This window comes from Delphinus delphis, chromosome 5 (assembly GCF_949987515.2).
Source record: "Delphinus delphis chromosome 5, mDelDel1.2, whole genome shotgun sequence".
NCBI lineage: Eukaryota > Metazoa > Chordata > Mammalia > Artiodactyla > Delphinidae > Delphinus > Delphinus delphis.
In genome coordinates this window covers 5,395,729-5,539,907 of record NC_082687.1, presented here as the reverse complement: position 1 = coordinate 5,539,907, position 144,179 = coordinate 5,395,729, and the positions used below count along the sequence as shown (strand labels likewise).

Sequence of the window (144,179 nt, the reverse complement as noted above, 5' to 3'; positions counted from 1 at the left end):
GGCACTGCACTGAGAACAGGTAATACAGTGCTTAACATAAAAGATGTGATCCTTGCTGCTAAGGTTTTGGGGAATAAGCTTGAGAGAGCAAATGCATAACCAGATATATAATACTCTTCAAACTATGTTAATTTCTTGACATAACAAAATCCATATAGTCCTTGCCTTCACAAGATGGTCTTTACTAAGCATTTTTATGGGAATTGATAAAGATGTTTGGAGAAGGAAATTATCATTAAGATGAAATGAATCTGATCCAGCATATTTTTATCTCACCAAAACTACAGGGACCTCAGAATCCAACCCAACCCAGAAACTCAGGGCTATGGAAGGGTTTGAAGAAAATGACAGACTGTGTGTGGGTTGAAAACATACCACCACCAGAAAGCTGTAACACTTGGGCCCAGGCAGTCTTCCCCATAGTGAGGCTCACATGGTCATACATCACACAGAAGAAGGGAACTCACTTGGTGGAAACACCTGTGCCTTTGGGATCAGCAGATCTTTACTGTGAGGTTAAATTGAGGACACTTATACCTAGCAAAAACCCCACTACAAGGTGGGTTTCCAGATCTGGAATGCTGGGGGCAGCAACAGTAAAAGTTATGGTGGTAGCATAGCTCTGGGAATTTTAGTGATTGAGGCAACTAAGGTTAACAACATACTTCATGAGTGGGTGTGTGTGTGAGAGAGAGAGAGAGACAGAGACAGACAGAGAGACAGAGACAGACAGAAAGATATTATCAGGGACCAATTCCTTAATTGTGAAACTTGACTTAAAGAACTCAGAATATATAAAAATAAGAGAGTAGAAATTGCACTTTCTAAATATTAAATAAAAACAATAAATACAGTTTGTACAGTTTTAAAATACAAATGTTTTATTTATATTTGAGAAAGGGTAAGTGAATATACAGCATCGATGAGCAATGCATGTTTGGAATAGTAACTAACTTGTTGCCAAATAACTTATTGCTTAAATAGAGTCCTGAGTAAAAATGAAAATATTAAACAATTTAAGGTGAATATTATACAGACAATAGAACAGAAAATTAGTTCTACCCCGCTAGTAGTCTGTAGGTATTGAGTAAGGGCAAAGCGGGATAAACAAACAATTGTGCGTCTCCTTAAGTAACCTCAAAAGAATGTGGAGAGAGGAAATTTTGGGCACAGAAGTCATTTACTTTAGTAAAAGGATGGAGATAGTTCTGGATATTAACACAACTTCAGTGTCACTCACCGTCAGAGAATGGGGAAGCCTTGAAGTGCTACTTACACTTACCTTGAGGAAAAACTCAGTATTAAAATTAGGGTGTAATGCCAATCATTTGGTAGAAATTGCAGGCAATTTGTGCCATGTATGTAAAATTCAGAGCAAAATGAAATAGAACATCATAATTCAAGATACAACTGCCTCCCAGAGAGAAGGGTAGAGTATTTTGATATTTAAGATGAAGGAATTCTGGCAAATCATCTGTACCTCACCCAATTGTAAGGAATGTGTCTGGAATTGTGGGTAAAATCTAAATGATATTGGGTCCAATGCGTTGGAAGCTCCCTTTATACACAATTGATAGTAATCTGCAGCCTAACTTAACAAGGTTGTAGGAAAAGTACTAGCAACATCAGACATGGGTGGAACTGCAGTACAGAGTCAGTCGAAAGATTCGGCCATAGAAATGGTGGATACTCCTGAAGACACTTCCGCACTGATTTTACAAAAGAAGGTACATGCAGTATCACTAAACCGAAAACAAAACCAAACATGCATCTCAACATTATAAACCTTTGCACTACTGTGGCCAGTTATTTCCCAATCAGGGGAGCCATTCGAAATCAAAATGGAGCCCCGGTATGGATAGAAAGCCTGCTTTCAAATCTTGCTGCAGCTGTACACGGTACATGGCTGCACTGTGGTGTCCAAACACAAATATTGCACACAGGCTAGGACCTACAACAGGAATACTAGCTTCTTATTTCCGTCAGTTACTGAGATGAATATAAATTTTATTTTCTGACCATCAAGATTATATTACAGGGGCCTAATGTTGCCCAAATAAACATGGAGAAAAACCAAGTAAACTTCACTCACAGTATTTTGGTGAAAATCAAAGACCAGTTTAGAGTTATCTTGATTTCTAATTACCTAACAGAATAAAAAATGCAAGCTACTTATGAAACATTTTGCAATAACAGAAGCATGTATATATAGCATGCAAAAATAATTTAAAATGAGCAGATTTTAAGAAGTAATTTCCCAAAGTAATAAGCAAAAATGTCAATCAACTACTTTTCACCTTTAATAAAATACTTCTAAACAAGATATAAATATTTATAAACAATAGCAACAACAACAAAAACAGAAACCCTCTGAAAATGTCACAGAAAGAACTAAGAAAAAAGCCCCAGAATATCCAACTGTAGATATTGCAGTAAAAGCAGTATCATTACTATGGAAAACAAAATCAGCACTGCATAGTCAAAGTTCAAAATATAGTTTAATTTCAGAGAAGAGGAAAGAAGAGACAAGGAAGAAATTGGGGGGGGGGGGCATTGAGAGCTGTGAAGCACAGATCGCAGATTTAATGAATAGTTTTCCTAGAAAAAGAAAGCTAAACAAATTGATTATTAGGTAGACAAATAGATGATAAATAGATAAACAGAAAGATGATCGACAATAGGTAGATAGATAGATCTCTATAAGGTATACATACACAAATATAAAATATATATGAATGTCTATCTATTGACTGAGCTATATAAAATTCAGAAGAATTGACGTAAAAATATTTTAAAAAACAAATGACTAAGCCTCTTCCAGACTTGAATAAAATAAAATTGTTAGATTACATGCAGAGAAGGATAAATAAAATAAATATATGCTTGGGATTGACATATACACACTACTATATATAAAATAGATACCTAATAAGAACGTACTGTATAGCACAGGGAACTCTGCTCAATACTCTGTAATGACCTATATGGGAAAAGAATCTAAATAAGGAGTGGATATATGTATATGTATAACTGATTCACTTTGCTGTACACCTGAAACTAACACGACATTATAAATCAACTGTACTCCAATAAAAAATTTTTAAAATAGGTTATGATAAAATTTTAACATCAATGAGAAAGTGAAAATTTTTTAAGTTTTCAGAGAGACAGGGAGAGAGAGGATTTTCTGTAAAGGAAAAGCAGAAAGCTTGACAGCAAAATGTTCATGATTAACAATAAATGCCAGAAGACTGTGGAATACTATTTTCAACCTTCTAAGCTTCCATTACTGTCAATCTAGTCCTGTATTCTCAGGATAAAAACACTTATCAAAACTGATGATACAAGTGAGTCACTTCAGACATTAAGGACTCACAGCATACGCCACTCATAATAACTGTTTGAAAGTCAGGGTGTAGACTAAAAGAAGTATGATGTACAATCTTTAACAGGATCAGCTAAATCATAAAATACATTGCTGTTTAACTATTGTCTGTAAAAATAATTTTTTCATTTAAATATAGGGGTGGGGATTACTATTAGGTATAAAATAAGCCACAAGGGAAAAAAAGCTACAAGGATATATTGTACAATGCACAGAATATAGCCAATATTGTATAAAAACTATAAATGGACTATAACCTTTAAAAATTGTGAATCACTGAATTTTACACTTGTAACTTATACCATAAATTTTTTTAAAGATAAAAAATAAAATTTGTCAGAATGAAAAATCAATGTACAAATTAAAAATTTGGGGAAAAAAATCATGTAATTAAGGAAAAGAAAATAAATCAATAATTATAAAATGATTTCTGAAACAGCAGATAATTTGATTTTTTTAAATTTAAGATCTGATTATTTGAAGAATATTTATAATGTAAACCTCAGTGTCCCTATTTGAGGGAAGAAACAGAATACCAGAGGCATACATTCTTAGTCAGCATTTTTTAAAAGTTTACATTTATTTTAAAAAGGCACAGGGGTGAACTATTTCATAAACATCAGAACATTAAAGTTATTAATGAGTTAAAGATGACCATGTGTTTGTCAGTCTGGAGGTGTCTTACTGTTACCTTTGAAAGAATAGTGTGAATGGTAGATTGAAGCAGAATGAGAAACATGAGATAGCAGCTGCTTCCTCTAACACTAACAAAGTAGTGAGAGAGAAAGTTATGTAAGATCGATTCCCTTCTGGCTGGCCTCCCATAAGAGACCTGATTTTCTGAAAAGCTCCAGAGAAACTAGCCAGAGCCCTGTGCCTCAGAAAGTCAGTCCAAGTCAACAGCAACGTTTGGATCCAAGCCTCAACCCACCTGGATGGAGCCCAGTGATTCTTCCACTGTGAACACAGTCATGTTTTACCAGGCCACTGAGCTACAGCTGTGAGCCCCAGACACTGGCTTGTGATAAGCCTAAGGGAGAGACTGTTTTCCCAACAAATGTAAAGCCTGAGATGGGATGATTGGCTAAAGCACAGTTTTTTTCCCCCCATATCATATTGCTTGTGCTCCGTACTCAATTTCACCAGGGAAAAAGCTAGTGTTTCCTTACTTGTGTACCTTAAAAGCCCAGTAGCCAAGGGTTTTATGCCTAGAGTCTGATATCCAGCCCTGTTGCCCATATCCCTGTGCACTGCTGTAGAATGCTCTGTGAAGCCCATTGCTTTTTTCTCTGAATTTTTCCCAGTTAGTGTTAATGCTGCAGGAATTCTATAAAAAACAATAGAACAGAATTACAACTTTTGCTATGAAAAATGAATAATCAAATCACAGGGAAGAGTTTGGTTCCTTTGATAGGTTTCTACTCTCAAAACTTCTCTGTCCATCATTCCCTCCCCTCCCCTCCCCTTCCTTCCCTTCCCTTCCTTTCCTCTCTCCTCCTTTTCCATCCATGCCATCCCTTTCTCCTCAAGCTGAAGATTCTTCTGTTTCTTCTAAAGTACTCAAATATGAATGAATTCTTTTTTTTTATACATACTCTTAAAACTTTAGTAAATATTTAGTGATATATACTGTAACCTCATTTGGTAGAATTACTTAGCCTTCTTTATTTCTAAAATTTTTATTTCAAATTTCTGGCAAAGAAGTATCACTAGCTTTTATGTCTTCCTAAAAAGGGTTGTAATAGTAGTAGTATTTGTGATAGCAGTATTTATCAGAATACCAGAAGCAAGGGCTTATATCACCTTATTTTAATTAAAGAAGAAAAAAGATTTAAAATAATCATTATTGCTCAAAATTATATTCAATCATTAGCAATTGAACCACCTATTTTTCTATTCTTTCTTCCTAAATTAATATGAAATAGCATCTTAAATTTAAAAGTTTTTTAGTCACTTAACTTTATAACTAGACGAACTCTCGAGTCCCAGACCATTCCTTTCTGTCTTTTGGAATGGTTTTAAGAGACTTTTATGAGCAATGGAGACAGGATTAAGGAAAAAAGATGAGGGAGTGAGTAGTGGGATGAGACAGGAAATATTTAATTGGAACAAAACAGGTTCATGGTTGGAATAAAAGAGATCAATGGGGACAAAATGAGACACAGGTGAGAGAACATATGTTTGCTCTTATAAAGTGATAGTGCTTATGGAGGGAACAGAAAAAAGTGATCAACAAATGATGAAATTTAACCTAGCTTCATATAAGTAATTTAGTGTACAAGAAAGGTTTGTGAGGCTTGATTGAGGGGTGGCAGTAAACCTATGGAAGCTGCTAACTTCAGTGCAAGAGTGTACAGAAGCAGATATAAAAATATTTTTAAAAACTGATTTTACTAACTACAAAAATATTAGAAAGAGAAATTAAGAAAATGATTACATTTACGTTTGTATCAAAAAGAATAAAATACCTAGAAATAAAGCAAAGGAGACAAAAGACCTGTACTCCAAAAACTATAAAACACTGATGAAAGAAATTGAAGATGACACAAACAGATGGAAAGATATACCATGTTCTTAGATTGGAAGAATCAGTATTGTTAAAATGGCTATACTACCCAAGGTGATCTACAAATTCAATGAAATCCCTATCAAATTACCAATAACGTTTTAAAATTCACATGGAAACACAAAAGAACTCAAACAGTCAAAACACTCTTGAGAAAGAAGAACAGAGATGGGCGAATCAGGCTCCCTGGCCTCAGACTATACTACAAAGCTATAGTCATCAAAATAATATGGTAGTGTCACAAAAACAGACACATAGATCAATGGAACAGGATAGAAAGCCAAGAAATAAACCCAGGTGCTTATGGTCAATTAATCTATGAGAAAGAGGCAAGAATATGGACTGGAGATAAGACAACCTCTACAATAAGCGGTGCTGGGAAAACTGAACAGAATGAAAAGAATGTAAAAAAAATGAAATTAGCACATTCTGTAACAGCTTACACAAAAATAAACTTAAATAGATTAGAGATCTAAATGTAAGAATAGATACTATAAAACTGCTAGAAGAAAACCTAGGCAGAACACTTTGACATAACTCACAGCAATATTTTTTTGGATCCATCTCCTAGACTAATGGAAATAAAAACAAAAATAAATAAATGGGACTTAATTAAACTTAAAAGTTTTTGCATAGCAAAGGAAACCATAAACAAACTGTAAAGACAACCTGTGAAATGGGAGAAAATGTTTGCAAATGATGCAACTGACAAGGGATTAATTTCCAAAATACACAAACAGCTCATAGAGTTTAATATTAAAAAAATAAAACAACCCAATTAAAAAATGGGCAGAAGACCTAAATAGACATTTCTCCAAAGAAGACATACAGAAGGCCAAAAGGCATGTGAAAAGATGCTCAGTATAGCTAATTACTAGAGAAATGGAAATTAAAACAACAGTGAGATACGACGTCACACCAGTCAGAATGGCCATCATCAAAAAGCTTACAAATAATAAATGCTGGAGAGAGTGTGGAGAAAAGGGACTCTCCTACACTCTTGGTGGGAATGTAAACTGGTGCAGCCACTATGGAGGACAGTATGGATATTCCTTAAAAAACTAAAAATAGAGCTACCATAAAATCCTGCAATCCCACTCCTGGGCATATATCCAGAAAAGAGGAAAACTCTAATTCAAAAAGATAGGTGTACCCTAATATTCATAGCAGTATTAGTTACAATAGCCAAGACAGGAAGCAACATAAATGTCCATTGACAGATGAATGGATAAAGAAATGTGGTGCATATATACAGTGGAATATTAACTCAGCCATAAAAAGAATGAAATAATGCCATTTGCAGCAACATGGATGCACCTAGAGATTATACTAAGTAAAGTAATTCAGACAGAGAAAGACAAATATATGATATCACTTGTATGTGGAATCTAAAAAAGTGATACAAATGAACTTATTTACAAAACAGAAATAGACCCATAGACATACAAAAACACTTGTGGTTACCAAAGGGGAAAAGAGATGGGAAGGGATAAATTGGGAGTTTTGGATTAACATATACATGCTACTATATATAAAATAGGTTAACGGAGGAGCTTCAAAATGGCAGAAGAGTAAGACGCGGAGATCACCTTCCTCCCCACAAATACATCAGAAATACACCTACACGTGGAACAACTCCTACAGAATGCCTACTGAATGCTGGCAGAAGACTTCAGACCTCCCAAAAGGCAACATACTCCCCACAACTGAAATGATGGAGAGGGTGTGGAGAAAAGGGAACCCTCTTGCACTGTTGGTGGGAATGTAAATTGATACAGCCACTATGGAGAACAGTATGGAGGTTCTTGGAAAAACTAAAAATAGAACTACCATAAAACCCAGCAATCCCACTACTGGGCATGTACCCTGAGAAAGCCATAATTCAAAAAGTCATGTACCAAAATGTTCAGTGCAGCTCTATTTACAATAGCCAGGACATGGAAGCAACCTAAGTGTCCATCATCGGATGAATGGATAAAGAAGATGTGGCACATATATACAATGGAATATTACTCAGCCATAAAAAGGAACGGAACTGGGTTATTTGTAGTGAGGTGGATGGACCTAGAGACTGTCTACAGAGTGAAGTATGTCAGAAAGAGAAAAACAAATACCGTATGCTAACATATATATTTGGAATCTAAAAAAAAAAAAAAAAGGTCATGAAGAACCTAGGGGCAAGACGGGAATAAAGATGCAGACCTACTGGAGAATGGACTTTAGGATACAGGAAGGGGGAGGGTAAGCTGAGACAAAGTGAGAGAGTGCATGGGCATATATACACTACCAAACGTAAAATAGTTAGTGGGAAGCAGCCGCATAGCACAGGGAGATCTGCTCGGTCCTTTGTGACCACCTAGAGGGGTGGGATAGGGAGGATGGGAGGGAGGGAGATGCAAGAGGGAAGAGATATGGGGACATATGTATATGTATAACTGATTCAATTTGTTATAAAGCAGAAACTAACACATCATTGTAAAGCAATTATACTCCAATAAAGATGTTAAAAAATAAATAAACAAAATAAAATACTTAAACAACAAGAACCTACTGTATAGCACAGAGAACCATATATGATATCTTTTAATAACCTGTAATGGAAAAGAATCTGAAAAAGAATATATATGCATACATATATACATATTTCCATTTATCTGAATCATTTTGCTGTACACTTGAAACATTTTAAATCAATTATAATTCAATAAAAATAATTTTTTCTTATTAACAGGGAAAAAAGCTGATTTTGAAGATAGGACTGTGATGAATTGGTGAAAACATTACTGTGGTGATTTCAATGTTTCACCAACATGCGATTGTAGAGCTGGAAGGAACGTTAGCATAAAAGTATACAACCATGCATTTATTTAATTAGACATTCATGTATGATCTTCTGTACAACAGCTTTATTTATTTGTTTTTGAATAGTTGCCTAATACTGAATCCTCAAGGAATTAATGTTTCCTTTGGGAGACAATTTATGAACAGTTTCATATAGTGTGATAAATGAACCAATTGTAGAAAACACAAGAAACACAGGGCAGGAATGTAGCTGGTGAAGGAGTGGTGAATAGATTGGCAGGAGGTTGTTACAGAAAATGTCCTGAAAATTATTTATTAGTTGCTAAAGCAAGTATGATGTGAGAATACTGGTGGTTAAATGTACTTACTCTGAGGACAAATAGTTTGTGTTTGAATCCAGGCAATACCATTTATTAGTCCCCTGACTTTGGAAAAATGACAGCCTCTGTACCTCAGTTTCCTCAAACAGGAAAATAGTACTGCCAGCACTGGAGAGTTGATTTGAAGAATAGATTTTCTAAATCTAAATTAGCCATAAAGTAGACCACATGCTATATAGAATTTATATTATAATTGATTTATTAAATGCTGGAAATAGTGTGAAGAAAAGGGAACCATCTTGCACTGTTGGTGGGAATGTAAATTGATACAGCCACTATGGAGAACAGTATGGAGGTTCCTTGAAAAACTAAACATAGAACTACCATACGATCCAGGAATCCCACTCCTGGGCACATACCCTGAGAAAACCATAATTCAAAAAGAGTCATGTACCACAATGCTCATTGAAGCTCTATTTACAATAGCCAGGACATGGAAGCAACCTAAGTGTCCATTGACAGATGAATGGATAAAGAAGATGTGGCACATATATACAATGGAATATTACTCAGCCATAAAAAGAAACGAAATTGAGTTATTTGTAGTGAGGTGGATGGACCTAGAGTCTGTCATACAGAGTGAAGTAAGTCAGAAAGAGAAATACTATATGCTAACACATATATATGGAATCTAAAAAAAAAAAATAAAAGGTTCTGAAGAACCTAGGGGCAGGATAGGAGTAAAGACACAGACGTAGAGAATGGACTTGAGGACACAGGGAGGGGGAAGGGTAAGCCGGGACGATGTGAGAGAGTGGCATGTTCATGTATACACTAGCAAATGTAAAATAGATACTTAGTGAGAAGCAGCTGCATAGCACAGGGAGATCAGCTCAGGGCTTGGTGACCACCTAGAGGGGTGGGATAGGGAGGGTGGGAGGGAGATGCAACAGGGAGGGGATATGTGTATATGTGTATATGTATAGCTGATTCACTTTGTTATAAAGCAGAAACTAACACACCATTGTAAAGCAATTATACTCCAATAAAGATGTTAAAAAAATAATCAATTTATTACTCATAAAATAGAAGCACTGTCCATTACACACACTATGTCATCATCGAGGGCTGCCAGAACTATCTGAGAACTAGTTGTACCTTCCTTGGAGTTTGAAATGGAAGGTCATAATAATCTTATTGACATAAATCTTACAAAGATTAAGAGGTCTGTCTTGGCTTCTACCTTTTCTTAACTATTATTTTTTCATTTTTTGAAGAAAAATTGAATCACAATATTATGTTACTCTTAGGTGTACAACATAGTGATTCAACGTTTTATTTATTTAAATATCATTTAAAAAATTCTGAGTGATATTCATATATATTATGTGGATATGAATATATATATATAACAAATATATACATGAACACCACATCTCCTTTATCCATTCATCTCTCGATGGGCACTTAAGTTGCTTCCACATGTTGCCTGTTGTAAATAGAGCTGCAATGAACATAGAGATGCGTATACCTTTTGTAATTAGTGTTCTTTGTTTTCTTCTGTCAAATGCTCAGAAGTGGAAGTGCTGAGTCATATGTTAGTTCTATTTTTACTTTTTTGAGGAACCTCCATACTGTTCTCGGTCATGGCTGCACCAATTGACATTCCCATCACAGTGCACAAGTGTTCCCTTTTCTCCACACCCTCTCGAGCACTTGTTATCTCCAGTCTTTTTGAGGATAACCATTCTGACAGGTGCAATGTTCTATACATTGCAAAATGATCACCACAATGAGTCTAGTTATCATCTGTCACCATACATAATTATTATAATATTATTGACTGTATTTCCTATGCTATACATTACATCCCCGTGACACTTTTTTTTAGTAACTGGAAGTTTCTACCTCTTAATTTCGTCTTTCATCTCCTCACTCTTCTTCCCTCTGGCAGTGACTCGTTTGTTCCCTGTATCTATGAGTTTGTTTCTGTTTAGTTATATTTGTTCATTTAGTTATATTTGTTCATTCATTTACTATTTAGATTCCACATATGAGTAAAATCATATGTTATTTGTCTTACTCTGTAGGACTTATTTCAACCTAGCTTAATATTCTCTAGGTCCAGCCATGTTGTTGCAAAAGACAAAATTTCATTCTTCTTTCATGGCTGAGTAATATTTCATTCTGTATACTTACCACTTCCTTTTCTATTCATCTATCTATGGACCCTAAAGTTGTTTCCATAACTTGGCTATTGTAAACAATGCTGCAATGAATATCGGGTACATATATATTTTTGAACTAGTGTTTTTGTTCTTTGGAAAGATACTCATAAGTGAAATTGCTGGATCATATGGTAGTTTTATTTTTAAATTTTTGAGGAATAGTATGTTTTCCACAGTGGCTGCATCAATTTACATCCCCACGAACAGTGTATGAGGGTTCCCTTTCTTCCACATCCTCTCCAACATTTGCTTTTTATGGTCTTTTTGATGATAGCCATCTGACAGGTGTGAGGTGATATTTCATTGTGGTTTTGATTTGTATTTCTCTGATGATTAGCGCTGCTGAGCATTTTTTCATGTGCTTGTCGGCCATCTTTTGTCTCCTTTGGGAAAAAAAAATCTATTCGGGCCCTCTGCCCATTTTTTTTTTTTTTTTTTTTTTTTTTATGGTACACGGGCCTCTCACTGCTGTTGCCTCTCCCGTTGCAGAGCACAGGCTCCGGACGCGCAGGCTTAGCGGCCATGGCTCACGGGCCCAGCCGCTCAGCGGCATGTGGGTTCCTCCAGAACCAGGGCACGAACCCGTGTCCCCTGCATCGGCAGGTGGACTCTCAACCACTGCGCCACCAGGGAAGCCCCTCTGCCCATTTTTTAATTGGGTCATTTGTCTGTTTGTTTTGATGTTGAATTGTATGTTTTTGTATACTTAGGATATTAACTTCTTATCAGATATATCATTTGCAAATATCTTCTCCCATTCAGTAGGCTGCCTTCTGATTTTGTTGTAGTTTCCTTTGCTCTACAAAAGCTTTTTAGTTTGATGTGGTCCCATTTGTTTATTTTTGCTTTTGTTTCCTTCGTCTGAGGAGGCAGATCCAAAAACAATATTGCTAAGACTGATGCCAAAGAGCCTATTGCGTTTGATTTCTTCTAGGAGTTTTATGTTTTCGGGTCTTACATTTAGTCTTCAATCCATTTCGAGTTTATTTTCACATTTAGTGTGAGAAAATAGTCCAGTTTGATTCTTTGCATGTGGCTGTCCAGTTTTCCTAATATCACTTATGGAAGAGGCTGTCTTTTCCCTATCATATATTCTTGCCTCCTTTGCTGTAGCTTAATTGACCATAAGTGTGTGGGTTCATTTCTGGGCTCTCTATTCTGTTCCATTGATCTTGGGAATCATGTCATTTTCTAGGAATTTATCCATTTCTTCTAGGTTGTCCATTTTATTGGAGTATAATTGTTCATAGTAATCTCTTATGATCATTAGAATTTCTGTGGTGTCAGTTGTAACTGCTCTTCCCTTTCTGATTGTATTTATTTGGGCCCTCTCTCTTTTCTTCTTGATGAGTCTGGCTAAAGGTTTATCGATTTTGTTTAACTTTTTGAAGCACCAGCTCTTAGTTTCAGTAATCTTTTCTATTGTTTCTTAGCCTTTATATTATTTACTTCTGCTCTGGTATTTATTATTTCTTTTCTTCTAGTCACTTTATTTTCTAGTTCTTTTAAGTGTAAGGTTAGACTGTTTATTGGAAATTTTTCTTGTTTCCTGAAGTAATATTGTATCTCTATAAACACCCACTTACAACTGTTTTTGCTGCACCCCATAGAGTTGGATCATTGTATTTTCATTTTCATGTGTCTCCAGGTATTTTTTGATTTCTTCAGTGATCCATTATTTGTTTAGGAACATATTGTTTAGCCTCCACTTGTTTATTTTTTTCAGTTTTTTTTTTTATAGTGGATTTCAGGTATTGTGTTCTTCAGCTCTGTTTAGTTCTTTATATTATCTAATTTTTTGTTAAAATTGTCACTGTGTTCATCCATTCTTCTTCCAAGTTCGTTAAACATCTTGATAATCATTGCCTTGAACCCTTTAACAGGTAGGTTGCTTATCATTGTTTAGATCTTTTTCTGAGGTTTTTGTCTTGTTTATTCATTTGGAACATATTCCTCTGTCTCCTCATTTTGCCTAATTCTCTGTGTCCATTTCTATGTATCAGGTAGGTCTGGTATATTTCCTGATCTTGGAGAAGTGGCGTTATGAACAGGACATCTTATGGGGCCCAGCAACATATTCCTCTCTGGCCGTCAGAGCTAAATGCTTCAGGGGTGTCCCTTATGTGGGCTGTGTGCTCCCTTCAGTTGTGGCAGAGCTGACTACTGTGGGTGCAGTGAGGCTGGACCCCCACTAGGCTGGTTGCAAGGCCTTGCCTTGTGGCTGCTCCAGCCACTGGTGGGTGGCCAGATGTGTGGCCCCGTGGTGCGTGGCTGCTGTGGGCTTGGTGGTGATTGGGGCTGGCCTGCAGTGCTAACAGGCTAGAGAAAGGATTTCCAATTGGCACTTGACAGCGCTGGTGTTATCACAGAAGGACAAGCCCCCAGATGGCTGCCACCAGTGTTTCAGTGCCCAGGGGGAGTCCCAGCTGTCTCCTGACCCTCGGGGGGCTCCCCACGTTCCCAAGTGGGTATGTCCCAGGTGCCTTTCAAACTAGTGCCTCCGGGCTGGGACTCTGAGAGGGTGAGATTTTGCAAGCACCCTTTAGGAGCAGAGTCTCTGTTTCTTACAGCTCTCTGGCTCTCCTGAACGTAAGGCCCACTCATTTTCAAAGTCCAGCATTCTGGGGGTTTATCTTCCTGGGGCAGGACCTCTGAGCTGGGCGTCCCTGTGTGGGGCTTGGACTCCTTGCTCCTGGGGAGGATCTCTGCAGCTATGGTATTCCTCCAGTCTGAGGGTCCTTACTAGACTGCGTCTTTGCCCCTCCAGCCTGTCATTGTCACTCCTTCTTTATATCTTTAGTTGTGTAAAGGCTTTGCTGTTAATCTTCTTGTCACTATCACGGGTAGCTGTTCTGTAAGTAGTTGTAATTTTGGTGTGCCTGAGAGGGGAGCAGGCTGAGGTTTTCCTACTCACCGTCTTGATCCCCTCCCCGCAACGTCAATTTTAAATGTTTAAAACTGTAAAGTCAAGACACAGCAGCATAAGCATGTTTTTTTATGGTATGATAAAAACCCGAAGAGTTAAAAGCATATACAGTTAAGTGAGGGAACCATAGCTGAGTCCACCAAGGAAGGCTACATTTGGGGAAACATGCAGCAGAGGACTATTGCTTTTCTTTATAAACCCTATTTTATAGGTGCCGTGTTTGGTGTTCACAGTGCACTATTTTTGTTTGTTGGCATTTTTGTTTTGTTTTTCCATGTTCTGGTACTTTGTTAAAATTCGTTTTCTAAATCTGTGAAATCTTGTCTCAAAGAACATGTACTTTACACTTCTCAAACAATCATTTTAAGGTACTACATTTGAACTAATAAGGCAAGATAGAAATCATTACATATTTGCTTTTGTCCTTTAAAAGACTAAATTTTAGTATAGAAGCTAAGACATGCATAAAAATATGTATACTACAAGATAGAAATGGAAAATTACTAAACAATTGCAAGAAGAATTTAGAAGCGGAAGAAATTCTTTATTACTGAATATATCATAGACAGTGATGAATTCATTTTACCATAATAACAATTATGCAACATCTTCTGTTTTCTTTATTTTTACCTGCTTCCTTAGATTACAATCAGAAATTGGGGCAGTGGGGACTTCTCTGGTGGTCCAGTGGTTAAGATTGCACTCTCAATGCAGGGGGCACAGGTTCAATCTCTGGTCGGGGAACTAAGATCCCACATGCGGCAAGGTACAGCCAAAAAATATATGTATATATTGGGGCAGTGATTTTACGAACTGAAGATCTAAATTAGAATGGGAGTTTGGAAAGCAACAGAAATAAACCCACCTGTATCCAAGGTATTTGGTTGTCAAGAACCCAGCTGCAAGGGAAGGAAAAGCAGAAGCATTAACTAAAACATTGTAAGAGGTACTCTGGAGAGACCATTGCATCTGGAGACAGCAAAAGCCCCACTGGTTCATTAGGGTAAACTGTATAAATTACGAGAATGCCAAAGGCAGGTAAGCTTTGCTGACATCAAAGACCCATGGAAGCACAGGTGTATTCCAATATTATAAAATAACAGATTATCTTGGTGCAATTCTTAACACACACAAAAATATACTTTTTTAGTGAGCTTTATTTACTAAAAACAGAAATAAGTGTTTTTTCTTTAAAACTCTTTCTTCTGTAAAAGATAAACTGAAGCATATTAAAATTTTTGAGTTTATTTGAGCAAAAACTCATTACAATCAGGTAGCGTCAATGGGAAGTGGTTAGGAGCATTCCACTGACAGGGTCTGGTGGGAGAAACTTCTATAGAGAAAAGGCTGAAGAAAAGTAAGGAAATTACTGATTGGCGACAAATTATAGTCTAGTTGGCTGTGATTGGTTGTCCTTAGGTTTCAATTTCCTAACCTTGAGGTGTTTTTTTTCACTTTGGTACCCACCTCAGCCTAGTGGCCTCCTCATTTAATTAATTTAATACTTCCTAATATGTTAAAATGACAGCATGCATATAATTTCTTTTATTTAGAAATACGACTGAGTAAAACATATTCTGGTGAAATGTCATGCCGCTTTCAAAGACACCAGCCAGCAAAGGAGGGTGGCTAGAGATGGTTTTTCCTTAGTACGGCATCAGTCCACTTAAGGCTTGTTGTACTATTCATAATCAGAAGAAAGAGATGATGGATCTTCTCTGTTGGTCTCTGTCATCATTAAGTCCCAAGCTGTTTGGAGAACTTTCACCTAGATCTGCAAACAAAAGGGAGTGAAATGTTTTCCTTTTTTAATCTTGCTTTTCTTGTCCTTTGAAGTAGGCTGGGGTAAACTTTTATTGTGAACACGTATCACTTTCATGTTTAATTTGGAGCAGAGGACAGGGCTTTTGAAAAAGCTAGCTGTTGTCTGCAGTGATATTTTTTCCAAAACATCTGTGGTGATTAATTCAACAGTTAATTTGTGTGCTGTGAAAGGAAATAGGTCATGAAGTGGGGTTTTCAATATGCAAAGATTTGGTAGGGCTCCTTAAGGAAATGACTGAATAAGTGTGCTCTATAATGTAATATATGTTCTCTAGGAGTCTGAGTGTGAAAACAGTAATGTCCATTTTATTTGTTATTTCTGTGTTTTGCTTTGATTTCAACAACCCTAATTATGTGACAAATGGCTCTATTTCAAAGACTACTCTATACAGATACTAAGACAAAAGAAAGAGGCAGTGTTCTTAAAGGAATGTTTCAACTATCTCTGTCCCTCCCCTACATACCTCTATGTTGTTACAGTTGGAGATAAAATGCATATTGGGAGAAGGGAGGGAAATGCTCTCTTACCAGGTGCTGGGCCCCGAGGGCAATAGCACTTTGCTCTTGATGCGGGGGGAGTCTGAGAATTCACTTCTCTGGAGAAATGGTCGGAGAGTGGGCCCCCGCAGGATTCTAGGTAGAAGCTGGATGTGAAGTTTTTCTCTTTGTTTTGATTTGCTCGAGGTATTTTTCTCAAACTGGAATAAGTCTGGTGTATGATCTGAAAAACAGACACCTAATCGTTAATCCAGCTGTTGGGTCCCCCCAAGGGAGGAGTCTCACTCACCAGTGAGTTTTGGGTGTTCTCAATTATCTTCTATGTTCTCTGGGCCCTGCTTAGATGGATGAAGCATTCTCCGGCCACTGTCTTGGCTTTTATGTTATACATAATATTTTAGCTAATGTTATTCCTTATCATTACCTCACACAGCATACAGAGCATACTTTAGAAATATATATAACGCTGGGACTTCCTTGGTGGCGCAGTGGTTAAGCATCCGCCTGCCAATGCGAGGGACACGGGTTCGAGCCCTGGTCCGGGAAGATCCCACATGCCGCGGAGCAACTAAGCCCCGTGCACCATAACTACCGAGCTTGCACTCTAGAGCCCGCGAGCCACAACTACTGAGCCTGCGCGCCTAGAGACCATGCTCGGCAACAAGAGAAGCCCCCGCAATGAGAAGCCCGCGCACCGCAACGAAGAGTAGCCCCCGCTCGCCGCAACTAGAGAAAGCCCATGTGCAGCAACAGACCCAACACAGCCAAAATTAAATTTAAAAAAATAATAAATTTACTAAAAAAAAAAAGAGAAATACATATAATGTTTATATATAACAGTATTTTCTTATATCTTTTGATGCAGATGTGGTAAATATCTGTTTTGGATATAATGGAAAGAGGAAAAGTAGAGGGCTTTGCAATTTCCTGAAAGCCATGTTTATCACAGTTTCTTTTTAGGGAACTATCCTATATGCCAAATATCTGTTCCTTGGAATTAGTCTGGACAGATTTATTTGTTTGTGTGTATGAACAGAATTCTTAGTAGTTTAACAGCTGTGGAACCTGGACAAAACTTTCAGATTGATATTGCACTCTAGATTAAAAATAGTTTTCTTTTTCTGTATTTAAGATACATCTTTCTGGCTCTTTTCATACAAGGGATCGTTTAGACAGAAATATACTTTTTTTCTTTATGAAGCACAGTAAGCTTCTTCCAGAACTTTTTAGGCCAGTAAAATGAAATATTACAAGCTGTGATCAAAACTGATAAAAATAAGGTGGTCTTTGAATCTAAATTTTTTTCGTTATGTCTTACATTGAGGTCATAAAACTGAACTACAGTGAACCACCTGAAAGTGATGTAAAACTGGAAACATGATAAAATACACAAAGTCTAAGTAATCTTGGAAAAATGCAACTCAAGCTTTGATACAGCTAGCCCTGTGCGATGTTTATGATAAATATAGACATACATACATCAATTTCCCATTCACACAAACACACTATTTTTAGTAAATTAACCTCTATCAGGGCAGAGTGGTACAAGTAGTATCCACAGATGTTTTAAAAAGTATTATGAAAAATTCTTGCTTATATTTGCAAAAGGCTGTCCTGACATAGCCTTACTCAGGAGTGAGGATGAAAAAGAAAATTCTGAGACCTCTCTCACGGGTCTCTGAAGGGTTCGTGAAGGGCCTCCGTGGGGTAGTTATTGATCCTCCTAAGTAGGTTCTGGCAGTTTTGAACAACCAGGTGTTTATTCACACAAGTAAATGCATTGCTTTGGCATTAGGAGGCGAAGAGGAAGGGGTACAAAGATGTGTAAACCATGTTCCTGTCTAGATAGTTTGTGGTAAAGAGACATATGTGAAATCTATCACTATTATACAAGCTCTCATATTCTGGTGATAAAAACACATAATATAAAGATGTAAGAATTCAGAAGAAAGAGGAATCACATTTGGAATGTTGGCAGGAAAGACTGCAGAGTGTTTTATTTGATTTGGGGCTTGCAGCATTATTGTTTGAGAACTGAGGGTGCAATGAGGAAAGGTAGAGAAGTACAAGGGTTTTTAGGAAAGAGAAGCAATAAAATGTTTTCCGGAACAAAACATTCATCTAAGGTATGAAGACAGCTGTAAAGCTTCAAAAGCAATTAAGTCCATATGGTACAAGTCCGTATACTCAAAGTTTCATAATTTATATTTAACATACTGGTCTTTAGAAAGAAAAGCCATGGCAGGAGCACAGGACCACAAGGTAAAATAAAATATTATTTATTCAGACACATTGTGCAAAATACTTTAAAATAACTGGATGTTCCTTAGCACCAGGAATGGCAGAATGGCTCCCTAACTTCCAAAACAGATAGGATGTTACACTTTCTCCTCTTTCTGGTCATTCAGTTCTTTTACATTCTTACATGATAACCCAGTTTATACACAATGCTCTATATTTCGTTTTCTCTTTTTAATTTAATTGGATATGAGTGTGCTTCCGATGACAAATGCTGGAGTATTCATTCCTATCTATCTTGAAAATCTAGGCATATCAAAGTCTTTTAAAGTACTTTTCATCTGTAAGGAACAGAATTCTCTAAGATTATTAATTGTGACTACACAGGAAAATTTCCAGAGATTTCCAGAAAGGTCACAAAAGTAAAAGCCACTTTTTTTTTTTTTAATGAGCACATCCTTATCTCTGTGACACTAACAGCCGACACCATGCTCTATCTCTTTTTTAATTCTTTGTCTTGTCTTTTGAAAAATAAAAATGCACACATTAAAAAAAGACCAAATGTCATGTCAGCCCAGATTAGTGCATGTGTGTGCGAGCACGCACACACACACACACACACACACACACACACACAAAACCCCAGAAGGCTTTTACAGAATGTTTATAGCAGCTTTCCTTATAATAACCTCAAACTGGAAACAGTCCAGGTGCCCATAGATAGGAGAATAAACAGACAAATTGGGATAAAATTATACAACTTAATTCTACCCAGCAATAAAAAGGAACTCATTTAGATAAAAACAATATAACTCAGCACAAAAAGAGTGAAAGAACTTTACACAAAATAGTACATTATTCTGTACATATGAACTTGTAAAACTGGCAAAACTTTTCTATGGTGAGAGAAAAACAATGGTTGTCTCTGGAGTCTGTGGACACAGAATGGATGGAAAAGTGAAGGGATTTGGGGTCTAGGGTAATGTTTATATCTCAAGACGTTGGGGGTTACGTGTATCTACCCACTTGCCAAAACTCAGTGAATGTTCACCTAAAATTTCTGAGTTTCACTGTATGTAAGCTTAAACCCTAAAGAAAATAAACCAGCAAACAAATGTTAAATCATAGTAAATGATATGCAAGATGAAGTATTTAGGGAAAGTCTACTTCTGCCTGAAATTTACTTTGAAATATATCAAAAGTAAGATTGACAGATGAGGATTAGAGAGATGGATCAATATGTTATAAAGTAAGCACAGTATGATGTTTAAGTATAGAAACTAGACCGTGATGGGTATGTTGATGGTCACTGAAAAAGTCTTTTAAGTTTTCCAATTTGCAAATTTTCACAATTAAATCCTGGAACACTTATGTTTTGTTTGTTTCTTTTTACTATATTACAGCACTGAACACAATGTCTGGTATTCGGGAGTGTCCAATCAAATATTAGAAAGAAAAAATAACGAATGGATAAATAGGGAGAATTATGAACATGAAGCCCCAATAAAAGAACCAGTCAGCAGGACCCTTTTCTTGGCATTTTACTAATCGGCTTTGTGACCCCGGCTATAACCTGATCCTACTCTTTTCTTCTTTCCCAGAACAGCGCTGCCAAACAGTTGAGATGATTCGCAGAGAATCAAATTCTTTCTTAACCTCAGAGGGTCAACATCTGGATGGTCCCCGTCCGGGGAAAGGGGCAGAGGAGGAAGTTACAGAAACACAGAAATACAGAAATACAGAAATGGTTATTTTGACCATAATAATTTCAGAAAATCCGTAATCTTAGATGGGTTCAGTAGTTTGGGGTTTTTGGTGCTGTCGTTTTAATGCTTGATATTCCTCAGTTGGTCTTTCAGACCTCTGTCACTTCCCCCTTCTCACATCCAGATGGAGCGCTATTTATGAACGAGGACTGGACAGGGCAGCTCCCTGAATTGCTGACTCTGGTACCAAACTTGTCTCGTCTGAATATTCTGCTTGCTGAATATGTTGCTGCTGAAATCTTTGTCTGGGGTAAACTCTGGTCTTCTCCCATGCCTCTCCCCAGTTTTCTTTGGCCAGGTGTGTATTGGTTTCATAGGGCAGCCATAACAAATTACCCAAACTTGGTAACTTAAAACAACAAGCATGTATACTCTCACAGGTCTGGAGACCAGAAGTCTGAATGCAAGGTACAGGCAGGTTTCATTCTTTTTGGTTTTTTAAATTATTTATTTTTTAATTAAAGTATAGTTGATTATTTACATACTTTTGCAAGGTAGATTAAGAATCCTGAGAAGGAACAATGGCTTGGTTTTTGTTTGTTTGTTCGGTAAACTTGATAAACATTAGTTCATTTTAATTAAATATTAAAATTATTCCATATTTTCCATTTTAGAGGTAAAGAGAGTGACATATATAATTTTGATGAACACATAAATTCATCATTATATAAACACACAACAGAATAAAGAGTAAAAATAAAGTTAGAGATTAACATAGAGACATTTGTTATAAGGCAAAGAAATGGGATTTTGAGTCAGATATTCAAATCGAATCACAACTCTGTCAAATATTTGGGAAAATGTATTAAAGAGTTTGTTTACAATGTGAGGATAGTAAAGATTAAGTATAATAATGCAGGTGAACTGGCACTAATTTTAGTCTGACTCATAAAATGAGTTCTTGTTATTTGTATTGTTATTATTAGAATCTTCAATTCAGGCTTGGCATGAATATGCATTGACAACTGTTTTCATAATTTTTTATCATCACCAAATGTTTAATACTGTTTCATCCATAATTTCTCATTTCTAATTCACTGTAATTTTATGATTGTAATATGAACATCATTGCAGTTTTATCAGCATCATAAGTAATTAGGCCAAGCCAGATTTTGTGATCATTATGCTGTTGTTGTTAGTAAATAAAAGGTCTGTTTTCAAACATAACATCCAGATGGTTAGTTAATATTCATAACTAAGTGCTTTTTCTCATTACTTCTGACTCACGCTTTAAAGGTACATTTAAGTTAATGATATCATCATAAAAGTTATTTGAAATGCCAAACCACAGTTTCATATAAGATAACGCAATCACTTTATTGACTATTATTTCTTGAAAGTTAATCTCAAAACTTATTTTTATTTATTTATTTATTTTTTTTTGCGGTACGTGGGCCTCTCACCGTTGTGGCCTCTCCCATTGCGGAGCACAGGCTCCGGACGCGCAGGCTCAGCGGCTATGGCTCACGGGCCCAGCCGCTCCGCGGCATGTGGGATCCTCCCGGACCGGGGCACGAACCCGTGTCCCCTGCATCGGCAGGCAGACTCTCAACCACTGCATCACCAGGGAATCCCTCAAAACTTATTTTTAATTTTATTGCATACTTAACTTCAATTCACATTTTTAATGCTCTTTTTACACCTAAGTGGAGATGTTTTGAAAATATGAAACACTTTGATTTGATTAATACTATTGGGTATGTTTTCTTGCTATAATATAATAAGAATAGCATATTATTTTGAATGAGATATGCCTAATTTCAAATTTCTGAAAACAATTAATCCCTTTTAGTGTTTCACTTTTATAATTTTTTAAAATAGGAAATATATTTTTGTTGGAACACTGTTTATGTCATACATGCTTTGTATCTGGCATTAGAAAACAGTAACTCCTGTTCACATAAAATAAATTGATCCTTTAGTTCCTAAGTCATGTACTAGTACCTATATGTGGCATCATATCTAGTTAGTAGTATAAACTGATCATGACACTCTGAATCTTTATGTCATGGTTAGGCATGAAATTCAGGTTTTGATGCATTAGGTGGTGCATAGGAAAGTAACTAGTAACTAGTACTACTTACTAGAGACAGAGATTCAAGGTCTTGACACAGATATAACACACTAGCGAGCCAAGTGACTAAATGGCTAAGTCTTCCTCTGTACTGAGTTGTCTTTTTAGTTATAATAATATTGGTTGTTATGCATATCTTACGTTGACAAAAATATCAGTTGAGTTTATTACTATGAAATACTTGGAAAATGTAAAAATACGAATGCAACAATTTTACTGCTTGGGGAGTACAATAAAATTGTCAGCTGTCTCTAATTTTGGACCACATTGAAAAGAAGTGATTTCCTGAAAATAAGATTAGCAAGTTACTACACAAATTGTATAGACTCAGTCATCTGACAAACTAATATCTTCAAGAGATTTCTCTTAAATTAGAGTTATAAATTTCCAAGTATATGGAGAATGCATTCTTCATAAACAATTATTTTATTGAAAAAATTTAAGGCAAATCTGGTTAACAATAGGTACAACAAACATGAACTTTAGAAGAGAAAATCCCCAATTAAAATTTGTATGACTATATTTCTAGCCTATCAAGGGGAGGCACATTCACTCTTACAGGCATGAGAATTCTACTTGTAATTTATTTTGGGGGGGCAGGGAGTACATTATTTTCCTATGGCTGCTATAACAAATTACCACAAGCTTTGTGTTATCACTCATTTATTATCTTATATACATACTTACTATCTTAAACACATACTTAACCATCTCACAGTTCTGGAGGTCACTATTCTGAAATCAGTTTCACTGGGCTGAAATCAAGGTGTCAGCTGGGCCATGCTGTCTCTGAAATGTCTAAGGAGAGAATTGGTTTCCTTGTCTTTTCCAGTTTATAGAGCTGTCTTCCTTACCTCTTGTCTTTCCCTTCATCTTCAAGTCAGCAGTGTAGACTCTCCAAATCTCTGTCTGCTGTGGTTGTTGCATTGTCTTCTGCTGTGTCAAGTTCCCCGAAGACTTTCTCTTTTAAAGGTACTTCTGATTACATCCAGGGCCTACTCATGTAATAGGGGATAATTTACCCATTTCAAGATCTTAATTTTATCACATCTGCAAAGTCCTTTGGCCATGTTTTTATAGTTTTATAACATTCACAGATTCCAGGGTTTAGGACTTAGATATCTTTGGGGGCCTCTCACAGAGGGCAGGGATGTTTCTTTTACTTTTGTCTTTATTAGTATTATTATTTTTTGCAATAGTCAAATTAAGCATTAGTCATGATATATTAAATATATTTGCTTTAATAATGGGCACGTGTAAAAATCAAAGCCAGTTCTTTGCTTCTGTTATCGTATTCTGTTGAAAATTTGGAGAATGGAGAAAGTGCTGTCTGAAAAAAAAAAGTTGCCCTCCAGTCACTTGGAAGTTACAGCTTTCCTCTCCATTACAAAGCAATAAATAAGCAGCTAGTTTATTACAATCTGTATAACATATTAATAGTTTTAATTCAGTCTTTGGGGAAAATTAAAAAAGAAAAAAGTGATCTACATTTGCTTTCTGAGATCAAAACCCTGACTCTTTTCTTTTGCCACATCAAGTTTTTTTGTTGCTGAAGGTCCTGTCTGAGCTCCAACAAATATTTCCTTTGACGTCTGTAATGGTTAAATAATGAGGCAACATGATATTTGCCCGGTTACAAATAATTTCCCACTACATATGTACACTGATATTGGCTAGGCAATAGCAAGACTTTAGATAAAACATACTATAATATGGCTACGTTAATCAAATTTATTTCAAAATGCTGTTACTTAAACGTACTGATTTGGAGTGCGGTAAAGGCGGCATGTTGAAGGCAGGTTAGTGTGTAATTACAGAAAAAAAATGATGAGGATTTTCAGCTTCTGATACAATATCTATAGTATAATAATAATATTGATACATAGAATTTGTAAAACTTACATGCAGTAGGAGCTAAATTGCTTTTAAAAAAATGACACAATTTCAAGATGGAGATTAAAAGGCCTCTCATATAAGAAGAACAAGAGTAAGTAAGAGAAGCTAAGAATTTGACAAATTATTACACAGCTCAGAAGAGGCAGAACTTGGACTTAACCCCAAGTTTTCCTGACACTATAAGGTTAGAATTGCTGCTGATAATAATGCTAAGGCAAACATTAATCTATTTTCTCTTTCATATACAGTCCATTATATATAAATTTGGAGAGAAATAACGTCAATCAGCATTATATTGTATTTTTCCTGCCTTCCTTCGGATTGGGTATTTCTTATGATTATATATCTTTTCTCCATTATTGGCTTTAGCTAATTATTTTATTTTTAGAAATTGCTCTGAGATTTAAATATTGCAAGTTTAACTTATCACAGTCTACTTTCAGAGAATGTTATACCATCTCTCACGTAGTTAAAGAAAACTTACATTAGACTTTCGTTTTATCCTTCAAGTTCTTCATACTATTATCCTTATACATGTTATTTCTGTATATGTCATAAACCTCATAATATGTTTTTACTGTTTTGTTTAGTCAGTTTATTATCAATTAAACATTTTAAATGAGATTTTAAATACATACTCCAATTTTTATGATTTCTGGTGCTCTTCATTCTTTTCTGTAGAAGCACATTTTCATCTGGTATCATATTTCTTCTGCCAGAGTAACTTCTTCAACATTTCTTGTAGTGCAAGTGCATTGGTAATGGACTCTCTCAGCTTTTTTTCTGAAAAAGTATTTTGCCTGAAGTTTTTGAAAGACAATTTTTCTGTGTTCAGAATTCCAAGATGACTTTTTCTCCCTTGACATTGATATTCTCTTCTGCTTACAGAGTTTCTGGCAAGAAATTTGCTGTGGTCCTCTCTTTGCTCCTCTGTAGGTAAGTTTCTTTATTCTCTGCTGTCTTCAAGATTTTCTCTTAAATTTTGTTTTCCAGCAGCTTGATAATCATGTGCCTACTTAGGTGAATATTTATTTGTGGTTCTCTAGGTTTAAATAGATTTGTGGGCTTTCATTTATTTTGGAAATTCTTGGCTACTTTCTACTGAAATTCTTTTGATCCCTTCATTTTCCCCTTCCTAAACTCCAATGAAACATATGTTAGACTGTTTGATATATTCCTACAACCCTTGAATGCTCTGTTCTATTTGTTTGCATTGTGCGTTTTGTTTCATTTTGGGTACTATGCATATTTGCATCTTCAAGTTCAGTGGTTATTTCCTCTGCTGGGTTCATCTTGTTGAGTAACTCATTAAGGGATTTTTCATTTCTGATACTGTGTTTTTATTTGGATTCTTTTTATGGATTCCATCTGTATACTAAAATTCACCATTTGCTCATGCTCGCTGTTTACCTTTTTCACTAAAACATTTAACATATTAAATATAGTTATTTTAAAGCCATCATTCTTATAGTTTCAGCATTTTGTACGTCTCTGAGACTATTTTAACTTTTAATCATGAATCTAGTTTTGTTATCTTGATGTTTTTACAAATCCTGTACTTTTTAATTGAATTTTGAACATTGTGTACAAAAAAAAAAGACTAAAGACTTATGAATATTATATTTCTGCTTGGAAATGGTCATACCGTATCTTCTATCAGACTGTTAGTGTAGGGAATAAGTCAGTCTACTCAGAGGCTGAATGGTTTAGGGTTTTGCTTTTAGTACAGTTACTTTCAGTGTACAACAGGCTTCACATTCCCGGACTGCCCTTACCTTGTGGTTAGATTGAAGTCTGTTATGGGGATTTTTCAGTGTTCTTTCACTCTCGTCTTTTGGCAGGCTTTGCACACTTGTAACATAAAGAGGAGGTGGTCTCTTCTCTTTTATCCTTCTCCAGTGGTAGACTGCTCTTGTTGGTTACTCAGTAAATGGCTCAGAAGCAGGGCAGGAGGTGTTTCTTTCTTTCTTTCTTTTTTTAATTGAAGTATAGTTGGTTTACAATAGTTTATTAGTTTCAGGTGTACAACATAGAGATTTGATATTTTTACAGATTATAGTCCATATAAAGTTATAAAATAATGCCTATATTCCCTGTGCTGTACATAAAGGGGCGTTTCTTCATTCTCCTGTTTAGTCAAAGGCTTGGGCAGGCCCTGTGCATCTGAGCCTCAAGGGTATATCTTTCTCAGCATTTCTGCACCTCCCGAGTGATAGACAACACTTCTTCACACTCAGGGCAGAGACCAGCGTGAAAGCTAGCTTTGTGTCACCTCTCTTCCACATGGCAGTCAAACTTTGTCCTGTATCAGTGGGAGTTCTTGGACAGGAGGGTTTTTTCTGCATCCCTTCAGGCTGACGAACTTTCCCTAAGGAAGTGTGTTGTGATATATTTCATACTGAATGTAAAGCTTTTGGTCTTATTCCATTGTGAAAGTATTAGAAATTCCTTTCCCTGAATGACAACAAGGAGAGAGGTGAGGGTTTGAAGTTTTAAAAGACTTACTGTGGAGAATAAGCAGTTGACTAGAAAAACATGGATAGATAGCAAGAATAATCAAAATTTTGGAAGAAACAATACTTATTCTTTTTTTACTTTTTATTTTTTTCAGGATCAAATCACAGCCTCTCTGGAGGTAAGAGAGAATAGGGTATTAGCACTTCATAGTTACAGAGTTCCAGGTGGGAGTAGTGGAAGGATAATTGGACAAAAGAGTTTGGAATATAGTTGAGATTATTTGAAGTGATATGGCAGTGATAGTAAGGTTGACAGGAAATGAAGCAGGAATAGACATTTGCGCATGAACAATCTAGACTGGTGAATGGGCGAGATGTTTCAGTTATTAAAAAAACAAACAAACTTGTGAGCAAGAATAGTTGAAAGCACAAGATAAAAGCATAAAAAAGATTCAGGAAAAGTAATGTCCTCATGAGACAATCATGTTTCAATTTAGACCCAGAGGTATGGGGAATGTACAGTTCATAGCTATGAGGGTCAGGTAGTTTAGTTAGTCATAGAATGTGTTGGGGAGGAGGACATTTCCCCCTTCCCCACTGAAATTCTTTTGAATGGTCTAATAATTGCATTGAAACAGGACAGATTAACAGGAGACAAAAACAACAATTTAATTCATATGCATGAAGGCCTCATAAAAGTGAGATACCTGAAGTAACCTAAGCAGGTTGTTTTACACCAGGTTTAGCTTAACAAAACAATTACTTGTGAAGATTTAATGAAACAAAACAGCTTGTGCTTGGGGTAGCAGACTAATGAAAAAGGATGTGTTTGTTTATACAGTTTTCTTAGGCTTGAGGTCCCTAACTCTGATGATAAGGATGCTTTCTAACCTCCTGTTATAAAGGAGTATACCTTCACATGAAAGATTAATTTTCTATTTTCAGGGGGAAAGAGGAGAGTCAAAACACTTTCTTAATATCAATTTATTTCACCAGATGTTTCTCAAGTAACTTTAATACAAAATCATCAATATGCCTTTGTGACATATCTTGGGGTAGACTGCTTCTGAGCCCAACAAATGGATACCAAACAGTATATATTCGAGACTTTAGCTCACGTTAGATAAGAGATACCATCATCAAGTTCGGTAGGTGTCAGTGCATTCTTGTCACGTAGATGTGGATTTGGGGGTGGGATGGGTTAGGGTTACCCTGTAGATGAATTGCCACCTTTTCCTGTAGAAAGTTGTGCCTGTTCACATGCATGCTGTGTGGTGGAAGGGCTTCCAGTCCTGAGAAGAGAAAATAGGTATTTTGTTATTACGGATGGAAATCCTTCTGGATTCAGAAGAACTCCAAGTATATTTGGGTAAGAAGCTATGCTGACATATACATGGTCAGTCACATGCAGGAGATTTGGCAATGTCATAAGAAGATTATCTGGAGGCCAACTTAGTATCTGCCTTTTCAAATTACTATCAAGGATATGTTGACCAAATTAATCAACTTCTAGGAGCTTCCAGTTTTCTTCTTTTAAAAGGGAACACCTAATAAGACATTATGAGGATTAGATAATAAATAGCATAAACACAACAGTAATTTATTATGTTCTGTTTGTGGTCAGGTAAAATTCTAATATATGCTTTACGTGGACGATTTGTATTATTTTCTATTAGATAGGAATTCCTCAAAAATGCGATGATATTATTATTTCATTATTTTTATTATACTAGGGTTTTTGACTTGATAATGGATGTCATGCATAGTCTTTGATGCTAAGGAATTAATAATTTGTCCAAGAATTATAATCTCCATTTGTAGAAGACATTTGTATCATTCCTTTCAGTTTATTTTGTAAACAATTTTTAACCAAAAATGTTTTCTTCTCTTTCTCTTTTTCCTTCTTCTCCTTCTCTTGCTCCTACTTCCCCTTTCTTCTAGAGGCGGGAGGATGAATTTTTTTAAGGGAAGACAATAGGGGAAAAGCTCTGTGTTGGTTTTAGACACCAAACTTTGGTATAAAATACTCATTAGTTCAAGTTTCTTGCCATGTTTTTTTTTGTGGCAACATTCTAAAAAGTGCTGAGCAAAGAGTTCTATGGGTAAGGCAGGTCATTCTCAAAGCGTAAACTTTTATTAATTGTAAATTATTCAAGCCTTGTCAAGTTTTAATTTTCTTGCCAAATTCTATTATTAAAAATAATGACATGTCATATTGAGATCAAATTTAAGTGCCTTAGAAATATTACTAATGTTAAAATTAAATTCATGACATTTTAAGTTTCTGATGATCTTTCTAGCTGTTTTTTGCTCTCTAAACATGGTATCTTACCAAAATGGATAACTGTTGTTTCTATTCAGTAAGTAACTCTATAGTGTAAAGAAAGATACAGCTTGACTTTGTAGAGTATACAAACCTGCAAGATAGTCTATTAAAATGAAAACTAGTTTTCCAGTTTTTATTTCTGATTTAATATGATGGAGAATTATCTACCTCCCTTTCCTCACAGATGTCATTATAAAGTATCAAGGGAAGAAACACAGGAACATAATTTTAACTTGAAAGAAAATTGGAGAAATCTCTAACCTCAGATTACTAAGAAGGGGGAGGTGCTTCAAAATCCTCTATAAATGCAAAAGTGTTGCATACAATTTACAGTGGAAAAAAATTACGGTTGTAGTTTTTGACAAAACTAGGTAATTTTCAAAATACATAAATTTTCAGAGTTAAGGGCAGAGGGGAGATAAATCTAAGACTACCAGTTATCACTAAGAAATAAGAGAAAAAATTAATGAGCTATCTCTGCTTCTACTAAAACATTCGGTCCACATGGTTTTTCAGAGAAAATTTCATATAAAGTTTAAGAAACATATAAGGCTAATGCTGTTTAAATTGTACCAAAGCATAGAACATGTACAAAAGCTTTTGAATTCTTTTTATGTAGACATTATAACATTTATACCTAAATCCAACCAAGATAACATACATATTAATAAAGAAATACCTTATCACTCTTTGTTTCTTGTTTTCTTAATTTTTTATTGAAATATAGTTGATTTACAATGTGTTAGTTTCAGGTGTACAGCAAAGTGATTCAGTTATTTTTATATATATATTCAGGGTTTTTTTCCATTATAGTTAATTACAATGTTTTGAATATACTTTCCTGTGCTATACAGTAGGTCCTTGCTGTTGGACTATTTTATGTATTGTAGTCTGTATATGTTAATCTCAAACTCTTAATTTATCTCTCCTCCCACCCCTGCTATCCCCTTTGGTAACCATAAGTTTGTTTTCTATGTCTGTGAGTCTATTTCTGTTGTATAAATAAGTTCATTTATCTTTTTTTTAGGTTCCACATATAAGCAGTATCATATTATATTTGTCTTTCTCTGTTTGACTTACTTCACTTAGTATGATAACCTCTAGGTCCATCCATGTTGCTGCAAATGGTACTACTTCATTATTTTTGTATGGCTGAGTAATATTTAATTGTGTATATGTACCACATCTTCTTTATCCATTCATCTGTCAATGGACACTTGGGTTACTCTTTATTTCTTTAAAATCTATGGTATACGTACTAGCAATTATACTTCCAACTTCCATATCTCTTTTACTTTTAAAATTTCTTCTCTTCCTATCAGCTTCTGAGAAATTTATTTCGCCTTATCTTGCAGGTCAATAATCCATCCTGCTCTGGTTTTCATTCTAGAACTCAGCCCATCTGTTGAGTTCTTTATCTTAATTATTGCTTTTTATTAATAGTAGTTTCTGTTTGGCTTTTATGACTTCATGTGCATTTTTACTGCTCCAATCTTCCCTTACCTCTTTGTGAATAATGAATATGCTTATTTTAAATTATCGTTTATCACATATATTACTTCTGCCTCATCTGATCTACCTTCTCTTTCTCTTCCAGCTGTGGCATACAAAAGATGTATCTTATTTTCCTGTGAGTTATTTTTTTGGCGCTATATTCATGACAGTTGATGATGTGTACAGTAGAGGAGCAGCTAAAGTCAGATGCTAGCTTGTGACTTGTGTGATGATTTTAAGGTAGGGATGACAAGTGTGAAATAAAATTCAGATTTTATGGCAAGAAAAAGAATTTAAACATAAAAAATATTTCTCTGCCCTTTGGTCTCCTCTCTTCCCTCTCCTGTGCATTGTACATCTGCATTATGCATTGACCAAAACTCCCATCAGCAGAAATACATGCTCAATCATAAAGAGCAACATTCTCTTAGCATCAACAAGACAACTTCTTAAAAAATAACATTTTTTCTTGATCTTGTAAGGGGGCATGATGACACTGAGATCTGGAATACATAAACAGTCAACGATATGTCATTTAATGTATAGCCCTCTGTGTCAAAAATGTTACATAACTGTGCCTTGACTTAATGGGAAGAACAGTTCTTGGAGCTTTCTGAGATGCTATCCTTGGGTTATAACCCTCAATTGGCTTGAATAAAATTTTCCATTTCTTTCTTAGATCAGTTGATTAATTTTTTGTCGACAACCTCAAAGAGTTATACTAAACTAATAAGGCTTATTTAGCATATTAAATTACATGGGAAGCATTGTCACATAAGCAATATTAAACATTTGTAGGTTGTTTTGTGTGCATGAATGTTATTAATATGTGTTCTAAAATTTATATGACATTCCTAAAATCTGATATGTCTTGGTAAAATGTTAACAGTCTTAATTCTAGTTATCTTAAAATGTTATATGTCACAGAAATGACAATCTTTTAAATTAATTGTATTGTACTCAGATCTGTATGCCATTATGTCTTTTGAAATTTGTAGACAGTTATCATTTTACTTTGATGCTTTTGCAAAAATTCTTTATCGTCAAGAAAATTCGTAGCAAGGTCTTTTTGACAATTATAGGTTTCTGATAACTTTCAGATCATAACACTGAACTCGGTAAAAAATTAGAGAATTCTAATGGAAAACCTGATAACTTCATGAAACTGCTAAGAAAAAAATCAAGTTCAACAAGAATTAATTACATGGCACTGAATGACCCAATGAATATGATTATAATTGTCATAACTTTTCCTGACATTTTACTAGCTTTCTAATCTTTGTTTTCCAGTTATAAGGAAAACAAGATAATTGTGATCCACCACACTTTCATACAGTATATCTTGGTAAGCAGAATTGAAACATTCTCCCTACTTGATCCCTCCAGAATTTGAAAGCGCTTAATGAATAGTCTTATGTTCCTGACAATTTTTGTTAGTTACATAAGTTCACTAAAAATCTGCTCTCATTGTGACAGGACACATTTCGAAACATTATATTACCAAGGTTTTGACTCTAATGTCATATTTGAGAATGTGAGCAGAATCGGATATAACCAGACAGCTTTAAGGCACTTAGTTTGACTCTATGTAGCCATAAAGCCTTTTGGAAAACAGGCAGGTACTTTGCCTACCTGATTCCCAGCACCCATATTAGGTGAGTAAGGAAGATCACTTTCTGGCAGGTGCAGGAACCTCAGGATATTTTGGGGACCTCAAGAAGAGAGAAATTCACCCAAATCTACAGGTATTACAGGCAAATCTGATGGCAAACCCTTGGCTTCTTGGCCTCCTGGCCTTGAGAGGTATTTAAAATTTCAACCTAGAGATTCCTTATGAAAAGTTCCAGCAAAGCAAATTTAAAAGAGCCTTTATGGTCAGTTGCTATTCTTTCTGGACTATGCAAGTAATCAGGCCAAGTTTATTGAAACTAGACATTTTCTGAAAACAAATTAGCCTAATTTGGCTATCGTTGACTTAAAAAAAATGAGGGTAAATTTAGAAAAAAAATTACGTTTCAATAGTGGATGTTAGATTCTAGTTCCTTAATCATCTTAGAGGTTTTTACCGGCTCTGCTCAATGTATGTGGAGATGTTTATTTCTTCTGGAAGCTCTGCCACATTCATTTCAAACCTGTCCTGGACATCACTGAGGATGTTGGCATCATTCTCATCAGACACGAAAGTAATGGCCAGGTCTTTGGTTCCAAAGCAACCCGCACGGGCCACGTGGCGGAGGTAGGTGTCCGAGTCCTCGGGAATGTCGTAATTGAAGACAGTGTTGACACGCTCAATGTCCGTTCCTCAGCCAAACAGATTGGTGGCCACCAGGATCCACCACTGGAAGTCCTTGAACTGCTTGATAACATGACAGTTGCTTCTCCTGGGCCACGCCCCTGTGGATGGCAATGGCTGGGAAGTTCTGCTCCATGAGGAGCCGGGCTAAGGCCATGCAGCATTGCACCGACTTCACAAATATCACCACCTGGTTAAACTCCAGCACGTCCAAAAGATCAAAGAGCTTGCAGTTCTTCTGCAGGAAGTCTGACGTAGTACTGCTGCAGCCCAAGCAGTGTGAGCTTGGTCTCGTCGTCCACAAACACCTCCATGGGGTCTTGCCTGAACTTCCTGCAGACGGGCAGGAACAACTACGGTCAGGACTAAGAGACTGGTTCAGTGGGATGGAACAATCTACCGACTCAGCTTCTGGACTCTGAGACTTGGAGAAGTTTCAAACGTGGGACTTTAGGGCAGCACAGTTTGTCACCCCTAATTGTGTCTCTTTGACAAGAGGATTAATCTAGACTGGTTATTTTTTTAAAAAAAACACGACTCCGGAGGTCTTTCTTGTTACCGCCCCCTTAACTGCCTGCCTTTAGATTTATGGTACTGTTCCTGGAATAAAACCGTCACTGGAGATGTCTGCAAAATGTGGGCTAGGAGTGGTGGGGGAACAGGGCCTAGAGATCAAAGTCCACTCTGTGTCCCATTGTCTCCATGTGGCCCAGCAAACAGTTGTTTACCAAACATTTGCTTCTCCATCTTCCATGAATTGCCTTCCTCCCCTCGGAAGTCCCGACCACCCACCCGCAACAGAAGCTTTTGTCTTTAGCTGAAGACGGTGTGTTTTTGTTTGTTTGTTTTAACATCTTTATTGGAGTATAATTGCTTTACAATGGTGTGTTAGTTTCTGCTTTATAACAAAGTGAATCAGTTATACATATACATATGTTCCCATATCTCTTCCCTCTTGTGTCTCCCTCCCTCCCACCCTCCCTATCCCACCCCTCTAGGTGGTCACAAACCACCTAGCTGATCTCTCAGCCATAAAAAGAAACGAAATTGAGTTATTTGTGGTGAGGTAGATGGACCTAGCGTCTGTCATACAGAGTGAAGTAAATCAGAAAGAGAAAAACAAATACCATATGCTAACACATATATATGGAATCTAAGGAAAAAAAAAAAAGGTCATGAAGAACCTAGGGGTAAGATGGGAATAAAGACACAGACCTACTAGAGCATGGACTTGAGGATATGGGGAGGGGGAAGGGTAAGCTGTGACAAAGTGAGAGAGTGGCATGGACATATATACACTATCAAACGTAAAATAGATAGCTAGTGGGAAGTAGCCGCTGAAGACAGTGTTTAAAGTGAGAATTTCAACCATCGTGGTGAGTTAGTTTTCCTGGGTCTCTCCATTGTTCGATTTTCTGTTAATCTGCCTCATGTTAATCTAATTCTTAGAGCAGCCAGAAGAGCCCAGAAGGGTGGAGGAAATTTATTCCTCCCCAACAGCACACACACACTTTGTATAATTATTAGTTCTGTTTCTCCGGGGAACCCTGACTGATAGAGGGATCTACACTGGGGTAAAGTGCTAGACTGTTTTATATAACTTAAAACTACAGTCCCTAAATTTCTCCTTCTAATTTCTCGACTTTCCATTTAATATTTATTGTGACTATCTGATAATAGAGTGATATAGAAATAAGTATGTAATTTATTAGAAAATCACAAAACGTATCCTTTTGTTTTTTTACAGAACAGAAAAATAAGTATTAAAACATTAGTTTATTTTCCATAGGAATAAACATAATTGAGACCAAATTTGAGATAATAGATTAAATATTTGTTCAGTCTCCATGTGATTTAACTTTCTTGTCTACAGTTTTGCAGAAAATGCTTTTTTCTTTCCAAATACAATGGGGTCATTTTGTTCACTGTCACTTTCATGTCTTCTTTTTCATACTTCTCAACATTCACGAAGCTTTATGGTCCTTTTTCACCTTTATCTTCTATCACAGGACACGAGGTTATCATTCTGTCCTCTTGCATCAAACACCTCATTTTTTCACCCCCTCCTTCCACTTTCTATCTCTTAATTCTGCATCTTTCCCCACCTCTGGATCCTTGGCCTTTTGTTTTCCTACTTATCCTTTCTTTCAGAGATTTAGTGTTTCTAAGAATTCAAATATTTTTTTCTGTGTTGCTGTGTTTTTAGAATCATCTGTTTTTAGTTCCAGAAATATAAAAAAACAATTGTATTTTACAGGAGAAGATATATTGGTGCACTTTTAAGAAAGCAACAATCACAGCACTAATTAGGAAGGGGACTAGCAATGCACACAAAAGGGGAATTTGGGGAAGACTCAAAGTAGGCTGACCATAAAATGGGATAATAACAAAATTACACATTTAAAGAAGAGTGGGAATTTTTACAAAGACTATTCATTACTCGTACAAATAACATCAAAACCCAATGCCTCTCTGTCTAGGAAAGAGGGCAATTGATATTAAGAAAACAGCTTTCAGGGAATGAGAAATAATTTACATATTTCTAAATTACAAATACTAATGTATTTCTCATCCAGCATACTTTTAATTTAAAATGGTTATTAGACCTAAAACTTATAGTCTGTGGAAAAATAAGTCCTATGAATCTTTAAACAAGTGATATTTATTTTTTTAATTGGGGAATAAATTATGATATTAAGCAAATTATATACACAGTAAATCAGGTGAGGGTCAATTCAAAATAATCTAAACAGAGAGGTTTTTTGAATAGAAGAAGCAATATATATATTTTTAATGGTACAAGGAATCCAAGGATATTTATGGCAAAATATATGATAATTTAATTGTGAGGAGAAATTCAGATGAAAATTTGGAAACTTATATATATATATACATAAATACGTAAAAAGCTCATATATACATATTGTAAAAACTTCACATTTTACTTGAATAATTTATATATAAGAAGATGTATTTCTTTCTGGTAGTACTTCATACATATGGAAATCAGCATATTATCACTGAATTGTCCTCAGAACAAAATGTGTCATTTTAATAAAAATGATACAATAAAATAGCTATTTGATTTCAGGAACCTATGCATCTGATTTGATATTACATTCTAAATTAAATAGATAGCAAGTGTTTTTTTTCCATGCTTCCAATATAGAGAGAGGCCAAAACATTTGCATATGAAATATATTAACGGTCATGAAATACTTATCTTCTCAGCCAGTTTCAGCAGATAATATTTATTCAATCATGCAGTCAGAATTCAAAAGGAAATTTAATGACAATTTTATTTAAGAACGTTGTCATCTTGGTTCTGGAGAAAACAATTGGGACACTATTTCTGCCAAAGACGTTTAGGAAACTCAAGGCTGGCAGTTATGCAAATTCATTTCAAACAACAACTCTGACATCATTCAAGGACACGGTGTTCATAAAGATTTTCTTCTACTGTGACCGTCTTTGTAATTGTGCATTTAAGAAAGAAAAGTTATATTTTCAACCCATTTCACATCAGGAAGAAAATAATGAAGCTCAGGGGTGGTTGTTTAGATGATAGCATTGAAATTGCTTTAGATTTTTTAGAGAAATGCCATTTTCCCCATGATGCACTTTATTTTTCTGGTTGCTGCATTTCTCTTTCAATTGTCTTGGTTAGCAGTAATGATGTGCAATGTTGGTAATGCATTATTGTTGTATGACAAGTGAAAATATTATAGATTTCAGGGTTTGTAAACATCTCACAAAGAAAGTGTATTTCTTTTCCCCAAACTAATTCAGAACCAAATGGGAGAAAGAATCAGGATCTAGATTGATTAATACCCAAATTTTACCTTTATTATTAATAAAGTTGAGTGAAGAGCATGATTTTATATGTGTGAAGAGAACTTGCTACTACTTATCCCCGATTTGGGTTTATTAACCAACCTAGTTAGGGCCACAACTGGAAAAATTACAGGATTTCCATAAAAGAATCATCCCATGCAGCTTGTGGTCAGGCAGCTCCCAGATAATAAAATATTACAATATTTTATCACTAACTTATTCCAAACTTACTATATTAACTTTTTATCACTGCATAAACATCACCACAGACTTATCAGCTTAAACCAACACTCATGTATTACCTCACAAGTAGGTCAGAAGTCCAGGCATGTCTCTTGTGGGTCCTGGGTGCAAGGAGCCACACCTCACAGTGTCATGTTGGCCTGCACTGAGGCTCAGGGTCCTCTCCCCAGTTCATGTGACTGTGGACAGAGCTCATTTTCTTGCTGCTGTTGAACACATGGGAGCTTGCTTATTCAAGACCAGATAGATCATCTCGCTGATCTCAACAAAAACCTAAACAATCTTTTAAGGGTTCACCTGGTAAGGTCAGGCCTACCTAATTCAATGTCAAACTGATGAAAGATTTTACTTATATCTGCAAAATGCCTTCACCTTTGCCATTGAATGCAACATCATCATGAGAGTGCATTCCACCATATATATAGGTTCTTCCTACAAAAATGGGAGATTATAGAGAGTATTAACACTAGGGAATGGGAATCTTTGGGGCCGTCTTAGAATCCTTCCTACCCCATTTACCAACCACAAAATTCACTCTTTCCTTTCAGAAGTTAACATGGAAGTTAACATGGAATAAAGACATAGGTCAAGAATTTACCCTAACTAAATATTTTTACTAGAAAATATCAGGCTAAGGGAAAGATTGTCTCCAATGAAGAGACTGCTCTGGATTTTGGTGTGGTTTTGGTGTGAATTTTGTGAATTCTTTGTCCCTCATCCCAGTGAGCCAGCAGGATGAGGAACCAGCTTTTAGAGCTAAGCGTGTTCAGTCCTGCTCTTCAGTCTCCAGATTCAGGAACTGTCTTGATGGGAAAAAGGCAAAGGTAGAGAGTCACTCCAAGTGGGGACCCAGGCTGCCAAATGTTGGTCGCAAGCACATGTTCTCTAAACTTGGGCTTGGATCCAGACAGAGAAGAGCTCACAATGGAAACAGTGATGGCTGTTTGCTCAAGCAGCCAAGAGAATGAAAAGCACATTGAAACGCAGCAATGGGAAGAGGCACGGTGGGCCCCTGGGTGGTGAAACCAACCTGACAACAGAGCAGGATCAGAAAGCCCATTCCCAGCATCTTTCTTCATTTCAACAACAGACCTTTATATACAACTTCTCAGGAAACTGCTGAGAAATTAAACTGTGGGCAACCCAAGCCTTGCCCAGCAATAGATGCATGATCAATCTAGTTTGCTCCTGGTTTCATTGAATTAGCTTCCATTAATTGAGAGAAAGCAAAGAGCTTTTCTCAATGTATGTTCCTTGTCCCTCCCCACCCAAGATTTCATCAACTTTCTTTTTTATTGCTACCACTAATGGATTGTTTTGACTTCCATTGAGTGCCTTTTCAGTTGGTATTTTCATAATGAAGATGGAAAAATTAGTTGTGGTCAGGATATGAAGACCTTGAATACAGACAAAAGATTGTGACATCTGCAAGCCCAGAAGAGTCACTGAGAAGTATGTTATTTGGAGTTATGTTTCAAGATAACATTCCTTAATAGCAGTCTTTGGGAGTTTAATTACAGATGGGAGAAACATGATATTGGAAGGCCATTGTGAACATTAGAATTTGAAGTCTATTATAATAGTCCAGGCAGAAAAGAATGGTGTCTAAACAAGAGTAATAGCAGTAAGAATGAAAAGGTAAAAGTCTAAAATGTGTTAGTTAATAACTTACTTTTGCATAGTACCTGTATTTTCTCAGCTTTTCATAGAAATTTAAATTTACTCATGCTGGAAAAATGAAAAAAAAATACTAAGTATAAACATCAACCGTGTTTATAGTCTTAAAAATATTAAATCACACACATTTTGCAGCTAAGGAAAACAAAATCCAGAGATGGTAAATAACTTTCCCAAGAGCAGGGATAGAGCTACTAGGCAATACTTACAGTTCTAACTATCTTCAAACTTTTTATATAACATGATCAGATAATTTCTTCAACAGTTTTATATATATATATATGTGTGTATATATATATATATACATGTTTTGTGTATATATATATATGTGTGTGTGTTTTGTGTGACTTCTCATTAATGTCTTCCAATTCATCAATTTTATATTCATTGATTTAAAATTTATTCTGTAGCGTGACATATTTATTTCAATGGCTTCTTTTTATTTCCAGGATTTCTCAGATGGACTTTATTTTTAGAGGAGATTTAGGTCAAAGCAAATTGAGAGGAAGTTATAACTCCTTCCCCGAAGTGGTACATTTGTTATAATCCATGAACTTACATTAATATATCATTATCATCTAGGGTCCATAGTTTACATTAGAGTTAACTTTTGGCATTGCACATTCTATGGGTTTGGACAAATGTATAAGTGACATTTATCCACCATTATAGTATCATACAAAGTAGTTTAACTGCCCTAAAAATCCTCTGTGCCTCACCTATTCATCCCTCCCCACTAATGCCTAATGATCACTGCTTTTTTGATTATCTCCATAGTTTTGCCTTTTCCAGGATGTCATATAGCTGGAAACATAAAGTATGCACTCTTTTCAGATTGGTTACTTTCACTTAGCAATATACATTCATGATTCTTCCATGTCTTTTCACGGCTTGATAGCCCATTTTTTCAGTACTGACTGAATAATATTCCATTTCTGGATGCACTGAAATTTATTTATGCATTCACCTTTGGAAAGATATCTTTGTTTGCTTCCAGGTTTTGGAAATTACGAATAAAGCTGTTATAAACATCTGTGTGTGGGTTTTTGTGTGAACATAAGTTTTCAACCCTAGAAGCATGATTGCTGGATTGTATGGTAAGAGAATGTTTAGTTTTGTAAGAAACAGCCAAACTGTCTACCAAAGTGGCTGCACCATTTTTGCATCCCCACCAGCAATGAATGAGAGTTCCTGCTGGTCCACATCCTCACCAGCATTTGGTATTGTCAGTGTTTGGAATTTTGATCATTTTAATAAGCATGTAGTGATATTTCATCGTTGTTTGAACTTCAGATTCCCTAATGACATATAATTTGGTGCCTATTTTCATATGTTTATTTGCCACCAGTATATCTTCTTTGGTGAGGTGTCTGTTAAGATATTTGCCCCATTTTTAATTAATTTGCATGTTTTCTTACTGTTGAGTGTTAAGTGTTCTTTGAATATTTCGGAAGTGTTCTTTGTCGACTGTGGTTTGCAAATATTTTCTTCTAGTCTGTGGTTTATTTTCCCATTCTCTTGACTGTGTTTTTGCAGAACAGAAGTTTTTAATTATAATGAAGTCCACCTAATCAATTCCTCACGGATTATACTTTTGGTATTGTAGCTAAAAAGTCATTGCAAGTCCAAAGTTATCTATATTTTCTCCTATATTATCTTTTAAGAGTTTCACAGTTTTGCATTTTACATTTAGACCTACAATGCATTTTGAGTTAACCTTGAAGGGTTTAAGTTCTGTCTAGATTCTTCTTTTATTTATTTTCATGCAGATATCCAGTTGTCTAGCAAAATTTGTCATATTGCTTTGCTTCTTTGTTAAAGATCAGTTGGCTATATTTGTGTGAGTTTATGTCTGGACTCCTTATTCTGTTTCATTGATCTATCTGTCTCTTCTTTTACCAAGAAGAGATAGCTTGGTTATGATAGCTATATTTCTAGTATTTTTACTTTGACCCTCTTCATTGCTTCTTGCTTATGACAACTGAAGTAGGATGGACTTTTTTCATAATTACTTGTATTTTTCAGTTAATTGTATTCTTTATCTCCTTGAGGATAAATATATACTCATTGTATAGCTCTTTTAAGGTTGTCTAATTTATTAGAATTCTAAACAGATTTATCTCAATTTTTTTTCTGTTTGCTCTCTTACTGTTAAATTTCATCACATATTTTGGATTGTACTTTGTAGACTCACCTTGAATGTGTATTTTGTCACCTTCTCGATTACACTTCTCAATACTACAGTTTTGTTTTCACCTTCATCTGTTTTTCTAGGTTTCTCAGACCAGAATTATTATTTTTATATTTGTGATTACCCATCTATAGAGATATTAGCAATATTGCAGATTTTGTTGCAAAGGTTTAACTCAAATCCTAGCCTCTAAATTTTACCTGCTTCACTCATTACCTTTCCATGTGTAATGGTTAATTTTATACGTCAACGTGGTTAGGCTATTGTACCCAGTTATTTGGTAAACAACATCTAAATATAGCTGTGAAAGTAGTTTGTAGATGTGATTAACATTTAAATCCATAGACTTTGAGTAAAGCAGGTTATCACCATAACCTGGGTGAGCCACACTCAATGAGCTGATGGCCTTAGTAAAGACTAAGGTCCCCAAGGAAGAAGGAATTCTTTGTCCAGACAGACTTCAGACTCAAACTGCTGCATCAGCTCTTCCCTGGGTCTTTAGGCTTCAGCCTGCCCCAAAGATCTCAGACCCACCAGCCTCCATAACTGCATGAGCCAATTCCTTCAATTCTCTCTCTCGCTCTCTTTCATATATAAATAGCTCCTATTTGTTCTGGTTCTCTGAAGAACCCTAACACCATGTACAGAGATTTCTATTTCCTATATATATATTACCTATAGCCCCATGGGGTGGTCAACTGTATTTTTGTTTGTTTATTTGTTTGTTTGTTCTCAGACAAATACAGTTTTAGTTTTCTTTTTTCACACCCAGTATGCTTGGGATAAAGATAGTGGCAGTGGTTGGGGGTGCACCACCTTAAGAAGGCTTCCTCTGCTTTTTATCTATGTCAAATTTTCAGAATTTTTATATCAATCTTTATATTCTATTGCAGAGGAAATATATGGAAAAATTAAATTTATTCTTTAAAAAATTTTTAATCTCAGTAATTTTCCTTAAAAATGAGTGACATTTATATTTCCATTATATCTAAATTACTATGAATAAATTAATATAATTTAATATTTAGTTGTTTTGGTTTCATATTTTTATCAGTTTTTGTCATAAATGATTTAGCTTGTAGACAAAAAATAGTAAATTTCTTGTTAGTATTTGATTTAAATTCTCAAAATTTATGAATATCTTTTTAGAATATTTGTGGATTACAATATGTCAGGACATTAATCTTTCAAACAAGAGAAAGTACTGGAAGCTAGTCTTTGAGTTATTTACATAGAGGTTCTCCAATGTCATTTTCTGTGATTTGAGCACATTTGTAATTTGATACATAACTGCAAAAGTCAATCAAAACATTTTAGTTTGAGACTATATTACAAAGCTACAGTAATCAAAACAGTAAGATATTGGCACAAAAACAGAAATATAGATCAATGGAACATGATAGAAAGCCCAGAGATATACCCATGCACATATGGTCACCTTATCTTTATAAAGGAAGCAAGAATATACAATGGAGAAAAGACAGCCTCTTCAATAAGTGGTGCTGGGAAAACTGGACAGCTACATGTAAAAGAATGAAATGAGAACACTTCCTAACACCATACACAAAAATAAACTCAAAAAGGATTAAAGACTTAAATGTAAGGCCAGACACTATAAAACTCTTAGAGGAAAACATAGGCAGGCAGAACACTCTATGACATAAAACATAGCAAGCTCTTTTTTGACCCATCTCCTAGAGAAATGGAAACAAAAACAAAAATAAACAAATGGGACCTAATGAAACTTAAAAGCTTTTGCACAGCAAAGGAAGCCGTAAACGACAAAAAGACACCCCTCAGAATGGCAGAAAATATTTGCAGATGAAGCAACTGACAAAGGATTAAACTCCAAAATATACAAGGAGCTCATGCAGCTCAATATCAGAAAAACAAACAACCCAATCCAAAAATGGGCAGAAGAACTAAATCAACATTTCTCCAAAGAAGATATGCAGATTGCCAACAAACACATGAAAGGATGCTCAACATCACTAATCATTAGAGAAATGCAAATCGAAACTACAATGAGGTATCACCTCACACCAGTCAGAATGGCCAGTATCAAAAAATCTACAAACAATAAATGCTGGAGAGGGTGTGGAGAAAAGGGTATCCTTTTGCACTGTTGGTGGGAATGTAAATTGATACAGCCACTATGGAGAACAGTATGGAGGTTCCTTAAAAAACTAAAAATAGAACTACCATATGACTTAGCAATCCCACTACTGGGCATATACCTGAGAAAACCATAATTCAAAAAGAGTCATGTACCACAATGCTCATTGCAGCACTATTTACAATAGCCAGGACATGGAAGCAACCTAAGTGTCCATCAACAGATGAATGTATAAAGAAGATGTGGCACATATATACAATGGAATACTACTCAGCCATCAAAAGAAATGAAATTGAGTTATTTGTAGTGAGTTGGATGGACCTAGAGTCTGTCATGCAGAGAGAAGTAAGTCAGAAAGAGAAAAAAAATACCATATGCTAACACATATACATGGAATCTAAAAAACAAACAAAAAAAGTTTCTGAAGAACCTAGGGGCAGGACAGGAATAAAGACGCAGACGTAGAGAATAGACTTGAGGACACAGGGAGGGGGAAGGGTAAGCTGAGACAAAATGAGAGAGTGTAATGGACATATATACACTACCAAATGTAAAATAGATAGCTAGTGGGAAGCAGCCACATAACAGAGGGAGATCAGCTCTGTGCTCTGTGACCACCTAGAGGGGTGGAATAGGGTGGGTGGGAGGGAGATACAAGAGGGAGGGTATATGGCATATATGTATACATATAGCTGATGCACTTTGTTATACAGCAGAAACTAACACAACATTGTAAAGCAATTATACTCCAATAAAGATGTTTAAAAAAATTCAGCTGTAATATGGTTATTTGCTCATTCCTCAGATCCTTAGATTGATATCAAATTAAATTTTGTACAGGTTTCAGGAGCCTAAATTTAGCTTGTAAGGGTCTTATGATTTTTATATCAAGTAAATTGTTATGATAGAGGGGAAAAAACAAAATAAATATTAAACTGCTTCTAAATGCTACAATTAATAAAAAATCTATTTCTGTTTTGGATTTTGCAGCTATTTTTTGTTTTTAATTTGGTGGTATTGATAAGGACTGACTCATCCAAAGTAGCTATTAATTATACAGCCGACCACTCGTAAGAAACTTAGCCTATCATGCAAAGTAGTTTGGTTCAGTGCTGTGTGTGACATGATTTTAATCTGTATTATCATTTGTGAGTGATGATGGTAACAACTGTATTATGTACTTATACAACTATCTTATTTCTCAGTGTCTCCATATTTAGTCTTCAACAATTTATGCTCAAATATTTAAAAATTATTTTTCCTTCCTCAAGGAATTAACAAAACAGAACAATTTTCTGAGATGGCCTTTAGGATTTGAAAAACATTCTTGTTGCTTTTGTTTTTCAGGATGGATTTTCTGTCAGCACAAATAATCACCAGTGTTGTTTGTTATTTTACAATTCAATAATTTGTCTAAAGGTATTTAGCAGTGAACAGCTACAATCTATTTCATCTGTTAGGTTCTAATTTTTTCATCTTTGGTCCTCTTCTCTTTGATATTCACTGAGCATTGTGGGATTATTTGATGTCTGTTAAAAGTTGTTGTACAAAAAATATTAATAGAGTATAAAAAAACATTTTAGTTTGAAAAGTCATTATATATCATCTTAGGTTTATAACATTTTTAATAGACAAAAATGTGTTGTCGAACTCTCTTTACACTTAAAATTCTGGGTCTGTTGCATTTTGCTATAAAATTCTCAGAATATATTTATTGAACTGGCTCTAGCATGGTGGCTACAGTTTGCAGTCTCCTAACTTGCAGTTTATGTCACTATGATATACAATTTGGTTTATTATTTTTATTATGTGAAGTAAACTTAAGGTCATACTAACAATTATGTCACTTTCAAGCACTTGCATTCTATACACATTCTTTAGGAGAAAGTAAAAGATGGGTTTATAATTCATGCAATGAAAATTATGTAAAACTATGGTGGATTCATTGGTGTGTGTTTAAATGTTAAAGTAAAAATGATGAAAACGATTGAGAAGTATTTTTGTAGACCATACAAAGATTTCTACATGTAACAAGTGGGAGCGATGTGATAACTTTTGTATTTTGCCATTTTTTTCTCCAATACAAAAATAAGATCAGGAAATGTATGATTACAGGATGTTTCTGGTGAGTAAGACAGACAGACATTGGCATGCACGTGTTGTCAAAATGCCATCCTGTTGCATACATCATAGGCCATACATCAATATTGATCTCAACATTGTCTATCCCACTGATCTCAAAATAATCAGTGATCAAAACAAAAGGTTCTACTTTTTTGGCATGAGCATTCAGTGATAAACCATGCAAACAGTTTCGCAGGATTTCTTTGTTATATGTGAGTTGCTTATATGCTGAGACACATACTAAGGAAAAACTCAGTTCTGATCTCTCTTTCTTTTTGTTCTCTCACATGAAAAACGTAAGCAATACAAAACTCTTCTTTCGATCCAACATGCACTTTTGGATGTTATCTTTATGAATGTGCTGGAAGATTTCGTTCAGTTTTCTTTGCTGCTTCCAATTAATCTCACCAATTAATCTTTTCATGTCTTTATGATCTTATCCAATTAAATACCATTTATATGCATGAGGGCATCTTCAACCAGGACTGTTTCTTGATTTAAGACAAGTATATACAACTTTCAGGTGCTGGAAATGCAAAGATGGAGAAAGAGATGATCTTATCCTTGAAACACTTCATTTAGTAAAAGAAACAAATACTTCATCAGCTGACAAATATAAAAAAGTCTGCATTATATAAAAAATTTTAAAATAACACAATATGATGCATGATAATATAAAAAGTTAGGGTAGGGACGGAAAGAGAGAGACAGGACTTCAGCACGTGGAAAAATGCTGCCAAATACTTCTTTTAAATTATTTTATTGAATTTCTTCTACAGACTGAAAATTAAATGTCTAGATTAATGATATAATTGATTTAAAATGTATATGTTACAATTTTGCATTGCAGAGAAATGTACTTTCTGAATGTTATAGAAGGCAAATAAAGTGTCCATATAATGGATATATATAGTGGATTATATTCCCTATTCTATCATTTTTCCCTATGGCCTCTTTCTATCTTTCTAACTTTTTATTGTCATAACAGAAATATATATATACCTTTATTCAAAATTTATATGTATTATATAAGAATGTTTCTACAAACACAAGCACATATGCAAGCTATACACACAGAGTTATTACCAAACAAAGGTATAAAAATGATGGGACAAGAACAATGAGAGTTAACCATTTTGTATTTTCCCTTATTTCAATAAAGATATTAGTTGCCTATTAAAAACAATCTCTGGTCACAGGGATTGCTTTATGAAACAAACATCTCAATTTTATGGACAAACAGGGAAACAGCTGTCATGTAATCTTACTCCAGGATTTTCAGGCCAGCGTAGCAATTATAAAGCAGGACACACTGTCTAATGTAGCTGACATGTAATCAGCTTCCACTGTTGCTTTGGCCAAAATGACATGCATTAACTTTTGTAAGAAAAACATCTTTATTGAGCAGGAAATTATTTAGAAATGGCTTTGCATTAGGTGAAACAATATTCTTTTATAATCATAATGATGTTTTTGAAAGGATACCACAAATAAATTTTGCTTGATGAAAACTACCTATCTACCTATCTATCATCTATCTGTCATCTATCTATCTATTTATCTGTCTATCACAATTATTTCAGAAGTTGGAGATTAATCCTTTGTCAGTTGCTTTGTTTGCAAATATTTTCTCCCATTCTGAGGGCTGTCTTTTCATCTTGTTTATGGTTTCCTTTGCTGTGCAAAAGTTTTTAAGTTTCATTAGGTCCCATTTGTCTATTTTTGCTTCTATTTCCACTTCTCTAGGAGGTGGGTTAAAAAGGATCTTTCTGTGAATTATGTCATAGAGTGTTCTGCCTATGTTTTCCTCTAAGAGTTTTACAGTGTCTGGCCTTACATTTAGATCATTAATCCATTCTGAGTTTATTTTTTGTGTATGGTGTTAGGGTGTGTTCTAATATCATCCTTTTACATGTAGCTGTCCAGTTTTCCCAGAACCACTTATTGAAGAGGCTGTCTTTTCTCCCATTGTATATTCTTGCCACCTTTGGAAAAGATAAGGTGACCATATGTACTTGAGTTTATCTCTGGCTTTCTATCCCGTTCCATTGATCTATAGTTCTGTTTTTGTGCCAGTACAATACTGTTTTGATTACTGTAGCTTTGTAGTATAGTCTGAAGTCAGGGAGCCTGATTCCTCCAGCTCCATTCTTCTTTCTCAAGTTTGCTTTGGCTATTTGGGGTCTTTTGTGTTTCCATACAAATTGTAAAATTTCTTGTTCTAGCTATGTGAAAAATGCCATTGGTAGCTTGATAGGAATTGCATTGAACCTGTAGATTGCTTTCGGTAGTATACTCATTTTCACAATATTGATTCTTCCAATCTAGGATCATAGTATATCTCTCCATCTGTTTATGTCATCTTTGATTTCTTTCATCAGTGTTTTATAGTTTTCTTAGTACATGTCTTTTGCCTCCTTAGGTAGGTTTATTCCTAGGTATTTTATTTTTTTGTTGCTATGGTAAATGGGTTTGTTTCCTTAATTTCTCTTTCTGATCTTTCATTGTTAGTGTATAGTAATGCAAGAGATTTCTGTGCATTATATTATATCCTTCAAACTTACCAAATTCATTGATTAGTTCTAGTAGTTTTCTGGTGGCATCTTTAGGATTTTCTATGTATAGTATCATGTCTTCTGCAGTCAGTGACAGTTTTACTTCTTTTTCAATTTGTATTCCTTTTATTTCTTTTTCTTCTCTGATTGCTGTGTCTAGGACTTCCAATACTACATTGAATAATAGTAGTGGGAGTTGACATCCTTGTCTTGTTCCTGATCTTAGAGGAAATGCTTTCAGTTTTTCACCATTGAGAATGATGTTTGCTGTGGGTTTGTCATATATGACTTTTATTATGTTGAGGTAAGTTCCCTCTATGCCCACTTTCTGAGAGTTTTTATCATAAATGGGTGTTGCATTTTGTCAAAAGTTTTTCTACATCTACTGGGATGATCATATGGTTTTTGTTCCTCAACATAATAAAGGCCATATAATCAAGTAACCAAGTAATCAAGACAGTATAGTACTGACACAAAAATGGAAATATAGATCAGTGAAACAGGATAGAAAGCCCAGAGACAAACCCACACACTTATGGTCACCTTATCTTTGATAAAGGAGACAATAATATACAGTGGAGAAAAGACAGCCTCCTCACTAATTGGTGCTGGGTAAACTGGATAGCTACATGTAAAAGAATGAAATTAGAACATTCCCTAACACCATAGACAAAAATAATCTCAAAATCTATTAAAGACCTAAACGTAAGGCCAGACACTCTAAAACTCTTAGAGGAAAACATAGGCAGAACACTCTATGACATAAATCACAGCAAGATCCTTTTTGACCCACCTCCTAGAGAAATGGAAATAAAAACAAAAATAAACAAATGGGACTTAATGAAACCTAAAGTAGGAATTTTTATGTGACACAGACATTAATACATTCACTAGAGATTTTCACTGCTCTCCTACTGGCTATGTATAGAATACCTACATTTTTCTAAGGCAAGTGAAGATGAAAACTTTAAAAATGTAATTGCTTTTTACAGACAATGGTTCTGTGATATCACAGCTCTCTTTTCAATTCAATCAGGATTTTGCATTATCCAAAAAAGCTGTATCCTATTTAAAGAGGTTTTTATTACAAGGTCTGAACTGGATAGAAAATAAGTGCATGGAACATTAAGGGACATAATTATCTAGGGCTGATAATTGGTCCAGATGTCAGATGCAACACCAGTAGCTTTATTCACAAAAATGTTTTTAGTTTAAGCGAGTGACTTAACTGTTTCAAGCAATTTAGGAATAAACAGTATTTTCAGGTGGCCTATAGATGGGTAGTGTCAAATTGATTAAATTTTGAATAATTTGAAAGTGTGTGTTTACAGAGGAACAGGTACAATGCCAGATTTTGCTACACTAATATTCACCAGCCAAAAAATTTATACATAAATATTTTGCTCTCCTTGCTTGAAGTCTATATGTAGAGAACTAGAACTCTTGCTTTAAGAGTTGAACAATCATGAAAAAAATGTATAATTATAAAATTTAAGAATTATTTGCAATATTATTATATCCTCATCCTGCCATTAAGAATAAAACCAAAACAAAACCACTTGAACCAGAAATATCTTTACTCTCATGTGTCTTGTTTAATGTCTTTAAGATCTTATGTGTGTGTGTCTATGTGTTTAGAGGTGTGGAGAGGAGCAGTTCGCAATCCCTACAATCACTTTCTGACTATCAGGAATCTAGATGTCCCATATTAATTCTAATCAGTTTAAAGGAAATGTCATCACATGATTCAGTAAGTTATTGTTTCAATCATTAATTAGTTCTTTTATTGATTAATAACATTGAGAACCTATGCAAAAATTTGAATAATGATCTCAGTTCTCAAGGGATGTTAGTCTCATGGGAGACCAAAATTTAACTTCATCTTTTTATAACTATGAGTCCATAAAAACTCACCTTTTTATACTGTATTATTTTAAAACAATTAATGCATTAATCATCTTTTAAAAATTGACTATGTGGTTGAACAAATTTTTTTTAATCTCAGGATTATTTCTATCAATTAATTCCATATTTTTTATCTGCTCTTGATAATCCTTACTGTTCTGATTATTTATTGCTGTGTAAAAAATTTACCCTCAAATTCAGTGCTGTAAAACAACCATTTTGTATGTTCACAGGTTCTATGGAGCATTAGAATTTAGGCAGACAAAGGGAGGACCATTTGTCTCTGTTCAGTGATGTTTGGGGATTCAACTAACAGCTGAGGGCTTGAACTGACTCTACACATAGGGGCTGAACTCATCTGAGGCATTTCACCCACACTATGGTGGTCGATACTTACTGTTTGTTGATAAGCTGGTCACTTAGCTTGGCCTTTACCTATAATACAGTGTTTGTGCCCTCTGAGTGGGTCAGAGCTTTCCTATAATATGGTACATAGATTCCAAGGGTAAGTGTCCCAAGGGACAGAACTTGGCAGAAATTGTATTTCCTGTTCTAACGTAGCCTTATAAATTATGGCATATTATTTCTGCTATATTCCATTTGATCATGGCAGTTACAAAGATCTACCCAGTTTCAAGAGAAAATATATCTTGCTGGGATATTTTCTGCTTTGGTTGCTGACTTCTTTCATTTGTTCTTTTTTATTATTACATTTTAATTCTTTTTTATTTTTAATAATTTTTTTGTTCTTATTTTTTAAAAACTTTCTTTTCTTTTCTTTCTTTCTTTCTTTCTTTTTTTCTCCCTTTTCTTCTGAGCCATGTGGATGACAGGTTCTTGGTGCTCCGGCTGGGTGTAAGGCCTGTGCCTCTGAGGTGGGAGATCAGATTGCAGGACATTACTCCACCAGAGACCTCCCAGCTCCTTGTAATATCAAACAGCAAAAGCTCCCCCAGAGATCTCTGTCTCAACGCTAAGACCCAGCTCCACTCAACAACAAGCAAGTTACAGTGCTGGACACCCTATGCCAAACAACTAGCAAGACAGGAACACAACCCCACCAATTAGCAGAGAGGCTGCCTAAAATCATAGTAAAGCTGTCACTGTTTGCAGATGATATGATACTATACATAGAGAATCCTAAAGAGGCTACCAGAAAACTACTAAACCTAATAAATGAATTTGGTAAAGTAGCAGGATACAAAATTAATGCACAGAAATCTCTTGCATTCCTATACACTAATGATGAAAAATCTGAAAGAGAAATTAAGGAAACACTCCCGTTTACCACTGCAACAAAAAGAATAAAATACCTAGGAATAAACCTACCTAGGGAGATAAAAGATCTGTATGCAGAAAACTATAAGACACTGATGAAAGAAATTAAAGATGGTGCAAACTGATGGAGAGATATACCATGTTCTGGGATTGGGAGAATCAATATTGTGAAAATGAATCTACTACCCAAAGCAATCTACAGATTCAATGCAATCCCTATCAAATACCACTGGCATTTTTCACAGAACTAGAACAAAAATATTCACAACATGTATGGAAACACAAAAGGCCCCGAATAGTCAAAGCAATCTTGAGAAAGAAAAACAGAGCTGGAGGAATCAGCTCCCTGACTTCAGACTATACTACAAAGCTACAGTAATCAAGACAGTATGGTACTGGCACAAAAACAGAAATATAGATCAATGGAACAGGATAGAAAGCCCAGAGATAAACCCACGCACATATGGTCACCTAATCTTTGATAAAGGAGTCAGGAATATACAGTGGAGAAAAGACAACCTCTTCAATAAGTGGTGCTGGGAAAACTGGACAGCTACATGTAAAAGAATGAAATTAGAACACTCCCTAACACAGTACACAGAAATAAACCAAAAGTGGATTAAGGACCTAAACGTAAGGCCGGACACTATCAAACTCTTAGAGGAAACCATAGGTAGAACACTCTATGACATAAATCACAGCAAGATCCCTTTTGACCCACCTCCTAGAGAAATGGAAATAAAAAAAAAATAAACAAAGAACACCTAATGAAACTTAAAGGATTTTGCACAGCAAAGGAAACCATAAATAAGACAAAATGACAACTCTCAGAATGGGAGAAAATATTTGCCAATGAAGCAACTGACAAAGGATTAACCTGCAAAATTTACAAGCAGCTCATGCAGCTCAATATCAAAAAAACAAACAACCCAATCCAAAAATGGGCAGAAGACCTAAATAGACATTTCTCCAAAGAAGATATACAGACTGCCAACAAACACATGAAAGAATGCTCAACACCACTAATCATTAGAGAAATGCAAATCAAAACTACAATGAGGTATCACCTCACACTGGTCAGAATGGCCATCATCAAAAAATCTACAAACAATAAATGCTGGGTAGGGTGTGGAGAAAAGGGAACCCTCTTGTAGTGTTGTTGGGAATATAAATTGATACAGCCACTATGGAGAACAGTATGGAGGTTCCTTAAAAAACTAAAAATAAAACTACCATAGGACTCAGGAATCCTACTACTGGGCATATACCCAGAGAAAACCATAAAACCAAAAAGTGTCGTGTACCACACTGGTCATTGCAGCACTATTTAAAATAGCCAGGACATGGAAGCAACCTAAGTGTCCATTGACAGATGAAAGGATAAAGAAGATGTGACACATACGTACAATGGAATATTACTCAGCCCCAAAAAGAAATAAAATTGAGTTATTTGTAGTGAGGTGGTTGAGTCTGTTAGAGTGAAGTAAGTCAGAATGAGAAAAACAAATACCATATGCTAACACATATATATGGAATCTAAAAAAAAAAGTGGTTATGAAGAACCTAGGGGCAGGACAGGAATAAAGAAGCAGACATAGAGAATGGATGTGAGGACATGGGCTGGGGGAAGTGTATGCTGAGATAAAGTGAGAGAGTGGCATGGACTTATATATACTACCAAATGTAAAATAAGTAGCTAGTGGGAAGCAACACATAGCACAGGGAGATCAGCTCAGTGCTTTGTGACAACCTAGAGGGGTGGGATAGGGAGAATGGAAGAGAGACGCCAGAGGGAGGAGATATGGGGATATATGTATATTTATAGCTGATTCACTTTTTTATAAAGCAGAAAGTAACACACCATTCTAAAGCAATTATACTCCAATAAAGATGTTAAAATAATTATGTTAAAACATGAGAAAATTAAATATTTCTATTCTGGAAATTTAAAAAAAAAGTTTTACAGAGAAAGTACATTCGATCTGTGTCTTGAAATCTTGAATTAATCAGTAGGTATTTGGCAAAGGGGAAATTTTTCTTTATAATCATTATCTTCCTTCAGAGGTAGGTATTTTATTTGTTGAAGTTCAAATTCATTATAAATTAATCTTCTCTATGGACTGGTTCTGTAGTAAATTGAATAAATGTCCTAAAGCAACTCTTAAGTGATGTATCCATGCTACTTTTAAAGTTCAAAATTCAGTGCAACTATGAATGTAGTATTAACAAAGGTGATTCTTGTCAAGAACCGTTTGTGGTAATCTGCAGTTGATCCCATTACTGGAATAATGTCTCAATGAGCAGTTATAGTCATTTCACACACAGAAAAATCCCTTTGAAGCTCTCAATCTCCTGAGTCCTTTTTGGTTTTTAAAAGCTATGTTCATTTTTTCCCCAAATGGCTCAAATCCATTATGTTTTTTCTTCTCAATATCTCTAAATGGCTACTCTTCTTCCCTTTAGATTTTCTCTTTATTGATCGGTGACCTCTCATTTTTTCTCTCTAAATTAAACATGAAAATCATTTTTAAAATCTTGTGCTTTATACTTTCATATATGAATCATTCTGTGCCAAGATCACCCCATCTGAACCTTTTTTTCTAACTCAGAAACTTGCCTAAATAATTGTTTTTCTTCTGTTAGTTACTGATTCAACATAGGTCTAATTGTATTTTACACAAAGGCAAGTCATAACTTTTGATTCATTTAGAATGGAGTTGTAAACCCAGGACTCTATAATTCTATAATTTTTTAATTCACTTGGAAAGCTTATCAGAATCAGATATGACATCTTTTTAAGTTACATAATGCATTCAGTGACTAAGAATTTTTGTTGATAAATTATAGATAAAAAAGTTGATCATAGCTATTACTTACCTTATTTTTTATGTTTATAACTCTTTAGATAAATGTACGTAGATTTAAAAAAATGTTTTTACCAATGAGATTACTAAAATTCATAAAGTTTAAACAGCTCAAGGTCATGTAATTAGTAAATGGCAGTAAAAGATTTGAACTCATGTCTAGTTTATTACACAGCTCTTTCCACAATAACTTCCTATTTGTGTAATATTGTGTGCAATTCCATCATTGAAGAAATTTAAACCCATAAATTCAGGCCCCAAATTCATAAAATGAAGTAAAACTTGCTTCATTTTGGTTGATTCATTCAAAATTTGTCACATGAATCACTCTGCAAAAACAAAGAACACTAAGGTTTATGTTACAAAAATATTTTATACTCTTTCACCTAGCACTTCCCAAAGTGCTGTGATCACAAAATATTTTTGTTGCTATGTGTATTTTATACTACTATCCCGGATAGCTAGGGATCCTTGGAAAACACTGTGTGAGATTAGTCACCTATCTGCTTCACTGAGTTACCCTTATCTTAAGTTTCTGTCCATTAATGCTACATCTGAGATGTTCACTCACACATTCCTATTTTAGGAGATTTAGTTGAAAACAACACCTTGATGATTTCTGTGGAAATATTATTTTATTATTATTGTTAAAGTTTCAGGTGTACAACATTATAATTTGACTCTGTGTGCACTATAAACTGATCACCCCACAAGTCTAGTTACCGTCCATTGTCATACAGTTGACTCTCTTCACCCATTTTGCTCGCCCCCCCCAGCCCTCTCCTCCTCTGATAAACACTAATCTGATATCTGTATCTATGCTTTGTTTTTGTTTTATTTAGTTTTTTGTTTTCTTTTAGATTTGACATATGAGTGAAATCAGACAGTATTTGTCTTTTTCCATGTGACTTATTTCATATAGCATAATACCTTCAAGATACATCTATGTCCCAAATGAAAGGATTTCAGTCTTTTTTATGGCTGAGTAGTATTTCATTTTGTATATATACCTCATCTTCTTTATTCATTCATCCATCAACGTACAGGTAGGTTTCTTCCTTATCTTGGCAGTTATAAACAATGCTGCAATGAATATAGGGGTGCCTATGTCTTTCAAATTAATGTTTTCATGTTCTTCAGATAAATATCTAGAAATAGAATAACTAGGTCATATGATAGTTCTACTCTTAATTTTATGAGCAATCTCCATACTGTTTTCCATAGTGTCTGCACCAGTTTATAGTAGCATCTTTATGAGGGTACCCTTTTCTCCACATCCTCTCCAATATTTGTTATTTATTGTCTTTTTAATAATAGCTATTCTATCACATATGAAGTGATATTTCATCATGCTTTTGATTTGCATTTCCCTAATAATGATGCTGAACAACTTTTCATGTGCCTGTTGGCTATCCATGTGTCTTTTTTGGAAAAATGACTATTTACGACATCTGCCCATTTTTAAGTGGGTTGTGTCTTAGTTGTTGAGTCATATGAGTTCTTTATATACTTTAGATATTAACCCCTTATTGGATATATGATCTGTAAATATCTCCGCCCATTCTGTAAAATACCTTTTTTTTTTTTTTTGCGGTACATGGGCCTCTCACTGCTGTGGCCTCTCCTGTTGCGGAGCACAGGCTCTGGACACGCAGGCTCAGCGGCCATGGCTCACGGGCCCAGCCGCTCTGCAGCATGTGGGATCCTCCCAGACGGGGGCACAAACCCGTGTCCCCTGCATCAGCAGGTGGACTCTCAACCACTGCGCCACCAGGGAAGCCCTGTAAAATACCTTTTGTTTTGAGATGATTTCCTTCACTGTGCAGAAGGTTGTTATTTTGATGTAGTCCCATTTGTTATTGCTTTGTTTCTGTCACCTTTGGAGTCAGATCTACAAAAGCATCACTAAGATGGATGCCAATGAAATTGCCACCTATGTTTTCTTTTAGGAATTTTATGGTTTCAAGTCTTACATTCAAATCTTTTTTTTTTTTTTTAATTGTTTTGGACGTGCCACATGGCATGTGGGATCTTAGTTGCCTGACCAGGGATCAAACCCATGTCCCCTGAAGTAGAAACGTGGAGTCTTAACCATCGGACTGCAAGGAAAGTCCCTACCTTCAAGTCTTTAATTCTTTTTTAGTTAATTTTGGTGTATGTGTAGGATAGTTGTCTACTTTCATTATTTTGCATGTGGCTGTCCAGTGTTCCCAACACCATTTACTGAAGAGACTCTTATTTTTCCATTGAGCTTTGCTTATTTATCGTAAATTAATTGGCCATATAAGTGTGGGTTTATTTCTGAACTCTCTATTTTGTTTCACTGATTTGTGTGTCTGTGTTTGTGCCAGTTTGTGATTACTATAGCTTTGTACTATAGTTGAAAATCAGGGAGCTTGATATCCCCTGTTTTGTTTTTCTTTCTCAAGAATGTTTTGACTATTTGTGATCTTTCATGATTCCATAAAAAATTTAGAATTATTTGTTCTAGTTCTGTGAAAAATGCCATTGAAATATTTATAGGGACTGCATTGAATGTGTAGATTGCTTTGGGTAGTATGGACATTTTAACAATAATGAATTATTTCAGTCCGTGAACACAGAATATTTTAAAATTTGTGTCTTCTTCAATTTCTTTCATTAGTGTCTTAAAATTTTTAGTATACAGGTCTTTCACTACCTTGGTTACATTTATTCCTAGGTATTTTTATTCTTTTTGATACAATTGTAAATGGATTATTTTCTTAGCTTCTCTTTATGATTATTTTTAGTACATAGAAACACAACTGACTTCATTTCTGTATATTTAATTTTGTATGCTGCAACTTCACTGAATTTATTTATCAGTTCTAACACTTTTTGATGGACTATTTAGGGCTTCCTATATAAAGTGCTGTATAGTATGCAAATTGTGACAGTTCTACTTCTTCCTTTACAATCTGGATGCTTTTTAATCTCCTTGTCTAATTGCTATGGGTAGTACTTCCAATATTATGTGGAATGAAAGTGGTGAGAGTGGGCACCCTTTTCTTCTTCCTGATCTTAGAGAAAAAGTTTTAGCTTTCAACTCTTAAGGATGATGGTAGCTATGGCATTGTCATATATAGGCTTTATTATATTGAAGTACTTTCTTTTGATACCTGGTTTTTGAAGTTTTTTTTTTATCATAAATGGATGTTCGATCTTGTCAAATGTTTTTTCCACATCTATTGAGATGATCATATGATATTTATCCTTCATTTTGTTAATGTGTTGTTTCAGTTTGATTGATTTGCAGATGTTGAACCATCTTTGCATCTCTGGAATAAATCCCACTTTATAATAGTGTATGATTCCTTTATGTATTGTTGGATTTGGTTTGCTAATATTTTGTTGAGGATTTCTGCAAATGTTCATCAGGTTTCTTTTCTTGAGGTATCCTTGTCTGGTTTTGAGATCAGGATAATGCTTGCTTCATAAATTGTGTTTGGAAGATTTTTATCCTCTTCAATTTTTTGGTAGAGTTTGAGAAAATACATATTTAATCTTTTTTTAATGCTTTATAGAATTTGCCAGTGAAGTCTTTTGGTCCTGAACTTTTTCTTGTTGGGAAATTTTTGATTACTGTTTCAATCTCCTTACTAGTATGTGGTCTATTTAGATTTTCCTTTTCTTCATGATTCAGTTTTGAAAGATTGTATGTTTCTAGGAATTTATCCATTTCTTCAAGTTTGTCCTATTTTTATCGTGTATAATTATTTTAGTAGTCTCTTATGAGCCTCTGCATTTCTGTGGTATCAGTTGTAACTGCTCCTCTTTAATTTCTCATTTTATTTATTTGAATCCTCTCTCTTTTTTTCTTTGTTAGCCTGGCTAAAGGCTTGTGATTTTGTTTAATTTTTCAAAGATCCAGCACTTAGTTCCATCAAACTTTTCTATTTTTTTGTCTATATTTATTTCCACTCTGATCTTTACTAATTCTACTAATTTTCTACCAGTTCTTAGCTTCATTTGTTCTTTTTCTAGTTCCTTTAGGTATAAGATTAGATTGTTATTTGGGATTTTGTTTGTTTGTTTGTTTCTTGAGGTAGGCCTGAATTGCTAACAACTTCCCTCTAAGAACTGCATTTGCTGGATTACATAGAATTTGATATGTTGTATTTCTGTTTTCATTTATATCTAGGCATGTTTTGATTTCTCCTTCGATTTCTTTGTTGACCCCTTTGGTTTTTCAGTAGCATCTTCTCCACATGTTTGTGTGTTTTCTTATTTTTTTCCTTTTGATTAATTTCTAGTTTCACACCATTTTGGTTAGAGAAGATTCTTGATATGATTTCAATTTCTTGAACTTTTTGAGATTTGTTTTATGAACTAACAAGTAATCTGCCTGCAGAATTTTCCATATGCCGTTGAGAAGAATGTGTATTCTGCTGCTTTTGAATAAAATGTTCCATATAAAATTAAGCAATGTGATTTAACATATTATTTAACCCAATGACTCCTCATTGATTATCTGTCTGGATGATACATCCATTGATGTAAGTGTGGTATTAATGCTCCTTACTATTATTGTATTTCTTTCAATTTCTCCCATTAAATCCATTAATATTTGCTTCATATATCTTGGTATTCCTCTGTTGGGTGAATATATGTTTATAAATGTTATATCTTCTTGCTGGATTGACCCCTTTATCATATTGTAATACCCTTTTTTTCTTTTATTATAGTCTTTGTTTTAAAGTCTAGTTTGTCTGATATGAGTATAACTACTCCAGTTTTCTTTTCATTTCCATTGGCTTAGGAAATTTTTTTTCTATTCCTTCACTTTTAGTTTGAGTGTGTCCTTTCTTCCAAAGTGAGTTTTTGTAGGGAATATATTGATGGAACTGCTTATCCATTCAACCACTCTGTCTTTTGTTGGCAAATTTAGTGCATTTATATTGATAGTAATTATTGCTAGGTATGGACCTATTGCCATTTTTTAAATTGTTTTCTGTCTGTTTTTGTATTTCCTCCCTGTTCCTTTCTTATTCTCTTTCTCTCTCCCCTTGTGTTTTAGTGGTTTTCTTTAATGTCAAGTTTATATTCCTTTTTCATTTTCTTTTGTGCATTTACTATGTTTTCTTGTGGTTTCTGTGAGTTTCACATATAATATTCTATGTAAATAGTAGTCTGTTTTAAGTTGGTGGCACATTCCAAGGCTATCTTTTTACTCACCCCCCCACCATATTTCATGCTGTCAATGATATACTTTACATCTTTTTATTTTATGCAGCTTTTTAACTAATTATTGTAATTTAATTTTACTATATTCTTATACTCTTCATACTTACTTTATAAGTGATTGATCCACTACCTTTATTATATATTTGCCTTTTCCAGTGAGATTTTTACTTTTGTTTTTTTGTTAACAATTAATTCAGCTTAAAGAACTCCCTTTAACATATCTTGTGGGGTTGGTTTAATGATTATGAACTTCTTTAGGTTTTGCTCATCTGGAAACCTCTTTTCTGCTCCTTCAATTCTGAATGAAAGCTTTGTTGATTAAAGAATTCTTTGTTGAATTTTTTTTTTTTTTTCAGCTCTTTGAATGAATAAATCATGTCACTCTCTTCTGGCCTGTAATTTTTCTGCTAAAAAATCTGCTGAAAGCATTATTGGGTTTCCCTTGTACATCACAAATTGTTTTTTGCTTGCTGCTTTTAGGATTCCCTCTTTATCCTTAATTACCATTTTAATTATAATGTGTGTGGAGTGTGTCTCTTTGATTTCATCTAACTTGGAACTCTCTGGGTTTCCTGGACTGAGGGATTCCTATTTCCTTCCTCAGATTAGGGAAGTTTTCAGTCACTAATTCTTCAAATAATTTTTCTGGTCCTTTATTTCTCTCTTCTCCTTTGGGACCCCTACTATGTGCTGTTATTCTGGTTGATGTCCCAAAGTTAGTTTAAGTTGTCTTTGTTTTTTTTTAATTATTTTTTCATTTTGTCACTCTGTCTGGGTGAGCTTCATTATTTTGTCTTCCAGATCATGATTTGTTTTTCTAACTCATCCAGTCTGATATTGAACACCTGTAGTGTATTTTTCAGTTGAGTTATCACTTCTGTTTGGTTCTTTCTTATATTTTCTCTCTCTTTATTGAAATTCTCACTGTGTTCATTCATTCTTCTCCAAGGTGAGCATCTTTATGACCATTACTTTGAATTCTTTATTGGGTAGATTTCTTATCTTTGTTTCATTTAGTTCTTTTTCTGAGGTTTTATCTTATTATATCAACTGGAACATATTCCTCTGCCTCCTCATTTTGCCTAATTCTCTGTGTCTGTTTTTATGTACTAGGTAAATCATCGAGTCTTGAGGGAGTGGCCTTATTTAGGGGATATCCTGTGAGGTTCAGAGTCTCAATCCCACCTGACCACCAGAACCAAGCACTCAACAGGTGTCCCATAGGTGGGCTCTGTGTGCCCTCCTGCTGTGATTGGTTGCAGTTGCTGCTGAAGCATGCTTGTGGTTTGGGCTGGCCCTGGACCAGCATCAAGGCCCACCCACAACTTTTGCATGTGCTGGTGGGCATGGCTCTCCCTCTGCTGGCTGTGAGGTCCCGCTGAGGAGCAGGGTAGGTGGAGCTCTCACAGGGATGCACCCAATGGCACTAACAGGTTAAAGGGAGAATTTAAATGGTGCTGCTAGTGTGACAATTAGCAGGTAGCCTGAGATAACAAAAATGGCACCTGCCAGTGTCTCTGTCCCCAGGGAGTGTCCCAGCTGGCTCCTGCCTCTCCAGCAGATACTTCAAGACTAATAATTATGTTCCCTTCACCTATGGTCCATTAATTTTTAAATTTATTTTTATTATATCTTTATTGGAATATAATTGCTTTACAATTATAAAATTGTACTAGTTTCTGCTGTATAACAAACTGAATCAGCTCTATGTATATGTATATCCCCATATCCCCTCCCTCTTGCGTCTCCCTCCCCCTCTCCCTACCCCACCCCTCTAGGTGGACACAAAGCACCGAGCTGATCTCCCTGTGCTATGCGGCTGCTTCCCACTAGCTATCTATTTTACATTTGCTAGTGTATATATGTCAGTGCTACTCTCTCACTTCATCCCAGCTTCCCCTTCCCCACCGTGTCCTCAGGTCCATTTTCTACATCTGCGTCTTTATTCCTGCCTTGCCACTAGGTTCATCAGTACCATTTTTTTTAGATTCCATATATGTGCATTTTTTAATTTGGTGTTTTTGTGCTAGTTTTGAGTAAGGATACTTGGCATGTAGGCCCTTTGTGAGCAGGTTTTTCATTCCATTCAGTTCTATAGCTTTCCTAGATGTATTCCCAGTTGGTTTCCCAAGCCAGGTGTTTTTGGAGGCTTGTCTCTCCTGTGCAGGATCTAGGGGTTGGGGTGCTTCATGTGGAGGCTAGATCCTTTGCCCCTTAGGAAAAAGATCCAAATCTTTGTGATCCTTCTCAATTGTGGATCACTGAACGGAGTGTGGCTTTTTCCTTGGCAAGACTGTCTCTCTGCCTCTCTTACAAGTATTAATGCTGTACTATTCCTCCTTTGTTGTGGAGGCTTTATTCATTCAGTTTTCAGGTCCCTTTCTGAGGGAATTATTCCATATGTCGTTGTAGATTTGTTGCATCCATGGGAGGAGGTAAGTTTAGGATCTTACTACACTGCCATCTTGAATCCTCAAACTTGGGATATTTTTAACTTGGACTGTGTTTTGCTTTCAGAAATATGTATACTGTCAGGTGCTCTTAAGTTTTTAATATAATTTTTCCACTTAATTTGTTTTTAAGCATTAGAACTTCTTTTATAAGTCAACTAATCACACTGTCATATTCTTTTCTTTTTTTTGATTTGGTAGTTAGTGAAGAGAGAGAAAAATACTACTTGGAGAAAGTGATGAAATGCTACAGGAAGACATTTAACGATAAACATTGCTTCTGAAGATAAAACTAGAGATTAATTTTAAGCTACTTTTAACTGCCAACCTAAATTTCAAATAGCTTTACAATGTGAAATAATTAGATTGCTTAAGGAGAGCAAACACACTAACTTCAGAATTAATACGAACACATCAGTATATATCTCCATTCTACTGTTGCAGCAGAATGCTTTTTTAAAAATTAGCTGTTTGTGACGATCTGTGCTATTTTCAATAGAATGAGAAATCTTACAAGATTACTAAGACAGTTACCTTATCAAATTGTTATACTTTAAATTCTCCAAATCATTTATATTATGAATCAGGAACAAATGTCTTTTTTGGAACTATCTGGTTTCTTAGAGGTTTAATTGAAGATCAGCTTGAGACCAAATGAGTTACTCAGCAACATATAACCGTCAAACAGTTAATGCATGCCACCCCTGAGTCAAACCTCAGGGAGGAAGATAAAAGGCATCCTAACTCCTGAGGAGGCTGAAGGATGCATTTGGAATTAAATATGATCATTTTATTTTGTTTTTTTTTTTAAATATGATCCTTTTAATACCATGAAATCTATCAAGGTATTCATCAACCAGAACACAAACCCATTTAATGCAATATATATCATCTGAAACAGCATTTAGAATATAACCTTTAAAAAGCCTTAGGATTTATAGCATCATTTCTATAAGATTTCATATCATAGGACCTATGCATGATTTGTGTGGGACTTTCAACTTCCGGAGGTCTGTCTTCCACACACAAATTTTCTCTACCACATTCTTAAGCTGTCATCCAGTTTGTGCCTAAAAACCAACAATAAATAGTGATGAAAGTAGCCAGTTTCACATATGGGCAAGTTGGCCTGAAAGTTCTTTCTCTCCCTTTCTTTCATATAACTTCCCAAAATTACACATAAACTTTTTTGGGTAAAATTGCCTTATTAAAATATTTACCCTTAAGTCCACAGAAAATTTCAGGAAGGCAAAGCCATGTTAAGATCAGTTCAAACTCTACCCCTGATTATCTAGCACAGTGTCTGGTACATGGTAGAAATCCAGTAAGAAATCTATGAAATGATATCTGTTTATTTGTATATTCACCAGTTAGTCCTAATTTTATTTTTGGAAGTTTTGAAAACAAGTCTCTCGGGCTTCCCTGGTGGCGCAGTGGTTGAGAGTCCGCCTGCCGAGGCAGGGGACATGGGTTCGTGCCCCGGTCCGGGAAGATCCCACATGTCGCGGAGCGGCTGGGCCCGTGAGCCATGGCCGCTGAGCCTGCGCGTCTGGAGCCTGTGCTCCGCAATGGGAGAGGCCAAAACAATGAGAGGCCCTCGTACCGCAAAAAACAAACGAACAAACAAACAAAAACCCAGGTCTCTCTGTTGTGGTAGTAATTTGAATGAAGATACTGTGACAGAAACAGCTGACTTTTCTCTCTATTACTTAGGACTAGGTTTGTCTTTGACAGAAAACGTAAAATAACAATAGCATACATGAGACAGAAGGTAATTTCTGTCTTGAGAAGTGCCCTGGAAGTGCTCAATCATGGACTGACACCTTGTGTCTCATAGTTCCATCCTTGTTTCTCATAGAAACCATTGTGGGAGCTTCTCTTCCTAAATTCCCTTTATGGACAAATTTATTGATACAAGCTTCAGCTATCCTGTTTATGTTGTAGCTACCAGAAAAAGAGAAAAAAATCATTCTTTCATCTTTAGTAATGTTAAACTTGCCAAATTTTAAGCAGACATATGGATGACAAGAGTACAAATAATATTCCCAGGTGACTTTGGGGCTGGATGTGTCCACGTGACTAGGTTGTGGCCCCTGAGATGTCCATGAAAGTGATATGTGCAAATTCTGGGAATTTTCCTAAATAGGAAAATTCTTCTTATTTTCTTTCCTTCTTCTTGCTAGCTACAATGATCATGTGAAGTCTGGAACTGAAGCAGCTTTGGGGGCATCTGTGGTCACTTAACAAAAGAGACCTGAGTGTCTGATCAATAAGAAAAAAGAGGCCTGATTCCATAGAGTACACCAGCCCTGGGACTACCATCTCCAGAATTTGCCATGAGAGAAAAATCAATTTGTGTGTGGTTTACAGAACTGTTTAAGGTTTTTTTCTCTCTTGCAACCAAAATCTAATCCAAACTAATAAATTGGAAAATTTGTTTCTCATGGTGGTATGGGGTAACAATTCAGTAACTGCTTTACAGGTAAATGGGAGTTGAACAAGTAACTAAATTGATAGTGGTTGGTAGGAGTCAGAGAGGAAAGTTACAGATGACTAAGATTAGAATAAACCCCATTTTTCCATTTACATGGTACGTGATCCTTCTCTAATGTGGTTGATATAATGATGTGTTTGCATCTGATATTGTTCTACTTGAGATTTTAACCCTTTTTCCACCGTTTTTACAAGTCATGGGTATTTATCAGAAGCACTTGTTTAAACATCTTGTTGTTAGTTTCTAATTCTTTTTTCTGCCTTAAAAACAAAATTTCTCCAAAGAAAAACTCTCATTAAAAAATCTCTTATCACATCCCTTCTCTGTTCAAAATGTCGCACCGCATCCAAAATCCTTACCCTGTTATTCAGAACTGCCCCTGTATCAGATCAAACTTGTATTTATGGCTTATTTTTCATATTTCTGCATGACCCCTACATCTTTCAGATTTCCCAAATATGTTGATATCTTCAACCTTCCCGGTTTTCCCGTTATCACAATCTCTATTTTAGCTGCACTTTTCACAGACTATTCACTTCTTGTCCTAGCATCACTAAAGCCACACATCTCATGAGGATACATCTATTCTGATCTTTCCAGCAGGAATTAATCATCCCATTCTCTGCACTCATAAGGACAATTACATGCTTCTTAAGACACATATTTCCTCCTGTGTGGCAGCATAAATGTGTGTGTGCACATGTGTCTGCACACGGAGTTGTGTTCTATTTGAAGATTTAGTTGGTCTGCCCAACTCTAGCAGAGGGCCTTGCACAGAGATACTCTTAGTAAATATTTAGGACAAAATAATGTTACTTAATGTTATATCCCTCTGAGTACTACCCTATCATGTGTTACATTTCCGTAAAACTTATGAATTAATTCTGCACTTTATTGCTGTATTCAGTTTGTATTTATCCTGGTTTCAAGTTTCATTGCTGTTGTTACGTAAGCAAGGACTGTGCCCTCCCCGATCAACTCACAAAGGGTACTTGTGAAAAGAAGAAAGATTATGCTTTTATGATGATATAGCTTGTACTGGAAATGTCAGTTGTGTGCTCTACCCACAGACCTCCTAAGAAAAACTTCCTCGAGCTTGATGAAAAGGCAAGCTGAAGTGACAAAATGTTTTTTATCACATTACCAAGAGCACTTTTCCAAATTTGTAGACAAATGTGTGTATATATTAGAATTTGTTATTCTATAAACATATCTATTTCCCTTTTCTACCCAAGTTTATATATATATATATATATATATATATATATATATATATATATATATAAAAATAATATTTATTGAGCCAGATACAGGTGTTCTAATTGGTCCTTGGCCTTCTAGGATTTGTTGTCTTTGAGGATGAAAAGACTGTATGTACTAAATAAGGAATTACAATTTCCTAAATTTTGGGTTAAGGAAGTCCTGAATGTTGGTTCTGTGAGAGTGGTTAGGGAAGACAAATAATCCACACTACCGAGGTCAAGGAAAGCTTCCTGAAGAATGTGTTTAAGACATGATCCCTGAACATTCCCATATACTGATGAAAGTGAGAATGGTCCATTAGGGCAACAGAAAGAAGTTCAGTGTAAATAGAATTTAATTTGTAATGAGGGGCAATAGAAATAAATAAAGTAAGAAAATTAACCAGGGGTCAGTGAACAGTTTCAAGAAGATTAACGCAAAGTTCAAGCGAATTAATACACTATTGTGTGTTTTGTTGTTGTTGTTTGCTTTTATAAAAGCATTGTGCTTGTTAATATATTTTTTAAAAGTTTGCTTAGGTAAACTGTTTACATAATTCCTAAGACTTTTAGAGGATAACAGTTTCCTCCTTTGAAAATGTTACAGATACTTCAAGGGAGTAATATTTATCCCAACAAAATGATTATTTATACCATCTCTACTTTAATAAGTATAGATTAACTCATAATAACAATCATAAAAATAATTCATCATAATTCATACTAATCCACAAAAACAATTGATTCATGATCACATGTTCAATGATTTCCAAAACTGACTTCGTGAATTTAATTATGTGGCTAAGAACAGTGTCCCCATACGCTCTAATCTCCTCAAAAGGCACCTACTATCACATAGAATTCTTGAGTTGGAAAATGTAAGGGTTTTAATGTACTTTATCATACAGATAATTCAGTGGCTTCCTGACCCCCTTCTCCTGCTCATGGTTTTCATTTGTGTATGTGAATTTGCCTTCCTCCTTTTCTTTTATTTTGCTATTTTTTTTTCTTTTTTGCTTCTTTCGTTTACTATCACTCTTGCTTTTGAATTTCCTCTTCTTTTCTCCTCACTGTCACAACACTTAATAACCTTACTGGTTAGATTAATATGCTATTAATAGGCAACACTCACTGGGCATCAGCTATGTTCCAGGCACTTTACATATGTCATTTCATATAATTATTGCAAAATTCCTATTAAATAGTGTGACTAGAATTTACCAGATGAAGAAAACCATTTTAGGTACACTAAGTAGTTTTCTTAAAATTCTCTCATCTAGTTAAGTAGAGGAATCAGGAATAACATTCATGTTTGCATTATTCAAAATTTTCTTTTCTTCATCCTTTGATACACAGATCCCTAAAGCACTTTAAGATCAATGTCAACTGTTATTTCTGATACCATAGCTATCAAAGGAAAAACAAAAATAAAATTCTCACACAAGCTGGTATGGAAGGCTAGAGAGAAGGTAATAGAGTGTCAAAATTCAGCACAGATCTATAAAACTTTCTTCCCTGATCCCTGTCCCCAAACACCTAGCATTCCAGGGAAATGTCCTGTTAGATACTTGGAAAACACAGCAGGAGATGTAACATTTGAGTGGAAAGCCTGCAGTAGGTTGTTAAGATCTGCAGACGAGGGAGTTTACCAGCAGAAGCTGACAGTGAGACATAGTTCTGAAAATACAGTTGATATAAATTTAGAAAAGAAAAAAAAGGCATTATACTCTTTTTATGGCAGCCTAAAACCTCTATTAACTTAGGTAAGCTCCAGCATGTCTTATAGGACAAAACTTTGAACCTGAGTTCTTCATTATACTGGACTTGAATTCCAAAACTGAGTAGAGAGGTGATCAAAGGAGACACTGAATTGGCAGAAAACGATCTAAACAGAAATATTTATTTGGAAAGATCTTAGTCAGCTAACACCATGGCTATTAAGGCTGAAAAAGTGGCTGGCTTATCTCAGAAATGCAGCATGTTTTGTGTAGGCTGACATTGAAGCAGCACATTTATTTATCCAAGAGGCATTTCAGGAGCAGCCACTACCTGCCAGGCATTCTTCTAGGTGTTGTGGATATGCAGTGGAGAAAACGAATGTAACCCTCATGCAGCTTATATTCTAGAGGCAAAATCAGTCAGAAGTAAGTTAGTACATAATATGTGACATTGATAAGAATAGCAAAGTCAAACCAGGAGATCCAAAGTGAGAGACAATGCTATTTGACACATGGTTGTAGGTGAAACCTTTACTAATAGGGTGATATTTAAGGATAGACTAGGATTACATGGGGGAGTAAATTATGAGGATAAATGGCTGAATACCATTCTCGCCGGAGAACAAAGATGAAAACACCATAAAGTGAAAGTGTGATGTCCAAGAGCATCAGGAAAGCCAGGGTGGCTGGAGGGAGAGAAGATGGGAGAGGAAGTTAGAGGGATAGATGGGACCAAAGTAAGTAGGGGCATATCCACCACAGACAAGCGATAGTACTGATATGGCAGAAATTCCCCCAAAGAGTTTAGAAATCCACATTTCTCTTGCTGCCCAGTCTCAATTTTCCACCCCCCAAACCCCCCAAATAACCCTTCAAACAGGATGTGTTTCCATCCTTTCCTCTTATCAGTAGATTTAAAGTGTAAAAATTAAGTCATAAGTATCATACACTTGTGAGTGTGTTACTATTTTTAGTTTCAAACATGGGATTAAAAAAAAAGGTTTTGGGCATTTTATCATGAAACATCTGCTAGAATTCCTACAGATAAAGATTTTTAAGTACACAAGGTCAGCAAATTTAATCTCCTTCCATTATAGAGAAAGCAACTTCAGTCTAGGTCCTCTAGAATTAATAATATATCAAGCCATACTACAGTAGTAGTTGATGCCCCCTGGAATAATGGGAAAATGCAGCCTATAGCAGCTTCCTTTTATGTTTATTTTACTAAATTTCAATATAGGATGGCGTTATTTCACGATATGATGTTTATTGTAATCAAAGCTTAACTTGAAAGAAAGCCTTCCAATGAGCGTCTTACTTCTATGCTCTTTTTGCTCACGGAAGTGGCTAAGCTGTATCGCATCTCAGCAATATACCCTCATTATCAGCAATATACCCTCATTATGTTTACTGCCTTCCTGATTAGATATCAGCAACCAGCACCCTGATAGCAATGATAGCCTTGCTCTGACAGACACTGGGAAACCTGATCTAGCTCTTCCACATACTCTCCCATTCATGCCCATGTATTTGAGCCAAATCCTTTATGTTAGTATGTGTATACTTAGCAAATGAAGAGAGTACAATTTATGCATTTAAAAATTTGTTACGACATTGAGTTCACTCCCAGTCACCATAACTTGAACAAAAATCAGAAAAACATATTTAATATATTCTCAAAACATGTATTTTATATTTCATGGGAAGACACTTTCTGCTTAGCAATACAAATGGGTTGTTGTTTTTTAAATTTGGAAATTATCTGCCATAAATACAGCCAATTTTCTTCCAAAGAGGCAATACTAAGAACTAAACCATTTCTATTAAGTTCAATTCAAAAACTATTTATTGGATGTTTAATCTATGCTACACAGTGTCCTAGGCCCTTGGGATGGAGCAGTGTGCAAAAGAGATAGAAATACTTGCTCTTTGGAGTTCATTTTCCAGCAGGGCAACTGCCACTTCATAAAGGATGGCATGAGTGTTCTAGAATGGTATATGGAAATGCAGAGTCCAGAGTGATTCAGAGTATTTGCTTTATAAAATATTTCCAGTTAGATTTTCTCAGTTCTTCTTCAATCTGCCAATACTGTCTCATTAACTTTTCACTCTCACCAACAAAGATGTTGCACCAGGTCACTAATCTGACCATGTAACAAGTACAATCTGATCTCCAGCTGTAGTTTAGAAAATCACTGAGAGAAGACAGCAGGTGCCATTAGGAAGTGTTACAACAGCTCCCTAACTTGGTGAATAAAACAGATATCTGACATACAGCCTTCACATTGTGTTTTGTGGGGGAGAAGGGTAGCCATAATCACCTAATTTAAAGTTGGGCTAATTTACTCTAGGCTAATTTGACTACAGCATTTCTCTTAATGCAGAGTTTTACAATAATCATCCACAGCACAAGGTGTCAAACAGCCGAGAAACAGACATGTAGTATTAGAAGTAGAAGAGTCTTCAGAGGGATTCGTGTTCAGTCTCGTAATTTGACAGATGAGGAACTGAGACCTAGAGATTTTATACAATCATCTTGCAGTCCCAGACTGCTCAATAGCAAATCTTGGGTAAAATGGCCAAATCCTAATCTTCAGGTCTTGCTCTTTTCAGCAAATTATGCAGCTTTAACATAATCCATTAAAAAAATTGATCATAAAATAAAACTCATACTATTGTGAGATATATTTTATATGTAAATTTGTATAAATTATAATTCTAGAGTGCAACTCTCAGGCAGAGATCATTTGGAATTCAGGAAGAATAAATTTGTGAGGAGTTTTTAGGTTTGCATTGGTCAGGATGTGTGTCTGACTGCCTGTAATAGACAACACAAATAACAGTGACTTAATCAGGTGAGAGACTCATTTTTAAAAAATTTTTTTAATACAGCAAGTTCTTAGTTACCTATTTTATACATATTAGTGTATATATGTCAATCCCAATCTCCAAATTCATCCCACCACCACCACCCCTGCCCCCCACTTTCTCCCTTGGTGTCCATATATTTGTTCTCTACATCTGTGTCTCTATTTCTGCCTTGCAAACCAGTTCATCTGTAAAATTTTTCTAGATTCCACATATATGCGTAAATATACGATATTTGTCTTTCTCTTTCTGACTTACTTCACTATGTATGACAGTCTCTAGGTCCATCCACATCTCTACAAATGACCCAATTTCGTTCCTTTTTATGGCTGAGTAATATTCCATTGTATATATATACCACATCTTCTTTATCCATTCATCTGTCGATGGGCATTTAGGTGGCTTCCGTGACCTGGCTATTGTAAATACTGCTTCAATGAACATTGGGGTGCATGTGTCTTTTAAAATTATGGTTTTCTCTGCGTATATGCCCAGTAGTGGGATTGCTGGGTCATGTGGTAATTCTATTTTTAGTTTTTTAAGGAATTTCCATACTGTTCTCCATAGTGGCTGTATCAATTTACATTCCCACTAACAGTGCAAGAGTGTTTCATTTTCTCCACACTATCTCCAGCATTTGTTGTTTGTAGATTTTCTGATGATGCCCATTCTAACCGTTGTGAGGTGATACCTCATTGTAGTTTTGATTCGCATTTCTCTAATAATTAGTGATGTTTAGCAGCTTTTCATGTGCCTCTTGGCCATATGTATGTCTTCTTTGAAGAAATGTCTATTTAGGTCTTATGCCCATTTTTTGATTGGGTTGTTCATTTTTTAATATTGAGCTGCATGAGCTGTTTATATATTTTGGAGATTAATCCTTTGTCTGTTAATTTGTGTGCAAAAATTTTCTCCCATTCTGAGAGTTGTCTTTTTGTCTTATTAATAGTTTCCTTTGCTGTGCAAAAGCTTTTGTTTCATTAGATACCATTTGTTTATTTTTGTTTTTATTTCCATTACTCTAGGAGGTGGGTCAAAAAAGATCTTGCTGTGATTTATGTCGAAGAGTGTTCTTCCTATGTTTTCCTCTAAGAGTTTTATAGTGTCCCATCTTACATTTAGGTCTCTAATCCATTTTGAGCTTATTTTTGTGTATGGTGTTAGGGAGTGTTCTAATTTCATTCTTTTACATGTAGCTGTCCAGTTTTCCCAGCACCACTTATTGAAGAGACTGTCTTTTCTCCATTGTATATCCTTGCCTCCTTTGTCATAGATTAGTTGATCATAGTTGTGTGGGTTTACCTCTGGGCTTTCTATCCTGTTCCATTGATCTATATTTCTGTTTTTGTGCCAGTACCATACTGTCTTGATTACTGTAACTTTGTAGTATAGTTTGAAGTCAGGGAACCTGATTCCTCCAGCTCTGTTTTTTTCCCTCACCTCATGATTGTCTTGGTTATTCAGGATCATTTGTGTCTCCATACAAATTTTAAGATTTTTTTATTCTGGTTCTGTAAAAAATGCCATTGGTAATTTGATACGGATTGCATTGAATCTGTAGGTTGCTTTGGGTAGGATAGTCATTTTCACAATATTGATTCTTCCAATCCAAGAACATGGTATATCTCTCCATCTGTTTGTGTCATCTTTGATTTCTTTCATCAGTGTTTTATAGTTTTCTGAGCACAGGTCTTTTATCTCCTTAGGTAGGTTTATTCCTAGGTATTTTATTCTTTTTGTTGTAACGGTGAATGGGAGTGTTTCCTTAATTTCTCTTTGTTGTATTTAAAAATGACTCTGGGTAGATCAGATAAACCCACAGACAGGTTTATACTTTGGGGCTGTCAAACACAGGCTCGAGTCGAGGGATTATGAATGTCAAGAGAGGTTTGAAATTTGCCTCCCTGTCCTTTTGAAATAAGTCTATGACGGAGCCTCTGCTCTGTGGCATTTGGCACTTACTTAAGAATAAGGACTCTATGCTCAGATATTACAGATACTTTCTTAGCTAGGCTCTATATTTTGCCAGAGGCTCTTAATTTTAGAGCAGATGGTAACCGTTTGGAAAAACTATGGAGTGGTGATTATTTCACCAGCGCCATAATTGACCACCTAAACTGAAATTTAACCTTTTTTCTAATAGTTTCTCTTATTGTTCAATTTGAATATTGGGCAAGTGTTACTCATCCAGATTGCATACACTTGAGTTGAAGTCATGTTAGACAAACTGAGTGGCAGTTGGATCATCATCATCAAATGGTCTATTTCTTAGAATAACATGGATAGCTAACTGAAAACATTATTAATGCTCTTATTTAAATTTTGTAGTTACAATAACCTAACCCAAAAACCAAAACAAGAAAAACTTTTATTAAGTATGCAGTACATGGCAAGATAACCACCAGCAGTGTCAAAGCACTGACAAAAATAGAATACTTGTAATTATACTTCTAGTACAAATTTGCACAATGTGTCAAATTTTGGTTGTGCTATTCTCAGAAAATTGCAGGACTTCTTGCACTTGAATATGATAATAGATGTACCGCTAAAACACTTAGGTTCTAAGAATTTATATTTAACACAAAGGAATGTGTAGCATGGATCAGTTGGATGTTTTTTAAACCAAATTAAATACATGATGGAGGCAGCACATTTTATGGAATATGATAAATAATCTTGCTTTGGGTGCTAAAGCACCAATCAGCTTCCACGAAGAATCAGTGTTCTATGAATTCTCTTGAGAGTTTCCTTGAAAATGTGTAATGTTGTAAAAAACAGTTTTAAAGAATCATAACACATTTAGATCTCACTGTAATATAAAAAAATGTGTCACATACTATAGAAAACAATAAAAATGATTCTATTGATACAAGCTTATAACGTAATTGCCTAATGGGCCCTTGAACATAGTACTATGAGAGTAGCATAAGCTACTTTATGTGAAATACACATATTTAAAATTGTTGATGTTTTATTTATACAGTATTGCTATGAAAGTTTGTGTTGTTTTTAAATTTTGTGAAACCTTGAAAGAAATGACAGTGTTTTTGATAACTGTCCCTAAATCGTGGGATTGATTAAAGCAAGTGAAGTAAACACCATTGAAATGAAGTGAATGAAATGAAATGAATCAACTTTCCTCAAATAGAGTAGTTGTTCCATTCAAGGCCATTTTTACTAAGCTCTGAAAATAGTTGTGTCTGACAACAGGGTTTAAGTTTCTTTAGCTGCTATCAGGAAGCGTGGGCCAATATGTATGAAATAAGGAGGTAGACATTTCAGAATTTCTTTTTCCTTCACTCTTGATTAGCCACCTAGTATAGGCCTGAGAGAGTCTGAAGAACGTAGCTGGACCCAGCAGAAGATAATCTATCCTTTCATTCCTTCATTTGATTAACACTCATACTATTCTTTGGAATGATCTGTTGTCACATTTCTCATATTGACTCTTTTTATACACCTAGTCTCTGATTAAAGATGCTGTAATATACATAAGGATTTAAAATAAAACATTATTTTAAATATTAGTCCACAAGGTGCAGTCATCCATATTTTTAGTGAAATATTATAACTGTCAAGAGAAATTCAAGGACGTTGCTCGCCACTTCTCTCTTCCAAAAAACAGAACGCTGACATATTGTACAAAGACATACTAGACAGACTCATCGATGATAGGGTGGTGTCAGCAGTAGCCATTGTAATTCTGAAAGAAAGTATTAAAATTAAATGCGCTTAGGAAAATTATCTCTCATTTGTGCTCTTCCTATTTTATTGTGATGAGATTCAGCCTAAGAATTTGCTTCTGGCTTGTAAGGACAAATAAGAACAAGAAAGGAGACCAAAAGTGTCTGACTCAAATATAATTTCTTTATTTGAAATAGTCAAAATGAGCTTATGCCTGAGTCCAGCCCAATAGGATGAGAGGACCTATGTGAATTTGGAGCCAAAATATATAATATATACACAGATAAAGAATTTTTAAAAGAGTGGATACATGTATATGTATAACTGATTCACCTTGCTGTACACATGAAACTAACACAACATTGTAAATCAACTATACTCCAATAAAAATTTTAAAAAAGATGTTTCAAAATTGATTCATTTGTTGTAACAAATACACAATAGCAGAAAATGAGTGAGGGGTATACAGGAACTCTGTGCTACCTTCACAACTTCTGTAAATCTAAAAGTCTTCTATATTTTAAAAGTTGCTTAGAAAAGAAATTTGGATCAACCATGCTAAAAGAAATACTGAATTATCTATTCTCTCTATAGAAAATGTTATAAATTACATTTTATAAACATATTCTTACATAGCTCAAAAATGAAATGGAAAAATATAATGTGAAGTGTGTCAGGCAAATAATTAAACTATTATGTAATGTTTCTAGATTTTGTGATGTTTATGGTATTTATCAGTTTTTTAAAATATTTAATTTCTTGTGATTTTTTTCTCTCATTCTAAATACTTACTTTTGTGTCTAAAAAATTATATATATATATATATGAATTTGTGAAAATATCTTCTGTGTAAATGCATAGCTCCATAGTTCCTTTCTTTGTGGACATAGGGAATTAGAAGATGTGGGATCTTCCCGGACCGGGACACGAAACTGTGTCCCCTGCATCAGCACTCGGACTCTCAACCACTGTGCCACCAGGGAAGCCCACTGATTTTATTTTTAATATACTAAAATTTTATGTCCTAGAGGCATACCATCATTGCATACGTTCTAGTGAGTAGAAAAATGATAGACGTCCTTTGATTGCTACCTAAGAATCATGATGAATAAATACATTTGAAAGTAAATAACTCATTGCCAAGGTTGAACACAAAACTAAAATGTATTTTATTATAATTTGGATAAAACCTTTCCATTATCGTATGAAGCATTTCTTTAAATTAGATTTATATAGACATTGATGAATCCATTTCTTTTATGGAATCAATTTGGAATTTTTTCAGAATGTACTATTTAAATTAAGACTGTCAGGAAATGTTGTCATAGTTACTTACATTGAGTTAGCATAAAATGAAAGAATTTTTGAAAATTTCCCTTCCTATTGCTATTATCACTGCATGATGTGGAAGGCAATTATATGCTTTGGGGTTAATACGCATTTTACCACATCTATATTGAGCTTGTTTATAACCCACTTGTAATGGAACTCAGTATTCATTTTATCCCTATGAGTAACAGGATAGGAAAAGAGTGCTACGGAAATCGACAGGATGATTTGAATTTGGCCTTTTCTTACAGACAGGTATACAGGGCTCATTATTTCCCTTCTCTGTTGTCCTTCATTATTTTTGTTCTACTTAGTATTTTCTGTTTCTCTATCTCTAATAAATAATGACAGGCATCCCAGAGCATTAAATTTAAATGCTTCTGAACCAATACAAAGAATGTTGTCCCTTGAATTATCCCTAAGTCTTTAATAAGTGTCTTGCTAAGTTTCAACCTCAAGGGTAGATAATACTTGTAAGATTCCTTTACTGCATAAAGCAAATAGCCATGGCTATTTTATGGCTAATACCTAAAAATAAAGATGATGACTGGTAGATTCTGTTTGGATGAGCTTCAGGATAAGTTCTCGTCATTTGTGTATTTTGAATACTTTCTCTGGAATCGTTGAATTTTCACACTTGTTTACCACTTATTTATCCATATTCTAAAATGGAGAGTTGTAAAGAAAACATTGCACTTTATGCAAATTAAAAATATGATACTTCCCACAAGAGATCAATATTATAGATTTTGCCTGACCTCTCTTTTGCAAACACTTTTAATCTCTCTCTTCTTCTGTGTTGGCCTAACCAGATGGAGTAGTTCTCAGAGGTGGGGACTCGTGCGTAAGCTTCTTTTTCCTCATTCACAGCACCTGGGAGAAATAGTCCCTTACAATCAGAATTGCCATCGGACAATTCTGATGAAATGTCCTCTGGTGAAGCGTGCTGTGTTCTCTCCATTTCCTCTTCCATAAGAATAGTGTTCGTACATCTTTGTGGCATCAGTTTTTGTGGAGACGTGGAGGACCTCACCCACTGGCAGAACAATGATAACCTGATGTTCACTCACATGGCAGTCTGGAAAGAATTCCCACATACGTCGACACACTGTACCCATTTTACCCCGCAAACATAGAGAACAAGTGTTTGCATTATCTCCACTTTCCATGCAGGGGAAACAAAGAATTAGAGGCAGATAGTGATCTACCTGGGAACATACAGTTCATAGGTATCTGACCCCAAGGTGATAAAAGACAAAGCCCAAGCTTTTTCTGTAATACATTATGATTCTTCCTCTTTAGTCTCCACACCCAAGCCTAGAAAACGAAACAAAACAAAACAAAAAAAAAACTTGTTCTCAGGTTCCAGACTAGAATGAAAAAAGTCAGGTCTGATTTTTTTGTTTGTTTTTTGTTTTTCCTGATTTTAGTGTTTTTCCCATTTAAAAAGTATTATACTTTTATCAATTATTTTTCTGGGTGAATATTAAGATGCAAAATGTGTATTCATTCTAGTTTTCTAATTTTCTATGTTTCAAGCCTTAATATGACCCTTATTTATTCTAGAAAAAAAAACCACTTTGATATTTTAGTTAAAATATTTTTTCTCTTTAAGGCAAAAATCTCTTTGCCGACTTCACTAATACAGGAAAAAGCCAGATTGCCCCCAGAACAGTAGATGTTCAGAAGTCTGACAGGCAATTTCCCGGAACAGCCCAGCTCTGAGAGGGTGAGCACACATGATATGCCAGAGGAAAACAACTGAATGGTGACAGAGAACAACTAAACATAGCATTGGAGTAAGTGGCTGAATTAGTTTCAGTCGACGGAAATTTCCAGAAAATAGGTCTAGGCTTTTAGTGAGTGTCTGTGGTCTAATTCTACTCAACGCAAATAATTCATTTTCCAGAAACTAATTTGAAGTTTCTCTACCCAAAACTCATCCACAAAAATATTTACTCTAAGCATTTTGGTGAATTTTTAAATCAGTCTAACGATGATGTGAATTGCCTTAATATAGCATAATACTTAAAGTGCATAGTTCCTGAGTATGCATTATGCTACCACTGAAACACGCCATTGAAACAGTGGTTTTTATCTACCTGTCTATCTTTTTGTTTTCCAGTAACATATACCAGAATTACACTTTCATTAGTATTGATATTAACACTATTACAGAATTTGCTTCATGGTGCTCCTGTATCTTATGTGCTTTTTGCACTTAATGGTATGTCAGACCAGAACTGGGGCTTATATATATTTTCATCAGCAATGTGTAAGCACACATATTTTCCCATATCCTCACTAAAATGGGACATTGTGACATTTTAATTTTTTTGAAATGTGGAACATGATGTTCATTATTTAATTTGCTTTCCTGAACTCTTGAGGCAGGGAGATTGGTATTATGATAGTTCAGAAGGTCAGGGAAGGTTTTTCCAAGGAAAGGCTAACTGAGCTGACCTCTGAAGGAAGCGAGGGAGCTGATTCTTAGAGTGAGAATCCTAAGAGCACAGCACAGCTCGAGTCCAGAGCAAAGCCAGGAAGGGGCACTTGGTGAAGATGAGGCTGGCAAGGCAGGTGAAGAGTGGTCAATACAGAAATATTTAGAATTGTGCTCTTTATCTGAGAACAATGAGAGACAAGGACTAGTTGTAAGCTGAGGGTGTGGTCATATGCTCTGGTTTGTTTGTTGAACACCTCATTCTCCTTGCAGTGATCAATTAGAGTTAATTTTAGAGGGAAGGAGTAACAGCCATAAGGCCTATCTTGAAGTTTTTTTTTGTGATGATCCAGCACTGCCCCTCTGCCGTCTCCATTCCCTACTACCACAACAGAGAAGCTGCTACAGCTGTGCACTTACACGTTCATATCCTAGACCCTGACATGACCTTATACCTTGATCCCAACTATCACAATTCATCATCACTTGCTGTTCTACTTACACTTGTGGTCCCACTCCAAAAGTCTTTGACCTCATTAAGACACCCAATTCAGTGAACATACCATTTTTTCACTATTTTAGTAATCTTTTATCTCCTATATGACTTCATATCTTTCACCCAAACAAGATTCCATGGCCCAGCACAGTTCCATCACAAGTATCCAACAGTTCCATCACAAGTATCCTTACTTCCCTTGTTCCTCTCTTCCTCTGTCACTCACATCTGGCAAAACTAAACTTTGCCAAACCCAACTATCTGCATTATAATTCAGTTAAAGCAGCTGAGCATTGACAGAAGCATACCACAACACTCACTATACTCACTTAAAACTTATGAGCAAAAATTAAAAGTGGATGTTCAACAAAGAGAGTCTAATCTACTTTCCTTTCCTTGTAAATTCATTTTCCTATTCCCTAAAATGACTATTTCACCCCATGTCTCAGTTCTTTGCAACTACTATAACAAAACATCGCATACCCGGTGGCTTATAAGCAACATGAATGTATTTCTCATAGTCCTAGTGCCTGGAAGTTCAAGATGAGGATGACAGCATGGTAGGGTGATGGCCCTCTTCCTGTTGTAGACTCCTTGCTGTAACTCACATGGTGGAAGGGGCTGGATTCTCTCTGCCTCCTCACTCTAACTGAAGCCAGACCACTCACTGAGGACACCAGTGTGCTATCCTGTCAATTGTTTATTCTCTCTCTTGCCAGGAACATCAGAAAATATATAAAAAATATATAAAAAGTATAACCCTTGTCACTTCAAAACTAGCAAAACCATGGTCACTTAGGGAACCTGAGGTGGAAGATAAGTAGAAAAAGCTGAGGATATAAGGGGTTTACTGATTACAAATATAGAGGTCTAAAGGACCAAGAGAAGAGGAAGTGAAGAGGGATGCATATAGTCTCAAGAAAATTCAGATGCTCCTGGGATGATGGTGTGATGGAGCATCAGCAGGAAGGAGTACTTACGGGAGAAGAGGCCTGTAAAACTATTTTAGAAGTTTCTTTAAGAAATGTGGGCACATTGCTTAATATTCAGAGACTGTTGGATAAAGGGGTGGTTGACTCAGAAACGGCAGAATCTACAGCCTACATGAGGCTCTTATTCTGGCCATGTGGAAATGTCAAGATCTATAATCTTACACTATTTTTAGCCACACCAGCTTTAAAGTAAAATTAAGTAAAAAATATGAAAAAGGCCATATTTTATTTGGTGCTATAGTATACTTTTAAAAAACTGTATTTTAAGTAAAGCAATCTATAAACACACATCTCAAAACATTTTTCTAATAGTTATGTCTGTGATATTGGCTACTTGTTCCACCATAGTTGATCTTATTTTTTTCATTGAAATGCAGTGATTTTGATGGTATGTGATTTCATGGGTGGGGGAGGGAAAGTAAGTGACTGATTCCCAGCCAAAAAAAAAAAAAGACACAAGAGAAGTTCTTCAAAATCTGACAAATATTCTAAACTATACTTGAAATGAGTAAGTAAGCCAGTTATTATGATCTCTATTATATAGTTGAAGCAATTGGGGCTTACAACAGTTAAGGATGAATCAAACTCATAATTACTAAGTGATGAAGACTAATTTTGAGCTCATTTTTATGAGTTTTTTCCCAATGTACTTTTCTTCTAGAGTACACTGCTTCTTCATCGAGGCTTATATTATGAACCTGATTATAACCTTTGCTGAGGACCAAATTGCAGCCATCTGAACATCTGCTGCTTCTTTTCTCTGGCACTAAGGTCTCTTTAAAGAGTCAGTAGCTGGAATACTAATTTCAACTCTGACAATAATTAACCATCAGCAGTGATTTTCACAGTGATATTGCATAAGAAGTTGCTACTGAACTAAGGATATTTTTTATTTAATTTTAATCAGAACAGCTGTTTCACTATGATTTCCAAAAAAGTAAAATATTTTTTGATGAGAATAAAAATGTTATCTTCAATTTATCTTTTCTTTATCTGCCTAAAATCACATTGACATGTATTTGATGTTTTCTTTGTGGTAGTTTAGATCAGGATAAGAAATAAGATATATACTGCATAATTATTATAGAAATGTTAGGTAATATATATAAAAATGTAAAACATTTTTTCCAAACATCATCTACCACCTATTATTCCACTACCCAAAGTCAACATTAATGTGTATAGTATTTTAGTATATTTCCTTGAGTCTAAATATATTAATCTTTGCATGCATACATTCTTTTCACAAATAGATATTGGTGTCTACTTTGTGCCAGACACTAACCTAGGCCTAGGCATTGAGCCCGCACAATACACCAGATAAACAAGGCTCCTGTCTTCATTAAGACACTCTTCTGCTATCTCTCTTTGTCTCTGTCTCTCTCTCTTCAGTACTAACTGACATGAATGTGAGCATAGTAATATACCAGAGACGATCTCTTTATTTCCTAGAATAATACTTTGACTATTTCCCTATTTTTAAATAATTCTTATGACGTATCACCAAACATGAACTGTTCAAACCATAAGACACCATTCCCCTGTCATTAGAGGTTCAGATTGCAATTCATAATATTGTATTATCAATGTAATGACTAAATTTTGAATCTTTTATTAATTACTTTCTGATCATTAAAAATGCTAATTTTATAAAATCTGAAAAATTCAAAAAATGGAACAAAATAGTCACTCATCCTACCATCTTTAAATAATCCTTGTTTATAATCGGATGAAATTCCACCTCAGCTGTTAACAAACTTGTCATAATGACTTGTGCTATGTTTGTATTCTATTACTTAAATTAAAATTGTATGTAACACTTTTCATATTTATTTCTAAATTAAATTCTTAAAAAAGTCCAGTGGTTTTGAATGCACATCTTAATAATGCCTGAAATTGTGAGTTAAATTTTGTTTGTTGATTCACTTTTTGCATTTTCTTTACTTGCGTTTCTTTGACTATAGTGAGGGTGGATATTTTTTCATAATTTTACTAACCAAGGTCGGTTTCTTTTCTCTGCATGTGTGTATACAAATATATATATTTCTTTAGAGCTAATTTTTTCATAAACTTGTATAGATTTCTTACATATTGAACTATGACCTAATTAATAGTGAATATCTTTATTGATGGCTTATTTCTAAGTGTAAGTAACACATTGTGGTTTTAAACTCACACATGCAAGCAGAGGTATTGTTGTATAATTCAATTGTCAGCATAAAATATAATTTAGATTTCCTTTTAGGTGTCTTTGGGAAATGACATTACGACTACGTGTACAAGATCCTTTGTTTAATGTATTCACATAGACCATAACCAACATCAGCTTACTGCACTGCCCCTCTAACTGTCTGCTCTGCCTTCACTGCTGTTATGTGAATTTGTGTTGGTGCTACCCTTGTTGCCAGTCACCTATAATCATGCACTTGATCCAACCATGTCTTAATTTTCAAAGATGTTCCTCTATAAATGTCCCCTCTTTCTCTTGCATGATTAAATTACTAGATTATTTCCATCAACATATACAAACTAAATTATCTTCCTTCTTTAGAAATAATCAATCTACCCCACCTGTCTACTTCCCTTTATAGCAGAACTTTCTTGAAGAGTTGTTAATGCAAACTGTACTCATTTTGTATATTTTTGTTTTTTCTTGGGCCCTCTTCAAACAGGTACTTTATTTCCCTATTGCTCCAGTGAAATAGCTCTTAGGACAACTGATGACATCCATGTTGCCAATTCAGTGGTCATTTCTCAGAGCCTGTATGAATGAGTTATCGACTGCACTAGATGTAGTTGGTTACCTTTTTATTGAAATAATGTCTTCACTTATCTCTAAGGGTCATACTCTCTTTTGGTTCTGCATTTACATATTTGGAAACTCATTTTCACTTCCCTGCTGAATTCTTGTCATCTTTCAGACCTTTGAATTTTGACATGTTTCAGGCCTCAGTCCATGAACATATTCTTTTTTATAACTACACTTATTACCTAAGTTTTTTCATTCAATCCCATAGTCTAAGAATATATACACATGATCATTAATACCAAACATGTGTTCCCAAGCCAGATTTCTTCCATGAACTCCAGATTCGTGTATTCAGCTGGCTACCTGGCATCTCCACTTGATGAGTGATGGGTAATTCAATATTGAATTTCCCAAATCAAACTCCCTAAGCCTCCCCTCTGGCTCTCTATGAGTGCATTTACCCAGATCAAAAGCTGTGACACTTCTTTCTCTTATAACAACAAACCCAGTGGCAAATCATGTAATCTCTACCCTCAACATCTATATTGTGAACTAATAAGTGAATATATCAAAGTTACAAGATATAAGATTAATATGCAGAAGTTAATTACTTTCCTATTTACTAGTAATAAATAATGGAATTTGAAGTCTTACAATATATGCAACTAATAACAGCACAAAAATATGAAACACTTAGTCATAAATCTAAAAAAATACATATAGGAAATGTAAGTGGAAGACAATAAAAAGGTAATAAAATAAGTAAAGAATATCTAAAAAAGAAGAGTGATATTCCATGGTCATAAATTGGAAGATTCAATATTAAGATGTCAGTTTGTCCCAGTTTATCTATAAATTAAACACAATCCCAATCAAAATCCAAGGAACCTACTTTGTAGATATTGGCAAACTGTTTCTAAAGTTTACATGGAAAGACAAAAGACTTAGAAGAAAAAACACAATTGTGAAGAACAAAGTTGGAGGACTTATAATACCTGATATCAAGACTTACTGTAAAGCTACAGTAGTCAAGACAATGTGGTGTTGGTGAAAGAACAGACAGATCAATGGAACAGATAGATAGGCCATAAAAAATCCCCCATAGTCTTATAGTCAAATGATCTTTAATGAAGGAGTAAAGAAATCAATGGAGGAAGAATGGAATTTTCAACAAATAATTCTGGAGCAATCGGACACATATGCAAAACAAACAAAAAAATCTTACCTTTTATAAAATTTAACTCAAAATGGATTATCAAGTTAAATATAAATGCAAAATGATAAAACTGCTAGAAAAAAACATAGAAGAAAATCTATATAACCTTAGGTTTGGCAATGAATTTTTTAGATCCACACCAAAACCAAGATTCATTAAAGAAAAAAATTGATAAATTGGAACTACTAAAAAATACCCAAAAAACAAACAAAAAAAAAGTGCTCTGTGAAATAAACTATTAAGATAATGAAGACAAACCACAGATTGGGAAAACATATTTACAAAACACATATCTGATAAAGCTCTTGCTTCCAAAATATATAAAGAACTCAAAACTTAGCAATAAGAAAGCCAACAATGCAATTTAAAGAAAACTGCGCAAGAAGTCTTGATAGACTTCACCAAAGAATATATACAGATGACAAATAAGCACATATAAATATGCTTAACATTGTTTATCAGGGAGTTGAAAATTAAAACAGTAATGAGATAGCACTACATACCTATTGGAATGACTAAATACAAAACTAACAATACCCAAATCATAAAACTGGCCTGTTTGCAATGTTGGTAAAAACTCAAAATAACAGAAACTCATTAATTTGCTGGTGGAAATGCAGAGTCAGCCACTGCGGAAAACAATTTGGCAATTTTTATAATGTTAAAGATAGGACAGGTTAAAGATCCCCCTATGATCCAACATATGTGCTTCTAGGTATTTTCCCAACGAATTTGAAAACTTACCCACTCCCAACTGCACATGGGTATTTATAGCAGCTTTATTCTTAATCATCAAAAACTGGATGTGACCAAGATGGTGTATTAGATTTATGCACTATTTTAATTTTAATTCAGAGGACATCAGCCCAAGGAGGTGTGTTAAGCTTAGAAAGAATCTTAACTTACAAGTCAGTGTTTTGGTTGGCACTTACTGGCTTGGCATTGTCCTTTTGGGTTCGATTTGGAGTTTTTTTTTTCTTTTTCCTTGTAGCTAAGACCTCAGAACTAGCTAATTATGAATTAGCCTAGCTAATTCATAGCCAGCCCTGCCCAAGTGCTGAGATATCTGCTAGATTCTCATTTAGACTTTTGACTATTATGTTGCTTACTTCCTGAAACAACGACTTTAGCTTATGTTCGGATTCTAAATCATACCCCTGAGGTTAAGTGTGTCTATGTAAATTTAATTTCATGCTCCTAGAAATGTTTATAACACTGCTCATCAAACTTCAGTACTGTAAGCAATGGCATTTTTTCAAACCATTCTCCTGGCCATGTACTGTATAAACTTTACTTTGTTAGTTTGATACTTCAAAAGATTTCACGGACTATCCAGTGAAACTGATGATTATTTATGGTATTGTTCTTATGAGAAAATATTATAATTCCCCAAGAATTGATATGCAAATAATTCTTGTGCTATAATAATTATATAACTGGGCAATGTGTATTTGGATTACAGTCTATTCAATAGTTTGTAGGTGGATCATCAAGGGTAATAGTGAGAAAAGGCATTTCTAATCCTAATCCTGTTTTTATCTATTCAATAGCTGTGTAGGGCTTCCCTGGTGGCGCAGTGGTTGAGAGTCCGCCTGCCGATGCAGGGGACGCGGGTTCGTGCCCCGGTCCGGGAAGATCCCACATGCCACGGAGCGGCTAGGCCCGTGAGCCATGGCCGCTGAGCCTGCGCGTCTGGAGCCTGTGCTCCGCAACGGGAGAGGCCACTACAGTGAGAGGCCCGCGTACCGCAAAAAAAAAAAAAAAAAAGTTGTATAAAACAGTTTCTTCTGGACCATGTCCATATGAACATATATCATTATTTCTATCATTTTCTTTATCTCTTATCTTTTTGGTACCTATGTTTTTGTACAAAAATTAATTTTCCAACATGGGGTATATATTATTGCATGCAATGTGTTTATATATCCCCCAAATAAACAAAAGCATAGTTTAGTCACCTGCAATGTAGTTCTTATCTCTTAAGGAAGTAATTAAATAATATTCTATTTATAAAATATGATTTAGTAATTAATGGTATTTTACATAACACACAAGTAGTTTTGTGAACTAAACTACTTGATTATTGCCAGAACTTTCAAGAATGGCTCTTAAAGCATTACTTTTCATAAACAAATGAAGACTGAGTTAAAACATAAATAAACAGTATCCTTTAAAAGATTCACTGAGAAACACAAAGTAGGGGAAAAAAAAGTAAAATAATTTTGTTCCGTTAATTTATTTTAATATTTGTCCCAGTTATTGGCCCATAATAAGTATTTTTTTTTTTTACTTAATGAGTAAATTAATAAATTTGGGTAAGGCACTAACTTTTCTTTGATGGGTGTTGCATTAAACTGAAAGTGGTGACTTTATCATGAGTTGTCATCATCATCACCATCATCTTTATCTTATATTCCTACACCTTGTTGAAAACCCTAGATCTTAGAGACGTTTATGTTGATTTTGCAAACACATCACATGGTTTTCAAAAGCCCAACCAGGTAAATTTAGGTCACTACCTAAAGGAAGGTTGTAAAGAGCAAGTAAGTGCAGTGAAAGTGGTCTTGGCAATTTAGTGAAGGCACTTTTGTGAGAGCAACACTTAACCCAGTGAAAACTCCCTGGAGATTTCAGCTGACTCTGGCCCAGCTAATCCTATGTCCAAAGATGCAGTCTGTACAACTGTGTGCTATAGAATGAGACTGAGTTTATTCTAGATGCATCTCTACGATTCCATCATAATTGGTGAAATATATAGTATGTTTTTAATTTTTTTCATGACACATTGAAAATAGTTTTAATATTTTGCTATTGAAAAACATACATACATGGAAAACCTCCCATCATCCAGAAAACAGAAAATAATCCAGTGTTGATTTGATTACCCTGTCATTTCTAATTATATGCTGTTGATCTCACCTAATTACTTAATATCTCTGAGGCTGAAATAGGTCACAATGTAGCAATAGGGTGCTAGTTCATAGAAGACATTTACCATAGATTTTGAAATACAGTTTAGAAATATAGTAAAATATTACTTATTTTTTCCCTTCTTCTCTTCTATTTTTTCACCTTTATATGTCTTAAATTGAACCTTAAACATTTCTGGAGTTCCAATTTCATTGTGCCTTAACATTTAAAAAAATTGAATACATGCATTGCAATAAAATTAAATAATTAAATGCATGCATTACAGAATTAGTTAATAATTGTTTTTATTCTGAAGGATATGTAGAATTAGTAATAATTAAGTTTTAGGTAGTTTCCCAGACTGAGAAGAAATGTTTCCTTTCCAGACGTCTAAGACAGGTTTTCTCAGGATATATAGAGCAGTCTGGGATCATAACATAGAGTTAAACATGTTTCAGTAATCATTAAACAATTTCTGACAATGCATGTTTATGACTATCCTACATCAGGGTCTGGAAAATTGTGATCAACATTTATCGTGTACACACCTGGAGGGGAGATAAATTACTGTTCATTTCTTTGCACAGTGCCCAGCTTCAAACATAGTAAAGTATTCTAGCTGACCAGGTTGTACATCCGTTGGCATGTAACATTCATTAATAGCCCAGCCTCAGTGGTCTGGAAATCAAGGATTAGGATTAGAAATGCCTTTTCTCACTATTACCCTTGATGATCCACCTACAAAGTAATTGCTCATTAATCCTACTACTGTGGACATTGCTTGTTTAGAGTCCAAAGAAAAACATACATACAAGAGAATACAATAGCAGTGTCTCAAAGTGGGCATCGAGATGGGCATCGAGACTGCTGCCCGCAGGCTCAGAAGGGATTACAAGATTGGCTGAGATAACCGGTCTTGATTATCAGGAGAAATTAGTACTGCTATTACATAATAAAACAAATGGAATAAAATATGTCTGAAGCCCAGGGAATCATCTGGATTGCCTCCTAGTACTTCCATTGCTAGTGGTAAATTTAATGAAAGTTATAATATGTAGGCAAAGTCACTAATACATTCAAGATTTAAAGTTTAGGTCCCCCCACCCCAGTTATAGAACCACAGCCAGCAGGAGATCAGACTGAAGAAAAAGAGAGCATATAATGGATTATGAAAAATAAAATTATAATTACTGACTAGGACTTCATGGCTGTTTGCATTTATACCTACATATAAATTAACTATTATCCTCTATTTTTCCTCTAACATTTCCATATTATCTTTTTATTTTTATTTTCTTTATCTATTCCTCTATCAATGGACCTTTAGGTTGCTTTCATATCTTGCCTATTGCAAATAATGCTGCAATGAACATAGAGGTGCATAAATCCTTTCAAATTAGTGTTTTTGTGTTCTTTGGATAAATATCCAAGAGTGGAATTGCTGAATCGTATGGTATTTCTATTTTAATTTTTATTTTATTGGGTTAGAGTTGTTTTACAATGTCGTGTTAGTTTCTACTGTACAGTGAAGTGAGGTAGAGGTCCCTGTGCTATAGAGCAGGTTCTTAATAGTTATCTATTTTATACATATTAGTGTATATATGTCAATCCAAATCTCGCAATTCATCCCACCCCTTATTTTTAATTTTTTGAGGAATCTTCATATGGTTTCCTTAGTGGCTGCACAAATTTACATTTATACTGACAGTGCACAAGTGTTCTGTTTTTCCCACATCCTCACCAATACTCGTTATTTCTTATCTTTTTGACAATCACTATTCTACAAGGTTTGAGGGAATATCTCACTATGGTTTTGACTTGCATTTCCCGGATGATTAGTAATATTGAGCATCTTTCCATAAGTCTATTGGCCATCTGTATGTCTTCCTTGGTAAAATGTCTATTCAATTCCTCTGCTACGTTTTTAAAATTTATTTTTTTAAACATCTTTATTGGAGTATAATTGCTTTACAATGGTGTGTTAGATTCTGCTGTATAATAAAGTGAATCAGCTATACATATACATATATCCCCATATATCCTCCCTTTTGCGTCTTTCTCCAACCCTCCCTATCCCACTCCTCTATGTGGACACAAAGTACCGAACTGATCTCCCTGTGCTATGCTGCTGCCTCCCACTAGCTATCTATTTTACATTTGGTAGTGTATATATGTCCATGCTACTCTCTCACTTCATCCCAGCTTACCCTTCCCCCTCCGCATGTCCTCAAGTCCATTCTCTACGTCTGAATCTTTATTCCTGTCCTGCCCCTAGGTTCTTCAGAACCTTTTTTTTTTTCAGATTCCATATATACGTGTTAGCATACGGTATTTGTTCTTCTCTTTCTGACTTATTTCACTACAAATAAGTCAATTTCTTTCCTTTTTATGACTGAGTAATGTTCCACTGTATATATGTGCCACATCTTCTTTATCCATTCATCTGTTGATGGACACGTAGGTTGCTGCCATGTCCTGGTTATTGTAAATAGTGCTGCAATGAACATTGTGGTACATGACTCTTTTTGAATTATGGTTTTCTCAGGGTATATGCCCAGTAGTGGGATTGCTGGGTCATATGGGAGTTCTATTTTTAGTTTTTCGATGATCCTCCATACTGTTCTCCATAGTGGCTGTATCAATTTACATTCCCACCAACAGTGCAAGAGAGTTCCCTTTTCTCCACACCCTCTCCAGCATTTATTGTTTGTAGATTTTTTGATGATGGCCATTCTGACCAGTGTGAGGTGATACCTCATTATGGTTTTGATTTGTATATCTCTAATGATTAGTGATGTTGAGCATCCTTTCATGTGTTTGTTGGCAGTCTATATATGTTCTTTGGAGAAATGTGTTTAGGTCTTCTGCCTATATTTGGATTGGGTTGTTTGTTTTTTGGATATTGAACTGCATGAGATGCTTGTATATTTTAGAGATTAATCCAGTTGCTTCGTTTGCAAATATTTTCTCCCATTCTGAGTGCTGTCTTTCCATCTTAAATCAGTATATATTTTTTTGATATTGAGATTTGTGAGTTATTTTTATATTCTGGATATTAACTGCTTACCAGTAATATGATTTGCAAATATTTTCTCCCATTTGGTAGGTTGTCTTTTTGTTTTGTCAATGGTTTTCTTCACTGTTCAAAAGCTTTTTAGTTTGATGTGGTCCCATTTGTTTATTTTTGCTTTCGTGTCTCTTGCTTGAGGAGACAGATCCAAAAACAAAAAAAAATAGGTAAGATCAATATAAAAGAGTGTACTGCCTATGTTTTCTTCTCGGAATTTTATGGTCAGGTCTTATATTTAAGCCTTTAATCTCTTTGAGTTTATTTTGTATACGGTGTAAGAAAGTGGTCCATTACACTCTTTTGCATTTAGCCTTTCAGTTTCCCCAGCACCAGTCATTGATGAGACTGTCTTTTCCACACTGTAAATTCTTGGCTCCTCTATCATAAATTAGCTGAACATGTAAATATGGGTTTGATTAGCATGGACATATATACACTACCAAAGGTAAAATAGATAGCTAATGGGAGGCAGCAGCATAGCACAGGGAGATCAGCTCAGTGCTTTGTGACCACCTAGAGGGGTGGGTTAGGGAGGGTGGGAGGGAGACGCAAAAGGGAGGATATATGGGGATATATGTATATGTATAGCTGATTCACTTTATTATACAGCAGAATCTAACACACCATTGTAAAGCAATTATACTCCAATAAAGATGTTTAAAAAAATAAATTTTAAAAACGTAGCAGAGGAATTGAATAGACATTTTACCAAGGAAGACATACAGATGGCCAATAGACTTATGGAAAGATGCTCAATATCACTAATCATCCGGGAAATGCAAGTCAAAACCACAGTGAGATATTCCCTCAGACCTTGTAGAATAGTGATTGTTGAAGGGTGGACATTTTCAGATTTGAATTTTTCAGTGGTCAGACATCAGCGCTATTACCCTATCACCAACTTTATAGGGTAGGGCAGCTGTAATTTCAACATCTGGCAGGAGCCAGAAGTTCCTGAATTCTGGGTGGAAGTTTGGCATCTAAAGAATACACCATATGGAAAGAAATAAAATACATTGTAAAAGTTATATTTAAAGGCATCACAAATAAGAGGAAATTTATATAATATATATAACATATATATGTACACATGTATAGAGATCTCTCTCTATATATATTGAGAGTCTTTATGTTCATGACTACAATAATAATAAGTGGAGGAAAATACATTTGTATGTAGAGAAGAGTTGAAAATAATGGAATGGATGGCTAAGAATCTGGGAACCGCTTTTATAGTACAAGTCCAAATGTATGGATAAAGTGAGTTGTAGGGCCAACATGGAAACTACTGACAGCTATGTATTGACCCATTAGAATTAAAGATACCAAGAAATTTTACAAGAGCCAAGACATGGAAGCAACCCACGTGCCCATCAACAGATGATTGGCTTAAGAAGATGTGATATAGGGGGCTTCCCTGGTGGCGCAGTGGTTGAGAGTCCGCCTGCCGATGCAGGGGACACGGGTTCATGCCCCGGTCCAGGAAGATCCCACATGCTGCGGAGTGGCTAGGCCCGTGAGCCATGGCTGCTGAGCCTGCCATGCACAGGCTCCACAACGGGAGAGGCCACAACAGTGAGAGGCCCACGTACCGCCAAAAAAAAAAAAAAAAAAAAAAAAAGAAGATGTGATATATATGTGTGCAATGGAGTATTACTCAGCCATTAAAAATGAATGAAATGTTGACCTTTGCAGCAACACAGGTGGACCTAGAGAAAAATTAGTGAAGTCAGTCAGACAAAGACAAATACTCTGTGATATCTCTTATACGTGGAATCTAAAAAATAATGCAAATGAATGTATATACAAGACAGACACAGACTCACAAGCACAGAAAACAAACTTAGGATTACAAAAGAGAAGGGAAGAGGAAGGACAAATTAGGAGCATGGAATTAACAGATGCAAACTACTATACATAAAATAGATACAAGGATTTACAGTATAGAACAGGGAATTATATTCAATAACTTATGATAACCTATAATGGAATACAATCAGAAAATAATAATAATAAAATAACAGAATCTCTATGCTGTATACCTGCAACTAATATATATTGTGACTCAACTATGCTTCATTTAAAAAAAACACTTTGAATTTCAATAGTATTTTGTAAAACCATATGATATAAATTACTTTTATACCATAAGACTGCTCTTAATTGTGAACTTGTTATTTATATTTGTTATATAACTTGTTGTTATATAACGTTATTTATAGTGCTTAGAGGTTTCAGTTTTTCCTTTATACACTTCAGTGGCTCTATGCATTTACTCTTATCCTTTACTGCCACTGTGTGGTTGTAGAAAGAAATAATAGAAACAGGTTCATGTCCCTATTTTTTTTTTTTAGGTTAACCTAGGGGAATTTAGAAAAGCAGAACTTTTTAAAAATTAAATATTATGTCGCAATCCTAAGAAATACTTTTAGAACAAATAAAATAATGAGACAGATAATTTTTTGTGCTAAAATATACACATGCACACAAATATGTAAACATATATTATATATAACGCACATATACGCAAATAACATAGCTCTATCCATATATAATATATGATATATAATATGTAACCTATCCAAATCTGTATCTATATATCAATTACATATAATGTATAGATATGTCTTTTATATATCTATATTTACATATATACATACATAATATATTTTATCTCTCTATATAATACTTATATAGATATATGATATAGATAGAAAGCTACTTATTTATTATTCATCATTTATCAACAATTTTAATCTGTCTTGGCTTATGAGAAAGAAATTGGGAGCTGGAAATTGAAGAGGGCATTATATTCTTTACAATGGGATCATTGACACTCATTTTCCCATCCTCCAGAGTGAGCTCTGGCTGTAACCCAAGAGATGTCCCCTTTCCCCTTTACCCCATTTCCTCCTTTCCAGTTGTCTTTCCTATATATCAGATTTATTGAGACCAGAAAGGTCTTATTAATCTTTATAAGAAAGCATAATACCTATGAACCATCAATATTAGTATCCATTATTCAAAAATTATAAACCATTCATTTTGTCAAGAGTATGTCAGCTTTAACATATTTACTTATAACCAGAGTGACTATGGAATTCAGAGCCTATATAGGAAAATTCTGAGAGTGAAAAGTTGTAGTATAAATAATCATACCAAGGCAACCAGTTTAAAATGAATTGCTCAGCTAGCTAAAAATATACCAACATACTACCTAACAATACGCCAGCTTAAATTGTTACATGCAAGGTGGGCTTCCTGAGCATGTCCTCTGTACAGTGTCACAGGTCATATGCTCAGAAGGAGCATATGCTGTTTCTGTCTTGAAATTCTTAATAAGTTTTGAATACAAGGTCTCATACCTTCATTTTGTACTGCATCTTGCCAATTATGAAGACAATTCTGCATACAGAATTTTAAAATTACTCTGTATTTCATAAGAAAACTCAGCTATGTATGTCATATTTTCTCCATCAGCAAAAAAGTCACACCATTCCAAAACAAAACTTTCATAGACACAGTGTCTTACTCAGGTATACACCATAAAAACAAGTTGGGTTTCCTCCACAAGTAATTACATATAATATTCCCTTTTTTCTATGTACCAGTCATTTTTTACTCTATATTTCTCCATTTTTAACCTAAAAGCAATTTTAGAAATATTCTTTAAGGTTAAAAATTATAATATGCTAGCAGTGGTCACATTGCACCATTCTGATATGCACAGATTTTAGTTACCATGTTTTAGTGAAATAATACCAGTTCCCCAATAATGCTGTTCAAATTTTAGCTACCATGGTCTGTTCACTGTGAAAAGTTGCATACAGCACAAACCTCAGGGTCAGCACTTCAGTTCACAGATCCCAATGTAAAGATCTTTTGTGCTAAGTCAGGATCAAGATGGTGGAGGAGGAAGAACTTGAGCTCTTCTCCCTTCAGGAACACACCAAAACTACATATACGCCAGTTCTCTTTGGGAATGACCTGAAGACTAGCAGAACTGTTCTTCTACAACCAAGGATATAAAGAAAAAAACATACTGACACTAGTAGGAGGGAAAGAGAAGTGATCTAGTCAGAACCCACACTGCCCCCATTCCCTGGGGGGCAACTCAGAGGAGGGGAGGGGTATTACAAGCTCGGGGATTCTCCCTAAGGAGTGAAGATTCAAGCCCCACACTGGGTATCCAGCCCTGGAGTCTGGCACCAGGAAGATGAGCCCCCTGGTTTGCAAACCAGTGGAGCTTACAGAAGGGCCATGGGAAACCAAGGCTTTTCTCTTTAAGGGTGCATGTGCAGACTTGCTCACTCCCAACCCCAGTGTGAAAGCAGCAGACTGAAAAGGGTCTGATGGTCTCGCCAGCCTGCCAAGACCACCTCAGTGCACTCTCCAGGCTGTACCAGGCTGTGGCTCCTGCCCTCTGCAATGTGGTGGCTGCCAGCACACCCTGGGAGAAACTGCAGCTAAAATCATGCTCCCTCTCTAGCCACCTCCTGGCTCCAGTCTACCCCTGGCAAGGCAGTGGTCCCCACACACTGTGGGAGAAGCTTGGGGTTGTGCTGGGCTCCAGTTCTCACCCCCACCCCCAACTCTGCTAAGGCAATGGCCTTCAGCACTTCCCCCCAAAAAAGGCCCCAGCCTGCACTTGCTTCAGATGCAACTCTCCCACCAAATCCACTGGGCACAAGCAGACAGTTCCTACACAAGGCTATGCCTTTAAGGTCAGGATAGGTAATTGTTTTGCCTAATTTCATAGAGACAAACAGAAATATTCAAACATAATTAGAAGACAAAGAATGTGTTCCAAACAAAAGAACAAGATAAAACCCAGGAAAAACAAACAAACAATTAATGAAACCAGACAAAGATACTACAAAAAAGAAAATTACTGATTAATATTCCTGATGAATATAAATGCAAAAATTCTCAACAAAATATTAGCAAACTGAATTCAACAGTGCATTAAATGGATTATATTCCCTAGTAAAGTAGAATTTATTCCAGGAATGCAAATATCAACAACAGAAAATCAATCAATGTGATACTCCACATTAACAAAATGAAGGATAAAAATCATATCATCTTAATAGATGCAGAAGAAACATTTGAGAGAATTCAACATGTATTCATAATATAATTTTTCAACAAAGTGACTATGGAGGGAACACACCTCAACATAATAAAGACCATTTATGACAAATTCACAGCTAACATTGTACTCAGCAGTGAAAAGCTGACAGATTTCCCCCCAAGATCAGGAAGAAGATAAGGATACCCACTCTTCCCATGTCTATATAACATCATATTGGAAATCCTAACCACAGCAATCAGACAGGAAAAATAAATAAAAGGCAGCTAAATTGGAAGGGAAGATGTAAAATTGTCACTATTTACAGATAACATAATACTATATATAGAAAATTTTAAAGCTGCCACAAAAAATTATTAAAACTAAAGAAATGAATTCAATAATGTTTCAGGATACAAAATTAATATACAGACATCTATTGCATTTCATTACTAAATGAACTATCACAAAGAGAAATCAAGAAAACAATCCCAATTACAATTGAGTGAAAAATAATAGAATACCTATAAAATAAATAAGCTACAAGAATACATTATACAACATAGGGAATATAGCCAAATATTTTATATTAACTGTAAATGGAGTATAACCTTTAAAAGTTGTGAATCATTATGTTGTACAATTGTACCTCAATCAAAAAAAAAAAAAAGGAAAGGCAACCTACTAAATAGGAGAACATATCTGTACACGATATACATGAGAAAAGGGAACACTTGTACACTGTTGGTGGGAATGTAAATTGGTTCAGCCACTATGGAAAGCAGTATGGAATCTCATCAAATGATTAAAAATAGAACTACCATACTATCCCTCAATTGTACACCTGGGTATTTATCTGAAGAAAAGGAAAACACTAATTTGAAAAGATATATGCCCCTCAATATTCATAGCAGTATTATTCTCAGTAATTAAGAAATGAAAGCAACCTAAGTGCCCATCAACATATGAATGGATAAAAAAGAAGAGATGTACACACACACACACACACACACACACACACACACACACACACACACACACACACACACACACCCTAGAATATTACTCAGTCATAAAAAAGAAGGAAATCTTGCTATCTTGCTATTTGGGACAACATGGATGATTTTTGAAGGTATTATTGTTAGTAAAATAAGTCAGACAGAGAAAGATAAATACTGCACATTTTCACTTATATGCAGAATCTAAAAACCAAAAAAAAATTAATAAATAAAACAAAACATACTCACTGATACAAGGAACAAACTGGTGGTTACCACATATGAGAAAGGTAGTCTATTTGTAGACTTTTTGATGCTAGTCATTCTGACTGCTATGAGTTTATACCTCATTATGGTTTTAATTTGCATTCCTCTAATAATTAACAAGGTTGAGCATCTTTTCATGTGCCTGTTGGCCATCTTGTATGTCTTCTTTGGAGATATGTTTCTTTAGATCTTCTGCCCAATTTTTTTAATTAGGTTGTTTGTTTTTTTATATTGATTTGTATGAGCTGTTTGTATAATTTGGAAATTAACCCCTTTTTGGTCACATTGTTCAAATTATTTTAGAAAATTCTGATTTTAAATATTTTACTCTGACCATTCATGATATTAAGCCAAGTGTATATAACAAAAATTGAGAACATTTAAAATAGCTCAGTATGAACTATTAAGCATATATTTTCCTCTTTCAAAATCTTATCAAACTGCTATTAAAGATAGCCAAGGTCATGAACTTTTACTAGTGAGAAGAAGAAGTACTCATCAATGTAAGAGCATTATGAATGAAGTTTGGTAATAGACATGACTGGGATTTTAGGGGAAGAAAAAAACAGTGCTGTGGGTGCAGTAGGCCTCTCACTGGGAAGAAGGCTGGAGGAGCAGAGCTGTGAGGGCAGCTTTCCTTGAGGACTGAGGAGACACTCCAATCATAGGGCTTGGAGTACAGATAGGAGTGGATAGTACAGCAGAAAGAGGATGGTTAGTTAAGAAGTCATTTATAGAAAAATTAGCCTGCTACTTGCTCTTCCTCTACTCTAAAAATGCCGTGCAGCAGATAATCAAGCACTGTTTCTGCATGTCCTATCTAAAACATGGAGCCGCTTATTAATTAATCAATTAATCAATTGATTAATTACAGTTTTTTTTTTTTACAAGCAAACCAAACAGTGACAGCTTTTTACTTCAGTTGAATAATTAGAAATGGTTTCACTCCCATAACACCTCCAAGTGCCAACCAATCAACAATTTTATCAGAGTAACTGTGCTTTGACAGCTAATGTCGCCTTACTTAAGCTTTTGAAAGACCATCAATCTCTGACCTCCATGCTTCCAAAAATTCCTGCCTAAATGCAGAAGCTTGTTCATGGAGAGAATGTGCCTGGTCAGCATACTTCTCTTGGTAGTGGTTTCCTCAACATTTGACAATATCATCTTTCCCATGGAAGAATGGGTGGTAACATACCTTATTATGGGATTCCTTTTCAACATTAATCATCCCCTAAAACCAAGAAGTTTTTTTTTTTCTTTTTTTTTTTTTTTTGCGGTACGCGGGCCTCTCACTGTTGTGGCCTCTCTCGTTGTGGAGCACAGGCTCTGGACGCGCAGGGAGAGCGGCCATGGCTCACGGGCCTAGCCGCTCCGCGGCATGTGGGATTTTCCCGGACCGGGGCACGAACCCGTGTCCCCTGTATCAGCAGGAGGACTCTCAACCACTGCGCCACCAGTGAAGCCCGGAAAACACTTTTAAATTGGCATTTATACTTTTGAAGTTTGCCTTATCAGCTGCTTCAAATGATTTATATCATGTTTGTCTTTGCAATGATTAATTGAGCTCAACCGCACTGCTGGTATTTTCCATATTTAATGAGTAAGAGAGTAGACACTTCCTTAGCTTGTGCACTGCCAGCCTGAGAAGACACACTTTCTGTCCCAGGAATCAGTGTATAAAACCCAGACGGTTAAGGGATCATGTAACAACCAATATTTGAATGATATTTTTATACCGAGAGGAACTTCTCTATTCTCATTATCTCCATCTGTTATTCAAAAATTCAGCTCCGATTTTTAAAATTACATTATGTGTTCCTATAGTTGGAATTTCAAAACACTTTCAAAGAATTAAGAAAAAAAAAAGTTAGCATGCTGGTTAATCTGCCCCTGTGGAAGGCAGAAAATCTCTGGGCAAATACTCTTCTGTGGGAAACTCCTGTTACATCATCAGCTGCTTAAGACTAATACGCACACACGTACCATATATACATACATATAAGAAGAGCATACATGTATGTGTGCATATATGCTTGTATACATATACACTCCAATTCTAATTATATATATTTTAATTTTTAAAAACCCTAAAATTACAAAGATTAATTCTGATTCTGATTAATTTTTGTTTTATCACTGTCTGATGTATAGAAGGTTAGATGTTCAGCAAATGTTCTTTGAAGAAATCAAATTAGAGACCATCCTAATTTGGTCCTAATCCAAGTAATAGGATTCTATCATCCTATTACTTGGAAATTCCAAGTTTGGGTAAAAAGTTGACTTCAGAGGACAGGAGTCAGCAAAACGGACGTGGTAGTTGAAGAGATATGAATTCTGCACAGGTTTTCAGAGTCTTCTGAGGGCATGTCAAGTACTCAGCTACTGGTTCCTGAAGTACCTATTTCCCTTTCTGTTTCCTGCACATGACAGAAAAGTTTTAAGTGTATGTACTTACAAGTTCTTCTTTTTGTATATTATATGAAGACAGCATACTCTTTTTTGCAACATCTTTTCGTTAAATAAATCTTATTCAAAACAACTCTATTCTGACTTCAATTAATATTTTATACTTCCTTCATCTGTTCTAATTAAAGACTTTGTTAAACTACTCAATAACACATTTACAGGCATTCTTAGAGTAACTTACCAAAATACCTAATTATATCTGTTATGTGCTGCTTCTTATTTGTTTCTTTTGCAAGGATTATCTTTATTTCCAAAATCTGTAGATACATTTATTAATGCTAGGGAATTTGAATAGCAAAACCTCATGTTATGTCATACTTAAACATGAACGCCAGAAAACACACAAGATGTGCAGAATATGACTATTATTTACTGATTAATGCTAACCTTATAAAGTCTTATCATTAATCATCATGAATTAAAAGTATGCTAGAATATGTCCATTAATTTAATTTATAGAGTTTTCTAAAACCTGTCACTCAAATCTTATTATTGTGATCTGAGGTACTAGGAGGAATTCACTAGGCTTTATGGTTTAAAACAATACTGAATTTTAAAATTCTTTTATCCTTTTTTGTAGATTTAGGAAGATTATTACAAACAATGAGGGATTTGCAATTTACTGGAGGAGGTCTCAACCAAGTGACACAAGGTAGGTTATTCTCTTGTGGTTTGAAGAAACAAAGCATATTTTATTCACGAGTCCTTTCTCCCTATGTGTTGACATTACAAGATAAGACTGACTGGTAGTATTGTAAAGTGTTCTGGTAAGCCCTTTCTCTTGAGTGTCTCCCTGAGAAACAGTGTATATAGTACCATGTTTTCTCAGCATGTTCTTTAAAATATAAGGCAAATATGTCTGAATTCAAAAGACATGTTAACTAGAATATCAATCAGTAGTTGTCCTGCCAAATATCTTGCTAGAATTCTCAGTGCTAAGATTTGTGCTTCAATGGGAATTAGAAGAAATAGGCCTATAGAGTATTACATTATTTATCCTATTATTATTCCTCAAGAGTTGCTTTAATGGTAACTGTTATATTCCTTTTTAATTCTCAGCCAGCTCTGTAATGATCTCAGTTCCTCATTTTTGTTAATGAAGGACAACAGGCAAGGGAAATGAATTTCCCCATAATCCCTCACTCTAGCCTCTGGTGAATTGACTTTTCCTGTATTCATGTAAATGTGTTATCTCATTTATCTAGAAATGTCAATGACTTGTAGAAAGGACTGCATCTGACTGTGACTTGGATAAACAGGAGCTAATAACTCAAAGTAAATGTCTTTCCCTTTGCCCTATGGATATAATTTATTAATATCAAATGACCTTTTTTGAGAATGTTAAAGTGGAGGAAAACAGACAGATGCTACATGGAATGTTTAAAAGCATAGATAAAATAAAGCTAATGACAGCAAAGACATTATTTTGATTTTAAAAGTAAAGTCAGGCAAAAATAATTAAATAAGATAAAATTTTTTTTAAAAAGGTAAAAAAATAAATAAAAATAAAGTCAGGGACCAGAGAGACGTGTGTTGTGTGTGTGTGTGTGTGTGTGTGTGTGTGTGTGTGTATAGTAGTATGTATAGAACTAAACATTTGTTGGGAAGGTACTATGTGCCCGGCACTATTCCTGTATAGAATATACTTATATTTTATCATTGCACTTTCAAAACCACCTCTTTAGGAATTGTGGTTATAAGAAGCAGATCCTTAATGATAATGTAGACTTAGTTGTGGAGGCAGTACATGGGATGAGGAACTGTTAGTCCTTTGTAGGAATGGAGCACCTCAAATCTTTCCTATTGTCTCTCACAACCTAGGACACATTAACTCAGAGGAGGAGGGTGCTTTCTGGAAACTTGATGACAACTGAGTGTAACTATGTTAGAGTGTGTTGCTTACTTCTTCTTGCCTTGATGATAATACAGCAGAAGGCAGAGAAATTCTGGTTCCAGGTCAACAACTTCAGTGCTATTAGGAAAAATTACACAATTTTGTATCCCTGTTACTTGAATCATTTCTGCATTTAGCCTTAGGTGGCTGAAGGCCAAATAAACAAATTGCTCATGCAATTTGCAGAAATGAGGAGACAGTTCTCTATTGTCAGTTTTTCCACTAAATACTCCCCAAGGATGGGATTCAGCTACTACATTGACAAACGCCAATGGTACCCGTGATTTGAACTGAAATTAAGGCATAAACAAGAGTGGTTTTTTTTTTTTTTTAAAGAAACGTTTATACGAGGACTATAGAAGAAAATCAGCACCATTAAGATAACCAATAGGGAGATCAGCTATATTCTAAAAGGAACACAGTTGTGGGTGATAATGTTTAAATAAAGGAAGTATATTTGTCCTTCTGCAGTCCTCAGGTCTAGCCATAAACATACAGCACTACCTAGATGCAAGCTAGAGATCACCTTACTGGATCACGTATACCTTATCATTCTTGGAGTTGTCCATGGAGAAATAAGATTATTGGTGTACAGTACATTTAGCACTAACAATTATCTTAAGTAACATCCACAGCTTATACAGGCTGATAGAGCTTGGTCCAAATACATGTCAGAGACAAAAATCAAACAGGTAAAGGCATTGATCTCACTCAGGCTATTGCAAAGGGAGGGTGCCCCAGATCTGAGATCATGGTGTCTCAGCAGGTGACTTCAGCTTAGGCTTCATGGGGAGAGTAGAGACATTACAGGTATTGTGGTTTAGAGCTGGAATTGCTTTTCAAAAAGAGGAAGTCCTGGCCAGTTAGCTTTACAGGAAATGTTCATCTCTGTGTCCAATTAGTTTCAAGAGAAAAAGTTCTAATCCCAGTTAATCATTCATCAAAGTACAGGGAGTTTGACAATCTGTGTCTGACCTTGACAGCAAGTTCAGGCAGAAGGGAAAAAGGTCTGTGTTTGGACTTATCATAGACAAACAAGGGTATCAAAGTTGGTCTTATGAAAGTCCTGAGAGAGAGTGGAGAGTGAGTCTTACCTACATCATATGGGGAAAGATGGTTGGTTCTTTGCAGTAAGCCATTTCCCAGAACACAAAATGGTTGTGGTGGAGGCGGGCAGAAAGCAAAAGGTTGGGTATATTTCTTAACTATCACTGTTTTGTAGTCAAGTTCAATATTATCAGTATTACTAAATTTAGGACTAGGAAATAGAGGCAAGAGTCATTTTTCCCAGATGATTCTGGAAGTTATATCTTTAGACTTGCAGTAGTATGTATCATGTCATTAGGTCAAGAGAATTAGAAACATAAGAGAGTGATCCCGTAACTGGGGAATCTATACCCCCAGGTAATTCCAAAATTTTACACTAGATCTCTCTCCCCATTTCCTCAAAGTGAAGATTCTTCCACTTTGAGGGTGGGGTTGCTATGTAACGTGGACCATTATGGCAGCTTTATGAGATCACTGAAGACTGCCATTCTTCTGATCCTCTACTGGGTATCATTGTTCATCTGTTCTGAAATCAAGGCCATTACCAGGAGAAAAATGAGGATGAACAACAGTAACACAGAGACATTCATTAAGGGAAAATGTCAAACTTATTGATCTGGGGAGCAGTCTGCCTGAAGGCGACATAATACGAGAAGATGTCCCCAAACTAAATTGACAAGCAGACTTCTAAGGTGTTGTGCTATCAGGTATCTCAAAGTAAAAAGGAATATTGTGACTAATTTAACGAACCGAGTTTGGAGGCCAATCTTCAAGTATCAGTCAGGAGTGGATTGTTGTAATGATACTGCATCTAAGCCCACTCCCATGGGGGGAATTCTCCCTCATTACCTTTGTAAAGTAAACAATGAATCACACCTGACAAGTGAAACTCGTCCAGCATATAGCAATACCGGACCAAACTTCAAACTCAAGAGGGGGCAGATATCTGTTTTGTTCATTGTGGAATACTCAGTACCTAGAACTGTGTCTAGAATATGGAAAGTGCTAAAATCATACTCATTGAATGAATGAATGAAGAATTGAATGAACAAGTGAGTGCCAAGAAACCAGTCCACCTCCAAAGAACTCAGTCCATAAACTGTTTCCACGGGCATTCTCTAGTTCTTTCATTCACCTAACAAGTCTTTACCCCATAAGATTCACAAAGTGAAATATATATCAATATATTTTGGAAACATCTCTCTTCCATTTCCACTTTCTAAATGTGATGACTTTGTAGTTGTCCTCTTTTTTCCTCCATCTCATTTAGCTTTTTTTTTGCTTTTGCTCTCATTTTATGATCACAGGAAGTCTTCCATGCTGCCAAAGATTCTCTTAACTCCATCTTTGTAGTTTAGTCTATTTCCACAGACTAAGCTTAGGCCAGCTTCCATTTTCTGGAGAAATATATTAAGCAATTATTGGTCGATGTGTTCAATCTACTAAGGCATTCACTGTGTAGACGTTTGTCTCTGGCACAGTCTGACCTATTAGTAATTAATACAGATTAAATTAGAGCTGTTGTTTCCATAATCAACATCAATTTCTACTATTTTTATTCTAAATACACATTAGTTGACAGTACACAGTAACAATTAACAATTAGAATAAACTAAAAGACTAGATGTAAACATTTACCAATATGTACTACTGGTACCAAAGTAGTTGGCTAATTTGAGTCACTAAATATGATGACTGATACAATATATAGACATAATTTCTATTGATTTCTCTTTATAAAATTTTGCATTCCTGTATAATTTGTAATAAAATATGTATCATAGTTAATTACCTTCACATTTCACTTTAACATAAGAAATTTTAGAAAACCAGTATCATGTCAAAAATGACTATATTTGTGCCATTTGGCACCTGAGAAGTGCAAAATAAACCGTTGTTAAAATATTTCTTCCTGGTTTTCAAACACAAGTTTATAAGGTCAGTATAGTTGCAAGAAAATATTTGTTAACAAAGTGAAAATTAATTATAAACAGGAGAATGGACTGTCCTTTGTGGATAATTTCCTATAGTATCCAACATTTATAAACGAGCCAACAAAGAAAATTGCTTATTAATTGTACATTACGAATTATCCTCTAGTCTTTGTTAATTTCTTTCTGACAGATTCAGCCACAATTCCCATTAGTTGGCAAAAAGTAAGTCAAAAATGAGATAATGTCGATTGGATTCTCATAAATTTCTTCACAATCAACACTTTCTTACCTACCTCAGTAGCTCTACCTCATCTTCTGCACTAAAAGGGAACAGTTGGAAAATAAATGTGCTGCATTGCACTGTATGTGCAGCTCATGCAGATATAAATTCTCTCTTATGAAAGAGATTTTTTTCTGTCATCTACACAGAAGGGGGTGAGTCATCAAAATATTGAACAGGATGATATACATAGATAATGAATACCAGGTGTTTTATGAGATTCATATTTTTCTTAAATTATCCAAGTGTCAATATATGGCCTATAAAAAACGCTTTTAGTAGCATAGCTATTCCACTCAGCATGAAAATAACACACTAACCAATTATCTATAATGACTAGCCCACTGGGACAGAAAGATTTATAGGCAGGAGAAGCCAGGCTAACAAAAGAATAAATTTGAGCTGCCTGAGTTGGACTTGGTATAGCTTTTAGAGTCTTTATTCTAATCTTTGCAAGTGGAATATCTATCTATCTATCTATCATCTATCCATCCATGTATCATCTTGCTGTTATACAATTATATCTTGCTTTGTTCTTCCTGAGATACTCATTATCATCATTATTAAACACTTAGCAACTACTCAAAATGTGATAAGCAATGTACAGAATAAAAGAAATATAGAAGATAATGTATGAGAAAAAAACCCCAGCAACTGAGAGTAATTTGATACTATGAAATCTAAACATATATTAGGTGTCACCAGAGCAGTTGTTCTAAAAGAGAAGAGTTCTGCATGAGATGTTGAGTGAAGATTGACCATTGCTTTCTATTACTTAAGACAGTTGAGGCAGGGAATGTAATGGGAGTCCTGATGCTTCTCCATTCCTTATCTTCAGAAAGTTTTGTGAAAGAGCTGTCTAATATTTTTCCAGTTGTTAATGTGAACTCTACATTTTCATGTTTAAGGGTTCTTATTAGTAATTTATAAATACCACAGGCCATAAATTATATTTTAATTTACCCAATAGAAAAAAAAGCCGTTAATTAACAGTTGTTTAGAATAATGCAATTTAGTTAATGAACAATCTCTTCATTACTCATAGTCATTGTCAGCTTATCAAACTTCAAAAAGATTTAGGGGAAAATGCAATGCACTTTACACTAAAGTTATGTTGAAAATAAATTTGTTTTTTGACATTATAATGAATGTATATTTTCCTTAAGATAAGTTTTTATCTAACTAGATAATATGGATAATAAAATATTTTTCTGGATAAAACAGCTGATATTCAAGAGCTTGAATATATTTGTGTATATTTCAAATACAGCTCACCCTAAAAAAAATAAACATCACTAAATAAGCATGGAAGTTATTAAAATCACCAATAGATGGCAGTAGGTATTTATATTTTAAGTTACTTTAAGGCATTTGGCCATCTGTTGCAATGCTGAGCTGAAATCAATGTTGATTTTAAATAGTTGGATTTAACTTTAATCAGCAACATTTATCAAAGTTAAAGGTAAATATATATGCATATATATATTTGTATATATACACACATGCATATACATAAACATACATCTATTTTCATATTTATATGTTGTATTAGATATCTGTTGTGTAACAAAACACCTGAAAACTTAGGGACAAATGTGTGTTATTTCACACACTCTCTGAGGGTCAGGACTCCCAACATGCCTTAATGGGTGCTTCCGACTCAGTGTCTCTCGTGAGTTGCACTCAAGTTGTCTGTGTGACCACAGTCTCGTGAAAGTTGCAGACAATCTACTTCACACTCATTCAGAAGCTGAGTGCAAGGGGCTTTGATTCCTTGCTGTGTGGGCCTCTCCATAGTGCTGCTCACCTGACGGGGATGCTGGCCTCCCCAGAGTGAGTGAGGAAAGGAAGAGAGAGAATGAGAGCACAAGCAAACAAGGAGTCCACAAGAGAATTCCCTACGGTCCTTATAACCTGACCTCAAAGTGACCTACTAATTCTATTAGTCTCCTGGTCACATGGACCTATCCTGGTGTAATTTGGGAGAGGGCTACACCATGGTGGTAAGAATACCAGTAGGAACAGAGAGATGCATCTTGGAGGTGGGGTTTGTATTTATATATATTCTCTTCATACTTATTATTTTATTCTTATGCCAAGTGCAATATTTCTACTTCTGTAATTGCAAATACTCTTTTTCTATATTTCTACTCCATATTTTTCCCATCCTTCCTTCCTTCCTTCCTTCCTTCCTTCTTTCCTTCCTATACCTGGCACAACCAAACAAAAGTGAAATGCTTGTATACACATAAATATGTTAATTTTTAAAATTTCTTGATTGGGATATTATTAAAACTTTGGGAAATAAAATGTCAGAGAAAACTGTGTTTATGATTCACTGACAAAATAAAGTCTTCTCATCACAGAGGGCAATATCTATAGTAAGAGCCCCTCTGGATTTCTGATTTACCTTTAGTCAATCCATGACAACTTTCATTTGCCAGAGAAACATCTCTTTAGAATCAAAATATACTTGTTTATTAGAGAAAAACAGTTGTTCCTGATAAAGTGAGCACATTAAGGTAAGGAGTGTAGGAGCAGAGATATACAATTTTTAAAGTGTCCATTCCATAGAGAACCACTTTAACAATGTTTTGAAACAAAACTTTAATGGATAGTGTCAGATAGTGGTACTAAATAGACCAAGTGTGGAAAGGAGAAGAAGAAAGTCCTTAATTTTTAAGAAAAAAAGAATTGAATTTAAAAGTGCTTTCTTGGTTTCAGGTCATCTCCCTTGGGATTCAATAGAGAAAACCAAACCCCTCTAGATAACTTTAAACAGAAAACATATTTAACTCTTGAAATTTGGTGCTCACAAATTCATTGCAAGTTGTTAGGGAGAGTTTTAACATTTTTATTTGTTTTTTTTTAAGCTTTGGAAAAGGTAGACTGTTAATAACTGCTTTTATCACCAGGTTAAGTCATGCAGTTACAAAGTAGTTAGAAATTTCTGAAAGGATATTATGGTTAAAAAAAAAAAAAGCTCATTCTTACATAAATAATATCTAGTACTTCATTGGGACAGTACTGTTCAAAAGGCCCTGGCCAGACAACAGCCAAACAGAACACAACTCCAGGTTGTTTCCAGACCATGAGGAAGGAAGCCATGTGCAGAAGACAAGGCCTCTAAATGAGGACACAAAGTCAGAGTGAGTCGGGGCCATTGGCAATGCTCAGAGCCACCAGCCAAACTCCAAAGAGGGAGCCCAAGAGTTTTTTATTTTTCTGGGACACTCTACTTGAATTAATGTTCAATTAGTCAACACAATAGATCTTCAAAAGAGAACAATTAATTAACATGATAAAGAGTTTACTGCATTCTTTGGACTATATGTCATAATTTTGGTTAGTAAATTCTGACAGTCTTAACGAAAATAGCGTCCATCATTAGTAGGTACTAAGATAACTTAATTCTCTACCGGGCTTTCTATTTTTGCTGGATGACAATATGAGATGGACAAGCTATAAATGATACTGTTTTATGTTATAAAAATACTAGCTTTTTTCATTTATTATGTTTCCAGGCATTCACTGCTTTAGTCAAGTTTAGGCTTGTTAAGTGATTAAAGACAATTTTATTACAGCAGCATGTACCTATTTTATTCTAAAATAATAAAATGCATAAAGAGAAACATATTTTTTTGTTTGTAACCTGTAAAATCGAGTTATTTTGCTGATGTAAAATACCAGTAACTCACTTGAGAACCACGCCATCTTCTGAAAATGCCATATATGTCAGGGAGAGTTTTAGTCCCCCTTCCAGATCCTCCTTGGTAGAACTCCCAGAACTTTTAAAACTGACCAGTGGAGGAGCTTCTACCTGAGACACAACTAAGAAGGTATCAGAAAGCATCACAGAAACTTCTGAGTTTAAAAATTCACTGAATTTGTGATTTACCAATATGAATGATGGAATTACTGCAGCTGTCAACACAACAGCCTCTAAACACCGGTGGAGCCAGAGATTGGACTTCAGTGATACTGTAGAAAATTCCCATATCCATACAGTATTGCAAACAAAATGTATCCGAAAATAAATGAAAGAGGACTTCTGCTTTATTCCCACATTTTACATCTCAAGTAAGGGCATACAAACAGCAGTTCCTAATACACATCAAGAACCCTACCTATAGGATTTCCCTGGTGGCGCAGTGGTTGAGAGTCCGCCTGCCGCTGTAGGGGACACGAGTTCGTGACCCGGTCCGGGAAGATCCCGCGGAGCAGCTGGGCCCGTGAGCCATGGCCGCTGAGCCTGCGCGTCCGGAGCCTGTGCTCCGCAACGGGAGAGGCCGCAACAGTGAGAGGCCCGCGTACCGCAAAAACAAACAAAAAAAACCCTACCTATAAAGAGCTTATGAGAAATGTGGTGTTCGTTTTCCAGACCTTGCAGACTCTAGAAGCTGTCAAGCATGGATGCAAAATGGCAATCATCATAGAAAACATGAAGCTTACTTCTGCTTCAAGCAAGTCATCCTCTCTCTACAGCCTCTATCTTTCTCCTTGATGATCTCCCTTCTGTGCATTGCTCTAGAGTTAGGTAAAATATACCCCATGTTTTGCTTACTTCCTTTTCATAGTAGCACACTCAATAAAGATAGATTTTAATATTCTTTGTAGAAAAAAATAATAATCTCCCTCCCTGAAGAATTATAAGCTTGCTAAAGGGATTAATTGTGCAAAAATCAAATTAATAGGGACTTCCCTGGTGGTGCAGTGGTTAGGAGTCTGCCTGCCAATGCAGGAGACACGGGTTCAATCCCTGGTCCGGGAAGATCCCATATGCCGCGGGGCAACTAAACCCATGCACCACAACTACTGAGCCTGCGCTCTAGAGCCCGCGAGCCACAACTACTGAGCCCACGTGCCACAAATACCGAAGCCCGTGTGCCTAGAGCCTGTGCTCTGCAACAAGAGAAGCCACCGCAATGAGAATCCCGTGCACCGCAATGAAGAGTAGCCCCCGCTCACCGCAACTAGAGAAAGCCCGCGTGCAGCAACGAAAACCCAGCGCAGCCAAAAATAAATAAATAAGATTTTAAAAACCCTCAAATTTCACTTAAAAAAAAATCAAATTAATCCTCCATGCCCAGGACAAAGCTGGGCTCTCTAGCAAATATTGTGTCTTTAACAATACTCATGCCTGAAAACATACAAAAAAATTAACATATACTACTTATTGGGCATTCATTGTGAAATTATGGTCACTAATCATTATAATAACTCTATAAAATAAGTATTGTTATTACCATTTTACAGATGAGGGTGCAGAAGGATAGAAAGTTTAAACAACTTGCCTAAGAATATACAGTAACCAAACAGAATATCCACTATCACAATCCAGATTTTATTCTGTGGCATAATGAACATTAACTATGTTTTCTACCAAAAGACTTTGTATAACATATCTTTAAATTCTTTAATATGTATTTTTAAACTTTTTATTTTATATCGGATTATAGTTGAATAACAATGTTGTGATAGTTTCAGGTGTACGGTAAAGTGATTCAGGTATACATATATATGTATCTATTCTTTTTCAAATTCTTTTCCCATTTAGGTTGTTACATAATATTGAGCAGAGTTCCCTGTGCTATACAGTAGGTCCTTGCTGGTTATCCACTTTAAACATAGCAGTGTGTATGTATTAAATATAGTTTGTGTTTGTTATGGAATCTAGAACTTTGTTCTACACTGTAGCTATCTACTTCAGGGTAGAACAAACTGTAGATTAAACTTTCCTTGCTGCAAGCAGTGAAAAACGAAAAGAGGAGTGGGGAGATGGAGGGGTGAAAAGTACAGGATATTGTCTATTTTTAATCCCAGGAATTTTAATATATATTATTAATTTGATCAATTTAAACCTATGATTATCATCTCCCAAGATATGCAGAGAATAGTTAGCAAGTTGTTCATTGCGTTTGGCTGCACTGTAACAGATATACAACAACTTAATTAATTTACTTACATGAGGAGATATTTTCATAGTGAAATAGTAACTACAAGGGAAAATAGTTTAGAAATGGTGTATCCACCCTTTTCTGCCATTTTTAGCATATGATTGTTTCCACTCACAGTTGTAATCTGGCTGCTTCTCTTCTGGTCACTCCATCTGTCCTCCAGGCAGGTAGCCAGGAAGAGGGCAAATGAGGAAGAACAGAGTACATGGAGAAGTCAGCAAAGTGCCCTCTCTTAAATAGCTCATCCGAGGGCTTCCCTGGTGGCGCAGTGATTGAGAGTCCGCCTGCCGATGCAGGAGACACGGGTTCGTGCCCTGGTCCGGGAAGATCCCACATGCCGCGGAGTGGCTGGGCCCGTGAGCCATGGCCGCTGAGCCTGCGCGTCGAGAGCCTGTGCTCTGCAGCGGGAGAGGCCGCAACAGTGAGAGGCCCGCCTAAAACCTCATCCGAAACCCAGCACCGGACTGCACGTCACGGCCACATGCTACACAGAAAAACCATGACCAGTGAGGAAACACTTAAGGAACTTATAAATGAGTGTTATTTAGTTTAGAATAGAAGGTTTTCAGTAAATTAATAACAAATTATTTTCCTAAAATGTTAAGTAGCTACCTTTCTAAGACCTTGAAAAACCAAATATTTTAACTGGACATGTTTCTGCTCTGTAAATGTCAAGCTTCTTATAATAAAGAAAAAGGAAGAATGGATTTTTAGAAGGCTAATAACACTGTCAGGAAAGCTCTTTTTGTATTGTGATGACCCCAAAGCATAGTAATTAGTTCAGAATTAGTAACACTCTAGTCTTAGGGCCCCCCAAAACAAACACTATTAAAAAGCCCAAATTCCATTTCCAAATTCCCATTCTGATTAATGTTTGTTTTTTTTTTAAATGTATATAGGCCATATTCTACTATGCTAAATCTTTGTCCTTTCTTTTCAGATAGAGGGGAACATTTTTTAACATAAAGGAAATAAATATTTTCAAAGAAAAACCGTTAAGCATTGTGGGCCACATCTCAGTACAAGTTTCAACATTCACTGTCACTAGAGGATGGGACACATTGACAAGTGCACTGGCTGTTAAAACTTTAACCCAGAAATCAGACCATTCACTGCTGCACACCTTTTATTGTCCAAGCCAAGTCACATAGTTATGCTAAATATCAAAGAGGATACCAAAAAAGTATGGTCCTACCATAATAACTAACATAGGTGCCTGCCTTTTTTTTTTTTTTTTTTGCGGTACGCGGGCCTCTCACTGTTGTGGCCTCTCCCGTTGTGGAGCACAGGCTCCGGACGCGCAGGCTCAGCGGCCATTGCTCACGGGCCCAGCCGCTCCGCTGCACGTGGGATCTTCCGGGACCAGGGCACGAGCCCGTGTCCCCTGCATCGGCAGGCGGACTCTCAACCACTGCGCCACCAGGGAAGCCCGTGCCTGCCTTTTTTTAAGCCAATCTAAGAGAAACCCCAAGAGTGTATATCAACTAACTTTATTACAAAGTTGGAAAATGAAGAGTGCTATAAAAGGGTTACAGAAAAGAGGTTACCGAGCCTTTAGACATTGCCTCATTAATAATCAGGCAATAAAAACTTGATGTATGAAACGAACATTATGAATTTACTAATGCAGCCTAAGCACTTTGGTGCAAATAGAAGTACATTTCTTGGTACAAGGATGGAATAAGGGGCCTCACAAAAAATATTTTATTCATTTGTTTACCAATATTATTGAATATTTAGTTTTTAAGAATTGTATATTTGACATTGGATTGGCATTGGGGATCCAGTCAAATGTAGAGAGAAGCAAGACCTCTAGTTTACTGGAAATGGCAGTCACATGGGGGTAGAGTGTGGCAATGTAATGGTAGAGAGGATGAAAAGGAATCTCTCATAACTTTACAGTGAAAACAAAAGAAAAATCCAGATCACATCTGAACAATGAAAAGAACCTAAAAGTTTGTATCCAGACTCTCTATGCACCATTTATATTTTTGTATATATTTATACAAAGATCTGCACTAATATCTACGTGGTTCTCATTTCTTAGAGCTTCAAAGAAAAGTCTCAATTTGTTGTTACGTAAAGGTTGGAATTAAAGGACCCTGATAGATTTTATTTATAATGTCCTAGTGAATTATTCATGGTTATTATGATCAGAGTGGGTGGAATTACATATAAAAACAGTCACCAAATGTTGATTTTAAATTTTACATATGAATCTGTGTTACATATTACATGTACATACATCTATATGTGTGTGACGACATTAAAGCTAGTGAAGAAACAGTGAACTAAATGATAAAGGAGTTTTAATTTGTTCAGAAAAGGAAAAGATTTTGAATAAATTATTAGCAGAAACAATAACCTTAAAGTTTTAAGGAACTACCTTTCCTTCATTTATATTTAAGAAGGCAGGTATGAAATGGCCTTAACATGCAACAATAGAGAGTTAAGTATATCCTAACACAAAAATACCGGCAGAGTATGGCGTCGTACAGGATGTACCACTGAAGAACAGGTTGTAATTAGCAATGCATAAACATGGCAGATAAACTAAGTACTGGCATGATATGCTATGTCCAGAGTGTATATACATGAACTTAAGGAAAGAAGGCTGCTGGAAAACATTTGGATTAAGATTGAAATAAGAAAAGAAGAAAACGAGAGAGGACACCAAAAAGTGTTGGTGTTTAAATATAACAGACACTGACAAGAAACACAAAGTCGTCTAATGATCTTACTATTGTCCATTAAACTGTTTCAGAGCTAGGATATAAATACTAGTAGGTGACTTGTAAATAGTCTAAAATTTAAGTATGTAAGAAGTAGATGAGTCAAACACTGATTGATTTGTATAAACTTTTATCAGAAGGATCAAAAGTGGAGAAAACTAGGCAAGGGCAGGAGAAGTGACCGAATGCCTAGAAATTGAGAATATCATTCTAGGTTGTCATATTAACAACAGCAACAAAAATACCAAACATTTTAAACCATATGCCAAAGATCTGAAATTTAAGAAAGTTCATTAGTGTAAAGTGAGCAGTACTCATCTTAATCATTAAGTAACTTTAAGTAAAAATTAAGAGGCAGATTTCATTTCATTAGCAGTCAGAATTTTCAGCCTCTATGATTTTCCAGATTTAAATAGGTCCCTAAAAAAGTAATGAGCTAGATGTGTGTGTTTTTTTTTAAGTTGTGGGAATTGGACTAGATGACCTCGAAGATTGTTTTTATAACTGTAAATTTTTAAGCAATAATGTGTGTTATGTCATATGTTATTTAATAAGTTAATAGATTTATGAAGGTCAGAAAAATGTAATAATTGCTGAAAAAGGTTTTTTTTTTTCAAATCTGTTATGAGCTACTACTGATTTTAAATAATGAAATAATGTTTCAAAAATTAAAGAGAATGTTTTCAAATTTTCCATTGTTCTTCCGTAAAACACATCTGGATTCTTCTAATTTCTTCTTTACTATTCCTACCTGGTTCCCAGAATCTTTCATTTATCAATTGGAATTGACATAATCCAATCATCTTCCATATTTTAGCTAAAGTATAGGACTCCATACTGTAGTCAAAATCATGTCACTACCTTGATGAAAAACTGTTGACAGCCTCCCATTGTATTTGGCATACAAGTGTATTTTACAAGCATTTGTCCAAAATCCTAAGTGGTACGTCCCTGCCTTGCTTCTGCTATTTCTCTTTTGCGCCCCATAGCTAAGTCGCTCTGGCCTGCTTTCAGTTTCCTATGTGAAATAAGCTCTTTTCTCTTGCACAGACGCTCTCCTCTATCTTTGAAAACCTCTCTCCATCTCCTATTATCTGACAAATCTTTATCCTACAGATGTCCCAAGAGGTACTTACGAAGTCCAATCCAAATTATTTGCTTCTTGTATTTTCTCTCACAAATCTGTTTTTCGTTTGGAAACATTTTACATTTTAAAGTTACATGTTTATATATATTATTATTTATTTAATCAAGTAACCCATGTGATAAGGACTTTGGTATAACAAGTGTTAGCACAGTACTTCTATTCAATAAAATTTCAAGTTATTTTAGAACAGGAGCTTGGCTCTGATAGAGCAGAATAGGTTTTTGGTTTTTTGTTTGTTTGTTTTTTGGGCTTATAAATAGCAGAAATGTATTGCTCAGAGTTCTGGAGGCTAGGAATTCAAGATCAAGACACCAACAAGGTTGCATTCTGGTGAGGGTTCTCTTCCTGGTTTATAGCTGATGACTTGTCACTCTGTCTTCAACTGGTGGGTGGAGTGAGCAATCTCTCTGGGGCCACTTTTCTAAGTCATTAATTCCACTCATGAGGGACCCACCCTCATGGTCTAAGCAACACTCAAAGGCCCACCACATCCCCATACCATCATCCTGGGCATTAGGTTTTCAGCATATTAATTTGGGGTGGGGGGAAAGAAACATTAAGACCATAGCACACGTATGTCTATAGAGGAATGGATACCATTAGGGATTTAGGATAACTGTGTGGGAGCAGAGTACAAACCAATTCTGATAGAGCAGAATAGTTTTTTATAAAAATAAATAGTTACAAACTACGGCCAAAATTTGAACAAGAACTATTTGAAGACACTGGTGGGTGAACAAAAGCATTCAGAAACGAGTGAATTTACCCTCTGTGGAAAGGGTCCACGTTGCGGGAATTATGCAGGTGTCCACAGTGAATAGAACTCAAGCAGAAAGCCTTGGCGTCACTGGAGATGCTGTCAGAGGAGACCTTTGGGACTGACATTGTACATGGAAATTGAGGGAGATCTAAAAAGGAGGGAGAAACGGGACAGTAACGCAACAGCTTGTATAACCTCTTTTCAAATCTGAGTTGAGCAGTGGGCTATGTATGTGAGCAAGACATCAAGGAGTCCGGGGGGAACCACAGATGGAGTGCTTAATGGGAAGAGTCCATCTTTCAGCTGCTGCACAATGAAAGGAGACTCTTACAATTTGAATCCTACTCACTTCGAGGGCATTGGTACAGAAGTTGGGCTCTGTCTTCAAACTGTTACCAGGATTCTTGGACTTCTGTAATCAATAGAAATTGATCAGAGGCCTGACAAGAAATTCAGGCAAGGCTTTATTGGGGCTCCTGCTGCAAAAGAGGGGAGCGAAAACAAGTAACAGTTTTCCTAGTTCACGCTCCAAGGTGGTGCGAGCTGGTTCCTTATATAGAGTGAGGGTGTGGGCAGGTCCCAGGGTTGGGCTGGAGGGGCGGCTTAATTGGTCGGCCCACCCGTTTGCTGGTGTTGCGTACAGGGGGCGTGCACAGTGCCCTGCTTTTGCTCCCGACACCCTGTTTTTGCTCTCGGCTCTTCAGAAGTGGCAGTTGGATTCTTGGTCTCTTTGTATCTTGTTCATAATTTACCCCAAATCTGCATGCATGCGGTTATTTTTAGTCCGTTATAGTTTCTTTGTATTTTGTTGCTTGAGGAGACCTTTGTCCAGGTGCAAGCACTGCAGCAAAGGGTCCCAGGTCCCAGGTCCCAGCCTGTCTCAAAACACCCAAAAGGGTCATGCCTGGAGAGTCAAAAAGTAAGGAGTTCATCCTGGGATTAATGACACAAATGAACTAAGCTCATCAAAACAAAGTCCACAAGTTCAAGGTTATCGATTATAATTCAGTTATTTGCTAGAATAAAACTCAGTACTTCCTTGGAGAAGATAACAGAAACCATCTAATGATGCATCTACCACAATGTCCAGATTTGTATTTATAGTAAGTTCAATAAAAGGTTACATTGAACTACAGTAGAAATTAGAACTCCAGTTTCCTGGGTGAGGAGGATCATTAACTAGAAACGGATATAAGAGACCTTGTGGCACTTCCCTGGTGGCGCAGTGGTTGAGGGTCCGCCTGCCGATGCAGGGGATGCGGGTTCGTGCCTGGGTCCGGGAAGATCCCACATGCCGCGGAGCGGCTGGGTCCGTGAGCCATGGCCGCTGAGCCTGCGCGTCCGGAGCCTGTGCTCCGCAACGGGAGAGGCCACAACAGTGAGAGGCCCGCGTACCGCAAAAAAAAAAAAAAAAAGGAAAAAGAAACCTTGTGGTGATAACGATGATGTCTTTTTTATTAATTTGGATGTGAGTTACATGGGTACATTCATCTGTTAAAATTCATCGAGCATTACAGTTAAAATCTATGAATTATATTTATGTAAATTAGGAATAAATTAATGAATAAAAGTATCAATTTCCTTGGTTTGTAAATAATATGTAGACATAATTTTGCCTATCTATTGCTTAATAAATTAGAAAAATAGCTGAAAACATTTTTTTTCATGCAATAGTATCATAGCAATAGTATCAATTTCATGCAATAGTATCAATTCATGCAAAAGTATCTAAGATTTCTTTGGAGTTTTTTCTTTTTTCTGTTAGACTGTGCACACAGTTCTCCAATACTTCGAAAACTCAATTTAGCATTTCTTTCTTTTAATATGCTTTCTAATTTAGAGCAATGTCACCATCTTCACCCTTTGATCTGAGTGTAAGTGGCATGAAGGTATGACAGTAATACATTACGGATCAATAACTCAGTGATTCTCACTCATGATGCCTTCCAGGTCACTGAACTGCTCAGCACCAATTTCACAATAAATTGTCTTCTACTCTCTGTCTCATTTCTCACCCTTCACGGCCCACCTCATAGACAACAATAACAGAAACTAAACCTATTCCAGCATGACACATGCATGGAATATACAGAGTACACGAGTATGTCATTTTCAAAGGAGAACACTCTAAAGTTAAAGATCTCCCGTTTAAAAAGGAGAGAAAAAAACCCTCACTTCTCTCTTCATAAAAAAAGCAGCAGAACGGTTGTTCAAATCGAAGCAAAGACACTTCAGAATAAACCAGGCACTTTTGATTTACTATATTACTTTTGATTGAGGAACTTCAGGGCTTGCTTCCTGTAAACAGAAATGCTGCGCTTGATGTCTAAAGAAGTATCTATGTCACAGAATGGAACTTGTCTCTTCAATTGTACTTTGCAGTTTCATATCAAATGTCTAATCTATATGCAGACATTTTTGATAATTTTGGTTTTCATACAAGAAAGCTATAAAGAATAACAAATTGTTTCATTATCCTTTCTCTGTCTCACAACTGCAATAACATTGCAGTACTTTTGGTACAAGTACAGTGGTGTACATGTATTTATAAATCTTTTATTCTGACACAAATCTATTGGGGGATGAATCTCCAGGGTAAGCATGAATGGTTTTAATTTCATGACACACTTCTTTTCTAGAATCAAAATGCATTGAGAAGCTCTTGGCTTTCACAGTTTTGTGTTCTTAGTTTTACAGATTAAAGAGCTTTGTAGGTTAAAGATGATTTATATCAAAGCCTTAATTTCATAAGGAAGTGGAAACAGTATCCCAGAGTGGTGAAGTAAAGCACCAGCTCACAGCTAGTTGAAGAGAGTAAAATAGCGCTCAAATAGCACATTCCAATAACATACATCGTAGACTCTGAACATTTGAACATTTTCTTGTGTAATTCTCCATGCTTCAAGTTTTGCTTTTTATATGATATGCTTTGAGCAAATCCAAGCCTCAGCATAAATCTAGAACTAATTCACTTATGTGAGTTAACATTCTGACCTGGAACACATCTTCTCAGATGAAAGAGGGGAATGATTGGACATGGTTTATGCTGCATGAAATTTAAATAGAGATGCATCTAGAAATATTTCTTTATAGTTAGTAAAGCTACTGTTGTATTATTTATTCAGAGATTCTTTTCTAATAAGAAAACAGTTTTATTTTAATCCCTGTCTGTAGACCTAACTATATTCCCAGAGACACAAAGCTTTCAAATTACAGACTTTAATATTTTTAGATACACTTAGCATGGGCTTTAAAAATTGTTACTCAAATCACCTTCACCTCACCCCCATAATACAATTCTCTGAATTTTAAGTTTTTCATTATGATCAAGTAATTCCCCTACACAAAGAGTGCATTTATATACACACACACACACACACACACACGCATATTTATATCTCAAAATAATTGATATTTGAAGCAGAGTTTAACACATTCTTTTCTGTATCTTTAGCAGTAAAGTAGAGATGTTTGGGGACAGTATTGCTGTGTCCTTTTTAAGATTTAAATTTCTTGAGATGCTCTGCATTCATTTATCCTTTGAGAGCTAAGAATGAGGTCTCAGCCTATAAGCCAGTGGATCCTCATAATGTGGTCATAATCCTTGGGGTTTTTCCTAGACAATCTAGCATGACAAATATTTCTTGCCATTAGATTTGGTAGTATTTTATTCAATATTCATCAACTGGAGATTCAATTTACATTATATTCTATTTTCAACTATACATACAATTGAATATTATTTATTGTTATTTTTATGAGTCTGTGCCCTATTAAATGTGATGAGTCATTTGTTTCTCTTCTGCTGTACTTAGATGTTTAATTGTTTTTTCTTCATTTTTACATAGGGTGAACCAACTTATTTCAAAAATAAAGAATCTAAGTGCCATGACAAAGGATCTGAAAAAAGATTTTCTTTCAGAGAAAAAATAATGAAAGAGATTTAAAAATCTGTGACTTTTTTTAATATAAAGGTTTTTTGAATTGAGAAGTTAAAGGGTTTTTTTCTACATACAGTTCTCTATTATGACAGATTATACAGAATTACAGCTACTGCTGCAGTATATGTACATTGTTATTCGTACTTGTGACTTATTTTGAGTATTTACTTCATTAAAAAATGTGTGCCAGTAACCACAAACTCTTCAAAGGAAACATGACGGTTAATTTTATTTGTTAATTTCCTTGGGCAATGGTGCCCAGACAGTTGGTCAAACATTACTCTGGATGTTTCTGTGAAGGCATTTTTTTGGATGACATTAACATTTAAGTTGATGGACTTTGAGTAAAGCAGTCCTTATATGAGGTTAGTTCTCACCCTATATGTTGAAAACTTTAATAAAACAAACACTGACCTCTCCACAGAAAGAAGGAATTCTGCCAGCAGACTGTCTTTGAACTCTGCAATGTTTCCCTTGGTCTCTAGCCTGCTGGCCTATGGTAAATATTTTGGATTTGCCAAGCCTGTATCATCATATGACTTAATTCCTTAAAATCTCTCTTTCTCTCTCTCTCTCTCTCTCTCTCTCAGGAGCAAGAAATAGAAGAAAATAAAACATAAAAAGTAATATTATTTATATGACATAGATAAATATGTATAATATAATATATAATATACAACAAGATACCTCATACTTGTCAAAATGGATATTATCAAAAAAACAAGAAATAAGAAGTGCTGGCAAGGATGTAGAGAAAAGGGAACCCCTGTGCACTGTTGGTGGTATATGTTTACTATGGAAAACAGTATGGAGATTCCTCAAAAAATTAAAAATGGAACTTTACTCAAAGAAAACAAAAGCACTGATTCAAAAAGATACATGCATCCCAATGTTTATTGCAACATTGTTCTCAATAGTCAAGATTATGGAAGCAACCTGTGTCCATGGATAAAGAAAATATGATAATGTGAGATAAATGTGTGTGTGTGTGTGTGTGTGTGTGTATGTGTGTAATGGAATATTAGCCACCAAAAATAATGAAATCTTGCCATTTGTGACAACATAGCTAAACCGAGTGTATTATGCTAAGTTAAATAGGTCAGAGAAAGACAAATACCATATTTTTTCACTTATATGTGGAATCTAAAAATCAAAACAAATGAACAAACATAACAAAACAAAAACAGAGTCGTAGATACAGAGAAAAAAACTGGTTTTTGTCAGAGGGGAGGGGATGAGGAGTTGGGCAAAATAGGCAAAGGGGATTAAGAGTTACAAATTTCCAGTTATAAAATAAATGTCACAGAGATGTACTGTACATAATATGGAATATAATCAATAATACTGTGATAACTTTGCATGGTGACAGATGGTAACTAGACTTATCCTGGCAATGTACAGAAATATGGAATCAATATGTTGTACAGATGAAACTAATATAATATTGCAAGTCAATTATACTTCAATAAAAAATTGATTTTTAAAAATAATGAAGTTTTGTGATCACAGGTAGAATAAGCAAAGTGATTATTGATGCTGACATAGAAACAAAGCTTTAGAGAAATTTTTTGTTCCATTTTGGTGAAAACTGTTACTTAAAACAAGATATATATATATTTCTGATTGAAGGATAATTTAAGCCTATGTTTTAAAGGCACTTGTCACCTCTTGAGACAACTTACAATTTTTTAAAATGGTCATAGATAGTGAGATTGAGAATTTGTTGTTAAACCCTTTATTAAACCACAGATACTATCAAAATCCCTGAATTCAAATAATTTTTATATACCTCCACTTTCATAAATTTTCATGCTAGGTGTGGCTACAACTTTAATTTTTTTTTTTTTTTTTGCGGTATGCAGGCCTCTTACTGTTGTGGCCTCTCCCATTGCAGAGCACAGGCTCCGGACACACAGGCTCAGTGGCCATGGCTCATGGGCCCAGCCGCTCCGCGGCATGTGGGCTCTTCCCGGACCGGGGCATGAACCCGTGTCCCCTGCATCGGCAGGCGGACTCTCAACCACTGTGCCACCAGGGAAGCCCTACAACTTTAATTTTAAATCTTGTTTACCAAAAATAGATATATATTTTACTTTATAATATGTATTATTAATTAAAATACTTCAGTGTCATGATTCTGTATAATTTAAACTTGCTACAAAATATAATGTGATTTTCACCTATATATATATATATTTTTTTTTTTTTTTTTTTTAAATTATTTATTTATTTATTTTCCGTACGCGGGCCTCTCACTGTTGTGGCTTCTCCCGTTGCGGAGCACAGGCTCCGGACGCGCAGGCTCAGCGGCCATGGCTCACGGGCCCAGCCGCTCTGTGGCATGTGGGATATTCCCTGACTGGGGCACGAACCCGTGTCCCCTGCATCGGCAGGCAGACTCTCAACCACTGCGCCACCAGGGCAGCCCACCAATATATTTTAAATATCTTCAAATATCCTAAACTTTTAATTCAAGAAATCTTTGTTACTACAGTTATGAGAATAATCATTTTTCTACCATTTTAATGACTATTTTCATGAGTCCTTTACAGACATTTACATGGATTTATTTTTCCTCATATCACACTGACCCTATTTTGTCCTTTATAGTAGATTAATCCTTATAGAATGATATGCTTAAATTAAATATTTTAATGCCTGCTTTTGAAATAATCATTCATTATGATTTCTCATAGATAATGAGAAACTGCTCTGTTACAGTTTAATACAGATATATTTTTTAGTTCTTAGAGTATTTATATGTATTTTATTGATCCAACATTTACTGAGTTTTTACTATGACCCTGGGAGAGACTAAGTACTGAATATATATATATATATATATAAAATTTGTAATAAGATACCATAATTTTCATAGAAATTTCTAATTTAAGCCTAAACAGATAACTGAGAATATATATTAGACGGTGCGAAGATAACACTGCAATTCTGTGGAAACAGAAAATGGAACAACTTCTTGAGTGGGTAAATTGGGGGAGAATGCAGAAGTGATATTTAAACTGAACTTAAAATATGGCTTTGACTGGAAAATCATATGAAAAATTGTATACACCAAGTGAAAGCAACAGCATGTAAATTCATTCATTCACTCACTCAGTCAAGAAATAGTTACTGAGTATTTACCATAAACCAGGCACCCACGAGGCAATGGGTTGTAACAAAGGCTCCAATGTGCAGAAAATTCAAGGAAGATCACTGCAGTAGGAATCTGAAAGGAGTTGGTATAAGATGGGAACAGAAAAATTTGTTGAGGATAGATTGTGCCAAGGTATGAGATTTGGATTTTATATTGTATAAAATAAAGTTCTTCAGCAGCTGGGTGGCATGAACTATTTTGCTTTTAGAAAGATAACTGACAGCTATAGAGAGAGTAAACTAGAGTGAAGGAGAAATGGGGTGTCAGTTGAGAGAGTTACGAGCTATTATTATAATCGTCCAAGGGAGAAATGATGAGGACCTAGACCTGAGTTGTGACAGGTGGATGGAAAGAATAGGCTGAATTTGAGAGACAAGTATGAGAGAGATTGACAGCTTTGTTGACAGAGCACTTTACTGCCAATCATAGTAGAAGTGCTTTATTATAAGAAATACATAATATAAAAACATGTGCATTATAAACATGTATTGGTATTCTCAGTTTAGCAATTATTTTGACGTGTTTGATCACTTTTATATAGCTCAAGATTAAAGAGAATGTTAGGTTGACAATATTGATAACAGAAATAGGAAGCATTAATTTATGCAAAACATAGGAATTTCAGAATCTATGCAGAAGTCAACCCTTTCATTTTCAAGTGGAGACTGAGGTCCAGAAGCATACATCCAGGGGCAGAATCCAGGTCTCCTGATTCTGTTGATTTGAGGAGTCAAATTTGGCTTAAGTCATTTCGTTGTATCGTTGAAGCATGTTCATATATTTTTGCAGTAATCTTTATTCTTAACTTGTTAGTATCTAGAACTCACCTCGTTCAACTGTGCTATATAATATTTGATGAGTGAAGACATGCTTCAGAGAGAGTCAAAGTAAATTTTGAATGTATCACTTCACTTTATTTCCAGTCACTCTATTGTTTTTGAGAGGCTGTAGAGATGTAGTTAGTCCCTACTGTAGTACATTATGAAAGAAACAGAATTATGCCATTCTTAGCTTTTACCCCCATGTTGAACAAGAATTGAAAACCAGAAAGATGAGGCAACAAAGCAAGTCAACATCTAAAATAAAATGTACAGCAAACAAAAGAGATTTTGAAGTTTTAATGGGGAAAAGAAAAGTAACAAGAAATTTAAAACATATACACACACACAGAAAGATCAAAATAATCTGATGTTTGCAATGACATCTAAAGAAATAAGATTGGAATGTGTCCAACCTGATTTCGTTTTTAACTGCTTTAAATAGAACTAAAATGATTACAATTCTATAAAAATAAGTAGTTTTAATTTTTAAAGGAGAATGAATTTAAAAGATAAATAATAGAGTACTTTTGAATTGAGAAAACCTCAGATGAAGAAAATGTTTTTCTCAGTTTCAAGATAAACATTTTCAGATTTTTGACGTAGGCAAAACAGAATGAAATATTCATGAAGATGGGGAAAATTATACCCAAGCAATGTATCAACACTGACTACAGGAAGTTCTGTGTTGGCTGTGGAAGTCCATGGGCCAGGGGATATTCATTGGCTACAGTGTATGCAGTACTGTGGTCAAAGTAAGTTCATTCAGAAGCAGAGCATTCTCTGGCTCTGAGGGCCTCCAGTTCTTCATTTATCAACAAAATACCAATAGAGATGGAAAGAAAAATCATGAAATTAATTATAATTTTCTGAGTGAGGTAATTGAGACACTGGAGGATTTTTTAAAATGAGATTTTAATTAATGGGCTCCATAGAAGAACCCCACATTAAAAAAGGATTATAAAATTATCCCATATTTGGAAGTTTGACAATTGAGAGTCTAGATAAATTCCTATGTGTGTTTTATTATGTTTCTGTCATTTTTTTTTAATTTTTAAAAGTGGAGTTACACTTATTTATTCAAGCACCCTCTTTGGTTTTCAAAAAAATGAAAAAAAGATTGTAAATGCATGTGTCTGGGAAAAAAAAAAGTTTTATACTGCACGTTATATTATTTGTTACACAAATTCCCAGAAGATGCAGAGAGAATTTTAAAGTTAAGACTATATGGCATCTATGTTTAAAGAAAGAACAAAATTCACTGAAGGAAAAGTGAATCCTGAGTGACTTTACATTGTCTGCTCATTTATCTCCTTGTTAATATAGGCAGCCTTTGGAAGTCTATTTTTAATAACATAGTTGGCAGCATTTTTAGGCTTTAGAGACTTTTGACAGATGGAATCATGAATTTATTGATTTAATATTCTCAAACTTAAAATACGCCAGATGCAAATGTAACATAATAAGGGTTTATGGCATAGTTAGGATTAGTTATGATGTATTTCAATATTTTTATACTTAGGACTGGATTCATTTTGGATCTCAAAATACTGTCATAGTCTTTTTTAAAAGGACCTAACTTAATTTGATGAAAGCATCATCTGCCTATACGCAAATTTGGGAAGGGTGTTTCTAATTGACATGCCAAATTCCACACAGTGTAACTAAATTGCCACATGAGATACAAAGCAATTATCTGAGCAATCTGGTCAAGACAAAGTTATAATCATCAACAAATATTTATGGAGTGTCCACTAAGTGCCTAGTTTTATATTAGTTGCTGTAAATCTGTTTACATTTCTGGAAATAGATTTGATGGTGAGGATTGAGATGCGAGACAGGTAAGTGCAGGGGACAAAATTCCCATTAAAAAAGGATTTAGATTCTAAGTCTACAGAAAATATAAATCAGAAATTTAAAAAGAGAAATTCTTATTTATATTTTGATTTATTATATTCTCTGATAATTCTATAATGAGGCATGTGCTTAAAATCAATTTTCTAAAAGTCAGTTATTTTAATTTTTTAAGGAAGATTGTAGTATTTATATAGGCATATTTAGTCATTTTAGATTAAATTCATTTTTGAGTGAGATATTCTAAAAAAGAAAGAAAAATAAAAAAGACAAAAGTGATGTGTGTCCTGAAGTAGAAGGCCTATTGTCATTTTTATTTAGGGTAGGAGAAAAAAACCTCAGACAGCAATGATCACTCTCTTCTTAAGGCATTTGCCTTATGCACATAGATTTCTAAAATAGAATCTTACATTTACTGCTCTTATTCTTTACAAACTTTTAAAAATATATAGTAAGATACACTTCATATCATGACCCATTTTTGCAAAGTACGCAGTTGTTGCTAAGAGACCATGTGATGTGTTGTAATTGTTTCTATTATACTCCACCCTATTTATTTCATTACCCCGCATTTATTTCATTACCCAACGATGTATACCAACACACACTTTGGAAATGACTTTTCTAGAATTTTGAGGAAAATAAGCACCGAGAATAAGAAAAAAAAAATAGACAATGAGAATTAAGCAGTAGATACATGGGTCTAAATTCTAAATACACGCTAGATGTTTTTTTCTTGTGTTCTTAAGAATTGCATTTTATTGTTAATTATTTTTAAAAAAATCTTCATGGTAACTAAGCACTTGTTACACTGACTTCAATACGGCATTTCAGAATAGTTTGTAAGTGCAACATCTCTATTGCGTTACCCTGCATTTTAATTTTCTTCCTGAAGCCCACTTAGCTGATGCTAATGAGTTGTAGGGCATGTTCTACTTCTCTGTATGTTAACATTGGCTACACTGTGAGTGAGTATGCATGTGAAACTGTCCATATTGTTCAGCAGAACAGCAAACAGTGCTTCCAGTTTGTGGATCAGGTTGGCATTTCAGACTGACTGTCCTACTTGTGCAGCTCCTTAGTAGCCACAGTTAATTCTTTTTTTTTTTTTAACATCATTATTGGAGTATAATTGCTTTACATTATTGTGTTAATTGATGCTGTATAACAAAGTGAATCAGCTATACATATATATATATATCCCATATCCTCTCCTTCTTGCATCTCCCTCCCACCCTCCCTATCCCACCCCTCTAGGTGGTCACAAAGCACCGAGCTGATCTCCCTGTGCTATGCAGCTGCTTCCCACTAGCTATCTATTTTACATTTGGTAGTGTATATAGGTCAATGCCACTCTCTCACTTCATCTCAGTTTACCCTTCCCCCTCCCCATATCCTCAAGTCCATTCTCTAGTAGGTCTGCGTCTTTATTCCCATCTTGCCCTTAGGTACTTCATGACCTTTTTTTTGTAGATTCCATATATATGTGTAAGCATACGGTATTTGTTTTTCTCTTTCTGACTTACTTCACTTTGTATGACAGACACTAGGTCCATGCACCTCACTACAAATAACTCAATTTCATTTCTTTTTATGGCTGAGTAATACTTCATTGTATATATGTGCCACATCTTCTTTATCCATTCATCTGTTGATGGACACTTAGGTTGCTGCCATGTCCTGGTTATTGTAAATAGTGCTGCAATGAACATTGTGGTACATGACTCTTTTTGAATTATGGTTTTCTCAGGGTATATGCCCAGTAGTGGGATTGCTGGGTCATATGATAGTTCTATTTCTAGTTTTTTAAGGAACCTCCATACTGTTCTCTATAGTGGCTGTATCACTTTACATTCCCACCAACAGTGCAAGAGGGTTCCCTTTTCTCCACACACTCTCCAGCATTTATTGTTTGTAGATTTTTTTAATGATGGCCATTCTGGCTAGTGTGAGGTGATATCTCATCGTAGTTTTGATTTGCATCTCTCTAATGATTAGTGATGATGAGCATTCTTTCATGTGTTTGTTGGCATCTGTATATCTTCTTTGGAGAAATGTCTACTTAGGTCTTCTGCCCTTGTTTGGATTGGGTTGTTTGTTCTTTTGGTATTGAGCTGCATGAGCTCCTTGTATATTTTGGAGATAACCCTTTGTCAGTTGCTTCATTTGCAAATATTTTCTCCCATTCAGGGTTGTCTTTTCGTCTTGATATGGTTTCCTTTGCTGTGCAAAAGATTTTACATTTCATTAGGTCCCATTTGTTTATTTTTGTTTTTATTTCCATTTCTCTAGGAGGTGGGTCTAAAAGGATCTTGCTGTGATTTATGTCACAGAGTGTTCTGCCTATGTTTTCCTCTAAGAGTTTTGTAGTGTCTGGTCTTACATTTAGGTCTTTAATCCATTTTTAGTTTCTTTTTGTGGTACGCGGGCCTCTCACTACTGTGGCCTCTCCCCTGGCGGAGCACAGGCTCTGGGCGCGCAGGCTCAGTGGCCATGGCTCACGGGCCCAGCCGCTCCACGGCATGTGGGATCCTCCCGGACCGAGGTACAAACCCACGTCCCCTGCATCGGCAGGTGGACTCTCAACCACTGCACCACCAGGGAAGCCCCTTGAGTTTCTTTTTGTGTACGGTGTTAGGGAGTGTTGCAATTTCATCCTATTACGTGTGGCTGTCCAGTTTTCCCAGCACCACTTATTGAAGAGGCTGTCTTTTCTCCATTGTATATTCTTGACTCCTTTATCAAAGATAAGGTGTCCATATGTGTGTGGTTTATCTCTGGGCTTTCTTTCCTGTTCCACTGATCTACATTTCTGTTTTTGTGCCAGTACTGTACTGTCTTGATTACTGTAGCTTTGTAGTTTAGTCTGAAATCAGGGAGCCTGATTCCTCCAGCTCAGTGTTGCTTTCTCAATATTGCTTTGGCTATTAGAGGTCTTTTGTGTTTCCATACAAACTGTGAAATTTTTTGTTCTAGTTCTGTGAAAAATGCCATTGGTCGTTTGATAGAGACTGCATTAAATCTGTAGATTGCTTTGGGTAATATAGTCACTTTCACAATCTTGATTCTTCCAGTCCAAGAACATGTTATCTCTCTCCATCTGTTTGTATCATCTTTAATTACTTCCATCAGTGTCATAGTTTTCTGCATACAGGTCGTTTGTTTCCTTAGGTAGGTTTATTCTTAGGTATTTTATTCTTTTTCTTGAAATGGTAAATGGGAATGTTTCCTTAATTTCTCTTTCAGATTTTTCATAATTACTGTATAAGAATGCAAGAGATTTCTGTGCATTAATTTTGTATCCTGCTACTTTACCAAATTCATTGATTAGCTCTAGTAGTTTTCTGGTAGCAGCTTTAGGATTCTCTCTATATAGTATCATGTCATCTGAAAACAGTGACAGTTTTATTTCTTCTTTTCCAATTTGGACTCCTTTTATTTCTTTTTCATCTCTTCTGTGGCTGAAATTTCCAAAACTCTGTTGAATGATAGTGATGAGAGTGGGCAATCTTGTCTTGTTCCTGATCTTAGTGGAAATGGTTTCAGTTTTTCACCATTGAGAATGATGTTGGCTCTGGGTTTGTCATATATGGTCTTTATTATGTTGAGGTAAGTTCCCTCTATGCTTACTTTCTGGAGGGTTTTTATCATAAATGGGTGTTGAATTTTGTTGAAAGCTTTTTCTGCATCTATTGAGATGATCATGTGGTTTTTAATCCTTCAGTTTGTTAATATGGTGTATCACATTGATTTGCATACACTGAAGAATCCTTGCATTCCTGGAATGAACCCCACTTGATCATGGTGTATGATCCTTTAAATGTGCTGGTGGATTCTGTTTGCTAGTATTTTGTTGAGAATTTTTACATCTATGTTCATCAGTGATATTGACCTGTAGTTTTGTTTTTTTGTAACATCTTTGTCTGCTTTTGGTATCAGGGTGATGTTGGACTCATAGAATGTGTTTGGGAGTGTTCCTCCCTCTGTTATATTTTGCAAGAGTTTGAGAATGATAGGTGTTAGCTCTTCTCTAAATATTTGGTAGAATTCGCCTGTGAAGCCATATGGTCCTGGGCTTTTGTTGTTGGAAGATTTTTAATCACAATTTCAATTTCAGTGCTTGTAACTGGTCCTTTTATATTTTCTATTTCTTCCTGGTTCCATCTTGGAAGGTTGTGCTTTTTTAAGAATGTGTCCATTTCTTCCAGGTTGTCCATTTTATTGGCATATAGTTGCTTGTCGTTATCGCTCATGACCCTTTGCACTTCTGCAGTGTCAGTTGTTACTTCTTTCTCATTTCTAATTCTGTGGATTTGGAGATCTCTGAGAGAGCTCTCACCATTGATATTATGTGGGCCCAGGAGGTCTCTGGTGGTCCAATGTCCTGAACTCGGGTCTCCCAGCCCAGATGCTCAGGCCTGACACCTGGCCAGAGAACCAAGACCCCGTCAGCCACATGCATGCGTATATTCAAAGATATCTGTTGTAAAATTTTTGTAATAGCAGACCACTGTAAACACCTTAAAGGTCCATCCATAGAGAACTAGAGAAATAAGTTCTGGTACGTTCAAACAATATAGCTTAAGTTCAGTTGATATGTTACTGAGTCCAAGCTCACTGTGCTCACTGCATGGCAGGCCAATAAATCAGAGGCGAGGTGTTGAGGCAAGGACTATGACTTTATTCAGAGAGCCAGCAGACCGAGAAGATAGCAGACCAATGTCTCTAAATAACCATCTTCCATCATTAATCCTTAATCCAAAACGATAAAAAAGTACCAGATTTTTTCCAATAACACATTTGAATATATTCAGCACTGCCAAATTAATATTGTTTATTTTTATTTTAATATATGTGAGGCTAATATACATGCACACACACGTATATCTTTCCTAGTGTAATGATTAAAATCTCTATAGGAACCAACTATAAAATATAATTAAGTGCAATCGTTTGAAAGTTGAGTTGAAAAATAGATGTGGGAACTATGGCAACCGGATCTATACTATCTGTATTTAACTCCAATTTATTGTGAATAATATTGAAGGGGAAAGGAGGTCCAGAATTTTGAGAGCTTCTTATTTTCCAAGAGAATCTACAAGTCTGGATGTGAAATCTTCCCTCTTGAAAACAAAAAGAAAACTGTGCAGTCCAAACCCACACTACTGTAGAAAAGATAAAACATATTGGGTTGGCCAAAAACTGCCTTCAGTTTTCAAGTAAAAATAAAAGAAACTTTTCATTTTCATCAAGAACTTAATTGAACAATGTATTCACCCTTTTGTTCCACTACCTTCTGCCATTTTCCAGGCAACTTCATAATTCCATCTTCCCCAAACTTTTTATCTTTTTGAGCAAAGAACTGTTCCAGGTGCCCTTTTCAGTCTACCAGGGAACTGAACTTTTTTACATTAAGAGAATTTTGTAATGACCTAAATAAATGAAAATCCAAAGGTGCAATGTCTAGTGAATACAGAGAATGAATCAGACTTTCCCAGCCAAGCTGTAACCGTTTTTGCCTGGTCATCAAATAAACATGCAGTCTTGTGTTATCCTGTTAGAAGATTATGCGTTTTCTGTTGACTAATTCTAGATGCTTTTTGTGTCGTGCTGCTTTCAGTTGGTCTAATTAGGAGCAGTACTTGTTGGAATTAATCGTTTGGTTTTCCAGAAGGAACTCATAATAGAGGCCTCCCTTCTAATCCCACCATATACACAACATCACCTTCTTTGGATGAAGACCAGCCTTTGGTGTGGTTGGTGGTGGTTCATCACTTGCCCCATGATCTCTTCCGTTCCACATTATTGTACAGTATCCACTTTCCATTGCCATCACAAATTGTTTTAAAAACAGAACGTCTTCACTATGTTTAATTAGAGAATCATATGTGGAATTACGGTTAAGAAGATTGTTTTTTTTTTTTTTTGCTTAACTCATGTGGAACCTGAACATCAAAGCAATTAACATAACCAAGCTGGTGCAAATGATTTTCAATGCTTGATTTGGATATTTTGAGTATGTCGGCTCTTTCCTATGTGGTATAATGTTGATTGTTCTCAACTAATGCCTCAGTTTGATCGCTATCAACTTCAACCTGTCTATCCGACCATGGAGTATCGTCCAGAAAGAAATTTCCAGCACGAAACTTCACAAACCACTTTTGACACGTTCGATCAGTGACAGCACCTTCTCCATACACTTCACAAATCTGTTTTTGTGTTTCAGTTGCACCTTCACCTTTCTTGAAATAATAAAGCATAATATGCTGAAAATATTGCTTTTTATCTTCGACCTTCAATATTAAAATGGCTACACAAAAATTCACCAATTTTGATAAGTCTTTTTTTAAATGCACTCTTGATATGACAGCTGTCACATACAGTTTAACAAAATTGTTTTGAATGAAGGTAAAGATAACTAAGTGCTACTAGAACCATCTTCTGGGAAAAAAAAGAAAAGAAGAAATCTTTTGGCCAACCCAATAGCAATGCTGACTCTGTACTTAGTTATTAGCTTCTAGCAAGTTTGTGATGCATTGAACAGAGGGAGCAGGAGTGGTACAAATGTCTTTTCTGCTGTTCAACCTCATAGGAGGTTGGGCATCCCCAGGAATAAGAATTGTGGTTTTGGAAAAAGCACTTTCCCCGTAAGAGTAATAGATTTCCTCAAGCTGAGAGAAAGAGAAGCACGGGTGGATGGAAAGAAAAAAATAGGCTACTTGTCACAGACACGCCAACACCACTCCTGAGAGGCAGCATGACCCTAGTGTCGTACCCAGGTCTACAGGGCCATATGCAAAATTACAGCGTTGAAGATTCTGTGTCTGAAGTATGGGTTGGCAGCACTACAGAACAATTGGACCAGAAAGATAAACCCATAAAAATTAAAATGTAGGTCAGTAACCTACTCCCATCACTACTGCTTAAGAGCTGAAATTGGAAAAGACACCATACTGGTGGCAAAATCCCAGAAGCAGCTAAGTTGACTTTTCATTTTTCTTGCAGCCATGAAGAACGTAGACTCATAATGAGAAATCAAGTTGAGTTATAAAAAAATAATGTGGTATATCTTTGTCTGGGTTTCCTGTGATTCACATTCCACACACCTACCTAAATCTACATAGAAAGTAAAGCATGGTGGATGCAGAAAGGGTGAGAGACATAGCGGCTTGTTATCCTAGGAATTAGTCTGATTCTGCCTGACTTCTGGGCTTTTGCTGCTGTTATTAAAATAAAATTGTTCTGGGGCTTCCCTGGTGGCACAGTGTCTGCCTGCCAATGCAGGAGACACGGGTTCGAGCCCTGGTCTGGGAAGATCCCACATGCCGCGGAGCAACTAGCCCCGTGAGCCACAATTACTGAGCCTGCGCTCCACAACAGGAGAGGCCGCAATGGTGAGAGGCCCGTGCACCGCGATGAAGAGTGGCCCCCACTTGCCGCAACTGGAGAAAGCCCTCGCACAGAAACGAAGAGCCATACGCAACCATAAATAAATAAATAAATAAATAAATAATTTTTTTAAAAAGGCAAAATTCCTTTAAAAAAATTAAAAAATAATAATAAAATTGTTCTTTAACAACTCCCTTTTAAACTTGACTGTTTTGGAGCTTAGATAACCCCTACAAGTATGTTTATGGACTTCTTTCTCATATGAGAAACTGATTTAAGGGCCCTGGCAATGATGCCATGTGTGGGTAATTTCTAGATCTTGAAAACATGACACTTTTGAGTTTCTTGTATTTAAATATTTACATTACTGCTGAATTTTGTGAAGTGTCAGAGAGACATATTATAGCAATCAGCTAAGCTAAGTAAGCTAAGTATGTCGTATTATATTAACCATGATTCACTTACATGTCAGTAAATTACTGGGGTTTATTTCATGGCACCCACTCATAACCTTTAAAAAACTTGTAGAATGTGTTACCATTATAAAATTAATTCATATTTCAAATATATTTATAGTTTTATATACTCAGGTATATTTACATTTCAAATATTCTGACATTTAATAAGCAGTATAACGTGGGCATAGGAAGTTGTTAGCTAATACTGGTTTTCCCTGTTAAATACTTTCTTTTTTTGAAAGTATCTAAGATTGTGTTAAAGATGAAGAATAAGTATACTCTTATGCATAAATGAAACACAGAATAACTAAATGGAGAAGTATGCATACTTGCAGTAGAGACCCAAGTGGAATAGAGAAAAACACTGAGGCAGTAGAATTGCTCACTCATTTTCTGAGACCTAAGGTCTACTTACCTAAGGTAAGTAGACTGCTGTATTGGATTATTTATTTGTTGTTTTCAGACAATAGGAAACACGTAATAAAATATTAACACTTAAAGTTAGAAACAATATATTTTATAGATTCTCATACTAAAGGCTCAAAGTTACATGTAGTATAAGAAAGATATTTATTAAATATAAAAATTTACTATAAAAATGCCATTACCTTACTATACAAAAATATATTATTTCTACCCAGTTTAGAAAATATAGCAAACACATTAAAATAAGTGTTTATGTTTATTTAAATCTAAGAGAATGAAGTGATTACCTCCAGAGACAGTGTACGGAGGTTACCTATTAGCCCTAAAAATTCTAGATAGAAGATTTTTCCAAATGAAAGTGAGAATTGACCATCAAGTATATTAGGAAAAGCATAGGACTTTAGTGTGCTTATTTGTTTTTCCCACAAAAGCCACAATAAAGGAAAGTTACAGTGAAGAAGATGGGAGGGATTTTAAGTATTTGATGTGATAAAATGAAGATCATAAATGATTGTGAAAAGTATAATGTCACTTTTCCAGTGACTGAGACTGAATCCAGATTTAAAGGATTTGGAGAAGTTTTTCTTTTTGATAATATGGAGGATCCAATATTAAAAACTAATAGCTACAAAATGCTTAGAAAAGCCCCAAAAATAACATTTAAAAGGAATTCGCTGGTGGTCCACTGGTTAAGACTCCACACTTCCACTGCAGGGGGTACAGGTTAGATTCCTGGTCCAGGAAATAAGATCCCACATGCCACGGGCATGCACAGCCAAAAAAAAAAAAAATTAACGTTTGAAAAATGAACATCCATGGTGATCATTTCACAATTTACACATGCACTGAATCATTATGTTGTATACCTGAAACTAATATAATGTTACATGTCAATTATTCCTCAATAAAAATAATTTTAAAATGGAATATCCAACTTTGCAGAAAAGTAGAGACATCATTCATCATTAGAGGTCAAAAATAAAGGCAACGTTGAAACGCAGAGTGATTTGCTGTTGTGAAAATTTTAGTTGTCCTAGAGGCTAGCCTGTATATCTAGGCAATTTTGATTTTAATGAACAGTAGAGACAGGGTTCATTACCTTGATCTATTGAAAGAGAGAGGTTAGAACTAAAATCCCTGAAAATACTAGGACACTGAGTGTAAAAAAGTATAGAAACAATGCATCATTTAAAACACAAAAGCAAAAACTCAGAAACTTGTCAGCCTTGGCTAATTCTCCAGGTGGAAAAAAGATGTTTGTTTTTTTTTCTTCAAAGATTTATAAGAACTTGCCTGTCCTCATGCAGGATTGTGTTCAAATTTATACTAATGCATTACCATTGGAAACATAGTGGGGAATTAGTTCTGAATCACCTTTCTTTTCCTGGAAACGATGCAATACAATGAAGAAAACATTAATTATTTCTTAGGAAAACTAGGAGTCTGAGGAAATCTCAAATTGTAATTTATATGTAAGTATTCCCCAAAGCAATTCAGATAATCAGAGTATGTAGCGGGACCCACAACAAGTTGCAAAAAGATAGCAAAAAAGCATGGCCAGTACAGAGGGGTCTAATGAAGCCAGAATTTTGAATCTGTTTTCTCAAAGAAGAAACCATCTGAATGGAAATTGCTATGATTAAGGCTAAGACCAAACAGTATATGAAAACTGTAGAAGCTGAGCAGCAAAGTAAAAAGTGCTTAGCGAAGCCCATAGGAGAAGAGAAAAAACAACAACAACAAAAATACCATCAAATAAATGCACCTTCTAAAAGGAAATGTATTACTTTGGAAGGCAGGGGCTTAGCCTCTTGGTACTGCCTTTTTCAGGAACTGAAGGAGCTCAGAGCTGGCAAAAGAACACTTCTTAAACCTGGTAAATTCTTGGAAGCATAAGAGGTATAGCCTTTCAAATATGTCAGTGTAACAACAGAGGGACAACCCTTGTCATGAAAAGCTTCGCATGAAGGCTCATTGGGCCCAATCTCACCTCAACAGGAAACTCTTGTGAATAGCTGGTCTAGAAAAATCGAATTCTTTCAAACATGCCTAGGAAAAAGAATTGGCACAACATTCATACAAAGACACTGGGAGAGTGGGAAGAGAAAGAGTTTGTGTAAGATAGAATGAAAAGGCTAGAAAGACAGCTACATTCCTTCCTGGCTACTGTTTAGAGACAGCTAAAATTTTCCCATGAAGAAAACTCATCTTACATTGAAAAGGCACAGTATCTATCTGGGAAAGTTGGTTCTAAAGAGTAAAAAAGAAGACACTTTCTAGTAATATTACTGGCCATCAGAGGGTACTTCCCTTTCTTATTTTTCAAGGAGTACAAAATTTTCAGACAATTTATGCTAAAATAAGTTGTATTTAAGAAGGTAAGATATTTGATCAAGGATCAAGAAAGGATAATGAAGGTGTGAGCTCTTGATAAACTGAGAGAATTCAGTTCACACATAAAGGGACTGATACTGAAAAATAAGGGATGCCTCTTGCACTTCTTAGTAAAGAAGAAAGTATAAAAACAGAAGCAGACATTGGTAAGTTCATAGGTTTAGTCTTGAGAAGATTGAAATGCTTCTGACAGTTTCCATTTTCATGATGAAATATGACATAATTATCAGCTCAAATTGTGCACTTGATCATGATAAGGGATGAAGTATGCTCCAACAGTGAGAAGGAAGGTGAAAATGTCATTGTACAGAAGAGGTATAAGCCTAATGAGGTATCATTTGTAAAAAATTATGCATAACAACAGGAGAAGAGGATATTACATGGTATGAGAGAAAGCTCAAAATATCATGTTTCTTACAGAATTTATAATAGAGATAATCCTTTATAATACTCATAATATAATACTTTATAATACTTGTAAAAATCATAAGTAGTACATAAATTAAAATTGATGACATCCCACACTCCCAAGCCCACATCCCATGTATTCAGATGACTGTCCATTGTATTTAGATGGTAAATGTTAATAGTGTCAACCTTTGAAAAAATTTTCTATCCATGCAATGATATATATGTATATATATATGTGTGCATTACTTACGTAGATACCTACATCTATCTCTCTAATTTACTTTCTTTTACAAAACAGCGCTTTCTTTTTCAGTATGTAACACCTCTTTCTTTCTTATAGTGGTTCTATTGTCCCTATAATACAAATATATTATGCTTTATGTACTTTTCTATTTCCAAAGATTCAAATTATTGCCAGATTTACTAGTACAAAGAGTGATTTTATGAGCAGTTTTCATGTATATTTATAAGCACTGGTGAAAGTAGGATTGAACTAATATCATTTTCTGAAATCTGTTACTTTTAAGTACTTTATGTGGTGTTTAGCAGTGTGTGCTTTTGTGTGTTCTTTTATTACACTTTTATACAATAGTATTTCCTGTGAAAATAGAAGATATTTTGTCTGTGTTAATTGGTGCAGGATACCATATTTTCTTGTCTTAGCATGTTTATTATTTCCTGATTACTAATTCTGGTAAAAATTAAACTTACTTCTCAAAATCTTCTCAAAAATGTGCATATGGAAGTGTTAATAGACTCTAAGACTATATTCTGAGCCCTGATCCACTTTCTAATGGTAGGTTAGCAAGGAATATCTATAGGATTATTTGGAAATATTGCACCTATATTCGGAAGAAGAGTTGGTAAACATATTAACATATATAACACACACATATAATATGTATATATATATATATGTGCATGTATCATAAAAGATATAATATGTATTATTACATATATAATTCATTACAGAGAATTGGATATAAATATTTGTGTACACATGGAATATCTATGATGCGATACAAAAGAAACTGCTAAGAGTTACTGTTCTCATGAAGGGAACCGGGATGGAAATAAAGGCTTATTTTTACTTTTCATCAACCACTCTTTTTTTTAAAAAATTATTTATTTATTTATTTATTTATTTATTTATTTCTGGCTGTGTTGGGTTTTCGTTTCTGTGTGAGGGCTTTCTCCAGTTGCGGCAAGTGGGGGCCACTCTTCATCGCGGTGCACGGGCCTCTCACTATCGCGGGCTCTCTTGTTGCGGAGCACAGGCTCCAGACGCGCAGGCTCAGTAGTCGTGACTCACGGGCCTAGTTGCTCCGCGGCATGTGGGATCTTCCCAGACCAAGGCTCAAACCCGTGTCCCCTGCATCGGCAGGCAGATTCTCAGCCACTGCGCCACCAGGGAAGCCCATCATCAACCACTCTTTTGAACATTTGCATTTTTAAGTATCACATGTATGAGTTATTTCAATAATAACTAAACTATTATAAAATGCATTAAAGAAGTAAAATTATGTGGATAATTTTATACCCATTCTGCCTTTCAAGAATGTTGTTCTCTAATCTCTTGTCTAAGTCTTTATTTAAAAATAAAATGAGTTAAAATATTACCAATAAACAGAACTAGTATTTTTAAAGTTCTGAACAATGTTAGATAGTGTGCTAAGCCCTTAACACATGTTAAAATATTTAATCCTCACATCCTGTCACCAACTTATGCAAGTGATGTGATTATCACACTTTTTAAAAGGGCACAACTAAGAGGCCAAATAATTTATTAAAGGCTGAGCAGTTTTAGTTTATAGGGGAAAGATTAGAATCCTTCTGCCACTTTCTATGAAATAATAATGCAGGTAATATGTTTAGATAACACTGAAAATATGGAAATAATATATGAAGATAGATGTGTAAAAAAAAGAATATATTTCAGAATAATTGTAGATGAACAATAAAAGAAGCCTAATCAGCAGGAGAGAAATCAGGGGGAGGAGAAAAATAACAAGAAACAAGAAAAAAGTTCATTGCTAAAAATACTGAGTTTTAAAAAGGCCAAAGAAGCAAGCAGAAAATCATCTGGAAGCTGTTTTATTTCTGTTCTGAAATTCGGGAGAAGCAGCCAGTGGCAGTAAAGAGAAGTAATACAACAACAGTGAGACTTCAAGGTGGGGAATGTGTGAAATGAGAGCTGAAAATACATCAGGCAGGAATAAAAGAGAGAGTAACCAGAGATGCATTACTGAAGTCATAAACTTGCAGAGAACAATAAAAATATCAGAGTCATAAGCAAAAATCAGAATTGACATATAACAAATACATCAGAGTGAATTATTGCCTGAATGTCATACAAATTCAAAAAGGTAGGTGACAGTTAATAAACAATATAAAAATAATGATTAAGCTGTGGGTATAAAATACAACAATCTGAATATGAGAGACAATAATAATAATTAAAAAAGAACAATTCCTATTGTACATTACGTGTGTGTGTGTGTGTGTGTGTGTGTGTGTGTATAACAACTGACATTTAGTACATAATGAAGAATTTCTATTAAGGCATGAAAATAAACACCACAAACTTCAAGAATCAACAGTCAGTGACAAGTAAAACAAAAAGCAAGTATACATATTATTAAACCTATAAAAATAACCTAAGATTGTTAGGATGATATATTTCAGGGTATGAAAATTTAATACTTTGAAGTTCAGGAGAAAGAAAGTGATAACCAGTAGGTTCATAAGTTCTAATAACTCAGGATGGAATATTGGGTATTTTCTTCAAGTGATGTGAAAATGACCATATTACCAGCATGGCTTGCTGCTTGTGTGTGTGTTTGTGTGTGTGACAAGAGAATTTCATAAGCAATTGGAGTTTTAAGAAAAGAACTTCCTTTCTGTGTAGCAGACCTTACCAAGCATAAGGAAATTAGAATTGTTAAAAGTAAATTATGCATAATGGAAGATTAATTACCAGATAAACTAAAACCTAATAAAGGGAAAATGAATTTTGAGAATGACAAAGGAGGATAAGAGAAGTAGAGGAACTAAATTAGATGTGTTAATGCCAGTATTAAAATAAGAATGATGATTTAGGAAGATATAGAATCTTTGTACAGTATATGAAAGAGAAAAAGAATAGTACAGTAACTACAAAAAAAGATAATCAGTAAAGAGGGGAAAGTCGAAAGCAGAGAGAGAAATATGTTTGAGACTGAGAAAATGATATGCATAGGGAAATGAAAAAAACAAATGTATGAAATACACATGAATTTTTAAAAAGAAGCATAAAGAGGAGATGGAAAACAGCAAAGATCTAAAAATTTAAATGACCCCTTTCTTGTGAATAATCTATCAGACTATATCATCTTCTAAGAACTCTTCATTTAGATGATATCCAGTCCCATTTCCACAAAGGAAAAAAAAAAAAGCCAACTATCAAAAGCCTGTGTATTTTTCCAAGTTTCAAATCCTTTATGTATTGAGGAAAACAAGGGTGTACGAGGTGCAGACATGGGGTCAGGGAGAGTGGTGAGCAGAGCCAGGTGTGACTGGAGCCCGAAACACTCTTCTCCAGGAGAACTGCACAGGTGTCCATAACGGACAGATTTTTAAATACATATTTTTTTTCTTAAAACAAATATTTATATTAGTGTAGGCCAAAAATAAAGGTTTACACATTCTAAGTGGGGGTAACAATGGATTATGACAAAATTAACCCATTTTTTAACAACTACCAAACCACCATAATAAAATATCATTCATAGCAGAAACATCCATGTCTCCTCAAGATTACTATACCTTTGATCCTCCCAACAGGTAACGTTATTTTGACTTTGAAAACCAAAGATCACTTTTTTTTTTTTGCTTATTTTAACTTAACACTATATAACTGTGTAAATATGTATCTTTTATAATTAATCTTTCACTCAATAGTGTATTTGAGAGATTCAACTATTCTCTTAGATGGAACAATACTTTGTTTTTATTGTTGTATAATACTCTATTTTGAGAATATATCACAAGTTAAATATACATTTTATCGTTGATATAAATTAAGCTGTTCACCTTTGTAAGTATTTAGGCTAATATGACAAAAATTTCTAAGATATAACTTTGGGGGAAAATATTACATGTTTGATTTAGGTATATCCTCAGGAAGCTATCTACTAGCTTACAGGGTATGGATATTTTTAACTCATTAGATGCCATCAATTGTTTTTTCCCTGCGGTGACATTAACAATTTCCTGACCCACCAACTGTGTAAGAGAGGACAGAAAGATATAAAGCTTGTTCACTCACATAGTGGAAAACTCAGTATTGCTAAGATTCCAGTCTTCCTTAAACTGATTTACAGATTTGATGCAATCCTAATTAAAATTTCTAACATGCTGAATCTAAAATGTCTAGGGGTATGAAAATACTTTAAGAAAATAACCTTGAAATAGTAAAATAATGTTAGGATATTCATTACTATATTTCAAGAATTATTATAAAGTTACAGTAATCAAGATAGAGTTGCATTGGCCCACGGTTAAAAAATATTTCAACAGGACAAAAGAGAGTATCCAGAAATAGACTCACACATATACACTGTGAAAATAAAGAAATGAAAACCTCATGTAAAATGGAGTCAGGAAGCCCTGAACGGAGAGCTCTCAGGCACCTGCATAGCCGGCAAGAAGACTTAAGATAAGAATTATTTTAAGATAGTATCTTTGTGTAGATTTCTTTGTATAAAGTTCTCTCGGTTTCAACTTCTTATCCCCGATGATAAGAATGTTACTTTTCTTCTGGTAAAGGGAAGACATTTTTCACAAGGCGATTTCATCTCCTGATTTTAAGAAAAAGAAGGAAGATTTCTCCCTGCCCTAGCAAAGCACTAAGTACTAAGAACTAAGCACTGCTTGCAGCCGATAAGAGTTTTTCTCCAATAAAAATTTATTCCAAACAACCCTCTCCAATTTCCTCCTAAAATCTAATAAAAGCTGACCTTTCTTTCGTCTCTTCGAACTTGCCTATGATTCACTATAGTTTGCCTGTCCTGAATTGCAATTCTCTGCTATTCCTGAATAAACCCATTTTGCTGGTAAAATAACTGGCTATTTTATTTTTGAGGTTGACTTACTGCTCTCTTTGTGCATCCAAGCTCTGCTGTCTTTGTGTTTCAATCTGCTTTTATGAAGCTTCCTGCATCCATTCTGTTCAAAAGAGGGAATAACATGATTCCTAGTGTTTTAGAAAACAGAGCCCCTCATAATTAAGATGTTTTAGGGAATTCATAGACAAGATAGATTCCACCTAGTTCTTGGAAAGTGAGGTTGTGCCTTTCTGGCAAAATGAGTGAACTTTTAGATAATTTAAAATTATAATGGCCAGTCTGGAGGAACTTTGTTTAGATAAGTCCACATTAAGGGGTGCCCTTAAAAAGAGGATCTCAAAATTCTCAGAGAGAATGGAATGTGTTCTTTGATTGATATGCATAAGCTTCTAAAAGTTGAAATGATTTTCAGCATGCAAATAAAACATCTTTAGTAAAAAAGCTTTTGCCATCCGAGCAAGCAACGTTAACTTACTCCATCTGCCAAAAACACAAGTTGGATCCAACTATTTTGAGTTTTCTACATGAGACATGGCTAAAATTTTAAAAACAAAACCTATAAACATCTCTGTGTCTGCCTGTATATTATGTATGTCTATAAGTATATGTTATAATTATATAATATTTTTCTACCTCTGGATGGTATTTCCAAAATTAATTTGTAAAGAGCTCTATTTAATTGGCTTAAAGATTATGTAAATCAAGTATACTGTCAGAAATACAGAAAGTAACCCAAATGCGTTTCAAGTTCACATTATCTGTGATAATCTTTGATAAAAGAAACATAGTTTAAGTTGGTTTAATAAAAGTTGGCACGTCTTCAAAATTTTTCAAAAAGAAAAATAAAGATGATGGTTATTTACTGTATAATCCAAACGTAATTGTTAAAAACAAGCGTTTTAAATAAATATAAATAAAAGTTCATAAGTTAATTTAAATAATGGCTATTCATTGAATATCTAAATCATTTCCAGATACAATGGTAAACTGATACATTTATTGCTAAACATAGTTTGTTTAGTTTTGGCTTTTTAATTTTTTCAGAGATAAGGATATTTTGGTCTATTAATAAACATGTTTTAAGGCACAATGGAAAATAGTATGAAGAAGAATATACTTCTAAAAATTTGAAATGTGTTTATGTTTGCTAATCTACTGCAGGATGCTAATATATGATATATAGTTCACAATTGCCCGTAGTGTTATGTGGGTTCCCTTGTATATTGCTTCTCTATTTCTTCTTGCTCCTTTTAAAATTCTTCCTTTGTCTTTGACTCCTGACAATTTAATTATAATGTGTATCAGTGTAACTCTATTTAGGTTCAATCTATTTGGGATCCTTTGGGCTTCATGAATCTGGACATCCATTTCTCTCCCCAGGTTCAGGAAGTTTTCAGCAATTATTTCTTCAAATATACTTTCTGTCACTTTCTCTTTTTCTTCTCCTTCTGGAATTCCTGTAAGGTGAATGTTTCTACTTCTTTCTTCTGCATGTTGAGTTTACTTCTGAAACTCTCTATTTAATTCTTCAGTGCAGTTATTGTATTTTTCAGCTCTAGGATTTTTGTTTATTTATTTATCTTTGATGTTGCTATTTCCTTGTTGAACTTCTCATTTTATTCATGTATGGTTTTCCTAATTTTCTTTAGTTGTCTGTGTTTTCTTGTGGTTCAATTAACTTCCTTAAGAGAATTATTCTGAGTTCTTTGACAGTTCATATATCTCCTTTTCTTTACAGTTAATTATTGGGGCTTTATTAGTTTCTTTTGATGGTGTAATTTTTACCTGATTTTTTTCATTTTCCTTGATTTCTTACCTTGGTATCTGCCAATTTGAGTAATCAAGTTCCTCTTCCAGACTTTACAGGTTTGCATTGTCAGAGACAGTTCTTCACCAGTCAGCTCAGTTTGGGTGTCTCGGTGTGTCTGCTGATAATGTCCTTGGGCAAGTGGGACCTGCTTTTATGATCTGTTATGGGGTGAAGCAATTGTTCAAGCTCTGAGGACAGGGATGGAGAATAGTGCCACAGGCTGGGAATAGTTAAACAGGACTGCTGGCTTGGTTCCTTACCCAAGCAAGAGTCTAGGATAGGTTCCACCTTGCCTGGATTCTCTGGTCAGGCTCACTAGACGGTTAGGACTTATTGCTATATTCAGTAACAGATGGGGCTATAAATTAGCTTCTCTGTCCTGGTAGTAGGGCAGGATGGGACGCAGAGCCTGCACAGCTTATTTTTTGGAGACCTGAATCTGGCCAGAATATCCACTGAATTACCTTGTTAGGTGAGGCCATTGGTTTTGCTCTACAGATAGAGGAAGCCAGAGGAAGCCATGGGCTGTGCTCTCTGCTCAGGTGCCATTCTATGTAGGGTCGCTAAATGGGCTACACAGCTTCCTGTGTGCTCTGGTCAGGTTCCCTGATTGGGCAGTCTGAAGTCTATATTCAGCGATGAGGATGAGTGGGGTTACAAATTAGATTTCTTGCCCAGGCTCAGTAGGATAGGCAACTCTAAAGCTGGTAAAGCTCTTTGCTTATTGTGTAAACTCAAGCCAACTTGCTTCCCAAGTTCCTTGATTGAACAGGACCACTAACTTTTGCTCTGCAAACTATCATTATTACTCTAACTGCCCACGCTTCAGCTAAGTGCCACTGAGCTGCACAGCTTCCAAGAGTGCAGATGAAGCCAAAAGATACTCTCCACAGTAGGTAAAGCTATGACTCAGTTCCCCTATGGGGACAGGAAGGGAAGGGATCACTCCAGGCTACTCTCAATTTCCAAACAGGCTCTCCAGTTGGGAGGGGCTGCAAGCTGCCTGCAGTCCTGGCTGTGACTTAATCTCCCCACCTGTGCTTAGTAAGAAAATGCTCCATATCCAGTATGGGAGCAAAGGCTCTGGGGGCAATCAGCTTTGAGTGTCACCAGGGCAAACTGCTGGGCTTGAGTGTCACCAGGTCAAACTGCTTCCAGGAGTTGTCACCAGACAGACACCAGTAAGAGGACAGTCAGAGTATGCCCCTTGACAAGCTAAATCACTGGATGCACCAACCAATGCAAGATAGCAGGATAGAAGGTAGACTGAGGCAGAGATCAATATTTCAGTGAATGGGATCATGACTGTAACATCGGTAGCTAAAAGCAAAGAACAAAGACAGAGTAAAATATACCCTAATTATATTAGCTGCAATGGATCATGTTTTATTTTTATTTTATTATTTTTATTAATAATAACAAGGGTGAGGTAATAATGGTCTGGAATGATAGTATTATTCTACATTGTTTGGTTGGTAGTATTATGTTTTCAGAACTGTGCTAAAAACTGGTTGTAGATCATTTCAGTTGGATGATCACAGATGATCATGAACCAATGATTAAATAAGAATATTGGATTTAAATCCCAGTAGACTGAAGGAGAACCTATGTGCATAGTCACTACAGATATTGCTTGAATTGCATCAGTGGGAAAGCCTGACATGTGTTTGAGAGGCCTGGAAAAAAACCCATTATTTTGAGAATAAAGCCAGTCTTCAGTCAATGAATGGAAATAGAGGGAAAATTCCCTGACATCAGGGACCTGGCAGATGATGGGGAAAAATAGTTGTGGAGGGCAGATTTGGGAGAATAGAAGGGGTGATAGACTGGGCTCAAAAACATGAAAAGCCACTTGGGAATAATAGAAATCTAAAGAATGAGATACACAGATTGCCAACAAACACATGAAAGAATGCTCAACATCACTAATCATTAGAGAAATGCAAATCAAAACTACAATGAGATATCATCTCACATCAGTCAGAATGGCCAACATCAAAAAATCTACAAACAATAAATGCTGGAGAGGGTGTGGAGAAAAGGGAACCCTCTTGCACTGTTGGTGGGAATGTAAATTGATACAGCCACTATGGAGAACACTATGGAGGTTCCTTAGAAAACTAAAAATAGAACTACCATACAACCCAAGCAATCCCACTACTGGGCATATACCCTGAGAAAACCATAATTCAAAAAGGGTCATGTACCACAATGTTCATTGCAGCTCTTTTTACAATAACCAGGACATGGAAGCAACCTAAGTGTGGATAAAGAAGATGTGGCACATATATACAATGGAATATTACTCAGCCATAAAAGGAAATGAAATTGAGTTATTTGTAGTGAGGTGGATGAACCTACAGTCTGTCATACAGAGTGAAGTAAGTCAGAAAGAGAAAAACAAATACCATATGCTAACACATATATATGGAATCTAAAAAAAAAAAATGGTCATGAAGAACCTAGGGGTAAGACGGGAATAAAGACACAGACCTACTAGAGAATGGACTTGAGGATAGGGGAGGGGGAAGGGTAAGCTGGGACAAAATGAGAGAGTGTAATGGACATATATGCACTACCAAACGTAGAATAGCTAGCTAGTGGGAAGCAGACGCATAGCACAGGCAGATCAGCTCGGAGCTTTGTGACCACCTAGAGGGTTGGGATAGGGAGGGTGGGAGGGAGGGAGACACAAGAGGGAAGAGATATGGGGACATATGTATATGTATAACTGATTCACTTTGTTATAAAGCAGAAACTAACACACCATTGTAAAGCAATTATACTCCAATAAAGATGTTAAAAAATTAAAAAAATAAAAAAGAATGGGATACTAAATTTTGAATGTTGACTATTGAAAAGGAGGTAAGTGGTACATTGGTTTTAGTATCATCAATTTCTTCAATGAGAGTGGACATTGGATTTAATGGCCAGAGGAAGTTCCTCATTCAGGTTGATTCCTGATAAGGAAGAAACCCAAGACTGAATCTTTCATTCACTTTGCCTACAATGGGGGCAACTTCCATTGCTCTAATCTCTGCATCCAGATAGCCCAGGCTGGTAGTGGCATCTGTTTCTGAGGGGTACTGAAAATAATTTCCTACAGTTCTTAGACT

At 35.4% G+C, this 144,179-nt stretch overlaps 1 pseudogene; it reads right to left on the bottom strand.

Annotated features, from left to right (window-relative positions):
• Nucleotides 1-32,861: 32,861 nt before the first annotated feature.
• On the bottom strand, nt 32,862-128,897 carry LOC132425668 (ATP-dependent RNA helicase DDX39A pseudogene; annotated as a pseudogene).
• Between the last annotated feature and the right edge of the window lie 15,282 nt (nt 128,898-144,179).